The sequence below is a fragment of the Microtus oregoni genome, unplaced genomic scaffold (genome assembly GCF_018167655.1).
Source record: "Microtus oregoni isolate MIOR12 unplaced genomic scaffold, Mior012 000036F_ref0000092, whole genome shotgun sequence".
NCBI classification, from domain to species: domain Eukaryota; kingdom Metazoa; phylum Chordata; class Mammalia; order Rodentia; family Cricetidae; genus Microtus; species Microtus oregoni.
The window spans coordinates 19,616,011-19,732,875 of NW_024543095.1; the positions used below are offsets into that span (position 1 = coordinate 19,616,011).

The window sequence follows — 116,865 nt, forward strand, 5'->3', positions numbered from 1 at the left end:
AATCTCTTCTGATTGATTTTAGTTTCAAGTCAGTTTTGTTAGAATTTAATATGGCCATACCTGCTTTCTCCTTAGGACCATTTGCTTGAAAGACCTTTTCCCAACCCTTTACTCTGAGTAGATGTCTGTCTTTGTGGTTGAGATGTGTTTCTTGCAAACAGCAGAATGTTGGATCCTGTTTTTGTATCCAATCTCTTAGCCTGTGCCTTTTTATAGGTGAATTGATACCATTAATATTAAGTGATATTAATGACCAGTTGTTGTTTACTCTGGTTATTCTTATTGTTTTTGGTAGTAGAGTTTGTGTGTCTCCCTTCTTTGAGTTGTGCTGGTGAAGGGTCGCTAGATGCTTCAGTTATTGTAGGCACTGTTGGCAATGTTGGATTCCTTGGGTTGTGATTTTCCTTCTATTACTTTCTATAGGGCTGGATTTGTGGCTACGTATTGTTTAAATTGTTCTTATCCTGGAATGTCTTGTTTTCTCCATTGATAGTGAACAATAGCTTGGCTGGGTATAATAGTTTGGGTTTGCATCCATGGTCTCTTAGCTTCTGCAGTACTTCTATCCAGGACCTTCTGGCTTTCATGGTTTCCATAGAGAAGTCAGGTGTGAGTCTGATCGGTTTACCTTTATAAGTTACTTGGCCTTTTTCCTTTGCAGCTCTTAATATTCTTTCATTAACCTGTATATTTTGTTTTGATTATTATATGGTGAGGGGATGTTTTTCTTTGATCCAGTCTGTTTTGTGTTCTGTGTGCTTCTTGAATATTCAAAGGAATATCTTTCTTTATGTTGGGACAGTTTTTTTCCATAATTTTGTTAAAAATATTTTCTGGGCCTTTGAACTGTGACTCTTCTTTTTTTTCTATTCTTATTATTCTTAGGTTTGGTCTTTCTATTGTGTCCCATATTTCCTGAATGTTTTGTGATGAGAATTTTTTGGCTTTGCTGTTTTCTTTGATCAGTGTGTTTATTTTCTCTATGGTGTCCTCAGAATCTGAGATTCTTTCTTCTATTTCTTGTATTCTATTGATTATGCTTGTTTCTTAGGCTCTGCTCGTTGACCTAGATTTTCCATAACCAGCTGGTCCTCAGTTTGTGTTTTCTTCCTTGCTTCCATTTCAGTTTTCAATTCTTGAACTGTTTCCATTACCTGTTTGATCGTTTTTTTCTTGGTTTCCCAGGGTATCATGTATGTATTTACATTTCTTCAAACTTTTGGTTATACTTCGCATCCATTTCTATAAGGGCATTTTTCACATGTTGTTTAAGGGACTTTATTGCTTTCATAAAGTCAATTTTTTTCCCACTTCTTATGTGTTAGGGTGTTGAAGTCCTTCTGTTGTAAGATCATTTGGTTCTGGTGTTTTCATGTTGTTTTTCAGATTATTGGGTGAATTCTTTCCTTGGCGCCTGCCCATCTCCTCCTATCGATGCTATCTAATGGGTCTTTTAAAACCGGATCAGGTTTCCTGGCTGGCTAGGGGCTCCTCTTACAAAATGCCCTCGCTCTGTTTCCTGGCTCCTGCCGGGGTCCAAGATCCCTCTCACCCCTCAGAAGGGTCTTCAGGAATAGGACCCAGCTCCTCCTTTGCCAGGGACCTCGCCAACCAAAGGCCTACCTCTTTGATTTAATTGTAGTGGGGCGATCTGCTCTCGGTGTTGCGCGCCAGTCCCTGCCGCCTGCATATGCTGCCACGCCGGTCCCCGCCGCCTGCGGCCTGCTTGTCTGCAGCTGTGCCTGTCCCTGCTGGTCCCTGCCGGCTGTGGAGGCCATCCGCCGTCTGCCTGCGCCGTCCCCAGGTCATCATTTCTTCTGGCCATTCGTGGAGTCCCAAGAATCCATGATCCAATAAGTGCTAAACACCTCCTCTTTACTCAGCGCCAAGTTATAATTACAAAAGGTACACAAACATCAATCTATTCATTATCTTTGAAGATAAGAGAATAAAGATCACACTGGAAGCTCAAAGATAATTTAGTCTTTTGGGTATGCTTATGAGTGGGTTTTGGATCACTTAGTATACAAACTCAAAGGGCTGATGCTACCTGTCTTAGTTAGGCTTTCTATTGCTGTGAAGAGACACCATGGTAACTCTTATAAAGGAAAACATTTAATTGAAGTGGTGGCTTACAGGTTCAGAAGTTTAGTCCATTATCATCCTGGTATGCATGTGGCAGTGAGCAGGCAGACAGGGAAAGGTAGCTGAGAGTCCTACATCTTTCAGGCAACAGGAAGTGGTCTGAGACACTGGGTGTGGCTTGAGCATATATAAGATGTCAAAGCCTGCCTTTAGGGTTACACTTCTTCCAACAAGGTCACACCCACTCCAACAATGCCACACCTTCTAAAAGTGACATTCCCTTCGGGGACATTTTCTTTCAGATCACCCCGCTACCATTTGGAATGTCTGTTGGTGTTTAGAGACAAGTGTCATGGGTTTTAGAAAATCATCAAAAAGGGCTATATCTTCTTTCTTCTACCACACAAGATTAACAAATGACCAGGAAAGATGATCTGGTAACTATACAGGTAATATCAATTTCTCTATACTGACATTTCTCATGGGCAATGGTTGTCCATCACACCAGGTAAAAAGAAGTTAGGTCCAAGATAGAACACATTCGATAGCTTGAGTCATGCCGCTTACAGGTGATGTGGAGACGCTATTAGCAGAAACATTCAAAGCTCACTGTGACAGTTATGGGGGATTGGAGATTATGCCTAGAAGAAAATTGGGAATAGCTGTGTTCTAGCAAGATGACTTTTTTTTTTTTTTTTGTGGCTAAGCATGGTATCAGAATAAACCAGTATATTTCCCTGGCCTTGGGGATCATGTTCTTGTTTTGGCAATGCTCAGGTGAGGTTTGAAAGTGTTTTCATGTTCTGTAACTCAATGACCCAGCCCGTTAGCAAGCCAAGGATTAGCCAGTAATTACATTATTCCCTCCACAAACACACACCTTGGATGTTAAAGGTGCAACTGGATGTCAACCCTTCTTTTTCTGATTTGGTACATCCTGCTTTCTTTAGTAGGAGGGGACCTGTGGGTGGGTTTCTCAGCAGATGAATTTAGAATTTAGTCCAAGTCTGCAGCCATGTGCTGCTGACAAACACGGTTTCTATTTGTAGGGCTTCCCTGGAGTAAGCTCCTGTGCTAGTTTTGGACTTTCTTCAGACTCAGTCCATGATACTGTCTTGACTGCAAAGTTCTCTGGCTTCCTTGCATGGACATTTCAAGGGTAAAATCACACGTGGCTCATTTATGGTGAATTATCACTTCTTTCTACTGGGCATGTGTATACATGTAGTATGTGTATATGTATATATTTGCACATGTATAGGCACATTTGCTCATGGCACATATGTATGTACATGCATGTCAAGGTCCAAAGGTGACATTGAGTATCTTCTGTTATGTTCCTCTTTATTTACTTAGCAGGGCTTCTCACTTTATCTAGAACTCACCAATCCCAGCTACTCTATTTAGTTTGCATGCCCTGGGGATCAGGTCTCTGCCTCTGGAGTGCTGGAATCACAGGTCGCGACCTGCCAGGCTTTTATGTGGGTTTGGGGGATCAGAACTGGGGTCCTCACGCTTTTTTAGTACGGGTTTTAGCCTCTGAATTGTCTCCCAGCTCTGGTCCTCATTATTTTGAGTTACTTTAGGGATTTAACTCTTATTTTTTCTGGATTAGCATTGTCTAATAGAATATAACATGAGCTGCAGAGTAATTGTTTAGTCAGTTTAAAAAGTAAAAACAAGGAAAAACAGTCCTCTCACTTTTGAAATCTAGTCTATCCAAACTATTATAATTACAGAATGTAATCAACATGAATTATTGAGGGTTTTTTTGGTTTTAAACAAAGTGTTTGAAACTAACTGTGTACTTTACAACTACTTCACCTCTTCATTAGCAGTAGCCGCATCTTAGTACCCAATGGCTGGCAGCTACTGGATTGCAGATGCAGGTCTAGAAAAATTCTTCCCATGGGGGGAAAAAAACAGAGAAGCAACAGCTCCCCTCCCCACTCCTGGTCATAAAGAACAAGTCACTCGTTTCAGCATCCATCACTGTCAGCATCACCACACATCAATAGGGATGCGTGTGCATCGTAAGGGTCCTCTTTTAGCAAAAGTACCGTTCTGTGCTCCAGCAGCTTCCAGAACTTGCTAAGTGTTGAACAACACTACATGCACACACTGACATAGATAATGATCTGGACGGCTAAAGGCTTGCATGCTCAGAAAACATGTTTACACTGCCTTCCATAAGCTCAACACACCTTTTATTAAAAGGTTTAAGAAACTTTTTTGCCACATCTACAGGGATGTGCAGACAGAAGAGTCAGTCCTTTTGAGTCCAGAAAACTACAGTATATGCACATAAATGAGGCATGGTCCCTCACTGTAAAGTGTGTCTGGGGAGGGAAGACCATGGATAAAGCAGGTAGGAAGGGTGTGTCTACCATGTAGTGGATATGAAAATGAGACCTGTTCCTTTCAACAAAGTATTCTTTTGGAAACCCATATCACAACTCCATTGAGTCCCAGGAAGATGCTCATGAAGTTAACCCTCTCTGCCATTACCAGTTAGATCATCATGGACCAGTTTGTTGGGATTGCTTGGAAGGTAGAGTCAAAGGTCCTTGGAAAATGGAACCAACTGTTTCTATGGGGGAAAGGAGAAACAACAGATATGAAAAGGCGTGGATTCTTCTGCTGTGGCAAGTTGGGGGTCTTCCTGAGAAGAGAGAAAACCAGCTTGAAACATACTAGATTTCCAAGACCAGCCAGTTGTGTGCCTTTTAGTAAGTAATGCAACCTGCATGTCTTTAGCTTCCCATGGGCTAAAAACAAAGCTTCCTTAATAGGAATTGATGAAATGATACACTTGAAGAGCTTAAAAAAAAACAATGTCTGGGACACAACATGCATCCACGAGATGTCTGTAATTATTAGCTATTTTGTTCTCCTTTGTTCCTAAAGTTTCACAAGGGTTCAGGCAAGACTTGAACCAAGCAATAGGGAAAGACAGCAGGCAAGTACTAACAAACATCTAATCCCTCTCTAGATAGCAAAACTGTGGCAAAGAAGTGACAGCGATTCATTTATTTAGGAGCAGTTCAGGGGCTGCTCCTAAAAAATGTGGGGAGGGTTTTTTTGTTTTTGTTTTTGTTTTTTTTTTAGGAAATGGTAATGGAGGTCCCTAAAAGCAAGTGCTTAGTATAGGTACAGGCTTGGGCTGCAATGGAGACTGAAGTTAACCTGGTTTCTCCTGGTCCGGAGCCATGCACCTGCCATGCAGATAGAACAAACCCAGAGTTGGTAAAACTCAATAACATGACCCGTAGGAAATGCATGCAGGCTGAGCTCAGTAGAAGCATTTGTTAACATTACAAGGATTACTGTTAGTAGCAGGTCTTTAGCGGGAGCAGCTAGACCCTGCTTAGGATGTTATATTTTGGCGCGCTCTCCTACCCTGGCACAGTTCCTGGCCTGGCACCAGATGACACTTGGGTAACGTTTGTGGAATGAATACGTTGTAGACAAAGACAAACTCGCTTCGTTAATCCTTGACCGCAAACACTGTTTTTGTGCCTCGGATTTCTGAAATTCTTGGCTCCAGGACACAGGGCGCGCGGAAGCTTGTAAAAACTTCCCAAAAGAGTAATCCGAGCTCTTCCCCTCTCTCCGGCCCCTAGTGACACCTGGATTTTAGGAAAGGGAAGATATGACAGGCAAAGAGAATGGTTCACAGGGCTAGGAGATACCTCTGGGGTGACTGTGGGTCGCGTTTTCCAAACCTGGCAAGTCGGCTGTTCAGACTCAGTTTCGCCAGCCGGGCGGTCCCGCTGGACGCCCCTCCCCCGTCTCCGCGCGCGCGTCTATTTAGAACCCAGCCCCAGAGTTTAGGGGCTTCTGGGACTTGTAGTCCTTTTCCACAGCCCCAGGCGCCGGCACGACCTGGGACTCGGACTACATTGCCCAGGGAGCTTCCCGGCCTATATAAGCAGCCGGGCGCCGCTTCAAAGTGCAGTAACCATGTGGATGTTCTGCTGAAGCTTTTCCTCAAGCCTGCTGGGGTGGGAGGAGAGGAGGAGGTGGTGGTGGTGGTGGAGGAGGAGGAGGCAGGGGGTGGAGAGAAAGAAAGCGCACGCCGAGAGGAGGTGTGGGTGTTTCTCTCCCATCCTAACAGAACGAGCTCCCTCTTCGCGGATATGGGATTGCCCAGCGGCTGCTAACCCCTCTGCTGGTCCTGCTCCCCCAAACCGGCGTGGCTCCCCGGTCACCAAGGTAGCTGCTGGGGCCGGGCAGAGGGCGAGGGGAGTTGGCACTGGCTCCCGTGCGCAGAAGTTTTTGCCCTGATCTCTGGGAGCTTTTTTTTTTTTGGTGGCTTTGCATGCACTTGGCGTGTATTTTTGGGCTTCTTTCCCTGCGAGCAATTTCGGGAGGAGGTCTGATTTATTTACTTAATTTTTTTAGGTTTAAACAACCCCAAATGTCCTCGACTCTAGTGACCAGCTTCAACCCCCTTCCCTGTACTGAAATGGCATTCCCCCAAGTTGGAAACTCTTGGAGTGGTTGCAGGAAATAGTTTTTTTTTTCTCCTGTTGGGAAGGGGGCAGTTGAGGGGTGTCATATGAGTTTGCTCAAGGAAATAATCTTTCTAAAAATGTAGCTAGTCCTGTTGCGCCGCATGGCTGGTAGAATAATGCATGCGTGGGGGCCCCTGTGTGTGTGTGTCTGGGGGGGGGTGTTAAAAAACGGAAGAAAACCCGGGGACGGGGGGGGGGGGGAGTGGTGAGGGTAGACCCAACTCGTGTCCAATGAGGATGCAGGTTTTGTATACTTGGCCTCCTCCACGCGGGGAAACAAGTGCTTTGGGATCTCCTCAACACTTACCTTAGTTCCACCTCCGGCATATTCGAAGTTTCTGCGTGCCTGATCTTTCTGGTCAGCTACGTACTGGAAATAACCAAGCTGGGTTTGCTGTTATCTGAGGGCAAGAGATCCCGCCAATTTGGCTGCTAAATTGGGAGATGAGGAGTGGGGATCTGCAGGAAACGGAGGCAAAAAGGTCGAAACTCGGATTTGGGAACATTTCTTATAGACCCTTGCGGGGTTTCCTACTCAGTCTTCTTTCTTTGTAAATATTTAGGAGCTGACTGCAAGGGAGCAGGATTCGCATCCTTGGCTGGGCGAGCTTTGACTACAGAGTGCCTGACCTGGGTCAGGTGAGTGTGGAAGTCGAGTCAATAAGTCAATAGGGGGATTTGTCCTAAGCCTTTCCGCAAGTCCTCTTGTAGCAGCCATAGAGAAGCGGAGAGAAAGAAACTGTGGTCAAAATTGGTCATGATCTTTGCCGAGTAAAGATCCAGTGCCAACCACTTTTGAAGGTGGCTCAGAATTGAAGCTGCCTGATGTTTGGGGAAGGGGGGGGGGCACCAAACGACAACAAAATGCAGTAACATGGGTCTATGGGAGAGGCATGCTGATTATTTAAATTCCAAACGATGCAGAACTTTTCCTCTGCCGAGGTCTTTAAGCAAAAGTGAAATACTCCTCCCCTTCGCACATTGCCACTTTGTTCTTTTTTGTTGTGGACGCGCACGTAATCAGGGGGCTGGGCTGTAAGAAATGAAAGTGGCGAATTGAAAGACTGAGAACTTCATAAACGGGAAGTTAGAGTTTGAAAGAATAACACAATAGCTTCCAGGATTTGACTGGAGCCACCTGAACGTCAAGGAACCCAGACCGCTTCTCTTGTTTTGATATGTGTTCTTGGAAGCGGAGCTGAGGGCAGCATTTCTCTGTCAATACAATGGCTCCTATTTTTATTTATTTATTTATTTTTGCCCTAAAATGGTCCCACTCCATTTCTAGAAAGTATAGCCTCTGTAGGGGCACACACACCCTCATAGTTGCAGGGTTTTTTTTTTCTTGTGAAATTTTTGTGAACCTAGTAAACAACAGGTTAATAGGGGCTGGGAGCTGTGGGCAGCTGGTTCTTGGTAACTTTTTTAACGTCCTAAATATTTAGCTGTTCCCTGGGCTACAATCTTTGGGCTTTTCTAATTAGGGAATAAAAGCCAGATACTTCATTATGGTAGTATAATGCTTTTGTTTCCTGCTGATAAGATCCTCAGGAGTACTGGTGGAGCGGGCAGCTTTCGGATGGGAAGGTTGGTTCTTCTATGGTCTAATGTTGACCAAAGATTGGGGCAGTCCACTCTTCAGAGTATATTGCAGACAAGGGACAACTGGTCCTCAGAGTCTTCTCTACCTGATGCCTAAAAATTATGAGACTGCCTTGTTAGATGTACTAAGCCAGGTTTAGAGCTGTGGCTCACAGAAGGCCTTAGATACGGGTAAAGAAACCGAGATGCAGCCCAGACAGTCATGTATACTGCTTGTGCTGAAGTTTGTGCAGTGCTGGGGGAGATCGAGACCCTAGGGAAAATAGTGAACACATTGCTCTTAATGTAAGAGTTCTTAGTTAGGTCCCACCAATGATAGACTGACCATACCCTGATGTATGAAGGAACTGATATCATAAAAGAATGTAGATATTTGTAGAAGGATTTAATGTTGGGCCGAATTAATTTTGGAAAGCGTTATGCTGAAAGCTTGAGTCAGGATAGTGGAGAAGGAAAACGAAACAAACCCCAGTGTCCATGTGCAGCATGAGGCCTTTCTCTTGCTTGAAGTATATCTTGACCGTTCACATCAAGGCATCTGAGCAGGCTGAAAGAGTCAGGTGTGTCTCTGCCTGAATAATTGGAGACCTTAAACTGCTTCAGTTCAATCTGTGGAATGCTGGTAACTTGGCCGGTAGCCTCCGATTTGCCTGATAGCAATGTTTTTCTTCTTCATTATTTCATTTCTTTCTTTTTTTTAAAAAAAAATTATTTCTTCATTTCTATCAGTTGTGTTGATGTGTTCTTGTGAGCGTGTACATTGAAAATACAATCTGCTCTGACTAAATCAAATCGGAACAGAAAATCCCATCAAGATTTCCTTCTAAAGCAAGCAGGGAAAGTTCTTGATGTTCCAAATGAATCACTCTGGTCTCTCCACGAAAGTCATTTGGGTGTTATCATCCATTCAGACAATGTGGTTCCTGTTGCCAGCCTTCTTTGAAGAATATGAGATGCAGTGGTTACTTAGAAGAGCAGTAGATAAACGTCACAGAAAAGATCTGTTGACTTTGCCCTCAAAGTGTTTTTAGCTGCAAGAATATGACTACAGAGGTGGGGGTGGTAGTGGGATACTCTGGGACTAATTCAATGTTGTGCAAGGAACTGACTTGAAAAATCCACGTGGCTTTTTAGCTAATAATGATCTCATGGAATTTCTGTCTGACTTTTTTTTTGTTAAATATAAGCAGCTCTTTAAAAACAAACCAAACGAAAAAACAGATACCAAATATGAACAACAGAAAAAAATCCACCAAAGTAAAAGCAGGCCTGGAGTTAGGTTTCTAGGTCAAGCTGTCCTTGGATACTTCTAATTAAGGAAACTACACAAGGACAGTGCCCTGTCTTGTCTGCTATTGGTTTGGTTTTTTAAAATAAAATGCATTGGATCTGCAGATTGCTGGTAACTAGAACTGCATGCCGTTGTGTTAGGTCATTTTCAGCTGTTGAAGTTTGATGAATGAAGGCCTGAAGTCAACGGTATGAATGACTTTACTTTTCTGACTCTTTCTAGTTGTCACGGTGTCTGTGGTTCTGAGGTGATTGCTAATGAGGAATGAGCTGAATGAACTCCTGAAGCCATCACCTGTTAAACCCTGTGATTTCCTAGACTGGACATAGTTAGAGGCAGCTGGTGGGACACATGTACCTAACAGACTGTCACCCTGTGAAAAAGTGTTATGATTCAAGTGTGCTATGTTGCTTATTCAGCAGATTTCTTGAGTACCTGCTAGGTGCCAACTGTGTTCTAGGTGCTTAGGGTACAGCATAAGCAATCAAGTCTGTTCCTCAGAGGTTGTTGCTTGGTCTCTCTCTCTCTCTCTCTCTCTCTCTCTCTCTCTCTGTGTGTGTGTGTGTGTGTGTGTGTGTATATACATGTGAAGGCCAGAGGTAGATGTTGGTTGTCTTTCTCAATTGCTGGTGGGAGGCAGTCACTGTAAATAAAAAGTAGGTGTTACAGTATGGCAGGTGCTAAGTGCTCTGGGGAAAAATCAAGCAAGGAGAGGATGAACAGAGAACAAGTGTGGGCCAGATTCGGAGACATTGAAACCCTTGTGTATCGTTGGTGGGAATGCAAGAGGTAGTGCTTAGCAGAACAGAATGGTTGCTCCTGAAAATATGAAACAGAGTTATCATAAGATTTGAAATTTCCATTTTTAGGTATCTAAATAATTCAAAGCAATGACTTATGCAGTTTGTTTTATGCTGAAAGTTGCCTCACTCATGTTAGCCAATAGGCTGAAACAAAACCCTCGAAGTATCTATTAATACATGAATAAAAAACAAAGTGCTGCTTATGTGTTCAGTGAGCTATTATTCAGCCCAGAAGAGGAAGAAACTCTTTTCACGGTATAGTCAAACCACAAAACACTATGCTAACTGAAAGAAGCCAGCCATCAGTAGACATACAGTGTATGATTCTCATAGTAGGAAGTCCGGTATGTGTAGTCAGATATTAGGGTCCGAATGTAGATTGGTAATATCTAGGGGCTAAAGAAAGGGGAAGTTGGATTAATGAACACAGACTTTCTCTTTGTAAAAATTAAAAAGTTCTGGCAATGGATAATACTGGTAAATTTTATTTCTGTATTATCCAAATAAGAAATAAAAAGCAAAAGTTCAAGGGGTGTGAAGGGTGTGTTGTGGTTGGCAGTTAAGGCAGGGGTCTTCACTGTGTGGCATTTGAGCAGAGCTCCTCAAGTCCAGAATAGAAAATGTGAAGGCCCTGAGGTGGAAGGAGGTGGGGCATGCTGGAGGCAGGACAAGGAGGCTGGAGAGGCTGCAGGTAGGAGCAGAGGAGGTACTCGGGTGGGAGGGCAGTCAGGGTCCAGTGGTGGAGAGGCTGCAGGTAGGAGTAGGGGAGGACTTCGGATGAGAGGGCGGTCAGGGTCCAGTGGTGGAGAGGCTGGAGGTAGGAGCAGGTAGGACCTCGGGTGGGAGGGCAGTCAGGGTCCAGTGGTGGAGAGGCTGCAGGTAGGAGTAGGGGAGGACCTCAGGTGGGAGGGCGGTCAGGGTCCAGTGGTGGAGAGGCTGCAGGTAGGAGCAGGTAGGACCTCGGGTGGGAGGGCGGTCAGGGTCCAGTGGTGGAGTGGCTGCAGGTAGGAGCAGGTAGGACCTCAGGTGGAAGGGCGGTCAGGGTCCAATGGTGGAGCCAGATTTTGCACACCAGCAGTTCTGAGGATTTCTGAACCCTGACAGGGTCCCCAGTGGGGTTTTCAGCCTTGCTGAGCTCAACTGTGCTTTCTAATGAGACTGGCCGGGCTGGCAAGACCACATACCAGATGGAAACTTGATCCAGGAGGCATGAGGGAAACCTAGATTTCCAGACTGGTTTGTCATGTGACATTTCCTGGCATTGAGGTTCACTTAAGGAACAAAGGCATCTCCTTCGCTGAAGAGTAGAGCCATCTTTGTTCTGTTCAGCAAATTCTAAGAAGCATCGGTTGGTCCTGGGCTTTCACCAGCCTTCTGCCCCGTCACCACCTTGCTAGACATCAGATTTTACTGAGGGGGAATGACCTGGCCCTAGGCACTATGTTTTCATCATCTTGGGCGTGAGACGCTCCATATTAGTGATTCTTCTTGAAAACTTGGGGGAGAGGCCTTCATGGGGGCATTGCTAAAGTCCCTGATTGTAGTACTGCAAAGGTTCCATGTTCATCATCAAATGCTAGGAAGCAGTAGGCAAGTCACACAGCAAAAGGATAAATCTGTCTCAGCCACCCCAGAGTCAGACCCCAAGCTTTTCGCCACATGTAAAAATTAGCTGTGTATTTAAGACTCACAGTTGCACCCCTTCCATTTGCTGGCTTTTCTTTGGTACGCAGACAGTTGAGTCTCTTGTTAACATGAAGATACCTGCATTTTCCCTTTTCCAAAGGTCTGTCCTGCTGATGGGATTTTATTTCACTAAAAAAAAAAAAAAAAAAGTTTTAATTTTACGTGTGTGAGTGTTTCCCCTGCATTTGCGGAAGTGCACTGCCTGCCTGCCTGGTGACCTTGGAGGCCAGAACAGGCACTGGATACCCTGAACTGGGGTTGCAGATGGACTGTGTGCCAGCGTGCAGGTGCTGGGAACCAAACCACAGTCCTCTGAAAAGGAGCAACCGCTGAGCCATCTCTCCAGCCCCTCATTGGGGTTTTATTTAAGTAATATATATGGAATGAGTACAGTACAAAAATACTACATCCTTCAGAGTTCCTCATTTGTTGCACAATCCAATGTTCTCAATTGGTGTATTTTGACCTTTGAAGAAAATGAAATGATAGTTGAAGCCTTGTTCACTTGAAAGCTATCTTATTACAGAAGAAAAGCCTAGTACTTGCTGTATATAACTATAGCATTTCTCATTTGGTAAACTAACCTTACCCTGTAAAACAGGTACTCTCTCCTGCTTTTTTTTTCTTTTAAATATGGTCCATTCTAGAGATTGACCTAAGTCCTCAAACTTGGAAACTTAAGTGGTTTTTTTTTTGAGCCATCTCTTCAGCCCTGTTTGCTTGTAAGGGGAATTTTTACTATAGATTTCGAGCATAAGCCAACATTATATATTGTGGTACCTGCAAATGCTAGGAAAGTTGCACTAGGTTTGATGGACCTGGAGTTACAAGCCACATTGTGAGCTGCACAGTGTGGGTGCTGAGAACTGAACTGTGAGAGCCGCAAGTGCTCTTAGCCACTGAGTCATCTCTCCAGCCCCAGCAGTAGCTTCTTAATACACGGAACCCACTTGGTTCACCCTACTCTGCATACAGCATCGTTAGCTCATCCCTGATCTTATCCCATTTGCATCCTCACACACTCCCCACCCCTTTAGTCTTTGATTATTTGGAAGCCCATCTTAGACATTCCACTGCATCTGTATTTATCATGAATCCTTAGGGTTTGAATTCTTTATGTAGGTACATAACGAAATACTTAAAAGTCTGCAGCACTGGGTGCTCTTATATGCCCATGTTGCGGGAGGGAGTGCTATTGGCATTCATTGCATAGAAACTGTGGCTGCTAACTCAGCAACCTACAGTCTGTCGTATTTTGGTAGTTAGATACAGAGGCATCGTCCAAGCCAGATTCTTTTTTATTTTTATTTGTTTTTGCTTCAGGGGCACAATGTTTTCATTTTAAAATATGGCTAGTGCCACTGTTGGGCATCCCTGCATTTGGCATCCTTTAAAAGTACCGCCGTGAACTCGCAGACTGGAGCATACTTTGTACGCTTTTCTTCATGGCGTTACTTTTCTTTGTCTTCCTTTCAACCCACTTAGGTTCTTGAAATTTTTAGACTAGGTTACTGTGTAGCCCTGGTTGGCCTCAACTCGGTGATCCTCCTGCCTCAGCCTCCTGAGTGCAGGTATTAGATGTAGTTGTATACCACTCTCCTCAGCCTTGTAGTTATTGATCTCAGCCAGAGAGTTGGCTCCTGAGGCTTTTGACAAAACCATGGAAGTTCTCATAGTTTTCTTCCTTTGTGTGTGACAAGATGTTCCAGGCTTATCTTTTTTATTTCTTGTCCCACACCATGAATCAGCCTTTTCATCAGGAAGCTCTTGTTCTTTTGAGAGGGAAATGAAATGGACACCTTTGCTTAGGACCGCATGAGCATTCTTGTCCTCATCTTGTAGGTGATAAAACCAAATTTAAATGATGAAAACTTAACGCCTGACTCTCTTCCCCTCCCCTCTTCTTTGAAGACAGGATCTTACTATGTAGCTGTGGCTGTTCTAGAACTCAATATATAGATCAGCCTGGCCTCTAACTCACAGAGATTCTCCTGACTCTGCCTCCCAAGAAAGAGCTGGGATTAAATACTTGTGCCACTGCACCTGATTTACCTGAGTGTTTTGTAATAACATTTTGATCAACAGTCCATTTTGATATGTCTGTGCTTATCTCAAAGGAGCCTGGAAATAATCTGAACTTTTTTTTTTAAGTTTATTTATTATGTATACAGTGTTTTGCCTGCAGACCAGAAGAGGGCATCAGATTTCATTACAGATGGTTGTGAGCCACCATGTGGTTGCTGGGAATTGTACTCAGAACCTCTGGAAGAGCAGTCAGTGCTCTTAACCTCTGAGCCATTTCTCCAGCCCCAATAATCTGAACTAAAAAAAAAAAAAAAATTGGTCTGACTTTCAGTGTATTCCTGGATAAGCAAAAAATGCTATTGACACTCCTTAGTGGCACTCCATCTAGAGATAGGGAAGTCAAAATTGTGGATCTTGCTCAACTTTGCAATGCAGTAGGATGAATAGAAGCCATCCACGTGTACTGCAGTGGTGTAGACGGGAGGCATCTTGGGAATAGCTCCTACATGTAAATCCTGAAGCTCACGTGCATTTTCTTCATGTTATACACATCGTCTGATGATACTCTCAGGCAAAACTTCTGTGGTTTGTGCATGGAAATAGTTTTTGGTGTGGATTTTTTTTTTTGTGGTATCATGTCAGCATTCAAGAAGTTATAGAATTTTGAGCAGTTTGAATTTTGTATTGTCCTGGCATAACCTGCACTGAAACTGGGCTGTGGGGATAGCGCAGAGGCATACTATTCTTATTGTGTGTGAAGCAGCTCAGTGCCAAAACAACAACAAAATTAACCCATGTGTTCCTTGCAGCACCTACCCCCCTCCCATATACAGGCAGAGAGAGGGACCATGCAAGAGGACACTGCTGCTAAGTTCAGTATTTCTCTTGCTGTTGGATTCAGTCAGAAGTTTGAGAAATACTGTTTACACTTTTCTGTCCATGTTGTCCAAGGCTCAGCATTGGGTATCACCTGGGAACGTGTTAATTGTCCTCTTGGGTCCTGCCTAGACCTGTATCAGCTGACATTTAGGAAGACCCTCAGGTGATGTGTACCCTTCTATGCTTGAGAAAGTCTGTCCTAAAGGATGCCTGCCCAGTCCTGTTAGCAATGGCTTTTTTATAGTCCCTGTGTTTCATGGCCAGTTCCCACCTGTTGAAGCTCACCTTCGTACATGCCCCTGGCAGCCTTCTCCGTTTCAGGTAAATGGAAAGACAGGCCTGTTCACCAGGCAGAATTCTGACTGAGAGGGAGAGGGAGGAAGAGAGAGAGAGAGAAAGAGAAAGTTTGAGAACACTTTTATGGCCTTGGACCTAGAGGCAGAAAGAGACCACAAGCTACCTGTGCGCCCAGGGGTCGTGTAGTCACATGAAGAAACAAGTGCAGCTGCATTTTAACCTGCTGTCCATAGACACCGGAGGAATTGATGTTTGAGGACCTCTCAACACAGAACATCTGCACTGCTGGGTGTAAAGTTTCTCATCAGAAAAACCTGAGCGAAGGAAAACAACACCAGCCTCCAAGTAATCTAGAGGGTAAGACCATATAATGATAATCATATAAACACATACATATTATTTCTTAACCTGTGATAAAGGCAATGGAGGCAAAACGAAGTACCTGGGATCCAACTAAGAATCATAGTTTAAGATTTCATTGATGTAAACTATCATGAAGAGACCAGGAAGGATGCAATCTCTTACTAGGCGTGGTAGATCAGTAAAAGTTATTCAAGTGAAAGGCTGGTGGAACAGTTTGTGGAGCAAAGGAGCTGGTGTATATGAAACCTCTGAGTCAGACAAGAGCTATTCTCCAGGGAGCTAAGAGAAGACCAGTGGAAACCACAGAAGCAACATGAAGCTAGCAAACAGGAAGAGATCAAAAAGACATAATGATTTATACTAATGATCTTTGGTTTTGTACTAATTATAAGGAAAGGATTAATTGTTTAGTGATGTCTTTCAGCTCACTTCCAACTTGTCTCTGGAAACACTTGGGTCTTATTTTCTCTGGTCTGTGTTAGCTCTCACTGGTCCATCTGCTTAGCTGTACATCTGTTTCCTGGAGCCACCATGACAAAGGAGTTCAAACTGAGCATGTAATGCAACAGAAATCCATGCTCTTATGATATAGAAGCCAGAAGTCTGAGGCACACATTTAGAAACTTGGGGGTTAGATGCTCCATATTTCTCCTAGCTGTTGCTGCTTGCTGGCCATCCCTGGTACTCCCAGCAGATGAACTCCGGTCTCTGATTTCATTATACGCCCTCTCACTATTTGTCTCCGTCTCTTAATCCAAATGCTTCTTTTATAAAACCACCAGTTGTGGGATTATGACCCACCATAGTCCAGCTTAATCTCATTTTACCTTGACTACATTTATTTCCAAATAGATTCTATTTCCAAAAAGTTCACAGTCATGGATACCCAGCATGAGGACTTGAACATGTGTAATTTTAAACATTCAAATCAGGTCATAACAGGGGTGAACTGATACATTCATCTTTGTTTTTTAATATCATATTGAGTATTGGGTGGGAAATGGGTTGGAAAGGCATAAAATCAATTGTGTATTTCATTTTTTGTAATATTGTGTTTTACAATATTGTATGATATTAATGATCGGAAAAGTTCCCAATATATAAAGTAGATATAAATATTGAATAACTACTTGCTAATAATTTAATATGCAGCTGAGATAAAGACAATATAATTGATTATAGTGAGGGAAAAATGTCCACTGTGCAAAAAAGAAAAAAGGAGAGTTAAGCCCAGATTGATAAGTGGTCACTGTAGCTATGTGCTACAATATGACTAGGTGCTAGCTAGCTCTCCATGTCTTTGCTTTCGCTTTTTGACCTATAAGCCCCCAGGACTTCGTTCAAAATTCTATCGCTCTCTATATTTTTTACAGTTGCCTTTACAATTTAAACAGTTAAGGCTTTATTCTTTTTTTAAAAAAAAATCTATTTGTTCCTTCTGAAAAGTTTCTGGAATAAATTCAAGGTGTTTAGTAAATAACCCAGCCATGCAGAGACACACCAACCTGCTCATTGGCTGGGGAAAGCATGTGCATTATCTCCAGGACAACTGAGTAGGAAATTGTCATGCTTCTACACAGACGAACCCACCTGCAAAGCAGAAAAGGCATTCTTTCTGTCACCCGGCCCCTGAAAAGCCTTATTATCCCTAAACCACTGGGACAGCTATTTTCTTGAAAGTCCCAAACATGACTGGAGCAAAGTAGAGAGAGAGAAAAAAATAAAGGAGCCAGGTGCAGTGTGAGTCTAAATACACAGTGGGGGAAATCTCTGTCTGTGCAGCAACTCTGCTGCAATGGCAGAGCATTTGCATAGTGAACAAGGCTTCAGTGTTTTTGGTAAAATTTTAAATTAATATAATTATAATCCTTTTAATATGTACAGATTGATCACACATTCATTTTGTTTTTGCCTGACTCTCTCGCTGCTGAGCTGCCCATTGATGTGGGATTTCCCTCTGCACGCTGTGATTACCATTAAAGAATGAAGAACTGCTTTGGACCTAGAGCAGAGCAGGGCAGAGCAGAAATAGGTGGGGAGGACTGGACTGAACCCTGGGAGCAAGAAAGGGCGGAGTCAGAGAGAAGCCATGTAGCCCCCATCAGAGCCAGATAGAACTTTACCTAGTAAGCCACAGCCACCTGGCAATGATACCTTTAAAAAGAAATGGGAAAGTCGTGCTTGTTATAGAACATTTGGGAAACATTTAAAAGTGTAACTGAAAAGTGGCGATTAGACCACATTTTAGAGTGTCTTAGTCAAGACTTGTCTGTATACATAGCCAATCTTCGTTTTCTTGTATGGAGTGTTTCCTGTGTCATGAACTGCTCCTCAGCAGGGGGATGGGATGATATTTCCACTAGTCAGAGAAGAAGGACTGGTAGTGATCTGAACTGGAGATAAAAAACAGAAATAAATGAAGAAATATGAGAATTATTAAAGATAAAGTTGTCAGGACAAAGTGATGGATTTGATGCGCATTTTGAAATAACTTCCAAGCTGCATGCTTTATTTCCACAAATGTAAAGGTCTCACATAATTTTATCATAAATCTCACACAAAGAACACAAAGTGCAATATCTCCATCGGAGGTGCACGAGCGATTCTTGCAAAGTCAGCTTAGAAGTGCCCGTTCTGCGGCCAGTAGAGCCACCTAAAATATCAAAAGGGTAAGAGCTTGTCTATCACATTTTCTAATATCTTTAACATGAGAGTATGGACTGAGTCCATTCCATTCTGAATATCAGATAAAAACAATGGAATCTAAAATAATACAAAAGAGAAGATGCTGGCTCCTAACCAGAGACTTCTGTGGTACATTTCTGTCTTCACTGTGTAACACTGTAACTGTGTAACACTGAAGTCTATAAAAAAAAAAAATCCAAACTGCAGGAAAGTCATCTCCTTCTCCTCATAATGCTTCCATAATGTGCTACAGATTTGAAATGTGTTCTATTTTCAAAACTAACTGGCTGATTTATGAAGAAACACACATGTGTTTTTTTGCTTCACAAAAAGCACATTTGGATATTATTAAACTGAAAAGATAAAATATTGCGTAGTGCTGAAGAATTAATTTCAAAATGTTTCTTTAAGATAAACAGCGTATCAACTATATCTTAAATGTCATCACTTTGGATGACCAACTAAACAGATTTATAGGAACTCCTTTGCTAAAAAGGAGTTATTTTGGTCTATCTGTCATAAACTATTATGTCCAAAATCATGTGTGTTGCCTCCAACTACCCTGGTGTGAGAAATCTGCCCCAAGAAAGCCTGAGACCTCTGGAAATCTGTCCTTATCAGTGGAGCTGATAACAAGAGAAAGACTATACTCCACATCAAACATAATTCCTTAAAGAATTTCCTCATCTTAACATTGGCTCAAAAATGTTATATTAAAGGGGAGAAACAAAGCCCTAGCAATCATAACTAAGAAAGAAGGAGCTGTCGGCATCTTCCCCTTCAGTCTGTAATTCAGTGCTGGTGCACAAGCCACATGCTGGTATTATCGCCAATCTGCTTTCTTAGCTTTTCTTCACACATTCCAGCCCATCTTCACATACTCAGAGGGGGTTTTGATGAAATAAGAATTCTCCAACATCATGCCTCCTTGCTCCTTTATCCTCTGCTGACCAAGTCTGCAGCATTTGAAAATTAAATCATGAAAGTAAGAAGTGTTTGAGTCTCAGAAAGGTTTCCACACCTGGTGAGGACCCACCCAGCCCAACAAGCCATATGGCCCTAAAAATACTCCTGTTGATAGGCATTTCTTTGTAGGGTGGATGCTGCAACCCCAGAACCTTGAATGCAAACATTCTCAACTGTAATCCCTTAGAAGAAGGTGGCATTTGGCAACCTGGGGCACAGAGTTCTGTTCCCTCAGTTACTTAGTCTAGAAGAAAGTGAGACAAGATCTCCCCAGGACAGGAATAGAAGGGCAGTAAAGCCACACACCAGTAGTATTTCTCTCTATGTAAATATCAATAGAGGTCAAGCACCCATAATCCTGCTTAACTTCATTTCAGTAGTTACTGGATGCTACTTTGTACCAAGCACAAGGTTACTGTCAGAACAGAGCAACAAATAACAAAGAGAAAATCTCTCATCCAGTTTACATCCCACGCTTTAGAGGCCTTCTTCCACCAAAGAAACCTGGAACTAAGCAGGTATTTCTTTACCCACAGCATCAAGAGAGGCAGTGGTGCACCCTACACAGATAGATGCCTGAGAGAGAACTGAAGCTCCTGGTTCTAACCAATAACACAGGCAGCAGCTGTGCAAGTGTTGGGTTCTTTCTCCAACCCTATTATCTCCAGTCTTGGAAAGCAAAAGACTCTCTTTTTAAGAAAGTGTCTTACTATGTAGCAAGCTATCCTCAAACATCCTATGTAGACCAGGATGGCTTCAAACATTCTGTCCTTTTGCCTCTGCCTTTTCAGTGCTAAGACTGTAGGCAGGCCTCACCACACCATGCTCCTAGTCTTAATAAATGTAACAATGAGAAAGTCAGAAGATGAATAATTTAATCCCTTAAACTAAATGTAAATAATCACATTTCTTAGAACTAAGTGTAAGCATATGTACCTCATATCTATAAAGATAAACATATTTGCCTTATGCTTCACTAATCTGTTTCTTGAATCAGATTTGAAGAATTCCTTCTCACGAGTGTGGTGGTCTGAAAGAGAATGGCCCCCATAGGCTTCCATGTTCGAATGTTTGGTTCCCAGTGAGCAGAACTATTTGGAGATGATTAGGAGGTGTGGACTTGTAGGACAAGGTGTGTCACTGGAGTGGGCTTTGAGGTTTCAAACACCAAGTCATGCCCAGTGTGTCTTCCTTGGCCTGCAGCTTGAGGATCTGATGTGAGCTCTCAGCTCCTTTGCCAGCACTGTGTACCGGCTGCCGTGCTCCCTGCCGTGATGATCAATGATTAACCCCCTAAAACTTAAGCAAGACCCAATAAAATGTTTCCCTCTATAAGTTGCCTTGGTCACGGTGCCTGTTCGCGTCAATAAAACAGTAACTAAGACACTTAGCATCCTCCAGCTTTGTGTTTATGTCACGAGTGCTGACATTAGTTCGGCGGTGAGGAGAGGCCAGTGCAGCAGAGGCCAGTCACCCACCGTCTGTGAGGTGAGAGACCTTGATGACACTTTCAAGGCACTGGCCACCAGCACAGCCTTGCAGAAATCCATGCAGGATGTACATAGGAGTGACCTAAAGAAGACAATCTAATCAGAGGCGTGTGTGTGCATGTGTGTGTGCATGTGTGTGTGCACGTGTGTGTGTGTGCATGTGTGTGTGTGCATGTGTGTGGGCACGTGTGGAGGCCAGAGGTTAACCTCGGGTGTTTTCCCTCAGGAGCCATCCTCCTTGTACTTTGGAATAGGCTTGAATCTCAGCAGGTAGGCTGGCCGGCCAATGAGAAGCGGGGCTCCATCTGTCTCTGCCTCCTCGGCCCTGCAATCATTAGTGCCACCACACCCAGCTCTCCAGGAGGTGCTAGGGAGTGAAACTGCATCCTCATTCTTTACACAGAAAGCACTTTACCTGCTCCCCAGCTCCTCGTCTGAATTTGGGCCTCTGACGTTATGAAAGGTTTATGGTATAATTTATGGCTTTTCAACCACGTTTTAGCTTGTATGACTAAGTAAAGCTTGCTGGTTTATTATATAAAAAAAAACAAACTTAGCTCTGCAAAAACATATGCTCGCCATATATAATTGAACTTAATGGCTATCTAAAGCCTTCCTTCTGCCTTGGTCTGAAAACATAATCCCAATTTGGGAGCAGAACTGACAATTTAGTTGATTTTTTTTTTCACTTCTCAGAGTTGCTGTAGAGGGAGAAAGGCTCAAGTCCTATTAAGGAAGAGCTGTTCAGAGCGCCTGTAATTTCATGCATTTCAGATGCAAGTAGGAAAGGCTGGGGCATATACTTCAGTGGAAGAGCACTGGCCTATCTTGTGCAAACCTCTAGATTGAATCCTCAGCTAAACAGACAAAGAAGGAAACAATTACATATAAGCTGAACTCTCTTCTAACCGGCAGCAGGCTTTGGGATCCACTCTGTCTCCCTGGACCCTTCACTGTGGTCAACTCAGATGTCTGTCTTGAAGGCCCTATGGGATTGTTACATATAATCTACTGATCAGAACTGCTGACCCGAGAGATAATGGGGTGGCTCTGAGGGTAAAGATGCCCCTGCCAAGCCTGACAACCTCAGTTCCACGTGGTGGAATGAGAAAACTGACTCCTGCAAGTGGTCCTCTCCCTTCAGACACTGTGGTAATTCATGTCCTCCTCCCCATAATACAATAAACAAATTAAAATGTAATTTTTAAAAAAAAATGTATTATTCCCATGGTGGTATATGTATGTCTTTTTCTGTCCTGTCAGCCAGCTCCCAAATAATGACATGGAGCTTACTATCAGTTATGTAAGCCTAGCCTTAGCTTAGGCTTGTCCCACTAGCTCTTATAACTTAAATTAACCCATTTATGTTCATCTACATTTTGCCTCATGTCTTTTTACATTATCTCTGTACTGCCCATCCTGCTTTCTCAGTGCATCTAGCTTCCCCTGAACGCTTGGATTCCTCCTCCTCTTTCTCTCTTCACCCGCCTATACCACCTGTCTAGCTAATGGCCGTTTAGCTCGTTATTAAACCAATTGCAGCAATATACCTTCACATAGTGTACAGATATCCCACAACAGATGCATGTAGCCACAGCTTACTTGGCAAACTACAGCAGAAGGAATAGTAAGGTTGAGGCTAGCCTGGGCAGAAACTGAGCAAGTTCTTACTTCAAAATAAAAAAGTTTTAAAGGGTTTGGGGTGATCTCAGTAGAATGATGCTTACCTAACATAATCAAGATCCTGGCTTGATCCCAGTATTTCAACCAACCAATCAAAATCATTCCCTACAAGACACATCACAAACTCACCATGGTGGAGTCCCCCCAAATCTGCCAGAGAAGGACTACAGTGTTCAGCTACTCCAGAGAGACCTCAAGACCAAACTGAGGACATTTTGACAAGAAGGCTCTGTTTTGGCCTTGTGTGTCTCTTTCTTCACAAGACTCTTCATGTGTTGTGGCCTTGTTTCTTGCCTTCTCCTGACTCCTGTGAGAGTGTGAAGACCCGGTTGCTTTCTCCTTCCCCTCATGGCCCACCTCACCACCTGTTCTATCACCTGGCGTCCTTGGACCACACAGGCAAAGTGAGATGACTGGAGGATACCCACCAGAGGGAACTTCTGGGAGTCTTCATTAGCCAGCTGGCAACTCTCCTGGGCTGGGATCCTAATGTAGCCCTGAGCCTTTCTCAGGGTGAACTTTTAAGCACAAAAAAACCCACATCCTGGGTTGACATCCTTCAGTTAACAAGAACAGTTAGCCAGAGCAGAACTACAGAAGCCAAAAAACAAGGTCAGTACATTCAGGGACTTTCCTAGAATTCTGATTTTGATGGATTAGGTCTTTGTTTTCACGTTGGCAGGTGGTACTGTCCCTGTGTGGTATTGTACGGCCCGAATGGTACTTCTCTCATTGAGTCAGCTGTGCTAAGGTCTGAGGGCCTGCTACAACAATGACCCTCTAATCTCAGATTCCTCAAATCAGTTCTTTAAATTGTAATGCAAGAGGTCCTAACATTCCTCTGTTCATTCTTGGAACTCTGGGAGCAGAGGGTGTAGAGGCCAGACCCTGTCTTCGCCCCGGACTCCTGTTCTCAGTGGACAGATCTTTTCTTTCTCTTCTCTTCTCATCCTTTCTCTTGCCTTTTCTATTTTCTGAGACAGGATCTCACGTATTCCAGGCTGTCCTTGCACTAGATATATAGCCAACAATGACTCTGGCCCTTCTGCCTCCACCACCCGAGTCCTGGAATTATATTCACATGCCACCACCCCCAGGTTATGTGGTGCCAGGACCCTGTGCGTGTCCGACAAGCATCCTATCAAATATACTGCAACCCCAGACTGGAGATTTTAGTCTAGAGCAGTGACAGGCAGAGAGGCCCTGGGGCCTTCAGAACATTCTCTGGACATTTGCAATGGCCTTCCTGATGGCACAGAGAAAAGGCTGACTGGGGGAGTGAAGAAGCTTAGCTGCTAAGTCTGTCCCATGGACACGATCGCTATCCCCGTAAAAGTCCATCTCTGTCTCATCAGCGTCTGTTACGGGGTCAATGGCTTTGGAGGTTCTTGAGGTTAGTCCCCTATTGCTCACAGTTGGCTTTGTAAGAAATAAAACCTGATGCTCATTCTCAAAATAAAGTGTCTTGAGTCAGCTTTGGTCTAATTACAGATACACAAAAATCAACCCCCATTAAACTCTGCTAGTCTAGTAGCCCCCCCCCCCCCCCCGCCAAAAGTAGGCGTTTAGGGTAAGACGTTATCACAGCCAACTACCCCGAAGATACAACACGATCATGAGCCTGATAATCTTTGAAACAGATGTGAGACAGAGATGAACCCATTGTGCTGGCTGCTGTCCTGTCAATGTGACCCAAGCTCCAGTCGTTTGGGAAGAGAAACCTCAACGGAGAAGATGCCCCAGCAGACTGGCCGGCGGACAAGCCTGGGACGCATTTTCTTGATTAGTGACTGACGTGGGAGGACCTAGCCCGTCGTGGGCAGTGCCGCCCCTGAACTGGTGACCCTGGTATAAGAAAGCCAGATGAGTGGACTATGAGGAGCAAGGCAGGAGGGACATTCTTCCACAGGTTCTGCTGAAGTTCCTGCCTTGAGTTCCCTTCTGGACTTCCCTCAGTGACGGAGTGTGAGCCGTGAGTTAATGGTTGAAATAAATCCCCTCAAGCTGCTTCTGGTCAGGGTGTTTTATCACAGCAATAGAAATCCTAACCATGATACCCAGGCACAGTATTTGTCAAGAAGGAGACGTGTGAGACTCCGCAATGGTTACTCAGTCAATGAGGAAATCAAGGAAGGGACCTGTGTTAGGGTTTGAAAACTGTCCTCTGCCCTCAATGAGCAGGCCTGTCATTCTGAGATGGCACCTGGCTTTGTAAAGTCACAGAAGCACCTGCCTTGCTCTCACTACTCTCAGTCCCTAGTGATCTTATTAGGAAGTGAGAGTTCTCTTATTAGAAGGTGTTAGTCTGTGTTTCCCATTATGCGTTCTCAGGTTGGCTTCTATTGTGTGATGCTATTTCTGGGGCTCTACGAACAAATGTTCACTTACCCCAGGGAATCAATTACAGATGAAAAGGTGGATACCACTAAAGTCCTGTTCTGATGAACCACGAAGTGTTACTGGGTCTTCTTACAGGAATATGGGTGAAGGGTTACTTACAGGACTGAAGACAACCATATCACCAAAATCCCACCCCAGCGTGGGTGACAGCCCACTACAGCTGGAAACTCGGAGCACAGTACCCAGTCACAGGTAGCTCAACAGATTAAAGGGTGTCCTTTCCCGGTAGCAGTTCAGTTGGTTTGGGCCTTTTCCAGGCAGCTCAGCTCTGGGCTTTCTCAGCAGTCCTTACTGCTTATATCCGCTTGGAGAGGGAGGAGCCTAGTCTATCTGGCCGGTTTCAGGGACTTCCTGAAACTACTGAGTTGTTTACTTCCTGAGCTTAATGAAATACCCTGCAGCATGGACCATTCTACCTCCCAGTAAACATCCTGTTGTGTTTTCTGAGCTTCCCTCCAACATGGAAATGATGCATGGTAGCTTTACGTTATTTTTCTAAAGTCTTTGGAACAGACAGTAGTGTGTCTGTTCATACACATACACAGCCCAGTGATTCTCTTGTTTCTGCTCGCCCAGTAGTGGGATTGATTATAGATGTCCAACATGCCTGTCTTTTTAAAATTTTTATTTATGTGTATGTGTATTTTGCCTGTGTGTATGTCTGTGCACCGTGTGCATACCTGGTACCTGAGATGGGCAGAAGAGATTATCAGATCCAGTAAAATGTTAATCATTATGTGGGCTCTGGGAGCCGAATGTGGGTCCTCTGTAAGAGCAACAGGTACTCCGTCACTGAGCCTTCTCTCTAGGCCCTGGGCTTCAAATGTTTGTCCTAATTACATTTATTTGTGCATCTATTTATTTAGGGATTATGTTGTGTGCTTTTATGTCACTGCATTAGTATGAAAGTCAGATGATGGCTCTCAGGAGTCACTTCTCTCCTTATGCTGTGTGGGTCTTAGGAACCAGACTCAGATGGGCAGGTTTGTGCTAAGCACCTTGCCTGGGAGCCATCTTGCTGGTTGGCATCTTTCTTTCTTTCTTTCTTTCTTTCTTTCTTTCTTTCTTTCTTTTCTTCCTTCCTCCCTCCCTTCCTCCCTCCCCCTCCCTCCCTCCCTCCCCTTCTTTCCTCCTTCCTTTCTTTCTTCCTTCCTTCCTTCCATCCTTCCTTCCTCCCCATCCCTCCTCCCCCTTCTTTCCTCCTTCCTTCCTTCCTTCCTTCCTTTCTTCCTTCCTGTAATAAGGAACCATAACTCAGGTCCTCCTGCTTGCTCAGAAGTATTTTCACTAACTGGCCTCTCTCCCCAACCCCAGACAGCATTCTTTGCTCTGTATCCCTGGCTGGCTTAGACCTCTCTGTAGCCCAAGATGGCCTTTAACCAGCAATTCTCCTGGTTCTGCCTCCCAAGTGCAGGGATTACGGGCATACCCCAATCCATTCCAATTAATTCTTAAGGAATCTGGCAATTTGTACACCTTTGTTCCCTACCAGGAAGCCTCCAGCTAGATAGTGATTTTGTGCTTTTTTGGCCAGCTTAGAGTGTCATGTCTCCACACAGGACCAGAGAGAGAGACTCAGATCCATTCTTTTGACCACTAATTGAAGTCCTGCAGGTTCAAAACTGGTTTTACAAGTTGCTGAAGGAGGGATAGCCCCAGTGACCTGCCTAATGCTGTTGGCTGGCAACAGGCCCAGACTGGGCCACTCACAAGCTTTACCCTGTGATGCCTTGGATCTTGAAACAGGGGAAAGTGAGTCTTTGCTAGTGCCAGAACTGAAAAGCACAGGGTGTCTTTCAGTGGACGCTTTCCCTCCCTGAACCAGCAAAGACTGAGGAAACGAAGACAAACCGAGAAAGCCTGAAGACGAAGAAGGAGGGGGCAGCATTTGCATGTGTTTCCAGTAACTGCTGGGGCGCTGCTGTTTCTCATTGAGTTCCTGGTTAGGAGAAGATCATATCGGTGACTCCCCGCTTCGGGAAAGGCGTAATTGAGTTGGGTTTTTGTCTCTTGAAGTCAAAGAGGTAGAGGGAAATGTAATTCCTGGCTTCACTGTAGAAAGGAAGAACAGTTTTGAAACTGTCTGAAGAGGCTGCCGGGGCACTGGAGAGATGGTTAGGAGCACTGGCTGATCTCCCAGAGGACCCAAATGTGATGCTCAGTACCCGCGTGATGGCTTGCAACCCTCTGTGACTCCAGTTCCAAGAGACCCAATTCCCTCTTCTGGTTTTTTGATAAATGGAGCACAAACCACACATACAGGCAAAACACCCATACACAGAAAGTAATAGAACAAAAGAGAAGAAGTTGCTGAAAGCCAGACAGGAATACCTTTGCTTTGTGATAACAGCTTGACATTTTGAAATATTTTTTTTCTTCCACTTTCCTACAGATAAGCATAAATGAAATCATGATTTTTGTTTGGTGTGATTTTTAAAGCCCATGCCCTTATCACTTACAGATTATACTGTAGGCATTTCTATGTCAACATCCTTCAAAATGTAAGTATTGCCCATGGTAATTAATGTCTTTGATCGGGATCCAACTACGTGGGTATGAGTGCAAGAAACAACTCCACTTGGCTCTTTCCATTTCTAAGAATAAGATCTGTGATGTAATTAATAGGAAAGAAGAAAGTTGGTCAACACAGAGAGGCAACATTTATCTCTGTCAAGTGGGAGAGAGGAAAAGACCCTGTATAATGCAGCTTCCTTGGGAAATATGTCACTGGTAAAAAGCCAGTGTTTTCTTTTCTTCTTCACCATTTACACAAACAGAGGGAAGTGGCTCTAGAGAGAAAATGTCAACATTTTCTAAGCACCCCCTTAGCTGCTTAACAAACTTGGCTGCTTAGCTGTGACAGGTACTGGGCTGTGCACATTACACAAGAGTCCTTTAAATATATTCAAATATTTGTCAGGCAGTGGTGGCGCACGCCTTTAACCCCGGCACTCGGGAGGCAGAGGCAGGTGGATCTCTGTGAGGTCAAGGCCAGCCTGGTCTACAAGAGCTAGTTCCAGGACAGGCTCCAAAGCTACAGAGAAACTCTGTCTTGAAAAAAAAAAAAGGTATTCAAATATTTATCTGTAATATTGAGTTAGCAAATGGGTATTTCTAAGTCCCTTATCGGTACTGTAAGAGAAAAGACACCAGTATAAGCCTGGGCGGAGTGTCATGGTGGATCAGTATTTATGAAATTAGTATTATGTTAATATAAAAGTTATGGTGAAGTACCCAGGAGGGTCCCAGGCTTCCTGACTTGCCTTCCCTGGAGGCTGCACTCTATAAACCTCATGGCTGGCAGCTGAGTAGCACATAGATAGTTTCTGACCTGGGAACCTTTCTCAAGACTCTGGGCATTGCTTTCATTACGTGAAGGCAGACAGGGCTAGTAATGATGGCCCCAAAAGGGAGCTCACAACTTTAATGTTGTAGGATGCTGCTTGTTTGTTTCCCAGCCACTCAGACCCAAAATAATCACACAGAAACTATATTAATTAAATCACTGCTTGGCCTATTAGCTCTAGCTTCTTATTGGCTACCTCTTACATCTTAATTTAACCCATTTCTAGTAATCTGTGTATCACCATGTGGCTGTGGCTTACGGGCAAGTTTCTATCCACTATCTGTCTCCGGCAGGGCTCCATGGCTTCTTCTGACTCTGTCTTTTTTCTCTTAGCATTCAGCCTAGTCTGCCCTGCCCAGCTCTATTCTGCCCTGCCATAGGCCTAAAGTAGATTCTTTATTAATCAATAGTAATCACAGCATAGAGAGAGGAATCCCACATCACTCTAAGGGCAATCAGAAGGCGCTAAATTCTCTCTGCTCTGGTTGCCTCCATGGAAAAATGTCTTTTTTCATAATCCCTAACAATAATCTATAACCATTTGTCCTTATGCCCACAGATAAGTGTAGTATTCACCCCATCAAGGAAACCTCTCTTTGCAACAGGTGGAGATCATTACAAAAAACCACAACCAATCAAAATATAGAGTGGTGGAGCCCAGTGGATACATCCAGAAAACACTCTTGCACCTAAGGTTCAGTGTTGCGGGATATTTGTTCATGCTATGTGAAGCTGTGTCTGTCTTTTGCCTCACCTGTCTAAGGCACTTGAGTAGTTTAATAAAGAGCTGACTGGCCAATAGCCAGGCAGGCAGGAGAGAATAAGTGGGTCTTCCAGGCAGAGAAAGGAACTCAGGGGTTAGAATCTGGGTGTGACAAGAGACGCCAGTGATTGACACACAGAGGGAGTTGGACATATGGAGTGGAGGAAAGGTAAAAAGCCATGTGGTAAAATGTACATTATTAGAAACAGGCTAATTTAAGTTATAAGAGCTAAAACCAGGTGGTGGTGGCACACACTTTTAATCCCTGCACTCAGGAGACAGAGACAGGTGGATCTCTGTAAGTTTGAGGCCTGACTGGTCTACAGAGCAAGTTCCAGGAAAGGCTCCAAAGCTACAGAGAAACCCTGTCTTGAAAAACAGACAAGCAAACAAACAACAACAAACAGAGTTTTAAGAGTTAGTTGGGGATAAGCCTAAGCTAAAGGCCAAGCTTTCATAATTTGTAATTAGTCTCTGTAATTATTTGGGGAGTTCAATGAGGAAGATTGGTACATGTGGAGGTCCGGCCTGTATATGCAAAACTAGGGTCTGAGAAAGCTGAGAAAAGTCCAGGACACAGAGGCCACTGTTTGTGGACATATAGAGGTGTGGCTCCTTTAAGAGGCCCTGCTATGCAGCTAAGCACTTGAATGGCACTCTACTAGAAAGAATGGGAAACTTAGATAGAAACACCTTTCATAGCATGAAACCAGCAACTCTGTAGAGCTGGGGTGGTTAAATGTGGCTCCCAGCAGGGGCCCAGGGGCATGAAGCTCAGCTCTCACTGACCCATGGCAGAGCAGAGCCAGCTGCCAGGATCATGTGCTAAGCAGGGCCACTAAAGGTTTGGCTCACGTGGTCAGAGACTGCTGCAGACACATAGGAAAGCCAGGTCCAGATGAAGAATCCTCTAAATCGGTACAGGGAAAGAATCTTAGGTACTCAGAGATGCCAGTGAGACATGGAGGGGGTCAGATGTATGGAGGAGAGGTAACAAGCCATGTGGCAGAACATAGATTAATATAAATGGGTTAATTTAAGTTATAAGAGCTAATTTGGGATGAGCCTAAGCTAAAGCTGAGATTTCATTATTAATAAGAAGTTCCGTGTCATTATTTGGGAGCTGGTGGTCATGATAACACCTGATAAGCCTGGCAACAGCTCAGGGAACATTGAGGAAGAGAGGGTGGAAAGATGTTAAGAGCTGGAGGATCAGAGAGTTCGCTGTGAGACTGTGTCTCCTAGTAATGCCAGAAGCTACACCCATAAGGACTCACCAACATGTCTGCCAAGCATGAGATGAACAAGGACCGCACCAATGGGCATGCCAAAATGGATGAGGAAAAGTCCAAGAGGCTTCAGCCCTACAAAGAGCTGTAGGTAACTGAGGAGATCTGGGAGGAGTGGTTGTCTCCAGGGAAGAGCACGCCAGTACAGGGCCAGTCAGCCCTGAAAATATACATGCAAGTATCATTATCCATACTGAGCGGGCTATATTTAGGAACGTATATGTATGTACATGTACATATATGCATGTGATATCAATTAGTGAGAAAGAAGGCCCTGAATTTGAAGGTGGGCAGGAGGGGTAGATAGGAGGGTTTGGAGGGAAGAAAGGGGAGGGAGAAATGTTGTGAGTCTACTACAGTCTAAAATACAACTCAAACCAGAAAGGAACACCACAGTGATAACTGGAAGTACAGCTGCAACTGTTCAAGGTTTTCATTAAATTTAAACTCATATGTAAATTATGTACAGAAATAAAAGAAAATGTGTCTTCTAATAAGTGAACCTTGCTTGGAATTCCATCCCATTTAAATAAATTCTCTTGCCCAGTATCTCTGTGTCTCTGTCCAATTCTTTCTTCTTGAAATGAAAGAACCTGGGTACCACTGGGCGCCCCTCAAAATCCACTGTTATCAGCTAGTGAGCCAGAAAGGAGGGTAAAACCAATGAACCCAGCCCCAGGGACCCAGTCCGGGAACCCAGAAGGGACTCTCTAGAGCTGTGAATTTGTAATCAGTCTCAAACCTCTTTTCAGAATGAAAGCAATACAGCAGTGTTGTGCTTAATCTGACTTGTCAGCCTAACATGGTTTAGAATCACACAGAAATGAGTCTCTAGGCACATCTGCGAAGTTCTGGAATAGGCTAGTTAAGGCAGGAAGATTCGTCCTCAGTGTGGCTGGAGTCCTGAACTGAATGAAAAGGAGCTGAGCAGCAGCATTCCCTGCTCTCTGTGTCTGGACTGTGGATGCTGCAGACGGACTGCCTCCAGCTCCTGCAGTCACGCCTTCCCTCTAAGTCCCCTCCTTGATGGACTGTATCCTCAAACAGCCAAAATAAACCCTGTCCTCCTTAAGTAGATTTTGCCAGGTATTTTGCTGCATGGATCAGAAAACAAATGATAGCAGTTCCATCTTAAATTGCTTGTGCTACAGGGATTCCAGCCAGGTTCTACTACAGGGGATCCAGATTGCTTCTCTTAAACTCTTACCCTATAAGATAAATTTAGGACAACAGCCCTAAATAACACGGAAGTCATTACAGAAGACAGACTGGTCCTTCAGCACACACCCACACACGCGTGCACACACCCATAAACACATGCACAAACACTCACACATTCACATGTATATGCACACAGACAAACACATACACACACACGTACACACACACACACACTCACATATGCACACGTACATACACACAGACAAACAAACATACTCACCAACACCAACACCCCAAAAACTTCTGTAACCACAGTTCTCAGGAAAGAGTGGGGGCAGAATAGTGGGGGCAGTAAGGTCCAGAAAGCTTTAGTCAAAGACTGCAGAACTAACATGTGACAAAAAACAAGTTGGCAAAGGGGAAGACTGGAAACCTTTGACTGAGACTGGCTCATAACACAGGCATAGGCACAGGGGCGTGCTAGAATGTTTAGGAGTCAACCACATAGCCCTGGGTGGAGTTATGAGATGTTAATGAGTGATGTTCTGCGTTCACAAAGTCATATACGGAACCAAAAAACACCCAAGCTATGAAATGAGCCAGAGAGCTGTGCTCTGCAAGAAGTCAAAAAGCCCTGCCCTAGGAAAGCAGCAGAGGCCCAACACTTCCTGCAGAGGGGCTGCAGGCTGCAGAATGCACTCTTCCTCTCTTCTCCAACTTGCTTTCCTGCTTGCAAGTATAGCTTCTAATAAACGACCCTGGCTTAGAAGTATAGCCTTCCTGAATAAATTTTCTCATTTTTCTTGCTAAAAACAAAACGTGGTAAGTGGCATTTTAGAAAGACCCCGCCTACAGAAAGGTGACCAGATTGGAGAGAAACAGATGAAAACGAGGCATGGAGAAGGTTTGCAGAGCAGTCCAGGTACACGCAGGGCCCAGCCTGGAGATACCCGAGAGGATGAGAAGGGGGAGGACACAGAAGACAGGAGGAAGACTCGGTAGATCCTGAGGGTCAATTATGGCTGGGAAGTAGGGAGGTGGGAAGGGGGTGATTGGGCAGGAAGGAAGAGAAAAGGGAAGGGAGGAAGGAAAGGGAAAGGAAGGGAAGGGAAGGGGAGGGAAAGATTTGGAGGCCATTTGTGTATAGGCAAGAAATAAGGTTTTTGGGGTTCACTTCTATGTACAAGGTTTGAAAGCTGGGCTGGCGAAATGACTCAGTGTGCAAGGCATTTGCCACCAAGCCCGATGATGTGAGGTCAATCCTTGGGACCCACGTGGTAGAAGGAGAGGGCCGACTCCTGCAAGTTGCTCTCTGACCTCCACTCCTGGCATGACATGTGCCCACATGCACACACGAGGTGCACACAAGATAGAGAAAGCTATGGAAAAGAAAGAGGACGGAGGCTGAGAGGAGAGCCTGGGATCGCAGGTGTAGCTCAATAGTAGAAAGCTTGTGTAGCGTGCACGATGCTTTGGGTTTGACTCCTGCCCACTCCCAAAAAGAAAGCTTGGCTAGACAGTGGAGGGCAGGAGTTGGGGTGAGGCCCTCGCTTCAGGAAGAGGGGACGACCGTGGCATAGGTGCTGGACCAGGTTGGGTTGCTGCTCACAGACAGGATGAGGAAATTAAAGATCTGGAAAACAAAGGAGAGAGCTGAAGTTTCCTGAACAGGCAAGGAATGGCAGCCAGGGCCCAGCAGCAAGGACTAAGTGTGAATAGGAGGCAATGGGCACAGAGCGAATGGGGTAGACACATTAGGAACCCAGAGGTGATCCAGAGAGTGCGGCAGGAGCCCTGGCCCCATGAATGTCCCGGTGGGGTATGCAAGAAGAGTAAAGGCTCTCTTTCCTCTCTCCTCTGTAATAGAATTGCTCTTCTAATCCCTAGGAAGGTCTCCATTTCCAAACAGCAGAGGCCTCTTATCCTAACATAATGTACCCGAGACACACATCTCCACATGCGTGGCTGCTGCTTTTTATTTTTCTATCATAAAACCTGCTTTAATGAATTGTAAAATTCTGTGACAGATTTTTGGCCAAATTGTTTCCATTAAAAAGAACTGATTTTAAGGCTGGGTGGTGGTGGTGCAAGCCTTTAAATTAAACCCAGCACTCGGGAGGCAGAGGCAGGGGGATCTCTGAGTTCGAGGTCAGCCTGGCCTGTGAGAGCTAGTTCCAGGACTGACTCCAAAGCTACAGTGAAATCATGTCTTGAACCACCCCCAAAAAGTACTGATTTTAAAAACTAATAACTTAAAACTGATCCCCCCCACACACAAGGTCCAAAAAACATTCTCCTTCCCAATGGCGGTAGCAGCACACACCTTTAATCCCAGCACTTGGGAGGCAGCGTCAGGAGGATCTCTATGAGTTCGAGGCCAGCCTGGTCTACAAAGCTAGTTCCAGGACAGCAAGGAGTGTTATACAGAGAAACCCTGTCTCGAAGAAAAAACTAACAAACAAACAAATCACAGCAACAACAAAAACATTCTCCTTCCCTTCTGACAGTTTCACAATTCACTGTTATCAGTAACCTGTCTCTGACTACTAAACATAAACGTGTAGTTGAGACAAACATGTCTGGGACTGTTCCTCGACCAATGACTAAGACATCAGTGGCAGGTGTTAGGGATAATATTTATTTAGCCTCCCAAGCTTTCTGGGAAGCTTGGTGACCTTGCCTTCTAGTCCATAGCTTTGATGACACTCACAAACAGCAAAATCCAGGGAGGGAGAGTCAGAGAAACTCTCAGCATACACAGGCTGGCCTGCGTCATTTCAACAATGGCTCCATCTCCAGATTTCAAGCATTTAGGACCACCCTCCAGCATCTTACAAGAATAGCAGCCATGCCTTGCGGTGGTGGCGCACGCCTTTAATCCCAGCACTCGGGAGGCAGAGGCTGGCGGATCTCTGTCAGTTCGAGGCCAACCTGGTCTACAGAGTGAGTTCCAGGACTGGCTCCATAGCTACTGAGAAACCCTGTCTCGAAAAACCAAAAAACAAAAAGAAAACAAAACAAAGAATAGTAGTCAGTCTTTTGTTTAAACTCAGCAAATTTGCATGCAATCTGAGCCACGGGACAGCCGAGGGCAGGGCCACAACCTGCATTAATTTGCCCTGGCTGGATCAGTGGCTCCCACTAGTGGGTCCTCTTGCTGTCACCAGTAACACCGGCACATCTACCATCTTTGACATACACACCATGGACATCGAAGCCCAGACTGTCCCCCCAAAAGAGCTTTACCCACAGCCTCGTGGTGCATTCCATCAGACTTGACCTCAGTTGCCAAAGCTGCCTGGAACAAAGGTGAGCCCCATGGCTGGATTTGAGAATACCAGTCTGCACTCTGCCCCAAACCACCAATTTTACAGATACCTTGTAGGGCAGTCATGTATAGGTTTGTGGGTTGGACGAGTTGGTGGCAAGATAAAATCCAAAGCTCCCAGCAATGTGGTTCCATTAGCACCCCACGTCTTTAGAGGTGGCTTTTCATGCCTTGAACCCAGGCATATCATCATTTGGCTCCCGCACGTTGTCACCATTCCAACCAGAACACGGCACAAGTGTTACTATGTCAGGGCTATAACCAGCTTTCTTAATGTAGGTCCTGACGTTCTGAACAGCATCCTTTCATCTCTTCTGGCTGTAGTGTGGCTCGGTGGAGGCTGGCATGGACCACACGTCGACCACTGCTGCTTGACAAAGCTCCAGCATTTCAACATCACAAATTATAGCTCTCCAGCACCTTAGAACTTTCATTTTTAATGATTCTATGTCTTTTGGGATTTTCCTTATTCCTCTTCCTTTGGAAAATTTTGTGTGAGCCTTGGTGAGGGATGAAACATATACAATGGCAGCCTCTAAACAAATTGATTCTTTGGGGAAAAAAAAATCCCCGTCACGATGGAACTGTATATCACGACGACTCTGCCTACTCCCCACACAGGACTCCTCATTGTGCCTCCCTCTCCCCACATCACACCAAGAATAGAGAAGTTAAAGATTTACTAACTGGGCATACCTGGTCCCAGGGATGAAAAACACATGGTAAAGAGAAACAATGGGTCCAGACCCAGAGCCTGAGGCCATTAAGGGCAAATGTTTAGTTAATAAGTATAGAACAGTGCCCATGATTCTTGGGTTACTGGATGAGTGGCAAGACCTGGAATGCTCCATGGGGAACAGATTCCTTTAAGAAGTCAGACTGACTTGATCCCCTCTGCCCTATACGGGAGCATACCATGAAGGGTTCAGCATAGTACAGCATTATGAAAAAAGAGTAAGATGTCAGGACCTTCCCTTTGGGAGGTTCTGAAGGGAGGAAGCCCGTATCATAAGACTAAGGTGCAAAGGAATACAATCAGGAAACAGTTCAGTGGTTGTTGTGCTTCATGGCACAAACTATGTCATGTCCCTTGAAGAATGAAAATTGCTCAGGACTCAAGGTATGACACCTCCTGACCACAAGGCCTGAGAGCGTGCAGGAGGAAGTAGAAGAGGGCACCTGGCAGGGCTGCTGAGCCCCAGAGGACAATGGGCACTTAGATTCTTGCTAAACTTGTTATTATTATTATTCAAAAAAATGATGTCATGCCTTCAATGGCCATTTTCATCCTGGGATCATTAAGTCTGTTTTCAATATTGCCTACGGCTAAGCTATAATGCAATTACAGAGTAGGTAAGGTGAAGCCTATTTTCAACCAACAGGCAGCCATCCTGATACACCCTCAGATCACGTCAGTCTCCTTCCCTCGCTGACTCCACACCTCCTCTTTGGGACCTGAACCTGCTGGAGTTGGACTCTGGCAGGAGTCCATTTTGCTTGCACCAACTATTAGCTCTTTCATGCCCAGTGTGTGAGCCAAAAGCGCAGGCTCACGGGCCTGCTCATTCTTGCACATGCCAGCTTCAAACTCACTGACACCAGCAGCAGCGATCAGGACAGCACCATCAACCTGAGATGTATCTGCAATGATGTTTTGATATCATATTTTATATCATTATACATCCTGGAGTATCAATGATAGTGGCATAGTGTTTGCTGGTCTCAGATTTCCATAGGGCGATGCCAACAACGATACCACGCCCACACTCAGCTTTCAGATTGTCCAAGGCTCAGGCATACTTGAAGAAGCCTTTCTCATCACAGAAACCTCCTTTCCAATTGTACAATGGTCCATTTGTCAGCCCACAGCGCTGTAGACTAGATGGCCAACCATGGTAGATTTGCCCGAGTAGCAACAATGTTGATGTGTGTCTTTTCCTTCCCTGTTTTGGCTTTGAGTTAGCAATCGTGGTGATTTTTACAACACTTACCCTCTGATTTTACAACAGCAAATCCACTGCAAAACCAAAATAAAGCAGGTATTGCTTCTTCCGTGTGCATTTACTAAGCTGAATCAGAAAGCCTGGTTGTAGAACTAGCCCATTGCTCCCGTATCCTATGGGAGGCCTCATGTTCGTGTGAAGCTCAGTAGGAGCCAGAACGGAAAGAAGGACCCAGAAAAGAAAACCTGGTCCAAGTGGAGAGAGTCTAACGAAAATGTGGGGCACTGTGATCCAAACTTAAGGAATTGTCATAGACTGGGTGGCCACTGAGTGGACACCCATTGGAACTCCTGGGTCCCATCACTCTTCAGCATGGGTGCCCATTGGAATTCCTGGGTCCCAGTCATTCCTTGTCTTAACAACTAGGCTGCTTTCCACCTGAGTCAGACCTGGATAAGTTCTCCTTGTGCCTGGAGCACACTGAGCCCTTATTCCCTGGCGTCTGCTATGCCATTACGAAGAAAACCGACGATTCTTGAATCTGCTCGCACAGGAGATGTAGGTATGTATCAAACTGGCTCTGCACAAGGCAGGAAACGGCTTGTGTTGTGTTATGTTTTCCTTACCACCTACTGTAAACAGATGCTATTGGATTTCTTGGCTTTTTACTAATCTTGCAAAAGTCACAAAACATCTCTTTCTTGGAGTCGTGCAACTCTGCCAGTGCTCCACGGTTTGGAGGGTTTGGGGGTGGGGCGGGGCTGCTTACCGCGCTCCAAAGGTTGTTAGAGGTTCTTCAAACCACATGGCAGCCATGGAAGTACTGTGTATAGTAAAGGCACTATATAAAACTGATTTATTTAATAAAAGCTCAACTGTAGGTTAAGGACTAAATCCCTTAATTATCCAGCTAATGCAGCGTGTTTATAAAGCAAGGGACAGTGTGGGTCAAGTCTTCAATTCTGGAAAATCAGCCCTGTAACCAGAATCCCGAGGCTGGGTACAAGCACCTCTCTGGTAGAAACAGGAGACATTGCCAAACACCCACTGGGCTTTGAGGACGCAGAACACTGCTTCTTTATGAAGGAGGGGCTGCCCCACATTCCAGACCCAGCAGAAACCAAGTAACTTAGTTTGAAGCAGGAGGAAGTTTGGCAGCGTCTGTGGTGCCTGGGCGTGGGAGGAGGCGGCCAGAGTGACCCGGTTGAGAACACTGGCTCTTTACTCCTGACTCAGGGCAGCAAGAAAAGCAAGAGGAAGAGACGTGGACCTCAGCAACGCCTGACCACTCCCATGTTCTTACAGGAACAACCTGAACTTATTGTTTCTGTAGTCTCCAGATGCTGGTGATCTCCCACTGTATCTTCTAATGTTTATGTAGATTTGTGTGTAATTATCGAGGTATAGTGAGAATTCCGAAAGAATATTGCGGTGGCTTGAATAAGTATGGCTACCACAGGCTCCTAGATTTGAATGCTTGGCCGGTCTCCATTTGGCGCAACTATTTGGAAACAATTAGGAGGTGTGGCTTTGTTGGAGGAGGTGTGGCTTTGTTGGAGGAGGTGTGGCTTTGCTGGAGGAGGTGTGGCTTTGCTGGAGGAGGTGTGTTACTGAGGGCAGGCTTTGAGATTTCAAAAGCCCGAGGCATTCCCAGTTAGCTCTTTGTCCCGTGCCTATGGATCAGACGGAAGGACTCAGTTACTGATCCAGCATCACACCTATCTGCCAGCTTCCATGCTCCCTGCCATGATGGTCATGGACTCAGTCTCTGAAACTGTAAGCCCCCACTAAACACTTTCTTCTACAGGTTTCCTTGGTCACGGTATCTCTTCACGGCAATAGGAAAAGTAACTAGAGCAGAGAAAAGGGAGAATAAAAGACAGGAAAACAACTTTAGAGGGAGCTCACAAGAGAGACAATGCCAGCAGATGCCATGTGAGCTTGCCTGTGAAGGAGGCATGGCTGTGCATTTGAATGTCTAACTTCGGTTATAACATTAAGTCTCGGCCGGGCGGTGGTGGCACACGCCTTTAATCCCAGCACTCGGGAGGCAGAGGCGGGCGGATCTCTGTGAGTTTAAGGCCAGCCTGGTCTACAAGAGCTAGTTCTAGGACCGGCTCCAAAGCTACAGAGAAACCCTGTCTCAAAAGAAAAAAAAAAGCTTGGTAAGGGAGCTGGGGAGAGGGCTCAGTTGGTAAAGTGCTATCCCACAATTAAGATCAGGCCTAGAGATCCAGCATCCTCCACTATCCCTGGACAAGCATGAACAAGAGAATCCCTGGGGCTCTCTCACCAGGCAGCTTAACTGAATTGTGGAGCCCCAGGTCCCAGGAGAAACCCTGTCTCAAAATGTCAGCTAGGTGGCATCTGTGGAAAAACCACTGTTGTTGACCCTGGTCTCCACGTGTACACACTTGCTCACATACCTGCACACACACAACAACACACCAAGAGGTTTGATGAGAAACCTCAGAAAGAAGAGGCTGTTGACACCCTGCTTTGAAAAGACAAAGTCCTGAGCCAGTCATTATGCCTCCTGAACAAATAGCTATGGTAAATGGTAGTATTTACACACATTATGAAATCCAGAGTATGTCTGCACCTATTCTGAATTATGTTATCATATATTAGTTGTCCTACCATGTCTTACTATGAAGGGGAGAGTACTTTGCTGTAATTCTGAAGCATCTGGATGTCTCAAAGGCCATGTCAAGTGTAACAGTGATGGAGGAGGGTCATCTTTCTATCTGTTGTCTCATTGGTTAAGTAATAAAGAAACTGCTTGGTCTCTAATAGGACAGAAAACTAGGTAGGCAGAGTAGACACAACAGAATGCTGGGAGAAAGAAGCAGTCAAGGAGTCGCCATGATTCTCCCACTCCAGGCAGAGGCAGGTTAAGATCTTCCCTGGTAAGCCACCTTATGGGCTACACAGATTATTAGAAATGGGTTAGATCAATATGTAAGAGCTAGCCAATAAGAGGCTGGAACTAATGGGCCAGGCAGTGTTTAAAAGAATACAGTTTCCTTGTAATTATTTCGGGTATAAAGCTAGCCGGGTGGCGGGAAGCAGCCCGGCTGCTCCTATTACAACATAACAGAGAAGTTAAAGATTTGGGCACGAATTCAGACCAGTTTTTCAACCTTGAGCTGTTATCATGCAAGGCCAGACACTTCTTCATTGGGGGTGGGGCTTGTCCTGTGCACTGTTGAGTGTTTGGCACCACCATAAGCCACTAGAAGCTAACAGCATTCATCTTACCCCCAAGTGGTGACACCTGCAGGTGGGAGGGGGACAAATTGGGTAGCAATAAACTTGTTGAACCTCATTTTTCACATTAAGACAAGGCATGGTGAAGCATGCCTATACTGTTAAAAAATGTGAGTTAGAAGGGCAATTATATCCTGCTTGGACAAATAACAATGCTTCTAGAATCAGTATGTGAGTTACCTTCTTACAAACCATTGGTCAGGGAGGCCCCAAAGTCCCTAAAGCAACAGACTCTATTCATCCCTCCTGGTTGCCCACCAGAACTAGATGATAAGACCCTATTGCTGAAGATGCCACACACTTTGATTGAAAGATAAAGAGAAATGTAGGCGGAGCCTGCTTGTTCGTTTCTCAACCGCTCAGACACAAGGTAATCACACAGAAATTGTGTCAATTACAACAGTGCTTGGCCTGTTAGCTCAGGCTTCTTAATGGCTAGCTCTTTTATCTTGGATTAACCAATTTCTATTAATCTGTGCATCACCACAAGGTTGTGGCCTACTGGCAAGATTCCACCAAACTCTGGCAAGCATCTTTCTCCTTCAATAGCTACCTGGCATCTCTCTGACTCTGCCTACTTTCTCCCAGCATTCAGTTTAGTTTTCCCACCTAGCTCTATTCTGCCCTGTCATAGGCAGAATAACTGCTTTATGATTGGATTCGGTCAGTGTGCAGGAGGGACTTGAAGTTTGTTACTGCAAACCCAAGCAAAACCTCATGGTCAGTTGGGCAGTGGTGTTGCACACCTATAATCCAAGCACTTGGGAGGCAGAGGCAGGCAGATTTCTGTAAATTCAAAGCTAGCCTGGTCTACGAAGAGAGTTCCAAGACAGCCAGGGTTATTACACAGAGAATCTCGGTCTTGAAAAAACAAACCAACCAACAAACAAACAAACACAACAACAAAAATCCTCATAGTTGAAGAGGCTGAAGACCCTGGGGGGGGGGAATCTCACTACTCTTTAGCTTATTGACATGGTGTCAAACTATTTTTTAAACTTCTATGTTTATAACCATGGACAAATGCTTCCCTTAGCCATTCTCTTTACAATGAAGGGAGTGACTGCAGAAACTCTTGACTATATCGAGGTGCTAAGGGACAGTTGAGTGCTCATTTTTTTTTCCCCTGGTTTTTTGAGACAGGGTTTCTCTGTGTCACTCTGGAGCCAGTCCTGGAACTAGCCTCGAACTCACAGAGATCCACCTGCCTCTGCCTCCCGAGTGCTGGGATTAAAGGTGTGTGCCACCATCGTCCAGCTGAGTGCTCATTTCTAAACAGGGCATTTATACCACCTTCTCAAAGGTTAAGGGAACATTGTGGCAGAAGAGGTGGAGATAATGTTAGGTCCAGAAGACAGGGAAAGGACAAAGGACAACAACATGCTGTCTTCTGGGTATGACACAGCAACTGAAGTCATGAACACAGAGTAGTTGTGGTTCCCCACGCCAGGTATCGCTGGAGTGGGGAGTTCACGGAATAGCTCTCCCTGCTGAACTACTGAAGAATTCAGGGGCGCGGGAGGATGGGCAGCTTTATATATGGGTCCACTGTCAAATCTATTAGGGACAACTGTATAGTGTCATACCCAGGTCACATAGACAGTCTTGGTTAAAATCACTGGGTCACAGGACAAAATAAAAATACACGAACACAAAGGGGAACTTGCGGGGAAGAGGGAGTATGGATAGGTTTGGAAGAAAGCCAAAAGAGGGCATGGATGAGTGCAAGCAGAATGTACTACATACACGTATGAAATTATAAATGAATAAATATACTTCTTAACTTTTTAATGTAGAAAGGCTCTCCTCTGTGCAGGGCAGGAGAACTGCCTTGCCAAGGCTGTTCTGAGCAAGAACAAGGAAACAGCAGGTAGGTTAACAGCGGCTTGTTTTTCTTGTGAGGTTTTAAGGCGCAGGGACCTTCCCTACACTGACTCACGTTGTTGCCTGGGCCCCTGCAGCTTAGGTGCTGTCTTTTGGCTTAGGAATAATGGCTAGTCTGTTGGGGATTTTCTTCCTTCCTGAAGGTTGCTGTTTAATTACGTGGCATGAATGACTTCATTTTGGTTTTCTGGGGCCTGGTACAGAAACGCAGTCTAGAACAGTGGCCTCCCCTAAATTCCACTAGACCCCGATAAATCTGACACCAACCAAGGCATTTACGAAACAGAATGCACATGCTGGTTTTGCAACATTGAGAGAAGTAGATGAGACACCCAATCCAGAGGCCTCCTTGAGACTAGGAAGAGCAACTAGATATTTGGGGATTGCTTCATGTCGCAGAGGCCTGGACGCCTGGATTGGGGGTTACTAGTGTGTTAATCTAGGCTAGACTACGATAGTTAGGAGCCACGCTTGAAGGCTTTGCAAACCTGCTGTCCCTAGCTGACCATGGAGGGAATCCTCTAAGGGCCCTTCCGACTGCAGCAAAGGTACCCTGCCCATAGCTCAGTGATATTTATACACGCCAGCAGATTTCCAAGAACAAGCAGCCCTCAGAGAGGAAAAGGGTTGATGTGTCTTCCACATGCACACACACACCTATTTTGAAACAAGGTCTCACGCAGCCCAGGTGGGCCTCAAATCTGAAGATGACCTTAAACTTTGATCCTCCTGCCTCTGCCTTCCAAGTGCTGGCAATAAGGGCATACACCACTGCTCCTGGCTTTCATTCATACACTTAAATATTTTATTTTTATTTTATGCATGTGTTTGCCTGCATATGGTGCTCACAGAGGCCAGAAGACACCAGATCCCCTGGAACTGGAGTTACAGACTGATATGAGCCACCACATGGTGGCTGGGATCTAAACCCAGGTCTTCTGCAAAAGTAGCAAGCGCTCTTAATTGCTGAACCACCTTTCCAGCCCATGTGTGTACTCTTTATTGTCTGTTTTCTCTTTCCTAGATCAGTTCTGTGCTCCTTCAGTGTTGCTCAGGACTACTACAGAAGTACTGCTTGCACCCAATTGCTGTCTCAGAATCAACTCCTAAAAGGATTAAACCAAGACATCCGGATATTAAACAAAGCCCTTTGGCAACAGCCATGGCAGCAGAAGGCCGTAGACTAGGACTCCCATGCAGTTCTGTCTTAGGTATACTTCCTATTGCTGTGATGAAACACCATGACCAAAAGCAACTTGGGGAGGAAAGGGTTTATGGTTGCAGTTCCTGATGGTTTATTATGCAACTTTTCCATATCCCAGTCCATCATCCAAGGCAGTCAGGGCAGGATCTCAAACAGGGCAGGATCTGGAGGCAGAAGACCTCCAGATACAGAGACCATGGCAGGGTGCTGCTTACTGGCTTGCTCCTTGTGGCTTACTCAGCCTGTTCTCTTCTAGAACCCAGGACCACCAGCCCATGGATGTTCCTAACCACAATAGGCTGGTCCTTTCCCATCAATCACTAATGAAGAAAATGTTCTACAGACTTGCCTGCCTACAGCCCAATCTTATGGAGGCATTTTTCTCAGCTGAGGTTCCCCCAAATCAGGTAACTCGAATTTGTGTCAAGATGACATAAAACCAGCCAGGACAGACTGTAAGGAACAAGAGGAGGCCTGCAGCTACAACTATGACAAAATGTCTAGTGACTGGAATCATGAGTGCATTCCTTGTAAATTTTTTAGCTTGTCACAAATTGACCTAAGGCAAGGTGATGGTTAACCTTGATTATCAACTAAACTGGACTGAAAAGTGCCTGTGAGTAACGCACTCTTCTGGATGTGTCTGGGAGGTGTTTTCAGACATAATTTACTAAGAGAAGAAAGTTTGTTTGTTTGTTTGTTTTTCAAGACAGGGTTTCTCTGTGTAGCTTTGGAGCCTGGCTAGTCTTAAACTCAGAGATTCACCTGCCTCTGCCTCCCAAGTGTGGGGACTAAAGGTGTGTGCCACCACCGCCCAGCGAGAAGGGAATCTTAAAAATTAGTGTCATCTTCTAGATAAGGGCGCAGGTGGTATTCAAGGGGAAAAAGAGAAAGCCCATGAGTGCAGACATTCATTCATACCCTCCTTCCTGCTCCCTCTCTCTCCCCGCTACCCTTTCTGACCATGAATGAGGTGTACCCACTTTGAGAAGCAGTCTCCTCTGAGCTGAAACATTCCATCCTAGAAGGAAACTCCTTAGACGCAGGAAGTTCTAAAGGAAAGTTTTTCAAGTGTCAAGAAAAAAAAAACCAGGAAGTCCCTGAAATTGACTAAATAAATTACACATGACCCCTTTACTCCCAAGGTTAGATAAGCAGTAAGTTTGGGGAGGTACCTGGAAGGCTTCATCTCTTGAGCTACCTATAGGTAATGCAGTCCTATATGAGTGAGCCAAGGTCCTCACTCATGCTGACGTGGGCTTTTATTTATGCAGCTGCTTATGAGTCATCTCTGCTTCTGTAAGTAATGCCTGGCCCATATTCTATACTCTCTATATATATACATCCATATATGTCCATAACATATATGATTTGTATGATGTATATGTGTGTGTGTGTGTGTGTGTTGTGTTGTGTGTCTGCAACAGTCAAAATGTTGTTTTATATTATGAAGCCTAATTGGAAGCCTTATTTCTAACATAGTCAAGAACAAGGAATATTAAGTTCTGCTGCTGTATTTCTGCTTGCTTCTGTCCTTGGGAAAACAATTACAGAACCATCTTAAGAGACAACCACTCTGCAGAAACTCCCTTAGCAAATCAATCCCACTTCTACAGACCTGCTGAACAGCGGAGGACTTTCACCTCGTCGGCCTTGAGATACTAGGAAAACCACAGTTAAATCTAGCAACGTTGTAACAATGTTCAAGTAACCGTGTTCAAACCTATACATGTTACTTGGATTTGTAACTGGGGGGCCCTTTTCTCCAGAGCATTAGGTCAGCTGGATGGCCAGCCTAATTCACTGGTTTCTCCTTTGCAATCTCCAAATACACAGAATGAATTCTTGCTGGAATTACTCCAGGAGTTCCTCTGCCATTACTCTCCCCAGGGAAGGTGTCCCATAGCAACCACGCATCCCTGCTGCCACCATGCACTGCTTCTCACGATGGAGGTAAGTGATCACGACCTGGAACCAGGAGACCTACCCATTTTTCCTCCTTCCGGCTGTTCCTGTGAGGTACTGCACCATGGTGACAAAGTCCAGCTGACACAGTGTGTCTAGTTATTCAGCAATTATGGCACTCTTCTGGCAAATATCAGCAGCTTGTAGAGGGCATGGCAGCCCTTAGAAGCTGGCGCTCTGCGGTCCAGACCAAGGATTCCAAGTATATAAATGCTTATTAACAACACAAAGCAAGCATGTTCCCCGCTTGAGGGAAGGCCCACTCTGTCCTCAGGCCTCTGTACACCTTCTGGGAAAGCTTCCCTCCTGAGGCCAGCAGGCGCTATGGACTGTGACAGGTAGGGTATAGACCTTGCTCTGCTCCTTAGGCTGCTGGTCCTATATAGGCTTGTGACTTGAAGGAATAAGGATGGGGCCTCTGCAGTTTTTCCAGTTAGCCACATCCCACCTCTAACATAGTTTTAACATACCATGTTAAACCGGCTGGGGTAAATTTTTATTATTTTTAGTTATGTATGTCTGCAGGTGGGTGTGGGCACAGGAATGTAGGTGTCCTCAGAGGTCAGAGGCATGGAATCCCCTGGAGCTGACGTTACAGAAGGTTGTGAGCTATCATACTGAGGCTGGGAATTGAACCCTGGTTCTCTGGAAGAGCAGCAAGTACTCTTAACCACTGAAGACATGGAGATAGACCCAAGGTAAGGGAAGCTTCAGAAGGCACAAAGCAACGGGGTGGACTTGGGCGTTAGGCTTCAGGGAGCCCCTCCTTATCAACTAAACTGTGTGGCCTCTCATGAGGCCAGTGCCACAGTCAACATGGAGAAATACAAACTGCTACAAAATGTGAGGACGGGGTGGGGGTGACTTGGTGACAGTAAAGAGCAAGCTCTCAAAGTCTGTTTATGAATTCAAAGAGATGAAGATGCCTTCACTGGGAACAGCATCCTCCATAGGCGCTGGGCCCCAAATGAGAGCCAACCCAGACTCTTCACCAGGAATCTGACTGCAATGTTGAAAATAACCTCTGTTGTGGACTGGGGAGGAAGACTGGTCTGCCTTTCAAGAGAGAGCGAGAACACCTAAGGAAAGGCCTCTGCCCATGAGCACTGAGACCAAGCAGTGTCTCTAGTGTCAACCTGACACACTCACAGAATGCTTTCTACAGCATCTCTAATGTCAACCCTGACACACTCACAGAATGCTTTCTACAGCATCTCTAATGTCAACCCTGACACACTCACAGAATGCTTTCTACAGCATTTCTAGTGTCAACCTTGGCACACCCACGGAATGTTTTCTACCTTAAATAACAGCAATTCCGAGGTTTTTTTAAAATACCTTTTAAAATGGATTTATTTATTTATTTAATGAGTGCTCTCTCTGCATGTATGACTATGCCAGAAGAGGGCATCATATTTCACTATAGATAGTTATGAGTCACCATTGCTGGGAATTGAACTCAGGTCCTCTGGAACAGCAGTCAGTGCTCTTAACTACTGAGCCATCTCTCCAGTTCACAATTCAAGCCAAGCTGCATATGGGGGCATGACTAAAGAGAAGGGACCAGAGTAGAAAGTATTGAGGACAGGGATCTAGACAGCAGATGGTGCTGCAGACAAACCAGGAGAAAGGGCTGGGGAGGGCACAGATGTTCCAGCTTTCTTCAGTTTCCAGAATGACTACAGGAACCACTTTCCTCTTCTCCAGAACCCATCGTATCTTTCTAGGGCCAGGTAGCTTGATAAGGCTGGGGCAACTCTCCTCCCTTAAATGACCAATACACTCCTATGCATATTACCCCTCCTGTGTCTCCAATTATTTCTTGGAGCATTTATTTAAACATCGTCCTGAATTAGTATAAAAACTGTAGCCAGGCATGGTGGTACTTGTTTTTAATCCAAGCCCTTGGGAGGCCGAGGTTGGCAGATCTCTGAGTCCAGCCTATGTAGTGAGTTCCAGGACCTGGAGGGCTATGGAGTGAGACCCTGTCTCAAAGGAAACAAACAGAATGCCTATCAGCACAGGGATATAAAGAAAGCTTGGTAAATACACATATTGTCTAATTACTCATTCCACTGTTGCTATTTGTCTTCTACAGATCTATTACCCCAACTTAACGTTAGTACCACCACACAGTAACTACAGACATCACACTCACGATCATCCAGCCGTCCAGAGTTACTTATCAATCTGTCCCCTTTAATTTTTTTTTTTAATTTTCACTTCCTGGAAGCTGAATCTGAGCCTTATGCATGCTGGGTGGGGTACTTTATAAGTACTTTATAGGTTTGCTGTATAAGACTATAAAGTTGTTTTTTTTTTTTTAAATAAGTGGCCAAAAAGCCACTTTAACAATCTTCATGCCCTTTGATTACAAAAGACAGTATAAAAGACAAAAGACTAGGCCTAAGCCACAAAGTAGGCTACCAAAGCCTGTTGTTAAAGACATAAAACCATCAACTGAACAAGATACTTTCCTCTTGACTATATAAATGGCATTGGCTGCATTGCCCATGCTGGTCAGGCCGTCAGTCTCACATGTAAGCACTACGACAGTTTCCTGACAAGCTAGAATCACCCCCTCCTTTGCCTATCCTAATACTTTTCAGGGTGGTGCATGGGTTATGCACAGTGGGAGATTTTTGATACATCTATCAATTGGCTTCTTTGTTGCTGTTACAAATTAAGAGAAAGGGGGGGGAGGGAGGGAGGGAGAGAGTATGAGGCTGCATTTTTCACGGCAGCAAGAGTCAGGTGGTGGGTCACTTGTGTCTGCAGTCTGTGAAAGCAGGGAGACGGCTGGCGCTTAGTTGGCTTTCTCTTTTTGTGTGGCCTCAATTCCAGCAGCCCATGGATCAGTGTTGCCCACATCCAGGGTGGGCCCTCCTATCTCAGTTGAACCTCAGACGAGACCTCAAGTTTGGCTCCTAGGTGAATCAAGTTGACAGTCAAGATTACAGAGAACAGAAGCGTAAAGTCGTGTGAGATCACACAGCACTGCAGAGCCTACAGCAGGGTGCGTGTGCGCGTGTGTGTGTGTGCACAAGCAAGCATTCTCCAGATGCTTAGCTCCAATTCATCCCACCCCAAGCATGGCGTTGTAAATGTGAGCTGCAGTGGGTACATGACCACAGCCCTGGAGAGCCACTACAGCCAGAGCTCAGAAATGGGCTTTAGTTGGGTTATTTCTATAGTCTGTCCCATGAAAGGACAGTGAAGCACTGGGCTCGTTCTTAAAAGGAACTTGTTTCTTACTGGACAGAAGGAAATGCTCCATTTTATTCCTTCATTAAGTGCCCCCACCATACCCTTGGCTAAAAACAAGAAGCAAAATTGAGTGTGGTGATATTTTGTTTGTGAGCTAACAAATATAGCTTGCCTGAAGATCAGAGTGCAGGGCTAGCCACACTAGTTAGCCACAGAGGCTAAGCAGTGGTGGCACACACCTTTAATTCCAGCGCTCGGGAGACAGAGGCAGATGGGTCTCTGTGAGTTCGGGGTCACCCTGGCGGGAGGAGACAGGAGCTCAGAGCATTCAGCCTGAGGATTAAGGGAAAGAGGATCTCGCTCTTTTCAGTCAGAGGATCTCATAGAGGTAAGAGCTCTCTAGTGGTTGGATGCTTTGCTTCTCTGATCATTCAGCTTGCACTCCAGTATCTGTCTCCGGGTTTTATTATTTGTACAAAAATTGAGTGAGAAACCTCAGATTGCCTAAGACCAAGAGATGGGGAAATAAAGGAAGCTGTGACTCTCCAGGGTCTTAAAAAGTTAGGAATACAATACAGGGGGTGGAGAGATGGCTCAGCGGTTAAGAGCATTGACTGCTCTCTCAGAGGACCTGGATTCAATTCCCAGCACCCACAAGGCAGCTCACAACTGTCTATAATTCCTGTTCCAGAGATTCAAAACTCTCACACAGACATAGATGCAGGCAAAACACCAATGTACATAAAATACAAATAATTTTTTTAAAAAGGAATATAATAAAAATATCTAAGCAAGAAGTCGGGGAAGGGGCTGGGAGAGAAATGCTGGGGAGATGCGCAGTGGTTAAGGACACTTGCTGCTCTTGCAGAGGACCCAGCTTAGTTTCACATCCGTGACTCCAGTTTCGGGGATCAATGACCTCTTTTGACCTCTTCAGGTAACAGGTACACAAGTGGTACACACACAACATACGTACAGGCAAACACTCATGCACATGATATAAAAATAAATAAATCAGTCATCACAAAATTAAGTCTGAGAGTAATGTGGCAGCAACAAGAGCCTATTGGATTCGTGGGGCGCCTCAAGGCTGGGTTTTGGTTACAGGAGAGGAGACCAGCCAGACTGGGAAGGGTGTTTCAGGGTGTGGACAAGTAAAGGCATGGGGAGCCAGAGAGACAGAACTTCTCAGAACAAAACAAGCAACATAATTCCAACCTGAATGATATAAGCCCCTATCCTCGCCCAGTGGTGGTGGCTTTACGCTTTTTATCCCAGCACTCGGGAGGTAGAAACAAGCAGATCTCTGTGAGTTCGAGGCCAGTCTGGTCTATAAGAGCTAGTTACAGGACAGGCACCAAAGCTGCAGGAAACCCTGTCTGGGGGGGGGGGAGTAACAACACAGATCCCCACAGAGCAAAGGTGCAACGGCAGCTCATTTCAAGGACACAAAAGAGTCCTGTCTTTTACTCACCCTGGAGGGCTTCTAACCCTATTTACTTTTTCTTCATAGCACCAGAAATTACCCTTATTTATTTTGTGTGGGAAGCACAGAGAAGCAGGTGCCTATGGGGGTCAGTTTTTTTTTCTTTTACCTTTTGGGTCCCAGGGATTAACCCAGGGTCATAAGGATTACCTGCTGGCCAGCTCACCACCCATCTTCCAGCATATGATCATCATCAGGAATTGTAAGTATTTGTTTGGATACTGGTATCCATCACCTGCCAACCACACCTGGGTGTACGCATACACAGGGGCGGTCCACAAGAACAGCTTTGAGCTTCCCAGAGCTGTGTGTTGAAGCACCTGCCAGAACCCAGGGCAGGCTTATCATGCCCTGAATGAACGAGAAGGACAAAGCGGGAGTCAGAGCATGCACATCAATCCAGTGCTGCTTCTAAGCTGTGTTTAATCTCTGCAGTCAGCTACAGGGCTGTGAGACATGAGTATAAACTTTCATTAACACCAGAAAATAAACTGCGCGTTTATACTGACTCAGCCTAATAGCTCATCCCCTTAACATTTTCGAATTTAATTAAAGCTAGCTTATCTTCAGTGTAAAAACTTGGAGGTATAAACAAACGCCAGGTATTATATACAGTAAGTTATTAATATACACTTCCAAACTTGCACAGTGCATTTTAAACAAATGGTCTTATTTTACCTTTTAATGTTAAGCACAATCCACATCTCAGTCTTGGATAAAAATTAACAATATATAAACCCATGGAAAGTTCTATACACAAATACAAGTTATAGAAATCTGGTTTCAAATATAAATACATAAACTGTCATGACCACATAGGTTACAACAGCTTGCTTACATTTACTATTGGGGTTTTTAAAAAAATAGAAAAATATTTCAATGCACATTCAACTGCTATAAGAAGGGTCATGACCTTGTGCCTTAAACCACACCTTGTGAGGCATGAAACATCACATGAGGCATTTTGGAAAGGAAATCACTAAGACTGTAGAGGCTACCATAGAAATATTCACGTTATAATATGGTAACAAAAAATAGTTTTCTCTGCTGAGTATTTGGGAAGTAGTGACAGAGAGGAAGCGGCGGTTACCGATAGCTTAGTAAACTCGAAGATGCGAGCTAAGGGAGCTAAGGACTTGCATGTTTTAGAATTCCTTATCACAGGCCAAGCACGGACCTGGCCTGAGAGACTCTTAAGGCAACCAAGACTGAGTGCATTTGGTCCTAGAAACATAAATCCTGACCTCCCCTCATCATGCCGACTCCACACACCAACCTGGCCTGTGCAGTAGTGTGGAGGGGAGAAGAGGAAAAATGATCACTATGTACAGAAGATGATTCAGTGCAAATCAGAAGGAACTCTTTGTGAAGTTTCAAAATGCCTTATTGCCTGTGAGCAATGGAAAGATTTCCTCAACAGGATCGCTCCAGAACAGCAAATGTAGAAAGGCAAACTCTTGAGACATTCTCGGATGAGGTCCCTTGCCCCCCCCCCCCCCCACTCTCCACACTCCGTGCCTTCTGTGGGATTGGACCTAGCTCCGTGAGAGCGACAGGACTGATCCTTACAAAGTAGACTTTCAAACCCTAAAAAAAATAGAAATCTTTAAAACAGCAGATCCAAGGTGGCCAGGCAGAGCTGAGTTTCTTCTATGGCTTTTTAAGTCACTGAGGCATCCCGTGATAATTGCGTCTGACACTTAAGATTGCTTTCCTGTGAAAGCCACATTCAAAAGTGACCTGCCTACCCCAGCATCTATGACAGCAATGGGGACGGCAAGGGGAGCAGCTGAGGGGCTGCAGGGAGGCACAGTCCAGGTGCCATGAGCCTCCATACATAAGTAGAAGGCAAAATGCATGCTCACAATGGAGGGGTTCCAAGGAATGGGTACTCCCCTGGGAAGACAAAGGGATTCCCCAGTTTAATCAACAGGTCAGCAGCAAGACACTTGGGATGATTTGCACCACGGTGGCCAGTGCAGATGACATGGAGCAGGAAGAAGGAAGGTGGCTGCCACCACCCCGCCTTGTTACAGTCCGGGAAGGAGGGACTGAATGTTAGAATGACACCAGTGGAAGTTTCCAGCTTTTCTACTGTGTGTGTGTGCATGTGTGTGTGTGTGCGCGCCCACGGGTGTGCTGGAATATGCTGTGGTTTAAGTCAAAGCATGTATCTTAATACCTCGGTCTCTCCATTTACAGACACCACATAAAGCTGACCTTGCTCTTGTTGCCAATGGCTACGTAATTATCTTGGCACAGAAAAGACAGAAGGAGGAAGCTCTCACTGCAATCTGGCCGTGAGGCGTTTTGTGTACATATTATACAGGCGTCAGGAAGCGACCCCAATCCTATGACAGGTCAAAGAGGAACTCCTTCCTATGAATACTAGAGGCACGGCTTTAATTGCATCATCTTTCAGACCTGGGAAAGAAAAGGAGAAGCAGTTCTCTTCCTGAAAGCCTCCGCTTTCTCCTACACAGCAGTGGGCTAACACGACACCAGTCCAGGGAACAACTGTCCCTCTGGCGTGCCTCTTTCACAGTCCCTGAGGAGACAGGTCACACATCCCCTAGGTCCACAAACTCGTCTTCTCGTTTGGCCAGGTCATCTTCACCCCCCAGAGCTTTCCACCCACTGGTGGGTAAGACAGGCTTGGATGAGTGTCGCTGGAGCAGTGCAAACGGGAACAAGGAGGACAAGCGGGCAGAGTTCCTGAGCAGGCACGGTGCCTGTGTGTGCACAGCCTCCTGTCTGTGGGGCTTCGAGTCGATTTTCTCCTGCAAGCTCTGCACTTCCTCCATCATTTCCAAGAGTTTGCTCATAGCAGCCATTCTGCCACCACCCAGGATTTGGGCTTCTGGAATCCAACGTAAGTAGCGCTGGGCCCACACCTTGATTTCTGGCCCCTCGATGTGAGGCAGTAACAACCCATGGTAGTCTGTGGGCTTACTATGCCAGTAGTCATAAAACTCTCGAGAGTTGTCCTGGAACTCATCGGAGGAGTTAATAAGCTTACTAATTCTCTTGCCTAGAAGGTTTTTGATTAAATGATCTGTTTCTTCCCTGAAAAATCCTCTTTTGGGAGATGACTTAGACTGGGTAAGTGGCAAAGAAAGTTGTCGTTGATGCTTTGAAAGAAAACACAAAAGAGAATATCTGGTTAAGAGGCAAGGTGACAACTGTTTTTATAATAATAATAATAATAACAATAACAATAATAACAACAATAAAGAGCAGCAGCATCCTGCTGTGAGCAGTGTCAAGGGACGTCAGAGCTGCCATCTCATGTGTGTCCATTAAAATGGTATAGCACACAGAGAGGGACTTCCTGTTCTTGATGACACTGAGTGATCTATACGCATGATGTGCCATCAACAAATGAAAGAAACCAGGAAACCAGTATGCATAGAAAGGCATACTGGGACAAACTAGTCCTTTTAGCAAGAGGGGTACCAATGGACACAGAGTACTTTAGAGAAACACAGTTAATGATTTCCATCAGTCTTGGGGGCTTTTTGAGACAGAGTCTCTCGCTACATAGCACTGGACAGCCTGGAACCCACTGTGTAAACCAGGCTGGCCTGAAACACTGGGGTCCTCCTGCTTCTCCCTTCCAATCACTGGCATTACAGGTGTGTGCCACCACTCTTAGTGTATCATTTAAAGGGGAAGAAATGTTTCTTTTTGGAGAACTTAAGAACTCTTTACTGCAGTAATATTCTGAACATCTTCAGGTATTAGTACTGACCACCTGGAGATCTTATCCCACAGACAAAACAACCTTTCAGCTTATCAGGCACTCAGTGAGAACTCCAGCTGAAGTCACAGGTCTCTTTCAGACAACAGGCATTGGGAGCAGAGGCAATGGCCAAGAGGAATGGGTTAACTTGGCCAGATATTCTTGACAGGCTGCACACAACAAGAAACATGAGAGCTTCACATTTCGTTCCTGCTTGCTAGCTTTCTCAGTAGCAAAGCAAGGCATTATATTTTGGGGTACACCATGAGAGGGTTATGAAGATAGGTCAGAGGTTGTGGGTTTCATCGATGCCCACAGGAAAAGGTACAAATAAATGTGAGGAGACGCTGTTTTTTGCCAACTGCTCTGCTCCTAAGGTGTTCATTCATACACAGTAGGAGCAGAGAGCCATAAGCAGTAGGTGATGCTTGCAATCCAGTGCTCGGAAGGCTGAGACAGGAGACTGACAGGAGTTTAGGGCTAGCTTGGATTACATAATTTCATGTCAGCCTGAGCCAACAATGTGAGATCTTAACATAAACAAAGGGAAACTAGAGTAAAAGTATTATCTTAAGGCTGACACTCCAGTTTTCAAACATGCTTTTTACTAGTGTGTATCCTTGTAAAAAAAATTTACAAAGAAAGTATTTCCAGATTATGGAAATAAGTAGTAATTTATAATAAGTAAAATATACACACATGCAAAGTTACCCTTAACAGCACAACCCAGAGATGACTAGAATCTGACTCTCCATCCAGAGACAGCAAGGACACCAGACATCAGTGGACTCTCTTCTCCATACTTACCAAGCTGAGTTGGACAGGAATGTGGGACAAAAAAACCCACAAGGGAACCTATGTCACCAAGTGTTGCTTGGTGTTGGAAGCTTCTACCCACACCCCCTCCCATGTGTCCTCTCAGCATGGTATCCCAGCTGGCACCTGGTGTTCACAGGAAGGCTTTCAAATTCCTTGTAGCTCACCTCCAATCCTGTTTCATTTACACAACCTGCAATCCTCCCACCCCTGGCTCACATCAACTGCCACTGGCTCTAGTAGGAGACAGGGAGGACATCAGACAAGGGGTGCTTAGCTGTCTCAGTGGCTCCTTACCCCATAGGCACCCGGTAGTTTTGTGACTCTAGTGCAGGCTGCCACCAGGGGGCATGGCACACCAAAGAAAAGCTCATCTCTGGCTGACGTGCAGCCATCTTGCTCCAGCTGCAGGAAAGGGCCTGAGGACAACTAAGAGGGCAACATGGCAGGCGGGCTAAGTGCTCCGCAGCTGTCACCATCCCCAAGTGCTGGTCTTGGTTCACCTGATCCCAGCTTCCTTAGACTAAGAACCTGTTCCGTGCCTGAATTGACAAGGCTTCCAGGGACTGCGGATCAGGCAGGATAGGAAGGACAGTGGCGAGAAAGACAACGACATGCCTGGACGTGGGTTTGCCATCACCGAGGGCTCTGTCAGACACTGCAGGCCAGGTGACAGAGCTAGGTAATGTTGTTCAAACTGTGTGTCAGTTAGTGAACTTCAGGGTAGAATAGTAAAATCAGGAAGAAGTATCTAAAAGGAAAATAAAGACTTGCTGTTTGTGGTTTAGGGTACAGGCTGGAAAACTCTAGTCCAGGGGCCAATGCTGGGGTGACACTTGTGTAAAACACTGGGCCCACTCTTATCATTTAGGACCACTGTTTTCTGTCACAACAGTAGAGCAGGTAGAGCTGGGAGACAGGGTAGATCTCGATACAAAGCTTGCCACTCTCAGCTTATAGGTTTATTAGGAAAAGTCTTGGGGTTGGAGAGATGGCTCAGTGTTTAAGAGCACTGACTTCCAGTGGATCCAGGTTTGATTCCTAGCACCTACATGGAGGTTCATAACTGACTATAAACCCAATTTCAGGGGCTCTGTGGGCACCAGGCACACATGTAGTTCACAGACATATATGAAATAAAACACACAGACTCATAAAATAAAACAGTAAAAATTTTCTTAAAAAGAAAGAAAAAGTCTTGCTATGAAATATATAAACTGGCATATGTGGAGGAAAGCCTTAGTAATCAATGATTCCTTACTCTACCAGCAATACAGAGACGGGGTAAGAGGCACAATTCCATGAAGCATAACTGTGGCGGCGGCAGCCTCAGTGACATGTCTCATCAGCGCAAAGGCAGATTTGCTGAAGGCACCGCTAATGAGCCCCAAAAACTTGAGCATCACAAACCCCAACTGCACACCGTATTAAGAGGGAACACACCAACAGAGAGATCCATGAAGTAGTGCTTGTCCTTGCATGCATAGGATGGAGGAGCCACTGTTGGTGGGGTGTTAAAACAAGCACATCTTACTTTGAAACGTGATCCTTTCCGCTGGCCCCTGTCCAATTTTGGCTTTTCCACATAGAGAGGGTTTCTGAGCAATGTCTGTGCTTTGGGTTCAAACTGTACTGACCAATCCCACACGGTGAGCAGAGTCAAAGGCTTGCTTTGTGGATTCACACTTTTCCTACCCTGCCAAAACAAGCACAGGTCACCATGGCTCCCAGGAATGGCTGGAAAGCAAACACACATTCTCAGAAACAGGCTCCAGGAAGAGTGCTCGGCTGGGGCTGAGAATGAATGCACACAGGCTGTGTTTCTCAAGGCAGAAGCTCTTGGTGGCGGGGTGAGAAGGGCCCTTATTTCAGTGGTCTAGTGGTCTATGGCAGCTACAAGACTGGGCACTTTCGCAACAACTGCGTGAGTTAACCCCTACTTTCCCAGCTTGACCCTGAGGAAACCGAGGCTCAGAAAACAGAAGTGAACTGTCTGAGTGTATGAAGCTGGCAAGCTACAGGGCTGAACCCCAGGGCTGTGTCACTAAGACGCCAGGTTCCATTGTTTCTGCTTCCCTGTTGAACTTGGCAATTTACCAACTAAAAGTCCGTCCCAAGGCAGGAGAGGGCTAGATGAAGGCATGGAGATTAACAGAGACACTTTACACCTGGAGCACAGGCTGAGCTGAGTGGGGACAAAAGGGCTTTCAGATGTAAAACCAAAACCCTGGAGTCCATTCTTTTCCCAGAATAACTCTAGGCTTGAAGGTAATAAAGAGAGGGCATCTGGTCTACCTTCAAAAAAAATAACTTTTAATTTGTCTCCATTCCCAAACTCCAATCTTAAATATTTACTATATGATCTTGGGCTAGATGATTACTGCGTTTCAGCTTCCTCAGGGATAACAATATATAACTACAGTGTGCTGCAAGGACTAAATCCGTCCCCAGGTAGGAATAGCTGGGAATCACTTGAAGCAATGTTTGGCGCATAACCAGTATTGAATACTGTTATGAATCAGAGCCACTGTTATGAATCGAGTTTGTAAGATGCAGTTTCTTTGGCCCAGGGGTCTCTAAAAGGGACTCTTACCATGTTAGTATCTTTTTGATGAGGCGAATTGAAGAAGAAGGTGCTGAAAATAGGTATATATAAGCTATCTGACAAAACAGTCAGAAAAGTCTCTGTGAACTCAAATGCTGGGGGGTACTGGTGCACCAGCTGCCAGACACAATCTAAGAAAAGCAGGAACACGGGGACCTATGTGGAAACAAAATACATCATTTAGGAAGCCTAGGCCCAGCATGAACTGTCCTGAGCTCACTGAACAGTCATCAGGAGCTTCTGAGCCCTGCCCCTCTGGGAAACAAACAATAGACAATCCTTTCCAAGCGATGAGCATTCTCAGGGGAGACCACCTCCCTGTGGGTTAGCAGTTCCTACTGTGTCAAAGACAAGTATCTAAAACCACAGAAGGATGTGAACTAACACATGAGTGCCTGCAATCAGCTTTGGTGATAGGGAACACTAAACACAAATCAAATGAATTCCATTCTTCTACACAGTATTCTGCTGCAAAAACAGGATTTAGTGATGACTGCCATTTTACACTTTGTCAATAAAATGGGAGTATTTATCTCTGCCCCGTGACAACAGGCAAGGTTGGTTCTGGAGACTACTCAGGGGCAAGTCTTTGCTGGCAGTTTCTCTGTTGTGCTACCACTTCATGGAACTTTCTTCTCGATCCACCAGTGGTCCTCTAACAGGGTAAGGCAACAATGTGATAGTGTCCACCTTCTACAAGAGTAGAGACGCAGGCCTCACATGGAGCTGGTAGGACAGCAGTAAGAACTATTGGACAAAAGGCCAGCTCAACATCAGTAACATCGTTAAGTCCCACCAGCTAGCTCTCCAGAACCGCATGTTGGTTCTGAGAGGCTTCACAGCACATATTATGGGCAACATCGCTAAACAAAATGTAAAACCTCACTGTACAGTAACCTGGGATTATGTGTGCTGAGTGAACACCTTCTACTGACTTCTTTCCTAACTAGATACGGAGTCTGTCAGTCTTTCTTTCTCAAGACATGCAAAAGTACATCTTTCCAAAGACCTCTCTGTTTATCAAAGTATGGAAATCACATTAGCCTTTCAACCTACTTCCTCCAAGTCCCTTTCAAGACTGAGAGACGGTGGTTTCTCTTAAGTTTGATAACATACAGAAGAGCACAGGTTTGGCCTGAAAGAACTAGCAGGCATAGTGACAGAGGCCTGAGGCTCTCCAGGAACCTGTCAAGCCCCGAGGAGCAGAAGCCACAGGCTTTCTATTCACACAGCATGCTGGGCCAAGCTATGCTGCATCACAGACATGCTGATTAGAGATCCAGAATAAGAAAAGTCACAATTCACATTATTGGCATGTGTTCATTCTATAGATGATTTAATTAAATAAAGTTGGTTCCATTTTTCTTTCACGAGTTATCAGAGAGAACCAAGGAGTTTATATTGGTGTTGCCTAAAAAAGCACACCACACTCTAGAGATGAGCTAAATGTTAACTAAGACTGGGGGTGTGGCTCTGTACTTGCCTAGTACCATTGAAACCCTGGGGTCCACATCCAGCATTGCACAAAACTGGTTGTGGTGTTATAGGCCTATAATGTCAGTGCCTGGGAGGTGGAAGCAGAAGGATTAAACTTCAAGTTCATCCTTGGCTGCAGAATGAGTTGAGACCAGCCTGGGATACACAAGCCCTTGCCTAAAATTAAATCAAATCAAAACATAAAACAACTCCCAGATCTGAGACACTGAGCCATTCATCTAAAGAGAAGCAAGCTGGGTGTGGTAGTGCATGCATGTAATCCCAGCTACTTGGGATGATGAGATGGAAGGTTGAGTTCCAGGACAACCAATATAATATTTGGCAATATAACCAAACACCCTTGCCCAAACAACACAGCAATGATACCCAAAAAGAAACAGAAGAGGCTGTGACTCAGGGCACACTTCTCTTGGCACTACAAAGGCTCTAACAATGGATGGCACCAGCACAAGGAAAATTTAGTGTTAAGCGTACTTCCTGTGGCAAATTTAGACACCAAACATCACCAACTACAAAGTTTAATTTAGCCAAGATTTGAAGGATTTTTTTCTTCCTGAGTTATTTTGTAAATAAGTGTTACAAAACCATATTTCTCTTAGTATGAAACGTATATACAGCCTTACTCTACACAATTAGAAGACTCTGAACACACTTATTGATATCCTTTCTGTCCTGGGGAGGATTTCCATATTGTTTACAGCATTCAAAGCATCTGCGATGAGCTGACCAGTTTGCTGATGTCTGTCAAGTATGCACTTGAGAAGCTTCTATGAGAGGACAGTGACCAGATGAGAGGGAACCCTTCTCCCTAGGACTGCAACAGTCTGCAGTGAGGGCACTCACCTCCTCTTTGTCATTCTGGTGGAGATGGTTACAGCGATCCAAGAAAGAGTGGCAACCCATAACCCATTCCTTTTGGATGAGGCTCTGGAACCCAGTCCTGGTTCGACAGTGGGGGTCCATCATCACTTGCACCAGAGAGGAGAGGAGGCAGCAGAGGTCAGACGCGTTCTCTTCTAGAAGGGCCCAGCAAGAGCACCAAGGAGAAAGACATGGTGTTACCAAGAGGCAGTGCTCTCACCTACACAGCTAAGAGCAGGGTTCCCCACACCAAGGTCTATCTTACTTCCTATAGACAAGGGCCAACCAGGGAGATATAAACTGCTTCTGGCTTGTTAGGACAGTTCCAGCACATGGTAGTGTGCTAAGCAGAGATCTGCTTACTGAACAAATGGAGCACTGAAAACTCCACTTTTAGCACACGGCATCCACAGGTACCATAAAGGAGTAGCTAGCAACATTGATGGTCCGCCTGACTGCAGATGAAGTCCATTGCATTTCTTTCCTGGGGAGAAAGCCTGAGTCACTGCTCACTGCTCCGGACTCAGAACCCTTTCTTCTACTTCCTGTCCTTCATGGGCTGCTTTGCATCAAATGACTGGTTCAGTCACAAGACTCTTTTCTGTTCTGTCTGAGGAGCACAGAGGTGCCTGCTTCTCCTTGCCAAGCCTACAGGAGGAATTCTTCTTGATAATCCTCCATGTGACCACCTGGAGTGCACTTCATAAAACCCACAAAGCCCAAGTCCTTTCACAGACTTACCTAACACTTCTGATTTAGAGCAATGGCAAACAAACAGCCACAGTCATGTATTCTTCTTAGAGTATGAAGATGCTAAAGTCAGGTCTACATTTCCCATGGCTTTCTCTTTATCCCCCACACCATTCAAAAAGGTGCAATTCATATTGCCTTTTTTTTTGTTTGTTTGTTTGTTTTTGAGACAGGGTTTCTCTGTAGCTTTGGAGCCTATCCTGGAACTAGCTCTTGTAGACCAGGCTGGTCTCAAACTCAGAGATCTGCCTGCCTCTGTCACCCCACCCCAAGTGCTGGGATTAAAGGCATGCGCCACCATGCCTGGCTCAAAATGCTTTTTTAAAAAATGTTCTCCAGCAATGGAGGCCGTACCCTGAGGGTTAGAGAACTAGAACTATACTCATGCTGCAAGCACCCTCTCTTCCTGTGCCCTAGAATATTACAATGTACTAGAGCTATACTCATGCTGCAAGCACCTTCTCTTCCTGTGCCCTAGAATATCACAATGCACTAGAGCTCAGGCTTGCACTCCTCCACAACAAACAGAACGACCTATACAAGGGTTTGTGGATGGATGGATGTGTGTGAGTGCGCGTGTGCATGTGGAGGTCAGCCTGGAGGACATACTGGCCTGCAGCTCAGGAGTGGGCTTGCCTTCTTGTCCACTGAGTGCCAGTGGTCCTGTCTCCTCTCCCACGGGGCTGGGCTTACAAGTCCATGCTACCATGCCCCTTCTGTCTTTAATGAAGGTTCTGGAGACCTAACTCATCTCTGCACCTGCCCTCTAATGCTGACAGGACAGCCCATCTGGAAGGCAATCTTCCTCTTCATCCGAAGGTGCTGGTGCTACACCCTAGGGGACAGCAGTGAGGCTAGAACACGAGACTGCAGAAGACAGGTCAAGACGCCAAAGGGGTGGGACATTTCACTTCCACCAGAACCAGACTTCACAGTGCACAGCTCCGTGGTTGGTGGATCTGTTCTGGGCTCTCACACCTCTCAGATCTCATCCCTCTTTACGAGCTATTCAGAATTCCAGTAATATTTTTCTTGTGTCTTTATGAATAGTTTTAAGGTAATGCTCCCATTGTTTGTAAGCGTCTAGAAGGAAAAGCATAGAGCTCTGTTCACACAAGGTGCTCAGTAAGAGCACTCAGTACTAAGCTGGTGAGCTAGCACCAGGTGATCCAGAAGTCATGAGAAGGAACATTTTTTTCCAATTTGCTCTTAGGAGCTACAATAAGAGAAGCATCACGGATGTGATGAACACCAGGGGCAGAATCCAGGAGACGATCCACTCAATATGGAGCATCAGGCTAGAAACCTCAGGTCCTCTACAAAGCAGGCCAGGATGGCGACACATCTGTAGTTCCAGATTCTTGTGAGGCTCACTTAAGCCCAGGAATTTGAAGCCAGCCTGGGCAACACAGTGAGGACGCACCCCCCCACCCCAAAAACAAACTGAACTAAGATCTAAAGAACAGGTAACGCTTCAGCTCCTATCTAAGCACTCACAACAGCTCTGCTGCAGGGGGCTGATGGGGTTTTTACAGACTGTGTGATGCCAGAGCACAGCAAATACCCCAATGAGGAGAGGAAAGCCACGGTCCAACACTGCACTTCCCATGGCAACTGCACAAAGCTGTCCACACACGGGCAAGAACTCTATGCATCTGCAGGTCTCCTGTGCAAAGGGCATCCCAGAGACTGCTGGGTAAAGACACCAAACAATTCTGTCTTGGGCTGTGAGTGGGTCTGCAAGGTCCAAGTGAAAAGATTTTGTTTGAAACTGTAACAGTGAAATCTGAGGCAAAGAATTAGGAGCTAAAAAAATGAAGAGAGAGAAGAAACAAATCGATGCCATAAGTTATAGCTACAAAACAAAAGTTGACTCTCAGCCCAGCACTTGGAAGGCAGATGCAGGTGGATCTCTGTGAGTTTGAGGCCAGCCTGGTCTACAAAGCTCATTCCAGGACAGCCACAGTTGTTACTCAGAGAACCTTATCTCAAAAAACCAAGGGAAAAAAAAGTTGACTCCCAGTGAACGAAGTCACCCATGTGCTTTCTTACCCAAGAGCAGAACATTCATATTCTGTGCTTCCAGGCATTCTGTAATCTCTATTGCTTTCTTCAGGCAGCGTCTAAACATGGAAGAGAGATGAGAACAGGAGCCTTAGTTCTGGAGCTTGTCCTATAGACAAGTTTAGAGGCAGTGTGAATTGTTTTCAGTTTTCTTGTATTTCTTCATGCTAAAAGGCTAGAAAAGGAAATAATAACTACTTACTGATACTCACCTACCTATAAAAAATTATGGATATATAAGAGCACACACACACACTAAAGGAAAAGAAGGATCCTAGATACCCACACCTCCACACACACTACACCAACACTCACACTAGTCAAAACACAGAAGCAACCTAAGAGTTCACTGACAGAGTATAAATTTATGAGTACATGAGAGCTCATTGACAAACTGAGTACAAATTTATGTGTGCATTCGTGTGCATGTTGGAATATTATTCAGCAGTACAAATGATGGCCACTGTGATTGCAGCAATATGAAAATCCCAGTACTTGGGAGCTGAGACTAGCCTGGCTATGAAGAGACCCTATCTTTAAAAAAAAAAAAAGGTTGATGAATATAAGAGAGAACACGCAGGTTGGATGGGAAGAGTTGCCTTTCCTCAGGTGCAGCACAGGCTGAGTAGTCCCTGGCCCACATCTGTTCTGTAGCTGCCTCTGCTGTGTCCTTTAGTTAATGGCAGCTGAGAGGAGCTGTGAGTTAGAAAATGCAATATAACTCTTCTGAGACTCAGTTCTAAACCAAAATGATGCATTGACATTAAGAATAAGAAATAAAAAAACATAAAGTTCAGGATAACATCCAGTGAGAAGTCAGTGTCCTTCCCACTGGGAGGCCAGCACTGCCATCTCCGTTAGTTTTGAACGGTCACAGTTTTTCCTGTAGTCTCAGACTGTCTTCCTTATAGACTGTACTTCTTTGTAAGCAGGGAGAGTGCTGGACATTCTTATCAAATGTACAAAGAAATTATAAACAGAAATCATAAAATGCAGTCCAACCCAGTGGGAGGAAGGGACAGGCAGATCTTGAGTTCCAGGACAGCCAGGGCAACACAGAGAAACCCTGGGGGTAGGGACAAGGGTGCAACCCAACCCTGAACTAAACATAAGATCTCAGAATAATTAACCGTGACAGACTAGGGATCTGTCAATTCCTCCACAATTCAGAATTAGAAAACTGTACAAAACAACGGGTTAAAATACCTGATTATATCAAGCCAGCTGCTGCTTTCTAAGAGAGAAAACCACTTTATATCTGTGTCCCAGAATTCTGTACTGTTATCTGTAAACAGAAAAAAAGGGGGAGAGACTTCAGGTTATTGTCCACAGCCACACCTGCCAGAGCATGATGCTACAGCACAGCCACGATACCCCAGGCTGTACAACTCAGGGGTTCCAATTGCATGAAATAAAACACAACTGTAGAATCACAGTCCTGGGTCAAACAGTAAAATCATCTACTTCAAATGTACCTTACAATGTCTATCACATTGTGGTTAGAGGTGTACATGGTGTTTCTGTTTCCCAAGGGAAAACAGCTTTCTCTATCAGCTATCTTTATCACAGTACCAGCAGTCAGTATACGCAATGAAAAGTCAATGTCAGCTGAACAAACCCTAAAATAGTAAAGAATGTGCTAGGCTAAGGAGTCAAAGTTAGGAAAAGCCATCTCTAACATGTCAAACCCAGAGGACAGGCTGGTTTAAGAATGGGAAGAATTCGGGCTGGAGAGATGGCTCAGTGGTTAAGAGCATTGCCTGCTCTTCCAAAGGTCCTGAGTTCAATTCCCGGCAACCACATGGTGGCTCACAACCATCTGTAAAGAGGTCTGGTACCCTCTTCTGGCTTGCAGACATACACACAGACAGAATATTGTATACTAAATAAATATTTAAAAAAAAAAAAAGAATGGGAAGAATTCAACTGGGCCTGGTGGTCCTTTAATCTCAGCACTTAGGAGGCAGAGGCAGACAGATCTCTGAGTTTTAGGCCAGTCTGGTCTACAGAGCGAGTTCCAAGGCAGCCAGGGCTATACATATAGAAATGCTGTCTTGAAAAACCAAAACTGGAAAAAAAAAAATCAACAGGCTACTAAGAATGACTAAGTCAGTCAGGATTTCAGTTGTTACTAATAGGCTGGGAGGGAAGACAAATGTGGCTGGGGTGAGGTGGGGTCTGGAGTGGCTGGAATGTTTTTACATTTATTAACAAAATTGTTTTGCACTATAAGAAACTGTACATGACCAACGAGGACTAAATCAAAGTATTCCCAGTTTGGGAGAAAAGTCAACCAGAGAAAACCAACAAATATTCTACATTATAAATGAAGGTCACTGGCTTCAGGTACTCCACAGTTCAAAACCTTAGAGAGAAGCTAAGATGTTCACCATGAAAGGTGGCATGCAGGGGAAGGTGAGAGGAAGGAAATGGTTATGTGACCATTGCCACAGAGGCCCCGGTGAGAGCCTGGGGACCTGGGCAGGATCAGTACCAGAGAGATAGTTGGTGCCTTGGGCTTCTCCCTATAGCCTGACACTGCTTGTCAATAACCCTGGGCTGAGGGTCCCTGCCCACCGCCATTAGCCTTCCCATTGGACAGAAAGATTTCGCGATTCTCACCTATCAGAAACAGCTGCTTAAATTTACAGTATGCATTCTGGATTTCCTGCAGGGACAGGAAGTTGCTTGATAAATCTTCGGTTTTAACAATTTCATAGGGTGGCCTGTGAATGGTCTTGTAAATTCTAGGTGTCAAAAAGTAACATGAAAAAAAAAAAGTAACATGAGGTTAGAAGAGCAAACATCAATTCGAATAGCATGTTAGTCCTGAGCATGTGCCACAAGCCACAAGCTGCAGTGTTAAGGGCCCTGCAGCTATCACCTCATTTAATCCTCATTTAGAGAGCCAGCAGATGGGGAAATGGAGGACGTGTCAAGTCAAAGCAATTTAATTACATAACCTATTCCTTTTGTTGTTTTAAGCTATCTACTTTGAATTTATCAAATTTATTTTTGAGGAGCTGGAGAGAAGGCTCAGTAGTTAAGAGAACTGGCTGCTCCTCTGGAACAGCTGGGTTCAGCCCACAGAGGCTCACAATTATCTATAATTCCAGTCCCAGGGAATGGGGCAGACATACACACAGGCAAAACACCCATACACATAAAAGTAGTAGATAGAGAGATGATAGATAGTTAGATAGATAGACAGACAGATAGATAGATAGATAGACTATTTTGAGAAACTTCTACTCCATATAATAGCAGAACAGTATAGTAACACCCCATGACCTCTGTTTGACAGCTGCTAATGTTACAGCCATCATGCCCTCCCCCACCCTCTGCCCGATACTTCTGTGAATCTCTGCAGAGCAGCTGGCCTTCCTAATGATTATACTGGTTTCCTGTAAGGTGACTACAGTGAGTGCTGTTCTCAGATTCCTCCAACAGAAAGCTACCAGCAGGGAAGCAGAATGGACACGTAGTAAGAACTGTACTTATTCCCTGCTTTTCAGAGAACAGGAGCTAAGGACCCAGAACAAAGTGTGGAATGAGTACTGACCCGTCCAAGAAGTTCTTCTGGATCTGCAGAGCACCATCGTCCTGCTCTTTGGGCAGTGCTGACATTTTCAAAAGGGCGCTTCCATTGTGGCAGGACCAACACCAGATCTACAGAGAGGAAAGGGAAAATGTCAGATAGACTGTTCAAAATCCAACAGGGAGCAGATGAGCTTAGCATTTACGTTCAGACAGAAATGTTTATAGCTTTAAAACGAAGTGGCTGGACACAGTCAACAACAAAGATTTAGTCTTAAAAAAGAAAAAACAAAAACGAAAACAGGACTCGGCGTCAGATTCAGCATTGCCCACAGTCTCACATGTACCTTCACTTGGCTTAGAGCTGGTCACTTAGCTGGTGACAGCAGCCCTGTTACTGTGACTACCACTGGGGCATCAACTACCACAGCAGTGCAGCTTTATATGCCAGCCGTTTTGCAGGAATTAAACTCACTAAATTCTCATGGTCACTTCAAGCAAAGGGGGTGATGGGGAAGGGGGAACGACTGACTGTCCTGTGGCAGATGTGTCAGCTCTATCCTGTATGATATCTTACTGCTGTCTGTGCATACACCACGGAAGATGCTGGAACATATAACTGTGGCAGGTTAGGGAACATGGCTTCCTAAAACTCCTAACAAGTGTCGCTAGCTCTTCTTTTCACCTCACTTTTTTCCCCCCTCAAGACAGGGTTACTCTGAGTAGCTTTTGGAGCCTGTCCTTGGAACTTGCTCAGTAAACCAGGCTGGCCTTGAACTCACAGAGATCTGCCTGCCACTGCCTCCTGAGTGCTAGGATTAAAGACCACCACCAGGAGGCTCTTTACTTTTCAGGAGACTGTTTCCTATGTCTCAGTTCCAAAGTCTGGTGAAAATATGCTATATCTTAATTTCCCATGTGGTAGGGATGGAGGAGGAGCCTATCCCCACATGTGTAGATAATCCTTTTTTTTCTTCCCACAGACCACACCACAACCTCTTAAAGCTGAAGGTAGAAACCCTCATTTTCATTCGTCACAAGTGTGCTTTTCCAAGTGTACTATGCACTGTCCTGAGACCCGAGACCCTTATGGGTGGCCTGCAATACCACAACCATTTTCCACTGTGGGACATGCACTGGCAGCACAGTAGCTGTGGCTGGTGAACCTGCCAGTGGTTCAGCACCAGTCCAGGCACGCTACCCAACTACACAGTTTGCTAATTAGTTTCCACTAGTAAGAACAGTCCAATTCACTCAAGAATGTTCTTGAACAGAAGGTTAAAAATGACAGATTTTAGGGCCCAAGCGATAGCTTGGTAGGTAAAATACTTGTTGGGCAAGCCTGATGACCAGAGTTCAATCCCCAGATGACGAGCAAAGGTGGAAGGAGAAAATCAACTCCACAAAGCTGTTCCCTGCCTTCACACATGTACTGCAGCATCCATGTCCTTGGCCCCCACTAATAATAAATTTTTAAATGATCAATTTTATAACCTTGACTATGATATATCACAAAGGGTCTGTCCTATGAGATAAGAGTGCCTTTACAAAAACTGTGCATGTTTAGACTTTAGAGGACTAGCTCTTATGGTATTGGAGGGAGCTAGGCAAGCTGCCACATAGAAAAGCAGCCGCCAGCCCATCTAACTGTGATGCCTACAGACCAGAAAAGGACCAGCCAGAGGACAGTATCAATGATGCAACTTGGCACTTTTAACTTGGGGGTAAACAACAGCTACTTCATTGGACTTGTATTCTAAATACTTATCCGTATGTCCATAGGTAAGTATAACTCTCACCCCTCATCAAAGAAGCCTCTTTTTACAGCAAATGTTGACCATGACAGAGATCACAGCTGGTCAAATGTAGAAAACAAGTGAAAGAAATCTGGGGTGTCCAACTCTAACTGATACATGCACAAAGGTGGAAAGGTTTTAAGAACCAGAGGATCAGGACACCTGCTGGGAAACAGCTGTGCCCAGGAAACCTCAATAGTATGAGTAAGACACCTGCATAACAAGAATACCAGCTGACATGCCAATGTGGGCGGGTAAAACCCACATCTAGGCCCTGCCCTAGGGAACAGCTCTGTGCAATCAACTGAGAAAGTGAGAAAGGGGGAAAGGGTTTCCAAGGATGATCCCCTGATGAGTTATCTAATTTCAAGTGGTCAGCCACCAACACATGTTACATACAAGAAACACTAAATGGACTTAGTAGGTTATGTGTGTATGTATATACATATATGCACACACACATGTAAAAACAATAAAGAAAGGTCATAACTTTAGGAGTAGGGAGGGACATGGCAAGAGTTGAGAGGAGAGAAGGAAATGATGCAAATACAGTGCTTCTGGAATAAACCTCAAAAAATTAGATTTCTAACAAAACTTAAAATTTGAATAAAGTGAGTTTATCAATTCACAAAAAGCAATTTACAAAATGTTGCCAATGACAAAACAAAATGAGGTTTAAAACAAAAACTGTGGAAAACTAGTACCTGACATTACTTGAACAGCTTCTCATCATCACTCTTCTTGTAAGAGAACGGTATTAATGTGTCAATTTAGATGTGTAACCATGGACCAGCATTTTCCAAATGTGTAATAGAACAAAATGCATTCTCTAATTTTTTTCAAAGTATGAGAGACTGGGGGACTTTAATGACAGGTTCTTGGGACCTTTGTAAAACTGTCATTTGCACTGTCAAATAATATTCTCAGTCCAGCTACTAACTATGCCTTCCGTTCCAAATGCACAAGCCTGAAGCTGAAGCTTCACTGTGTTCTTTAACTGATCCTCAGCATACCACAAAAGACTGAATAAAGCCAGGCGGTCGTGGCGCACGCCTTTAATGCCAGCAGAGGCAGGCGGATCTCTGGGAGTTCGAGGCCAGCCTGGTCTACAAGAGCTAGTTCCAGGACAGGCTCCAAAACCACAGAGAAACCCTGTCTCGAAAAACCAAAAAAAAAAAAAAAAAAAAAAAAAAGACTGAATAAAAGAATCCAGCTGGCATCTATTTCCAAAATGCTAAATAGTGCTGTTCCATTTTACTATTTTGGATGGCTATTTTCCATAAAAGGATGTTACTTATGCTAACACATGTTACTTAAAATTTTCATTAAGATTTAGTTTGAAAAAAATTAATAGGGTCTCATTCTATAGCCTATGTTGTCCTTAAACTCACAGCAAGCCTCCTGCCTCAGCCTCCTGAAAGTGGAGATTATAGGCATGAGATATTACAGTTAGTTTCAACTAGAGTTTCTTTCTTTTGGGGATGGGAGGGCCGGTTTCGAGACAAGGTTTCTCTGTGTAGTCCTGGCTGTCCAGGAACTCATTCTGTAGACCAGGCTGGCCTTGAATTCATAGAGATCCACCTGCCTCTGCTTCCTGAGTGCTAGGATTAAAGGTATGCATCACCACCACCCAGCCTCAACTGAAATTTCTAATACTACACAACTACATAAACAAAAACTCTTTCACAGGCTCACTCATTTTAGGAGTGTAAAGGTAAGTACATGAACTGCAGCTGTCAACCGAAGGCTGGAAACTGGTGGGATCTGATCCAGCCATCCCCCAAAGACACATTTTTTGAAACTCTCGACTTAGCTACGGCTAGCTGGAGATCAGGAAAATCACACAGAAATCTGTACTTCTGGCTTCCTCTGAAAACGTTCAGTCACCTGGCACTATTTAGCCAACAGTGTTAGAGGCTGGGGCTGCAGAGCTGCCCTCCTAGGCCAGGCGTTCAGACTCTGTCCCACCTCAAGGGCCACACTCTTTACCTACCCAGCTCCATGGGCTCTGGGTATGTGACGGAGCTTCATCATGTTGGCTCACATTCAAGATTCTTCTGGCAAGCCAGCCTGTGTACTGCACAGCACGGCCTTGTAATTTTCATTTCTTTCTAAAGTCCCATAGGTTAGGTAACTCCCAGTCAACAGCTAGAAACAGGGGTGTCATCTAGTTTTGTTTTATTTGATCAATGACATACTATATAGCCTGTTCTGTGAAAATTAAGGTGTGTTTCATGATGTCTCTAGCAGAAAATTCAACATGCCCATATCAAGATAACAGAGCTAGCTAGCCAAAATAAATTAAATTCCACTATATGTAGTGTCAGTTTGGTTCAAACGAGTTAGGTGTCAAAGCAGATGGGTCTATTATCCTCATGAAGCTTTTCAATGTCTTCTATCTAATATTACAAGAGCATTTGTGATGACTTGTCCTAGACTTGTCCTAGGGAGCCTCGAGTTCAGGAGGTGTTTCTGGATTGCTCATAGACCATGGACAACCTCTGGAGCACCACTGCTAGGATGGCCGAGAGCTGCTGATGTCCCCTTTCCCAGGGTCCCGGATGCACTTACTGGTATGCCATGGCCCTGGAAACGCCGCACATCCTCTTCGAGTAGGGGACCAGGGACAACAAAGTATGCGGGCAACCTAGAAGAAAGAGGTGGCATCAACTGTAACCAAGTCTTTTTCTGTCCCACCAGCCAGTTCCCAAATAATGACACAGAGACTTATTATTATGAAAGCTCTGCCTATAGCTTAGGCTTGTCTCAACTAGCTCTTATAACTTAAATTAACCCATTTATATTAATCTACATTCTATCATGTGGTACTACCTCTCTTTCACTTTATACCTACCTCCTGTTTCCTCTCCCTGCCTCCTGGTTTCTCCTGCATGCTTAGATTCCTCCTCCTCTTTCTCTTTTTCCCCCAGAAATCCTGCCTATCCCTCCTACCTAGCTACTGGCCATTAGCTTTTTATTAAATCAGTCACAGCAATACATCTTCACATAAGAGATGTAAAGTTTATAAGACTGAGAAACATAAAAGCTTAAGTTGTTTATCTAAAAAGATGTTTTTAGTATGGTTATACAAGTTATGATAAAAAGTGGTTTGGGTATAAAACTTTGGACTCACTAAAATAGATTAGATAAAGCCGGGCAGTGGTGGCGCACGCCTTTAATCCCAGCACCTAGAAGGCAGAGGCAGGCTGATCTCTGTGAGTTCGAGGTCAGCCTGGTCTACAGAGTGAGTTCCAAGACAGCCCCCCCCCCCAAAAAAAAACCAAAGATGAAATGCCACCCCTCTTCAGCAACATGAGGAAGATGAGGGGTGTGGGTACAGCCCTGCAACAAAGCCCCTGCCTAGCATGCACAAGGCTGAAGGTTTGATCTTCAGCACCGAAAAAAGGCAGAGATTGGAAATTGTGATATCTAAAAGTATATGAAGTCCAAAAAAACAATGAACAGTAACAGCATAAACACCTGTGTTGTTTATAATTAAAAAATATGAAAATCAGTAAAATGAGGATTGCAGTCCATTTTATCACATACACACTCTGAGATGGATATGGTGGCACGTGACTTTAATTCCAGCACTTGGGAGACCAGATCTCATCTCAGTGAGTTTAAGGCCAGCCTGGTCTACATAGTGAGGTCCAAGACAGAATTACATAGAAATACTCTGTCTCAGCTGGGCGGTGGTGGCGCACGCCTTTAATCCCAGCACTCGGGAGGCAGAGGCAGGAGGATCTCTGTGAGTTCGAGACCAGCCTGGTCTACAGAGCTAGTTCCAGGACAGGCTCCAAAGCCACAGAGAAACCCTGTCTCGAAAAAAAAAGAAAAAAGAAAAAGAAAAAGAAATACTCTGTCTCAAACAAACAAACAAAAAGTTCTGCCAACAACAAACATTTGAAGAGGTCTCCTCTGTGGCGGACACTGCACTAATCCAACACATAGACGATTCATTTAATTCAACACCACTAGCAGATACATAGTATGAGTATTACCATTTTATAGATAAAGAAGCTGAGAAACTGAGACACCACACTCAGTGAAGCTCTTCCTGAGTTACAAAGACCTGGAGCCATTGTGATTATTCTCCAGGAGAAAATCTTTATAACAACAAGCCTGAACTGTAGGACATAGATAAACTAGATTTTCAGAGGGATCCAAAATACATGGGTGCACTGGCTTCTAGTCAACAGACCCCTCCCTATAGAGTGGTAAACACCTCTCTCTCAAAGAGTCTGAAATACAGCCTCCCAAAACAGAAGGCGCCTGTGCAGCTAAGTTGTAATCAGACGGTATTTGCAGACACACTGCATGCCTGACCTCAATCTGACAAGCATCAAATCATGAGAAAGACAAATTTCAGAAAAAAAGGAATTTTTTTATGTGTATGTCTATGTGCCATGTCCATGAAAGTGACCTCAAAAGCCAGAAGAAGTGGGCATTGGATTCTCTGGAGCTGGAGTTACAAGTTGTAAGCCACCATGTGGGTGCTAAGAGCCAAACTCCAGTCCTCTGAAAGAGCAAAAAGTAGTCTTATCCACGAGCCATCCCCCAGCCCCATGGACAGATGGATCGCTAAAGCAAAGAGATCAAAACACAAATGATTGATCCATTAATCAATCCACACAAGTTGCACAATATACTAAATATCACAATATACTAAATATTTGGTGATTTGGTACAATCACCACATCCCATACTGTGGGAAACAACTAGCAATCTGCTTGATTTCTTCAAGTAAAATATGACAGTTTCAGAACCCATACAAGAGTAACTTAAGAAACCCATCAGGAAATGGCAAAATGTTACTCTGACTCTTTATTAACAGTAAGATTAAAAAGATAAAAGACAGCTAGGTGGTGATGGCACATGTCTTTGGTCCCAGCACTCAGGAGAAAGAAGCAGAGGCAGTTGGATCTCTGGTGAGTTCCAAGTCAGTCTGGTCTCCAGAGTGAATTCCAGGACAGCCAGGGCTACACAGTGAAGCACTGTCTCAAAACAAAACAAAACAAAACAACTTCCCTCCACCCCCAAGCCAAACCAAATCATGGGAAAATTTAAATACTAATTAGATATCAAAGAAACAGTGTGAGGCTGGGGCTGACACATTCCTTTCAAGGCAGCACTTGGGAGACAACGGGAGTCTGAGGTTCTTATAGCAAGTCCCAAGGCAAGTGCTTCAAAAGGGAGGCCCTGTCTCACAAAACAAACAAAAAAGTAGTGTGAATTTGAAAAGTATGATAATGGTTTCATGCTGTGTATATTAAAAACAACCCCAGTCCTTTGTTCTTTGCAATATATACTAAACATAAATGAAATGAGCTTTGAAATTCATTTCCAAGCAATTCCAAAGAGAGACAACTAGGTGGGGGTGTAGAGAAAACAGGATTAGCTATGGATTAGTCATTGTTACACCTGAGTAAAAGAAAGTATGGCATACACTGTTTTTCTATACTGCTTCAAAATTTGTATAGTCAACCTTATACAAAATTTGTATAATCAATCATTTTAAATATTCATGCATTTGTGTGTGTGTGTGTGTGTGTGTGTGTGTGTGTGTTTACATGTGCATGGTGTGTGTCTGGATGCTAATGGTCAGAAGAAGAGGGGGTTGGATCGCCTGGGGCTGGAGTGTTAGCAATTGTTAGTAGACAGACACAGGCACAGGACACTAAACTGGGGTCCTCTAGAAGTGCTCTTAACCCCTGAGTCATCTGAGTCATCTTACAGCCCCTATGAGACTATGATGTGAACCACTGGTCATGACTATGGCCTCCAAGTCAGTACAAGTTTTAAGACCTTGACTTCTAAAGTTCTGAAGTACTTTTATATTCTCTTATGTACCTGCCTGAGTGGGTGGACAGTAAGCTAATCTTTCTTTAGGGATAATCACCAAAGTAAAAACATTTTCCCAGATCAATAGCTTTTAAACTCAAGAAGTCCATGAGATGCACTGGGAAGGATTAGAAAAATACCAAAATCCAGGCCTGACCCTATGATTACAGAGCAGAAGCTTAATCCCCACTCTGGGAAAGCAGTGGGGATTAACGCTGCTATTCTGGAATGTCATGCTATCAGGGTATTAAGGCAGCATCACCTGAGCTCAGGGAGGATGCGGACTCAGCCCCGCCCCACCTGCTCAGTCAGCACCAGGGTCCCAACAAGCTCCTGGGTGACTGAGATTTCTAACTGTGCGAAGCACTGACTGGGCAGTAATTTCCCCATAGGCCACCACTCTGACATCAGCTGAGGAGTTCCCACACTATAAGGCAGCCGTGGAACCTCCTCTAGACTTGCATGTCTTCCCTAATATCCTATAATGTTAGCTCTGGGGTTAATTTTAGCCTCTGTCCCAGCAATGAGGGAGAGTAGCACACCAGGCACAGGGTGGGCAGTGTTCTCACCTGCCCCACATAACTCAGGCGCCTGTTGAGACTCTGAGTAATTTAGTCCTCCCTCTTCAAAAACAGTCACTTCAGGCAGTGGGATGAGTTCAGAGGAAAGAGCCTTTTTCGGGCAGCTTCAGTACAGCTGTCATCTGGGAAGAGTAAGCCCAGGGCAGAGCTACAACTTGCTGTGTCAGCATTAGCTCATGGGTCTCTCTGTGAGGCGCACACCCCACGGAGTTCGGAGTTACACACCTTGTATCTCCACAAGGAAGTGGAATGAAGTAAGGATTTTAGGAGCGAATTGAAAAAGAGAAACAATAGGTCTGTGGCTTCGGAGCCGGTTCTGACAATGCAGTTTCTCATTCTTACACAGGGAGGGGGTTGTCTGAGCCACCCAGAGAAAAGTGCTATAAACCCACAGTAGTTTATGTGGCTGTCAGCAGTGTGCTAGGAAGCTATGTTCCCAAATGATAAGACTCGAGTTTCTAAAAACAGATCCACAGAGTCATACTTTAAAAATGTAGGCCAGATCACTCCCTGCCTCTGTCAAACTCCCCCTCGCTGTTCTTAGATTCAAAAAGGATAAATTCTTCTGGAAGCATCCAATTGTTCCCTTCTCTTCACCCTCTACTCCCCTTTCCCCGGCTTGCTCCTCCCCAGTTCCTGCCCCCACCCCAGCTTCTCTGCCTCCCCTTCTCTCAGCTTTGACCAAGGCCACTTTACTCCTGGGACCTTCCTGACCACCCTCTTCTCCAGCTCTTCCAATCTTGTGCCTGATCTGTGTTTCTCCATAGTTTTGTTTCTGATGCTGGTTATTGAGCCCAGGGCCTCACACATGACAGGCAAATGCCCTATCTCATCCAGCGTCTTTCTCAATAGCTCTCTACCTTGAGTTCTTTTCTATGTATAACTGTGTGGTGTGTGAGTGCAAGTGCTCACACGCCGTGGTCCATGTGTGGTCAGGAGCAATGTTCAGGACTCAGGTTCTGAGAATCAAGCTCAGGATAATTTGGCAACTAGTTTTACCTGCTAAGCCATCTTTTTCAGACAGGGTCTGTCACTGCACCTGGAGCTCACCAACTGGCTAGAATGGCTGGCCAGCAAGCCTTAGGGATCATCCTGTCTTCACCTCCCCAACACTGGGATTACGGGCAGGTAAATTTCTTTACATAGGTCCTAGGGATCAAACTGAGGTCCTTATCCTTGTGTGGGCAGCACTTTACCAAATAAGCCATCTACCCAACCTCACTTTTGAGTGTCTAATAGATTAGAGATTTTGTGAAAAGCTGCTGGTAAGAGTGGAGGTGTAGTTCAGTGGCACACGTCTTGCCAGGCATGCACAAGACTGAGGTGGCTGTCTCCAACATTACAGACAAACAATAAAAGTAAAAGTTGGGTTGAAAAAAAAGGAATCTCTACACAGTTGACAGGAGTGACAAATGGTACAATATCTGAGGTAGTTAGTGTGGTAATTCTTAAGCAGCTAAACGCAGGGTTAATACATGCTTGGCACTGTATTAGATTATATACTGAAAAGAAGTAAAAAACATATCCTCATAAAACTTATACATAAATGTTTATGACGAATGGATAAATAAAATATAGTATATACATGCCATGGAATATCATCTGGCATAAAAAGGAAAAGTCAGAGGTGTTGGTACATATCTGAAATGGATACTCAGGAGACTGAAGCAGGAAAATCTTGGGTTTGAGGCTAATATGGGCTAACTAGTGAGTTCTAGAGCTGCCTAGACGCCACAGAAAGACCCTGTCTCAAAACAAACAAAATGCAAAAAAAAAAAACTACATACAGTAGTTATAAAAGACCACCTATCCTGTTTTATTTATAAAAATGTCCAGAAGAGGCAAATGTATGATTTTCTTAGGGACTGGCACAGGGAGGAGAACTGAAGAGAAATGTAAGGTAACTGTTAATTTGGTGTTTCTTTGTTAGATGATGAAAATGTTCTAAAACTTACTGTGATGATAATTACAGAACAATGTTAATACATTCAAACACAGTGTGGGGGGGATAGAGAGATGGCTCATAAGTGAGTTTCTTTTGTTTTGAGACAGTCTCTTTACATAGCCCTGGCTGTTGTGGAATTTGCCATGTAGACCAGGCTTGCTGCAAATTCACAGAAATCCACCTGTTCCTGCCTCCCCAGTGCTGGATTTAAAGGTGCGCACCTCTATGTGTGTGCTGTTCTCCCAAAGGACCAGGCGTGCGCCTCTATGTGTGTGCCATTCTCCCAAAGGACCAGGTGTGCACCTCTATGTGTGTGCTGTTCTTCCAAAGGACCAGGTGCGCACCTCTATGTGTGTGCTGTTCTCCCAAAGGACCAGGTGCGCACCTCTATGTGTGTGCTGTTCTCCCAAAGGACCAGGTGCGCACCTCTATGTGTGTGCCATTCTCCCAAAGGACCAGATGCGCACCTCTATGTGTGTGCTGTTCTTCCAAAGGACCAGATGCGCACCTCTATGTGTGTGCTGTTCTTCCAAAGGACCAGGTGCGCACCTCTATGTGTGTGCTGTTCTTCCAAAGGACCAGGTGCGCACCTCTATGTGTGTGCTGTTCTCCCAAAGGACCAGGCGTGCACCTCTATGTGTGTGCCATTCTCCCAAAGGACCAGGTGCGCACCTCTATGTGTGTGCTGTTCTTCCAAAGGACCAGGTGCGCACCTCTATGTGTGTGCTGTTCTTCCAAAGGACCAAGCGCACCTCTATGTGTGTGCTGTTCTTCCAAAGGACCAGGTGTGCACCTCTATGTGTGTGCTGTTCTCCCAAAGGACCAGGTGCGCACCTCTATGTGTGTGCTGTTCTTCCAAAGGACCAGGTGCGCACCTCTATGTGTGTGCTAGTCTCCAAAGGACCAAGTGCGCACCTCTATGTGTGTGCTGTTCTCCCAAAGGACCAGGCGCGCACCTCAATGTGTGTGCTAGTCTCCAAAGGACAGAGTTCAGTTCACAGCACCCGCTTACCAACAGCTCACAGACTCTCTAACTCCAGCTCTGTGGGATCTGGGATGGCTCATCTTGGTTGTCAACTTGACTATATCTGAAACTTCTGGGTACTCCTGTGAGGAATTTTCTTGATCACATTTGAAATAAGAAAGTACATTAATGTGGGCAGCACCTTCTAGTGGAAGCCTGGACAAAAAGATAAGGAAGAAGAAAACTGCCTTTTTTTTTTTTGCTTGCCTGCTTACCCTCACTTTTTCTGACAAGATCATTTATTTATTGTTGTGGTTTCCTTTTGCTGGTATCAGAACCAACTTCAAGAGTTCAACAAAGATGGAAGATCTGCAGGTCTCCAGGAATCCTCCAGTCCTTTAGTGCTAGACTGGAATAACTGAGACAGCCAGCCTTGTCGACTAAGTAACTGCTGGATTCTTGACTTCTCTAGTGTGAGGCAGCCATTGCTGGACTACCTAGACCACATCTTGTAAGTCAATCTAATAAATAGTGTGTGTGTGTGTGTGTGTGTGTGTGTGTGTGTGCGCGCGTGTATGTGTGTGTATGTGTTCACACACACGCATATCCCAATGATATCAAACTTGCTTTTTCCGGGAACCCTACTTTATGACCTGAGGCCATCTTCTGGCCTCCAAGGGCATCCGTATCCACATATGCACATGCCCACCCACATACCCACTACTAATGGGGAGAGCCCGTGGAGAGCTTACCTCTCACAGATCCTGTAGTCTTCATTCACACTCACTGTCTTGTACTTCACACTACCCTTGGTCCGCTCCAGCTCCCAACACCAGTCTTTAGGTGTGTCAAACATTACAGTGTGATTGCTGGGATCAGTGGCTAAGAAAACAAAATCAGCACATGGTGAACTCTTTCCATGACACTGGTATTTTGTTCATGTGAACATACAAGCTCTGAAACCAATTTATTATACTGAGTCTATTTTTATCTAAAAATAAATTCATAGCTTAATTGTTCCATTTTTCTCCATTTTTCTGTCATTAATCCAAAAATTACAATGGAAACTTTATTGAAATTTTCATTACATTTATTTATTTTGTGTAGGAGAAGAGAGCATGGCATGCCTGTCACAGTGCACATATGTTGGTCTAACAACAAAACTCGGTTGTCAGGTCTGAAGGCAAGCGTGTTTACCTACTGATCCTCACACTGGTCAATGTTGTCTCTTTATATAGATATAGATATATAGATATAGACAGTAGGAAAGGAGTTTTGTTTCTAAAGTTTGATTTTTATTATTTTATGTGTATCTGTTTCTGTATGCCAAGAGTGTATAGGAGACTATGGAGTCCAGAAAATGGTGCTGGATCTCCTGTAGCTGGAGTTTACAGGCAGTTGTGAGTCAGTCACCCAATATGGGTGCTAAGAACTGAACTTGGGTCCTCGGGAAAAGCAGCATGTATTCTTAGCTGCTAAGCCATCCCTCCAGCCCCCAAAAGTTATTCTTGTTCCATTCCTTGCAAAAGTAATTTCTAGTTCTATTTTCAGTTCATGAGATAATTTATATAAAACAAAAATCCTGTGAAGCATTGAAAAATGGGCTTGGCACAAAAGCTAAGAATTGAAATATTTTTAGCCCTCCACATGTGTATAACATGGCACACTGATGAGAATAGCATGTCTGATTCTGGAACATAAATCCTTCTTCAGCTTGTGATGTGCTGCCTGCAAGAAGCCTGTCCAGGACGGCACTTGGTCACTGAAAGCCATAAACAGACCAGAGAGTCACAGTGGAGGAAGTAGCCAATAGCCAAGGCCTGCATCATGGTGACAGGAACTTTGGCTACATCAGCACTGTTAGAAGAAAATGTCCACGAGTCCTGCCCAAAGCTCAGCAGAAATGGCTGTGGCCTTTCTCCAGGCCATCACTGATTTCTGGAAGTGACAGGCACATCGAAAAACCCAAACTTCCTGGAAAATAACAAGTGTTGCTAAAACTAACCCACCTGCTTCTGTTAAATAAAATAAAATTACAGTAAAAGTAGTTTGAACAATGACAATAATCAATGTTTACATAAGTCAAATATTTCTAATCTAAAAATACAAAAGTAAACCTTAAATTTCTGGACTGCCAATGTGATTTCCCAAGTGGAAAATTCCACACCTCGTGTAATTGTCAAAACACAAGCACATTAAAAATATTGTATAACAGACAGTGGTGGCTCATGCCTTTAATCCCAGCACTTGGGAGACAGACACAAGTGGATCTCTGAGTTTGAGGTTAGCCTGGTTTAAGAACAGGTCCCAAGACAGCCAGGGCTACACAGAGAAACTCTGTCTTGGGGGAGTAGGTGTCTAAGTGAGATAAAAAGACTCCTCTGTGGTCAAGAGCACTGGTGATTCCTCTAGACTTGCAGGTTTCAATTTCTAGCACCCACATGGCAGCTCCTAACTGCCTCTAGCTACAGTCTCAAAAGATCCAATGTCCCCTTCTGGTCACAACAAGTAATAAGCACACATGTAGTGCATGCATTCATGCAAGCAATCATACACATAAAAATAAACAAATCAAAGAGATATATAAGACAGGAACAGTGCTTACACTTATAACATCAACATTTTAGAAGGCTAAAGGATCTTGAGTTTGAGGGCAGCCTGAGCTACCTAATGGAACCCTGCCTCAAATAACACCATAGACAAATAAACAGGTACCCTATCTATCTTGCCAGTCTAAAAATACTAGACTGAGGGAGAAAGCTCAGTTGATAATATACTTGCCTTTCAAGCATGAAGATGTTGGTTTGATCCAGGCAGGTACTTATTCCTAGCACTGAGGAAGTAGATGGAAGGGTCCCAACTGTAAAGTGCTCACATTAACAAAACCCATACACAAAAACTAATAGCTACCATGGTGAGGCACGTGCCTTTAATCCCAGCACGCGGGAGGCAGAGGTAGGCAGCTCTCTGCATTCAAGGCCATCCTGGTCTACAGAGTAAGTTCCAGGATAGCCAGGGCTACACAGAGAAACCCTGTCTCAAAACACAAAAATAAAACAAAGCAAAAACTAATGGCCAAATAGTGTCTGTTAGTTACAACCTTTCCTATCCCATGCCCCAGTGAAAGAGGATCAGAGAAGGGTGAATTACAACAGAATAAAGGTTCTATATACCCTGGGTACAAAACAAAACAAAAATCAAAGACAAAAAAAACAAAGGATCAAGAAATTGCCAAGGTAGGAAAGGTAAGTGCTAAGCAGACTGGTCATGTGTTAGCAAGGCCAGAAACTATCGTAGCAAGAACCAGACCTCAGGAACACTTGGTGTACACCTTAAATCTCAGCACTCAGGAGACAGAGATCATAGGGTGCAGCTCTGGAGTTGGAGGCCAGCCTGTTCTACAGAGTGAGTTACATAGTGAAAGCCTGTCTTTAATGTGTTTTGTATTTTTTTTCCAAAATCAGGATCTATGGAAAAAGTATAACTCATAAAACAGAAGTGTGATTTTTCAAATATGAATCCAAAAGATGCTTATATATAATTAGTCAACACTGTCAAAGTTGTACAATAGCACCCAGGCCAGAATCGGAATTGTTGCGGGATATTTGATTGCACTCTGAAACACCAAGACCGTGTTAATAAAATTAATTGGATCAAGGAGCAGAGCAAGTGACTAGTTAGTAGGAATTAGCCATAGAAAGGATGGAGAAACCAAGAATATGTACAGTTAGGAGTACGGAGGGACTTTATCTTTTTGTTTTGGGACAGGTGGAGAGATGTTCTCTTACTGGATCTCCAGTCAAAAAGGAAGGTCAGCTAGTTGCTTCTCAGCTTCCCTTACCTAGCAGGATTTTACCCACAACATCTGACTCCCGAATCTTTATTGGTAAATAGAATAGAGACTTAGTTAAAACCTACATTTGTGTGCTACAGCCTAGCTGGTGCTGATGGGACCAGAAGTGTGAGTACCCTGATTTGAGCAATGTGAAGCTGTGGGGCCACAGGGCACAGGGGGTAGTTAAAACATCATAGACTCAGGTGTGGTTACTAAGCCAACAGAAAAACACTACAGCATAAAAGGAAAGGCGGAATTTCTAAAAATACAGATGATTTTTATAAAGATTTATTTATTTATTATGCATACAGCGTTCTGTCTGTATGCATGGGTGCATGCCAGAAGAGGGCACCAGATCTCAGTACAGACGGTTGTGAGCTACCATGTGGTTGCTGGGAATTGAACTCAGGACCTCTGGAAGAACAGGCTGTGCTCTTAACCTTTCCAGTCCCATGATTATTTTTCAAGTATGAAACCAACATATGTGTATATAAACTGTAGTAATCAACCAAAAAAGCCATGTGTATGCCTACTATACTGTCACTTTATAGCTACAATATAAAAGATCTGTCTGTAACAAAGATGAACTATAGGAACAAATTTCCTGCCCAGCTCAGTAATATTAATGTGAACTAATTCTCATGCATAGCCCACCATGAGTGATGGGTACCTTTTCTTTTCTTCTTTGAAACTCTATACAGCCCTTTCTGGCCTCCAACCTGACCTAAATCAGGCTGGCACTGAACTCACAGAGATCCAGAGATCCACCAGCTTTTGCCTCCAACTATGGTGTACCACTATGCCCAGATAATAGGCAATTTCATTCTCAATTACCTCTTATGTAAAGACTTCATCCTATGTCATGAATTTAATGCTTAATAATCTTCACAGGGAAGGCATGAACACTGCTATTTTAAAATGAGGAGATGCAAACACACAGGCATTTAGAACCATAGATAGACAACACCAAGGAACATCTTCTCTACAACATATTATAGCCAAGATGTCCAAAAGACAAAGCAGAGATAGGGAGATGGCTTCATGGGTAAAGTGGTTTGTATACAAGCATGAGGGCATGAGTTTGGCTCTTTTATGAAACTGGCTCATATAGAAAGCTCCCACAATCTATCTGTTTCTGTCACCAGCACTGGGGTTCCAGCCATGTATCCCTGAACCTGTCTTTTACATGGATGCCAGAGATTCAAACTCAAGTCCTCAGGCCTGCACAGCAAACACTTAGACACCAAGCCACCTCTCGATTTCACTTTCCATAAGTAACCATAAAAACAATTCATTACAACATGAAAGCAAACAGACCTAAAAGGTCAGCTAAGCAAAGAACACAGGAAAAGAAAACTCGCCAGGTGGTGGTGATCCATGCCTTTAACCCCAGTACTCAGGAGGCAGAGGCAGGCAGATCTCTGAGTCTGAGGCCAGCCTGGCCTATAAGAGATAGTTCCAGGACAGGCTCCAAAAACTACAGCAAAATCCTGTCTCAAAAAAAGAAAAAAACAAAAAAAAAAAAAAAAAGAAAAAAGAAAGAAAAAAAAAAACTCCTAAATGAATCATGTGTTGGATGCTTGTACCCAAACGCATGTTGTCATTTGGGTAGTGTCCTGGCTGGTTTTAGGTCAAGTTGGCGCATGCTACATTCATCTGAATGGAGGAAACCTCAATTGATAAAATGACTCCATAAGATGAGGCTGGAAGGACCAGCCCATTGTGGGTGGTGCCATCCCTGGGCTGGTAGTCCTAGGTTCTATAAGAGAGCAGGCTGAACAAGGCATGGGAAGCAAGCAAGTAAGCAAAGCACCTCCATGGCCTTTGCATCAGTTAGAGTTCCTGTCCTGGCTTCCTTCAATGATGGACTACGATGTGGGAGTGTAAGACAAATAAACCCTTTCCTCCCCAGCTTCCTTTTGGTCATGGTGTTTCATCACAGCAATGGTAACCTAAGACAGGGAGGATGCAGACACTGAGAAACTGAGCATTCCTGGAGGAAGCAGGTCACTGGGGTGTACCTTTGAAAGTTATGTCTGGTTTCTGTTTCCTTCTTTTTCTATTTCCTGTTTGTCACCATGAGGTGAACAACCTCCCCTTCCACAAAAACATGGACCAAGCAACCATAAAGTGAACCCTCTCAGACAGTGAACCAAAGTAAATCCTTCTTCCCTTTTCTGACAGACATTTGGTCACAGTGATACAAACTCACTAAACAGGGTTCCCCTCCTGATCACAGGGGAGAATAGAAAGGAACCTTCTGGGGGTGGAGACACTGCTAGTCCCAGCATTCAGTGAGACTCAGCTTGGGCTATAGGAAGAGACAAAACCAAAGATGAGTGGAAGAATCTTGGCTACTCAGCAACAATAGCTCAAAAGAGACTTACCTGTGCTGTGCACAGCAGCTGCATAGGAAAACAGAAACAGTCTTTTCAGCAGTTTAGGAGTCTGAGTATGATGGATTATGCCACTGACAATCTAGAGAAGAAAGGACCAATGGATATTGTTATGCTTCTGATAGGTCAACGCTAAGAAAGGTAGGGGCCAACTTTGTTCTCTATCACACTAATGTGATGTGGGAAGCTATTCTGTATATGTATTGCTTTTATTGCAGGGCAGACTAGAGCTAGATGGGAAAAATTAACTGAATGCTGGGAGACAGAAGGCAGAGTCAGGGAGGTGCCATGGGAGACAGACACTGCATGGAACCTTGCCAGTAAGTCACAGCCATCTGGCAATATACAGAATAATAGAAATGGGTTAAATTAAGATGTAAGAGCTAGCCAATAAGAAGCTAATAGGCCAAGCAGTGATTTAATTAATACAGTTTCTGTGTGGTTATTTCGAGTCTGGACAGCCGGGAACAAACGAGCAGCCTCCTACAACACTAATGGGCTCTGGGGACAGCATAACCCTTGCTGAACTTCAATCTATGATTTAGCTCTTAGAACAGTGCCAGAGCAACAGAATACTATTTTGTCATGCTTTCTAAGAGCTTCGAACGTCTAGGGAAAATTTAAAACACAGTCTAATTTCCCAAAAAGCAAGAGTTAAAAATCTCAACTGCCTTATAAGGTCTGGTCCAAATATCCAACATGTCCAAGACTCACAAGTGAAACAGACAAAAAGCAAGACACTTAGCTGACTCACTTGTGGATGCTGTAGACAATAAAGGAAAGGGCTAGGCATGTAGCCCAGTTAGGAATATGCTTGCCTAGCATGCACAAAGTCCTAGTAGAACATGCTTATAGTCCCAGCACTCAGGAGAAAAGAGGAGAATCAAAGCTTCAAGGTCATTCCCGGCAACAGAGAGCATTTAAGGCCAGCCTGGGCTACACAAGACCTTGTCTCAAAAGGAAAAAAAGAAAAGAAATCTGTCGCTGTTCTCTCTGTCTGTCTATTGTGTTAATCAAAAGTATGTTTGGATAAGTAACAAAAATAATTGTTTAAAGGAAATGCTTTGTTTCTTGGGGAATTTTCTCTAGCTATAGCATTTTTTGCCTGCTCACAATAGGTATTATATTATAATCACATTCATTATTCTAACTGAACTACCATACTATTTCAAAGAAAATTAGAGCATTACCTAAAGTGTGCATAATTCATTGCAGATAAGACAGTATAAACAAACTGGCATCTTGCTGGGCTTTCCCTAATGTGCGTACCATGAGAGGAGCAAGTCTGACACTGTCCCTATCTCAGCAAGAAAAACCTTGGAAATTATAAGGAATCGTAGCAAACTGGTACAGCCATTTCCTGATTGCAACTTGTGCATCTACCAGGAAATGATGCTTAGTCTTTACAGGTGCATCTGATGAACCGACTTTGCTCATGAAACAACTGCTGTTTCGCAGAGGCAAACACACAGATTCTCGGGAGTCAGCATTCCTGTGGTAGACAGACTCTAGGGGAAGATCAGCCTTAGCTGTCTTTTCCTCCCCATCCCCAAGCAAACCCTGACCTCACTCATCACCTCCCACTCACCCCTTAGTAGTTCTAGGTAACCAGCACTATAAACTGAAGGACTCAAGGTTATACATGCCAAATAAAACCAGTCATGCTTGTCCCAACTATCTCTCACACATTAATCCGAGAATGAGATTGCAGCTGACATCAGCTTCAGAGTGAAAAGCTTCCTTCCACCTTCAGGCAATATAAGCAAAACCTAGTCAGTGGGGGAAATCCTGATGGGAAATAAACCTAAAAACAGATGTAACTAGTTACCCTTTTGACTTCCTCTTCCTTTGTGTACCTCAGACAAAAGTGTAGCACCCGCAGATCTTTGCAGTGGATAATAAGCTTCTCTGGGTATTTCTTCAGTTGGTCAAACAGAGGCTTCTTTTTCTCATCAAACACTACGGATCAAAGACAAAATTATGAGTAGAAATGACTGTTACATGGCGACAAATTAACACTAAAGGAACAGGTAGACTGTTAGCGTCTAAGGATGGAAGTCACTCCCAAAAGTATTCTTTTCTTTTTGTCTTCAGTGCAGTTCTGGCTGTTCTGGATCTAAGTTTGTAGATCAGACTGGCCTCAAACTATGAGATCCACTTGCCTCTACATCCAAAGTGCTGGGATTAAAGGTGTGTGCCACCACATCAGGCTTCCAACAGGATTCTTTATTCCTCTGGAATAAGACTAAGACTCAAATGAACAGACCAGACTCCACCAGTCTAAAGAAAGCCCAGCTCTGATGGGCCTGAGAGACAGCTCAGCAGCTATGAGCACTTCCTGCTCTTCCAGAGGACCAGGGTTCAGTTCCCAGGATCCATGTTTTTTGTTTGTTTTTTTTTGTTTTGTTTTGAGACAAGACTTCTGTCCTGGAACTCACTCTATAAATTAGGGTAGCTTCAAACTCAGAAGTCCACCTTCCTCTCTGCCTTCTGGGATTGAAGGTGTGCACCATCACACCCGGCTCAAGTTTTTCTTTTCTTCTTTTTTAAAAGTTTTTTTTAAGTTTTCATTGTGTATACTGACTGATCATGGTGCTGTTTTCTAAGGACACTGTCATATAAGCATTTAATGTGTGTCAAGATATGCCCATTATAGTGAGCCTTAACCGATTTGTGTGCGTGTTAGAAAAAGCAGGTTTTAGGCTAGGTGTGGTGGCTTGCACCTGAAAACTCAGCACTTGGGAGCAAGAGCCGGAGGCAAGAAAATCAGAAGTCTGAGGCTAGTGGGCTACATTAAATCAAACAACCAAGCAAACAGAATACTCTCTTACCACATTCCCAAAAAAACTAGGTGAGTAGGTAAGTAAGTAAGCCTCCCCACTAAGCCTGATGACCTGAGTCTGATCCCCAGGACGCACGGAGAAGCTCCTGCATGCTGTCTTCTGATCTCCACATGCACACCCACACAAGTACGTACACTAACACACAAATCTTAACAAAAAAAGAATGAGATAGAGAGAAGAGGATGCAAGCCCAGCTTGGTTCATCTCAAACCAAGTAACCCTGGGTGAGCTATCCATGCTGCACTTACAATTCCCAAAGCTGTTTTCCATAAGGTAACTTATGCAGCACAGTTGAACAGACTATAAGATATCATTATTGCTCTATGTTCTGAGGCAGGCAATGCAACAAAGGAAGGAGACACTCACCTCCATAAATCTGATCCACACAGTGAAGGGGAACATCATTTTCTCCTACTATCTTATTCTTAAACTGAGTTTCCTAAAAAGAAAAAAAAACAAAAGGAAATAACTACGACTCCTTTCAATGAACTCGGACATTCATAGCAAAGCAAATCATTATTCTTCACTTTACAGAGATAAATGAAGAAAGGCATCTCCCCCAGGCCCCCAAGTAAAGGGATGCTGCAGTACAACAGAGAAAATCCCATGAGCACCAGCTGTTTCAACCCAGGGAGAACACGCCACTTCTGTGCCACTGAAAACCAAGTGTACAAGTGACAGGTTAGCACTTCTGCACACAGTGCAGGCAGACGGAGACAAAGCTATCTGGGCTTTGGGGAAGCAGCTGGAAAGTCAAGTATTTGGCAAAAGCTGTGTTTGCTCAGAACTAGGAGTCAAGCCCTGCAACAGACAGTGGTACAGGAGGCCAGCCTGGGAAGTAGCAACAGTGCTGCTTTATACGAAACACAGGGGTCCAGGGCACTGGCACATGGGGAACAGGCAGGGTCCAGTGGGGTTCCCACTGGGGTGCAGTGCTGTCCTTCCTCTATCGCTCACCCCTAAGGAGACACAAGTCTCAAACAACACTGCAACTAGATTCAGATCAAACAGAAACAACCCAAGCTCAAGGGTCGCACTCCAGACCTAAGCGCCCAAATCTGTGAAAGAGGGAACATAAGAAACTGTACATGGGAGAGGAGAGGTTGTACCAGCGGGTGACTCATGCTGTGCTGAATTCAGAAGAAATTGGGGAAAGTTGGTGAAGTCAGCTTAGAGGGGCAAAAGCGAGCAAGCAGGAAGCACAGGTGGTGATTTCTAGGTCTTCCTGCTGGAGGGAGCCCCTGAAGGGCGAGAGCAGACCACCAGCATGGGCTGGGAGGAGAAAGCTGCAGGGACAGCACCGGAGTCACGGCTGCACCTTCCCTACCACTCTGCAGACGCAGCTCATACGTACACCGCCGTTATCCAAGGCTGAGTCGTAATCCCCCAGGAAGGAAATCTTGAAGTCAGTGCAGACGAGTCTCCCATAGACACCGCGCTGACAGGAATCTTCCTGCACATACTTCAGGACTGTGCTGGCTTCACAAAGCAGTTGTTCACCTGATGGAAACCAAAGCGAGCTCTCCTCAGAGGCCTCAGGGAAGGCCCAGAGCTGCGAGCACCGGGACAAGCACCCAGTACAGCGCAGCACTCGGCAGCAGCGCACTCCAGAGCAGGCAGAGCCACACGGCTCAGAGACCGTCATGCTGGGATTTCTCCAACCACTCAGGAGCTCAAGCTTCTTCCCTCTCCTTTGTTTGGAAACAGGGTCTCACCATATTACACAGACTAGCTTTGATTCATTGAGTAGCCTGGGCTGGCCTAAACTCACAATTATCCTCCTGCCTCAGCCTCCCAAATGCTGGGATTAGAGCCCCTTTGCCCTGACTTTCAGCCACCTTCTGTAGTGCAGATCTTGGTGTTTTTACTACTTTGACCCAGCAGGTGTCCCACAACAGGGATCCTGGAAGTGGAGCAAAGGTAGGCAGGGTGGTCAGCAGGGCCTGGATTCAGAACTCAGCGCCATTTCCTGTGTAAGCCAGGGCTTTTCTGTGCAGCTTCCTCAGATGTCAGAGGTGCGGGCTCATGTTGGAGGATGAGAGGGAAAAAGAGATCATAAGGTGGGGAGGGGGCATAGTCTCTCTTTCTTAGTTCAAAGCATTTCCTCTCGATGCACCACCTCCCCTGCTCCATCTGCAGGGACATATTCCACAGCCAAAAATCACTAGGGCTAGACCTAGGTGAGCATCCTCTGCTCCCTAGAAGAGAAAACTCTGCTGGTGTTTGGGTGAGGACAGGAAGAGAAGGACATTAAGGAAATAAGAGTGGAGGCTGCTCGTTTGTTCCCGGCCACCCAGACCCCAAATAATCACTCAGAAACTATTTTAACTGCAATACTGTTTGGCCAATAGCTTAAGCGTATTTCTAGCTAGCTCATACATCTTAAATTAACTCATTTCCATTATTTTATATTTTACCATAAGGCTCATGGTTTACAGTAAAGTTCCCAGGCATCTGACTCCTTCGGTGGCGCTACATGGCGTCTCTGACTCTGCCTACTCTCTCTCTATATGTTTTCTAACCTGGCTATATTCTGTTAAGCCACTGGACAAAAGCAGCTTCTTTATTCACTAACCAATAAAAGCAGCACATATACAGAAGGACTTCCCACACCATAAGAGAGCCAATTTAGCAATAACAACAAAGGAATTTTCTTGTCATCTAATAGATAACCATCTTCCCCCCCCACCTCAGGGCTTCCCTCTGGCTTTCTTCACCTTTGAATTCACTTGTTGGCTAAAAATTCATTTAATCTAGCTTTAAAGAATAACAGCAGGCTGGTGGTGGCACACACCTTTAATCCCAGCAGAGGCAGGCAGATCCTCAAGGCCAGCCTGGTCTACAAAGTAAGTTCTAGGACAACAGGGGCTATACAGAAACTCTGCCTTGGGAGGGGGACAAAAAGTTAATAAAAAGTTAGGCATCCTTGTTACAGGAAAACACACATTATAAGAAAAACAAAAACTTTTTGGAACTGGATGCAACATGCACATCTGTGAGCCCAGTATTCAGGAGAGGGAGGCAGAAGGGTCACAAGTCCCAGGCCAGCCTGAGCTCTTTGAAACCTAGTTTCAAAATAAACAAAACATTTACAAAAAGAAATGATTTTTATACAGCTGGCAACATTTTCCATGTAAGAGGGAACTATACCACCAAGAGGTTTCTGTTTTGAACTCAGAAGTGATTAAAACTTAACTGAGAGTTAGCCACTCTCCTGTCTCAAAAACAGTCAACCCAATCCAGGCTCCTTCATAATGAATGACTTCCAAGCAGAGCTCCAGTAACCCCGCCAGCCCTAGTATCTCTGGTACCTGTGCTGAAATACACAAGCAGACAGTCAGGTGAGGCCTCCACGGCCAGTGCTGGGAGGCCCAGGCAGCTGTGAGAGTTGAGAGCAACTATGGTTAGAGGCAGCAAGAAGGACATGCAGACTATCGGATTCTTCCAGGGTCTAGGATTTTCTTGATTGGAGACCAGAAATACTAGACAAAACCAGGTAGGACATCCTCAAAAAGGCTTCACTGGCTTGTGAAAGAAGTGAGAATTTCCCATCACATAGGAGGAAAGGGAAACAAGGAAATTTTTTCCAAATGTTGTAACCTCTGGGTCAGGTGTGTAGTAACTGAAGACCTTGACATCTTTGTTAGGATACATCATCATCATTGTTATGTGCCAGAGCATGAAAACAAAAGAGTTTATAATAGCAACACTAGGGATGACATCATCTATCTTTGGCCTTGAGCTATAGGTGAGATATGATGTTAACATGACCATTACCTGGCAACAAGTGAAGAGTGACTTCCTTCTCTGTTACTTCCTTTTCATTTGTATGAATTTCCTAAAAATAAATAAACAAATAAATACAAGAGCAAAAAGTCACAATTTTCTTTGCTTACAGGCTAAAATTAACAATAAATTAACATTCCAAATACATATTAAACTATCACCTAAACTCAAGAAATTTGACTTAATAAGCTATTGTTATTACATTTATTTATTTATTGAGTGTGTATAGAGATGCCCGCACAGGCATGTGTCACAGTGTGTGTGTGTGTGTGTGTGTATGTGTGTGTGTGTGTGTTTGCACATGTAGATCGGAGAACAACCTACGGTAGGAGTAGGAGTAGGATTTCTCCTTCTACATGTAAGTCCCAGATCTTTAGGCTTGGTAGCAAGTACGTTTATCCACCAAACTATATCACTGACCTTTAACAAACCACTTTTAAATACATGTTTAGGGGCTGGAGCTGTCACCTAACATGTATAAATCCTCAGCATAAAAAAACAAAAGCAAACGAACAAAAAACAGGATGTGGAGCGATGACTCCTTTAGTAAAGTACTTGCTGCACAAGCATGGGGACCTAAACTCAGTCACCAACACTCACATAAAAGCTAGGCACAGCAACATGCACCCTCAAAGCAGAGACAAGACAGCCCTGGGGCTTACTGGCTAGCTAGTCTGACCAAACAGGTAAGCCCCAAGCTCAGTGAGAGGCTGCCTCAAAAATCTCCAAAAAGAACATGGAAGGCAACTAAAGAAGACACCCAATGCTAACTTGTGACCTCCACAAGTACACACATGTACATGTACCTGCATACATTTATACGTATACAAATATGATATAGCAGAAAATGCATGAAAAAACAGTCACAAGTCCCAGGCCAGCCTGAGCTCTTTGAAACCTAGTTTCAAAATAAACAAAACATTTACAAAAAGAAATGATTTTTATACAGCTGGCAACATTTTCCATGTAAGAGGGAACTATACCACCAAGAGGTTTCTGTTTTGAACTCAGAAGTGATTAAAACTTAACTGAGAGTTAGCCACTCTCCTGTCTCAAAAACAGGAGGGGGGCAGGAAGATCAAGAAGTTCAAGGTCATTCTTGGCTATATAGCAAATATGAGGCCAGCCTGGGCTAAATGAGATTCTGTCTTAAAAAACAAAAATAGAGCCATGTTGCGGCAGTGCACACCTTTAATCCCAGCACTTGGGAGGCAAGGGCAGGCAAATCCCCAAGGCCAGCCTGGTCTACAGAGCTAGTTCTAGGAGAGCCAGGGCTACACAGAGAAACCTTGTAAAACAAGGACAGCAACAATAATAGTACAGAATGGTTCAGTGTAAAAGCACTTGCTACCCATCCTGTTGACCTGATCATGTGCGTGCTATGGAATAATCCTCTTATACACTGTAAAGATTTGTCACTCAAAATGGTTTAATAAAAATGCTGATGAGCCAGCAGCCAGGCAAACATAGGTGGGGCAAACAAACTAAGGATGATGGGAAGGAGAAGGGACCAGTGAGCAGTCACCAGCCAGACGTAGAGGGAGCAGAAGAGGAACATGCCATGCTAGTAATAAAAATACCGCCACATGACAGAGTGTAAATAAGGAATAAGAGTTAACTTAGAGTGTGAGAGTATTAAGCGCGAGCTATTGGCTGAGCATTTATAAGTAAGACTAAGCCTCCAAGTCAATTATTTGGGAAGCGGCTGCCAGTTATTTGGGAACAGGCAGGCAGAGGAGAAATGTCCAATGCTACATGTGTAGCAAAAATGACTAACCCCACCAAGTTGTACTCTAACTTTCTTATTAATGCCATCACATGAAAACAAACACACACACATAAATAAATAAACTATTTTTTGATACAAAAACAATATATGGTTTAAAGACGAGGTGTGGTGACCCTAACTGTATGCATAGCATTTGGAAAGTTGAGGCAAAGAGCAGGAGTTTAAGGTCATCACTGACTACCATGTGAGTCCCAGGTTAACCTGGGCTACAAAAAAACCCTGTATCAAAAAACAATAAAACATAAAGATATATATATATATATAATAAAAGTGGACAGAAAATTTCAGTAAGTTTTAGTGATAGTCAACATATTAAATTAAGTTTTAAGATTTATATCTACTAGTTGTCCAAGCAGAAAGGCAGAGGTAAACATCCCTTATAGGAAGAAATAAGTTAAAATGACACCTAGGCAAAGAATCATACATAACTCAGATACAGAGTTGGGAAAAAATAAGAGACATGTCAGAGAATGAGATCCTCTCCCTCCAAAGAAAATCAAGGGTTGAAAACAAGAGAGATCGAGTCTTCTCAGGGAAGAAACACCTATCTATAAAAGACAAACAGAGGAACATAGGACAGTATATAGTCAGTACACATAAAATGTCTATCTATAAAAGACAGGCAGAGGAACACAGGACAGTATGTAGTCAGTACACATAAAATGTCTATCTATAAAAGACAGGCAGAGGAACACAGGACAGTATATAGTCAGTACACATAAAATGTCTATCTGTAAAAGACAGGCAGAGGAACACAGGCCAGTATGTAGTCAGTACACATAAAATGTCTATCTATAAAAGACAGGCAGAGGAACACAGGCCAGTATGTAGTCAGTACACATAAAATGTCTATCTATAAAAGACAGGCAGAGGAACACAGGCCAGTATGTAGTCAGTACACATAAAATGTCTATCTATAAAAGACAGGCAGAGGAACACAGGACAGTATATAGTCAGTACACATAAAATGTCTATCTGTAAAAGACAGGCAGAGGAACACAGGCCAGTATGTAGTCAGTACACATAAAATGTCTATCTATAAAAGACAGGAGAGGAACACAGGCCAGTATGTAGTCAGTACACATAAAATGTCTATCTATAAAAGACAGGCAGAGGAACACAGGACAGAATGTAGTCAGTACAGATCCAACTACTCTATGTAGCCCACTAGGTTAGGACTCAATGAAGATAGTTGTTAATATCCACTCCACTGTCCACGCCAAGTTACTTTAAACCACAAGATGTTATCAAGAGTTGCAATCACTTCTAATGGAGAACCAAGTCCTGGCTCAATGTCAGTAACTAAACTCAGGTCCGTCTATTTTGTGCTCAGCATTTACTGGCTACTCAAAGATAACTTGCAAACTTTAATGAGTGATGTTTGCAAAGTGACTTGGCGCAAATACTTGCTAACATAACAAGAGTCTAAGTCTCCTAGTGAAGTCTATAAGCCATCTAAGAAGTATTCATTCCTATCAAAATACCTAACTTCAAACACACCTGGAATCCAAGGCTTGAGAGGCAGAAGGATTTGTACATATGAAACAGCATGAGTTACACAATGAAGTCTAGGTCAGCCTGGGCTACAGAGTGAGACCCAGCCAAGGACAGATGAATAGAAGAGGGAAGGGAGGGAAGAAAGGAGGGAAGGAAAAATTCAGGCTGGTGGTGGAAGCCTGTGATCCTGGTCACTCATTAGGACAGAGAAACACAATAAATGACACCATGGGGATGATGTAATCAGTCAGTTCCCGAGGAAAATACTAAACGACACAGCAATTTGGTAAGCAAATAAACTGGGCTTATTTAATGTTATGTAGGTAAAAGGCTCTGGGTAGAATAAGAGTCTGCCTGTGATAACCCAGACTGAACCACAGCATCAGAATAAATGTGGGTGTGGCCGAGGCAGTGGGAGGACAGTCGGCCGCCTAAAGAGACAGTGCTCAGTGCTGCTGCTTCCCTCGAGAACCCTTTCAAGACAGCCTATTTCAGAGGTGAATATGATTTCCATCCAGCAGATGCCACAACCTAGGGACAAGCTTCTCAAACTTGGGGTGTGTTAGGAGTCTGGGGAGCCTGTTAGGGGAGGCTGAGTTGGATGCAAGGTTCTGGAGGTTGAGCAAGCTATTCATGTACATACATGTACAAGTGAGTATTTGGTAATTTAGCAATTTTCACTCAGAGTTTCCATTCTCCGTCACAGAGGAAGAAATCCATTAAGACACAATTACTTGTCAGGTCCTATCATCCATCTCTGAAGAGAAAGCAAAGGAAATCTCTAAATTCTATCAGCTGATGAAAACTGTAGCATTGGTCTTGACTAGTGCTTAGAATCCAGTCCAAACACAGGCCAGCTGGGCCAGGGCTACCCTGCCCTTACATCAGTGGAAGTATCCTGCCTTTTTAAGAATATACTATGGAGCCCAGGTTGGCCTTGAACTCAGGATCTCTTGCTTCAGCCTTCTGAGTACAGGGATTACTGGTGTACACCACTATGCCAGGTGTGAAATTCCTTCTTTAAATTCCAGAATCAGTATCATTCAGAAAAGCATGTAGTATATTGTCTAATCCCAAACTCCCTAGATGAGGCAGGCTGAATAAATAAATGATAACAAATAAAAAATAAAGTAAATAAATTAAATGTGTAAATAAATAAAATAACCCAGCCTCCTGGAAGGACCCACTTCCCCGTTAACTGCAATGGGAACTCACAAGAAGCCTAGTTTTTACAAACACAGGCTAATCACTTTATCTTTCCTATTAAGGTCTCTGAAGGAGTCAAAGATGGTGATCAAGCTGGCAGCTTCAATTGCAGACTTTAAGACTAGGCCACAAGCATGGTGAAGTAGAGGAAGCTATTCTGCAGATAGTGAGACACATAAAAAGGTTGCAGGAGATGGGGGAGATACAAATACGGCTCTCAGAAGCTGACAGTTCTTTGAGTCATACCTGTGTCACTACAACCAATTCCCTTGCTAGCATGCATTTATCACAGTGGAATTGTATTTATTGTCAAAGATGCTGACTCTGGTGAATCTCCTAACAATGAGAAATCAGAGGTGACTAGACTCATATCACCAACACATCAGTGTTACAGTGTTCTTCAGAGCCACAGGATAAGGGTGTGATGTCACAGCCACCACCTCAGGAGACTGGCAAAGAGACAAAAGTAGCACCTATAGCCTCAAATACGTAAGGCTCAGGAGGGGTGAGGATAAGTGGGCCCCAGCCAGGGAAGCCCTCACAGGCCCTGATGTTATTCTGCTGGTACTGATGCTGCTTGGACAGCTTTCCTTGGTGCCACCACATCCCATCACGACTGAATGTAGACAGGTACATCCTCTCCTACCCCAACACACACCAGGCAGAAAACCACTTTAAAAACTTAAAATCCCATAAGTGTGGTGGTGTTTCATGTTTAATTTCAGTACTCAGTGGCCGAGGCAGGAGGATCATCAGTTTGATGCCAGTCTGGGCAAACAAAAAGCAAGATTATAAAAATCTTAAAACTTAACAAAGACTGAAAAAACAGGCAGTGGTGGAACATGCCTTTAATTCCAGCTCTTGGGAGGCAGAGACATCCGGAGCTGAGAGTTTGAGGCCAGCCTGGTCTACAGAGTGAGTTCCAAGACAGCCAGGGCTGTTACACTGAGAAACCCTCTCTCAAAAAACAAACAAACAGAAGAGATTAGGTGTGGTAGTACAAGCTTGCAATCTCAATGGTGGGGAGGTTAAGCCAACAGGACCCCCTCATTCGTCAGAGAGATTAGCTTCAGACCAGTAAGAGACGCTATCCAAAAACACAAGTGGATGAAATGATACTGATTGACTTCTAACCTCTACTGACAGAACACTGAATAAAAATTCTACATTGTTCTTAATTCTACATAATTCTTAACCCAGTTGTTTCCAAACTAAATCCTGTATGCATTCATATATACACAGACACATGCATATATGTTTAATTTTCTTAAAGGAAAATATAGTATACTCTTTTTTTTTTAACTTGGCACCATAAAACGGTATTTTTTGTTTTTTTGTTTTTTTTTTTTTTACTTGGCACCATAAAACGGTATTTTTTTTTTTACTTGTAGTATAGTATACTCTTAAGGCAGATGAAATGTGTAAGTACACAGGACAGTCATTTCTAGAAGATGGGTCATTTAATGAATCCTTGATAAGCGCTGGAACCAGGCACCGAAGGAAACACAGGCACATGTAGTCCAGCATGGAAAACAGTACCAAACCCCTTTATAATACACTGCGAAGGATGCTCACACCAGGCCCTGCTACATGACTCTGGGAGCATGCAAGGCATCCAATTGCAGGGAGACCAACAGACAAGGAGAAAGAAAACAGACTGGCAAGCATCCTTCTGAGAAATGACAAATGAGAGCATCAGCAGACAGACAATGCAGAGAAGATACAAACAGTGGCAGGTGACACCCTGAGAGGTGAGAAACAGGCTGGGGCTGGGCAGCTTAAAGGAATTTTTGTACCATCTTAAGGGATTTGGGCTTTATCCCATGGGCAACAAGAGACAAGGGAGGTAAAGGAGTAAACGGAGCATGTAGCATTCACTATCTCCAATAAATGTCATTCAAGAGAAAGCACAGGGCTGATAAGGACAAGTGTCCTGCTCTCAGAGAAGGATCCAAAGGGAAGGGATGAAGAGCTGAACTGCCTGTCCTGTGACACCAGTATCCAAAGAGCCTGTGCAGGTGTCAAGTCATGTCATGGAGGTCAGTCTCAGTATCCGCATCCAGAAAGGAGGTGCAGTGCTTTGGCTAGGTTATAACTCAGTGGTAGGCCTCACTTAACATGAGACCTGGGATTCAAGCCCTAGCAATTAAAGCAAAGAAACAAAGGAGGGGAAGAGGAGGAGAAAAGAAACTGAAAAGGAAGACCCCCTAGAGGAAGACCCACTGTCTCCATTCAGAAACACAGGTCACAGCTAACATGATGTTCAAAGAATGCTGTCGACCATGGAGAACTCTTCCTGGAGTGAAGGAAGAGGCTCTGTATAGTACAACCTTTCACTTTAAAAGCACTCACTTCTTCCTTGGGATAATTTAAATACATTTTAAGCTGCTAACTGAAAATCCATCTTGTTTCAACGTTGGGAAAACCCAAAAGCAACAAAGTCACCCAGGAGCCAAATATTTTATGAAGCATTTGGCAATTTCAACACCAGAAGAGCATAGCCGAAAAGCCAACAGATTCCTAACCTGCTCAACTTCCTACCGAAACTGCCACTTATTCATCAACACTTCCTCTGCGTTGGAGTCAGGAAAGGAAAGGTCAGAGCACAGAAAGACACTGTTGCTGCTGCTGCTGCTGAAGACAATCTCATCACCAAGTATAATGTAGGATTCTGTATGCTGTGAATACCATTGGTGAATAAAGAATGCCTTGGCCTGTTGATAGGGCAGAACTTAGTTAGGTGGGGAAAATTAAGCAATGCTGGGAGAAAGGAGGCAGAGTAGGGAGAAGCCATGGAGATGCTGATGGAGACAGATGTGCTGACACTTTGCTGGTAGGCTATGACCTCGTGGTGATGCACAGATTAATAGAAATGGGTTAAATTAAGATGTAAGAGTTAGCCAATACGAAGCTAGAGCTAATGGGCCAAACAGTGATTTAAATAATATGATTTCTGTGTGATTATTTCGGGGCTGAGCAGCTGGGAACCAACAAGTGGCCTTCCCCTTGCAACACAAGTATATGCAAGTCTTTGTGTCCAATGACACTAAACTGACTACACCAACACCCTGTTCATCCACATCTCGATCACACAGCTACCTAACCTATTTGGAATGCTGCCAAAAGTCATAAGCCCTGAGCAGCAATAATGAATGAGCAGTACTTTGCACTTAGTGAAGTGCTCCCTCATCAGCCTGACAAACTGACCTGCATGCTTTAACTAACAATAACATCCAACATCTAATAATTTTTTTTCTTAGCATAGCCATAATTTCCATTCCCCTCACAACCCACAACTGTCTCCATTTCACAGATGAGAAACTGCAGCTTAAAGAGGATCAGCAACTCAAGCTTCAGAGGAAAATGGGGCATCAACCTGGGCTAGATGAGACCCTAGCTCAAAGAAAATCTCACATGTGCATCTTCTTCCCAACCATGCCGTGTTCTGCAGAGGCATAAGCTTTTGTCTCCATTAGTACACCCCTTGGACAAAGGACTACAGGCTGTGCAATACATTTTTTTTTACCAATTTTTTACCATATTTACGAATACATGAATTATAAGTTACTACGTCACAACCCAGTAGATATTATGGACTCAGAGTTGTTCAATCTTTGAATGACAGTCTCCAGTTCTCTTTCAAAGAGAGCACAAGGCCAGCCTCACTGAGAAAGGTGTTTCTTGAGTCACAAGCACATGGCTTGTTTAAAGGGCTGTGTATTTATTAGCTCACTTACTCCCCACAGCAACACTCTGAAATAATCATCATACTCTAGAATATCTCCTTTGCAGATGGAGGCACCAACTGGTATATGAACAGTAGAATTCGTACCCAGTATCTATCCTCACCTATTCTGTGCTCTTGAAAAATGCCACAATATCTCTTGCATCAAAAGGAGAAATGGGATGTAGCATGAACAATAAAATCAGAAACAGATATTAGGATTCAAGCTGAAGATCAGAAAAGCAAAGCAGTCAACCACTACAGAGAGACCTTTTACCTCTACCAAATCTTCAGACCAAAGGGCAAGATCCTATCTCCACAAAAATCTCAGACTCCAAACTCCAGTGAACTCCTGTCTCTTTCCCTTTATATTCCTCTCTCTGCCCAGCCATATCATACTCCTGTCTCTACCTTCCTAGGGCTGGGATTAAAGGTGTGAGCCACCACTACCTGGATCTGTTTCTGGATCAAGTTTGTGTAGCCCAGGGTAGCCTTGAACTCACAGAAATCCACCTGCCTCTGTCTCCCAAATCCTGGGATTAAAGGTGTGTTCCACTACTCCATGGCTTCTAGTGGCTTAGCTTTGCATTCTGATCTTCATGCAAGCTTTATTCATTAAAATACAAATCAGGTATCACTGCAATGGAAGGAAAAAGAAGACAGGATGATCAAATCACTTTAGTCCCACTTGAAGTCAGATCAAAGCAAGTACCACAGAGAATGCCCACAGAAGCTGAATGTGTGGCACATGCCTGTAATCTCGGCACTTGGAAGGTAGACAGGTTCAGGAGTTCAAGGCCTCGACTATCCACAGTTAGTTCAAGGCCAGCTGGGGCTGCGTGAGACCACCCTGTCTTCAAAAAAATGGGTGGTGGGCAAAGAGAAAGCCTCAAAGAGTACTGATGGAAAAGAATGACCTGCTGTGTTAGTCAAATACTGAAGAAAATCAAGGGAGAATTTATTTACATTACCCACAGTTTAGTGTCAATCCATCACAGCAGAAAGGCAGAGCAGAGCAGAGGAGTTCACACCATGATGGACAAGAAGCAGAGAGAACAGTATACTACAAGAAACCAGGGCAAGATCTAGCCCTCAAGAACACACCCCCAGCGACCTATTTGCTCCAACTAGTTCCAACCTTCTGTCTTCCACCACCTCCCAGAATGCCATCATATAATAAATCTATCTAGGGGTCATCCACTGTTTGGGTCAGAGCCCCCAGGATTAACTGACTCTAGAAATTTTTTACTAACACAACCAAAGTGAGCTTTACTAAACTCCTCAGCATTTCTTAATCCACTTAAACTGAACCAAAATTAATCATCACACCTACTCGACACAAGTAATGAACCAAAATGACACTGGCCAGTAATACAGGGAAAAAATCTTGGGCTTCATTCACACCAGCTGACGGAGTTATTCCTTAGGATTTACTCTGTTGGGTAAAGCATCAATCTCTTGGTTGCCATCCCAACTCTGGAGAGTTCATGGGTATCATGGTTCACTGTGCTACAACCCTAACACTGCTGTGTACTATTTGGGCAAGACGATGCTTTCCTTCCAGAGCACACAGCCTAAACGTCACCCTAAGAGTACCCTTTACGCCTTCTCCAAACACCCTCACCATCCAATCTAACAGCAATGATATCAATATCACCGATTGAGGACACCCACAGTCCATGTTCCTCTCCTCTGTCTACCAGCTCCATCCTAATAGAGGTATTCTCATCTCTTACCCACAACACTGCAACAACTTTTCAATTAGGCTGATTGCACCTGCTTTCTTTCTAATCCATTCTTCACCTTCAAGTAGGAATGATCTCTTCAAAACACAGCCTGCTGTGGCTTAGGTACTAGATAAAGGCAATATTGTCTTGAGACTATGAAACCCTGTTTAACCTGGCCCATAGCTACTTGGCCTCCTACCATTTCCTCATCACTATATTAGGTACTCAGTCTTCGCTCGGCCTCCTCCATCTCCCTCACACCCTCTCATCACTATACTAGGTACTCAGTCTTCGCCCGGCCTCCTCCATCTCCCTCACACCCTCTCATCCGGAGTTGTCCCCACAGGCATTTCCTCTATTTCCTCTTGCTCTGAATGCCTTCCTATCCCTCTTTGGTACTGAGAATTTTTTTTGTGTGTGTGTAGCTCAGTGCAAGATCATTTCCTCAGGGAAACCTTTTCTGTTGCCAAGTCCTTCCAGCCCCCTGTCCCTCCTCTCCTATAATTATCTATCTCCATGGAGTCAATAAGCCCTTTGGGGCAAGTCTTTGTCCTCAGAATCTAATACAGCTCTGATACACAGTAAATACTCAAAGATTCAGCTAAACTAACTAATAATTAAAAGTAGACTTCACACTTCTTACTTATATTTTATTTTTAAATTCCAGTGAAAGTGGAATTAATTCCAACACTTAGGAGGGAGAGGCAGGTGAATCCCTGTGAGTTTGAGGTCAGCCTGGTCTACAGACCAAGTTAGAGGCCAGCCAGGGCTACACAAAGAAACCCTGTAGTTTAAAAAAGAAACAACAGCTAGATGTGACCGTTAGTATGGCTGGCATCACCAAATGCTCTAACCATGGCACAGTATACCAAGGAAAGAATATTTGCTTAAATACTGCCACACCATGTGTCGCACTAATCCAGACTGTCACTCACGACGCCCATCCAGAACTTCAGTAGGGTGGCCTCCATGGGCATATCTGGCATCATTTCAGGATCTCACAACCAGTTTATCCAGTAGACAACAAACCAACGCCTTTCTAGTAGCCTTGTTCTTTGGATGATGGAAGCTTTTTTTTTTTTCTTTTTTTTTTTCGAGACAGGGTTTCTCTGTAGCTTTGGAGCCTGTCCTGGAACTCCCTTGGTAGACCAGGCTGGCCTCGAACTCACAGAGATCCATCTTGGTTTCTAAGATGGGCCCAGGATTCTTCTTATGCCTCTGCACACTCTGTCACACTATCCATCAATTCTGACAGCCCGTCAGCTATGTAATCAGCAAATGGTGACCATCTTATTCCTATAGCTATGAACTGTGACATAAAATTCCTCACAGAAAATAAATAATTTCTCACTGACCTTGTTATTATGGTTGTTTAATAATCAAGCAGAAATGGCTCTACTGGTTAAAATGACAGACTTTTCAAAGAAAAATTTTCAACTCATATGAAAGTTACAAATGGTCCATGTGCTCTGCCCTGCATCTGTCATTTTTTCATTGAAATAGAGACAAAGTTTGCTATTGTTGTATGAAAAAAAAAAGCAAAACACTGTTGTCACTGGGGCCATAGTATGTCTAGGCTTTTAAAGCTCTCAGTGGCATGGACTCAGTTAGAATGTGGGCAAGACACAAACAAAGAGTAGTTCTGCCACAGTGGCAGGATCTGAGCTGGGCTTTCTTCACTTCCAATTTCAATGCCCATCTCAGTGCTTTGGGGTATTCTTTCTGTTTTAATTTAAAAAACAGTATAAGGGCCTGAAAAATAAGTCTGCCAGTTTCCGAAACTTTTCTTCCTCAGATCAAAAAGAGTGAGCTGCATCTGTTCCAGGTCCCACTGCGAGAATCAACAGTTCCCAAGGGCTTGGAGCAGCCAGTACCCCATCATCCAAGATGCCCACCCATGCTCAATCAGAAGCATACCCTTTCTAGCAACATCTATGCCAGACAAGACCTTCAGACCTGTCACCCAAAGGAGACACATCTACAGAAACTCCCAGAACCGCCATAGTTGTCAATTTGATATCTCCTTGGATCTGTTTCTGAGGAGTGGTCCCAAAAATCAGAGCTCCAGTAAGAATGAGTCAGTACTTCACGCCCTATGTCTGATAACAGAGTTCCAAAATGAACATCTCTAATATGTAGCAACTCATTTCAACAAAAACTGAGTGTCCTTTGCTGGGGACAAAGACGAATAAACTGGAGCTGGGGAAATTGCTCAGTGATGAAAGCACTTGCCACGCAAGGATGAGAGTCGGCGTCTGGATCCCCAGAACCCACCTAAAGTACTGGGGGGTGTGGTGGACCACCTTTCATCCTAGCCTTGGAAGGTGGGAATGGGATCTCTTGAGCAAGCTGGCGAGCAAGGCTGGCTGAACTGGTGAGCCCTTCTGTCTTGATGAATAAGATGGAAGAGAAATTGGAGATAATTCTCATTGACCTCAGTCCTACTACATACACACCCACATGCATATTCACACACATGTGCCTACTAACATGCAAATATGCATAAAACCATGTCCTAGCTAGCGTTACTATTGCTATGATGAAACACAACAACCAAAAATAACTTGGGGAAGAAGGGGTTTATTTGGCTTACACTTCCACATCACTGCTCATCATTGAAGGAAGTCAGGGAAGGAACCTGATGCAGAGGCCATGGAGGAGTGCTGCTTACTGGCTTGTTCTCCATGGCTGGCTTTCTTATAGACCCAGGGCCTCCAGCCCGGGGGTGGCACCACTCACAGTGGGCTGGGCCCTCCCACATCAATCACTAATTAAGAAAATGCCCTACAGGCTTGTCTACAGCCAGGTCTTATGGAGGCATTGTCTCAAGTGAGGTTCCCATCTCTCAAATGGCTTTAGCTTGTCTGAAGCTGATATAAAACTAGTCAGCACAACACACTAAAAAAAAGCAAAAAGAATTTTTAAAAAGGAGAAAAAGATGAATCCACTTTTATAGTGAAATTCAGACAAAAAATCATTGGCTCCTTGGATAACTGAGGCAACAGTTACTAAAAGCCACAAAAAAAAATCTATCTGCACATTTTATTTAATTTTCATGATTCTTAATTACCCTGACTGTTCTCATTGTTCAGATTAAAAAAAAAAAAGACTGAGCCAGGAAAAATATAGTGGACCTTTAGCCTTAGGTAAACAACTAAAGCTGTGTGTGCTCTTACCTTTAATCAAACCTGCCTCTGTCTGCAGACCTCTTCTCCAGGATGCTGCCTCTGCCCCTCAACACTCATACTCTTAACTGAACAGCCATCCCTCCTGATCCCTCTAGTCCAGGCACAGAAGACACAGGGTCAATACAGTGCACAGTCTCTACCTCTTTAGAGAACACCATGTCCAACACCACAGGGAAGTGATGGAAACCTGAAGCAACGTGGTGCAGTGGAAGTCTAGGGCTTCCCTCAATGCAGATGATGGGACCCTGGTCCCTTCTGCCATGAGGTCAGTTTTGTCCCACCACACACTCCTACCACGATGTGCTACCTCATCTCAGGAAAAAACATGGTTAACAAAACAGGGACTAGACCCTTCAAACACATAAGCCAAAGAGACCTCAGCTCCTTACTGTCCAGAGAATTGAAAATTACCGCAGGGATCTAGTACAACAGCAGAAAGCTAACACACTATGCAGGTGGCTAGTGCCAGATATTGTCAAGCTGCTCTCTGAGCTGACTTCTTGGAACATAGCCTAGTTTTTCTATTCTAGAGAACAGGGGCACATTCAAGTTCAGATTTTAAACACAAGTTTTCTCACTGATGATACAGATCAAAGCCTGGATGAATCGACAACTGTCAATTCTAGGGAGCTAGATTCTTCCTGGAGGTGCTTGTAGAAGGACTGGCTCCCTCAGAGCCAGCCTTACTGGGCAACTCATTCCCTGAGCCTCCCGATTCAAAGAGCAGGACAGGGTAATGGCTTTGCTGCTGATCACAGCTCTCCTCTACTAGCTATATACACTGCTTCTGGCCATTGCAGGCACCAAGTACTTTGTTTGATAAGAAATCAACAGAAGAGCATCTAAAGACAGATCGGTAGGCAGACAGACACGCAATAAGAGACTAACTGACAATCTGTCTGGTTCAAGGTAACAATACCACACAGATAACTACATACCTGGTCTTTAAGGACTCTCCTGTTCAGTTTCAGCCAGAGATATCTTCATCTAAGAGGCTAGCTGGAGACTAGCATTCCAGACTAAGCATCTATTGCCTAAAACATTTGAATGCAATTTTTGATATTTATAGTGTCCACTCATAGATGCCTTGCCTATGTCATTTACTTTTGCATATGTGTCCAACTTTCTGACATTGACATCGCCATCTACAAATGTGGTGAACAGCATTTACAATTGTCCTGGAACACAGCGAGTGTAAGGAATTTTCACTCCCACTTTACAGAGAAGGCCAATAAAACTTTAAAAGGGTAAGTAATGCCCTTCAAGGTTCCCACAGCTAAAGTGATGAAGTTAGGGTTCCTCACACACACACACACACACACACACACACACACACACACACACGTTCCAGGCACCTAACAAGTCACTAGCTTAACAACTAATACGCTCCTCTAAATGATGCTTCCCCACAGGTGTCTTCTGAGGTACTATCCTAGAGCTGGCCTCATCCACCACCATCTTTCTGAAGCCACCAGAATTCAACAAGACCAGTGAGAAGGTGGCTCAAGCGCTCGACCTCAAGGGGCTTCTGGCTCTGCTGGAAAACAGACACAGAGCAATTAATATGCAAGACAGAAGAGCACTCAACGGCACCAAAAAAGAGCCAGAGCTGCCTGCATTCTACACCACAGGTGAAAAGAAAGGGAGATGCTGCCTAGAAGAAAGACTGCAGAACACAGTGGGAAGGGGCTAAGCACCGCCCCTCCAGGAGCTTTACAAACTGCACCTCACCTTTTTCTCTTCTCTCTCTGGGTTTCTCATTTGGTTGCATTTGAAACTGCAGTAAGAAAGCCCCTCAAATTCTAAAGTTAAAAAAAAAAAAGTCTCCCTTCCCAATCCATGACCTTCCCCATCCCTGGGGCACATCTGAATCTCTTGATTTTGTTGTTGTTGTTCTTTTATTTTGTTTTATTCTGATCCCCTGGTGGCGCATTCCTTTAAACCCACACTCAGGAGGCAGAAACAGGCAGATCTCTGAGTTCAGTGCCAACCTTGTCTACAGAGGAGTTCTAGGGCAGCCAGGGCTACACAGAGAAACTCTGTCATAAAAACAAAACACCCTCTAAATCAGGAAATTTAATTCTCTCAAATCAGGAAATGAGACCTTGGGTCTCAGAGAACAGAAGCAGCCACAGCCTGGGCCTCTGAAGCTAAGACAGGCTTTCTTATCAAAACCACAAGCAGGTAGGGTTCTGAGAGAGCCTTACTTAGCCTTAGATGTAGGTGAGTGTAAAGGCTGGACAGACAGGACTCTGAGGTGGGAAATGGAAGCTGCACTAGACAGGGCCCCTGCTGATGGGTAGTGCAGATCTCAAGGCAGTACAGACAGGAAGCAGAAGAAGCTCTAGACAGGGAGGGTGCTAATACAAATGAAGACACTGTCACCGAGGTGCCACAGAGGACACTGCGGCTGTGACTGCCTATTACAGGCTAGTGAGGGAAAGGAGTGTACTGGCAGAAACTTGAGAGGCTGACTTCAGAGAAGGAAACCAAGCTAAACTGGATCAATGCAACACTTCTCATGCTGCTCCAATCCCAGGCCTCCCTCAAAGCCTTGGACACAATACTGATGCAGAAGGACATCAGAGAAACTCTGAACTCCTGTGAAAAGGCAGAGGTACAGGCAGGGAGGCCTGGGCGGCCACAGGGGATGGCATACTCCCAGTAGAGACAAGGTACCCATCAGGTCCTGATCTGGGTCTATATGGTTTATTTCTTCTCCTTTTCAAAACAAGTCTTCAAGAAAGACAGCTGTACAAATTTTATAGTGAGAAGTCTCAAATAAGGAACAGTCCCAGGTCTAAGGTCACTATCAAGTGGCTGAATCCGAACAGGAAACCTACAGAATCGTGGGCTTATCCACAGTGTGAGGACACCTCCTTCCCATCCACTTCCTCCTGGTATTCAGTTCAGGAAACGAAAATATGTACGCAAGTACACATGCAGTCACACGCACTCACACACACACAACTGCAGTTTCTGGGGTAGTGAGGAATAACTATAATTAACAATATAGGCCTGGGGGTATAGCTCAGTGTTAGCACACTTGTGTACCATTAGTGAGACCCAGGTTCAATATCAGCACCAAAAACATAAAAACTAAACAAAAACAATTAACAATTAGCATCCATCAAATATTGTTACCAACTTTCAATGAATCATTTCATGTAAGACTAATAGCACCCTATTGAACTACACAATATTATTATTATTCCCACTCATAGTCCAGAAAATTGAGGCTTGAGGATGCTAATATGTGGAAAGTAACGATGGCCTTGTCTGGATGTGCACAAGTGCTGGAAGAAAGGTGACAGGTGGCAGTCAGTACTGGGCTGACACTGCTTTATAGCCTAAGCTAAGGGATGTGATTAACAGCAGCTGCAGAGACATATGGCACTGCCTTCTGTGGCTCACGCCCCATCATCTTCCCTGGAACTGCTCCACATTGCTTAAAGAACCAGGAGAAATTAAAAGCCTTGGAGCGAGGGGCAAATAGAGTTTGCCTGTTGGCTTGTTAAGAGTCAGGCTGACCTGGTGGTAAGGAATCCTTCCAGAACTGAAAACGTTCCTGAAGATTTACCCCTTTTTCACTGCCATGCAGAGATGCGTGTGCTTGTGGAAGATGCAGACAGATGCCCAACCACACATTCCCAACACACCTGTAAGCTTTCAAGATGTCCCTCTTGTCTGCCTGTCTTCTTGTCTGCCCCCTCCTTCCCACACCAAATCCCACTGTATGCCTGACCTTTCCAAGTCCCAGCAGCCTTCACAGAAGCCCAGTGCTTTGCAAAGAGCCTCCTCTACACTGGGCATGCCTCCCTCTTAGGCAGCCAGCTCCTACCTCCGTGCTTTAGAGCCATTTGGAGACCTGCTGTCCCTCCAACACAATGGGAAGCTCCTGCATACAGTTTCTTTGGATTCCTAATTTTAGCCAGTGTTAAGCAATGGTAGGTACACAAAGATGCTGAACAAATAAAGAATCTTCCAGTTCTAGCTATTAATAATAAGAACATCTATAAGCTTATAAGCTGTCAGGCATCTTGCACAAGGCCAGTATGGAGCAGAATATTTTACATGTACTTCTCACCCCTAAAATAAGACTGCGGGGAAGATACCTATCCATGTCACAGGAGAAAGGAGACAGAAAGGTGAAGTCCACATCTAAGGTCACCATGAAGTGATTGATCCAGAACCAGAAACATCTAGAATCACAGGTTGAAGCTCTTCTATGATATGGCCATCTTTCCCATCCCCAAGCTCCCACCATGAACAGTCTACTCCTTAGCTGTCTCTCTGCTCCAGTCTCTCACAGTGGCAACCTTACCCACAACAGCTGATGGGCTTCCAGTGCCTCACTGTATCCCTGCCTTCTGTGTGCCACATACTGAGTGTTTGACCTACTGAGTTCTTGGGCACAACACCCAGGGAACACTGGAGTTTCTCTTGCCACTCCGGGCCTTGCTACTTACTGACCAGGTAGAAAACAATAATCATTAAGGACAAAAAGGGAGCTGGGTGGTGGTGGTGCACGCCTCTAATCCCAGCACTCAGGAGGCAGAAGCAGGTGAATCGCTGTGAGTTCAAGGTGATTCTTAGACCCTGACATTTTGGCTCTCTTCCCCAAAAGCAAGCAATAAAGGAGGTAAATGCTACCTGTGAAAGGCTACCTCCCAAACCTGATAATACAAGATGGACACAAGAAATGGACTACTGAACTAGTAAGCCAAAACAGCACAGTCCTGGAAATGCCTTTGAAATAAACAGAAGGCATTTGATTTTGCTTAAGCTAATTGTGATTTCATTTGATCCACTCATACCTTAACTGAGTCCCTGGACACATGTGATAAATTGACAAAACTTGGCCTCTGACAGAAAAGCCAGATAGAAATAAGCAAAGAGGAAAAGTCAGTCTAGGGCACACAATGAAACCAGTAAAATGCCAAAGGCCAATGTTAATAAAGAAAAACGCTGACGCCTGTGTTCTTACTAGGTCGAATTTTAAATATAATCAAATCATTCTCAACGTATAAAGGAACAAAAAAGGAAAAGAAACTTTCAGAGACAGTGAAAACTACTATTACCGCAGTGAACTTTCCTCTCACGGCAACCATGGCAAACACCACAACAAAACACTCCACTTATTAACACCTTAGCCAGAAAGAGTTCTTGCCTCTAAGATGACTAAGCAAGCACTGTATGGAACACCCTAGTGGCAGCATCACCATCACCATAATAATAATCACCTATACTTATAGAAGGCTATGTGCCAAGAATTCCACCAAGACCTTCCTAAAGGCAGTCAGAGTTAATGGTCATGAGTGGTCACACACCTATGATATAAGAAGGGTGTTACTACCATTCCAATTCTCCAGTTGGAAAACAAGAGGTTTAAAGGAGCTGCCCTCCCCTGCTAGTATGTGGAGCCATTGGCAAGCTTTTGCTTTCTGTAGTTATGTCCCACAAGGTGTGCAGGGGTGGAGGTGGGCTCCAGTGTCCTTCCACCTCATTTCTCTCCGTCTTGTTCCCGAAGTAACAGATTATTCTAGTTCAAAGTCAGATATAGCCTTCCAGCACCTAGGAGGTTAATGCAGGAGGATCACGAAAGGTTTGAGGCCAGTCTGGGATACCCAGTTTGTTCCAGGTCAAGTCTTGGCCAAAATGTGACATGCGCAAACAACTAAAAATAAAATATATCAGGGCTGGGAAAAATAGCTCAGTGGTTAAGAGGACATACTGCTCTTCCTAGGGACCTAAGTTCAATTCCCAGAACACACCTCAGGTGGCTCACAACTGCCTATAACCCCAGCTCTAAGGGGATCTAACACCTCTGACCTCTGTGGACACTTGCATTCATGTGCAAATACCCACACATACAGATAATTAAAATAAATCTTTAAAAATAAAATTAATTTTGCAGGGCATGGTGGTGTGCAACTTTGATCTCAGCACTTGGGAAGCAGAGACAGACAGATCTCTGTGAATTCAAGGTCATCCTGGTCTATATAGTGACACTCTACTTCAAATAAAAATAAAATCTTTTTTTTTTCTTTTTGAGACAGGGTTTCACTATGTAGCTGTGGCTGGTCTAGAACTATGTATACAGACCAGATTAGCCTCCAAGTCACAGAGATCTGCCTGCCTCTGCCTTTGAACCCAGCTGACTAAAATAAATATTAAAACAACAACAAAGTAACCACTCTACCTGCTGTGAACACCTACCTCTGTTAGTCCCTAAACTGCACAGAAGTCCCCAGGTGCCACCGTGAGCATAAGCCTAGCAAAGTGAAGAATGCAGCTTCAAAGGCTGCAAACCTATTGATGAGACACAAGGACAATTCCCTGCTGTTAAGACAGCTTGTACATATCCTATGAATATGGGGCAGTCCATCTTCAAATCTGATAATCACATGCAGCCTGGAAAGTTTTACACATCTGCATTGCAACCACACAACACATACATGCAAACACATATGCACAGACAAGACCTGAACAAACTCCAAACAGATTCTTTCTGAAACCCACTTGTCACATGGGATGATTCCATGCAGAACAGTCCAAAAGCATCCAACATCCTGCTGAGGACATGCAGAAAAGAATGACAGCTTTAACTTAGTAACCATTTAGGATTGAGGATATTTAGGATGTACCTTTCTGCATCCTAAGGTTCTTCCTGCATCCTAAGGTTCTGACTTTGTCCTTCTGGTGCCCTCATACATCTGCCGCTGACTGAGTTCCACTGCCATCCTGGGAGTAATGCTGGAGATGGCAGGAGGGTGTAAAGGATGAACTGGCCCTAAGAGGATGGCAGCGTGTGGCAGCTGTTTGGTCAGAATGCAGGAAGTGCTACTTGGCAGAGCCTTCGGATGCACCATCTGCAAATTGTATAGTGTTGGATCTGACCCAGGGAGATGCCACAGGAAACACATGTAGGAGAAAAAAAAAAAAGCGGAAGCTTGGACAGATCATCAAACTAAAGCCACAGCTAAGAAAGTGATTGTTTTAGGAAGAACTTTTTTTTCTTTTTTCTTTTTTTTTTTCTGAGACAGGGTTTCTCTGTAGCTTTGGAGCCTGTCCTGGAACTAATTCTTATAGACCAGGCTGGCCTCGAACTCACAGAGATCTGCCTGCCTCTGCCTCCCGAGTGCTGGGATTAAAGGTGTACACCACCACTGCCCAGCAAGAAAAACTTTTGATGTCCTTCTGTGGCCTATTAAATCATTATCAGCAACCACCAACGTTGAGGTAATTTGGCGGGGACAATGAGGATACGACTCAGTGCTAGAGTGCTTGCCTAACACCTCAGGCCTTGGGTTCAATCCCCAGCCCAACTAATTAATTATAAATAAATAATAAATAAATACTTGGGACTGGAGAGATGGCTCAGAGGTTAAGAGCACTGACTACTCTTCCAGAGGTCCTGAGTTCGATTCCCCACAACCACATGGTGGCTCACAACCATGTGTAATGAGATCTGGTGCCCTCTTCTGGCCTGAGGGCATACATGGAGGCTGAACACTGTGTACATAATAAATAAAATAAAAAAATCTTTAAAAATAAATAAATAAATACTTGCTAAGGGAAGAGGACCAGGCTGTACATTTTAATATTGCATTAACAGAAGAAAAGCAGTGTGTCTCATACACACAGATGGCAAGCACTGGATGCATTAAAAACCAGTGGGGAAAGTGTCTAAGCTTTTTTAAAAAAATGTTCAAAATGGAGAAAAGGCTATGGCGTTATAGATTAAAAAAAAAAAAAGCAGAGCCATGGAGATGGCTGAGTGAGTAAATGCTCTTGTCTCCAAGCCTGACAACGTGAGTTCAATTCCTGGGGTCTACACCGTGGAAGGAGAAAAGAACCAACTCCTCAGAGTTGTCCTCTATAAACACGCTGGGCGTGCACATGGGCTTGTGTGTGTGTGTGTGTGTGTGTGTGTGTGTACGTACTAAATTTTAAATGTAAAAACAACAAAAAAGTAATGCATCTAAGCCAGAAAGTGATAGTGTCTGCCTTTAACCCTAGCACTTGGGAGGCAAAGTCAGGTGGATCTCTGAGTTTGAGGCCACCCTGAACTACAGAGCAAGTTTCAGGATAGCCAGGCTAGAGAGAAACCCTGCCCCCCCCCAACAAAGAAAACAAAGAAACAAAAACCCATCAAAACAAAAGCCATGCAAAAAAACAAAAGCAACACATCTAAACTTTGCCTTTAAAAGTATTTTTACTGCCAGGACTGAGGCAGAATATCTGTTTGAGGATAAGCTAATTTCTTCTTCATACTATTTATCCATCAAAGTCATCAAAGTAAGTGATCCTTACATCAAGTTGGCCATGATGGTGTACATATGTAATCCTAGCACTCAGGAGGCTAAGGAAGCAAGCTTGATTTCCAGACTAACTTGGTCTACATGGAGTTCAACGCTAGCTGGGGCTACATAGGTAGACACGGTATCAAAATATACACAAAACAAAATGTTTTAAATTTTTTGGTGTCTATTCTGTAGACCACGATAGCTTGACTGGATGCCTGGAATGCTGGGTACACGGGGTAGAGGCTGATATAAGCATCTGCTGAGCTGGAAAACAGCCAAGAGTCCCTGTACCTTCAGTAAGTCTCAGAGCAGCACCTAACAACAACCAAGGGGAACTATCATGGAAAGGTACAAGTGAGAAAGCACTTCAGTGTGCCACAGCCATGGAAACAAGCATGTTATGCTAACGAAAATCTCCTGACTCCACAAATCAATGGAGAAGGAAACACAGAATCAGACCATTCCCGTTTAATACTGTACGGTAGGATCAAATTGCCACAAATACAGGATTACAGGTTCAGTCCTCACCAAAGAAATGGTCCTACACAAGGACTAGGAAATAATGCATTTGTTTCCTTGGGAGATAAAGAGAAAATGTATAGTTCTTACAGTTAAAAAAAATTCCTTTTCCATCTCCATCTCTCATCTTGCCTTTTCTCCCTGTCTTAGTGTTTCTGTTGCTGTGATAAAACACTTTGACCAAAAGCAACTAGAGGAAGAAAGGCTTTACTTGGCTCACCCACCTTCCAGGTCACACTCCATCACTAAGGGAACTCTAGGAGGAGTGCTGTTTCTTGGCCTGCTCTCTCACACCACTCAAGACCATACAAAACCTTTCCTGAGTTCCTACATGCTGGGGCTTGACTAGGCTGTGGCTGCTGGCTCTTTAGGAGACAGTTCTTTGTTCAGCCACCCTGCTGTGCCCATGTGCAAGGGTATTTATCTTTATGGAGCCTCAGTTTGCACATCTGTAATATGGGGGACAGGTTATATTTTCTCCTCAATCTAAAAACATCCACAAGTTACTGGTACTATGACTAGTGTATCCAAATCAAACAATGAGGACACTCCACGAGCAAGTAAGTACATTTTAACCATATTTAGAATGCCATGTAAAAAACGGGTGTATGTGGCTGCACCTTGAGAGCTAACATTCTCCAGGTTGATGTTAAAGAACACACAAGCACCAGTGAAGCTTTCTATTTAGCACTGAATCCTGACAGAAGGCACTTCTGTCAAAACGCACCTACCTCCTAGTACTGCCGGTCGTCCTCTCCTACAAGATTCTGGGCCCAGTCACTGGCCATATCTAATCATTAAAAATGGCCAAAAGGGCTGGAGAAATGACTCAGCAGTTAAGAATACTTGTTGCTCTTGGAGAAGTCCCGGATTCGATTCCCAACACCCAACCGTGACTTATAACTAACTATCTGTAACTCCAGTTCCAGGTGCTCAGATGACCTCTTTTGTCATATTGGGACACCAGGGGAAACATGTGGTACATATTCAGGGAAAACACTCACACACATAAAATAAAATAAATAAATCCTTTTAAAAATGTTAAGGTAGCTTAGGAAAGAAGTGGTAAATTTGAAGAATCAGAACTGTCATTCAGTCTCAGTTTTCTAAGTACAGAATCATCCCATCTGAACATCAATTACTTCAGCTACTTGCACTACCGGCCTCTCCTATTACTATTCTCCACTGACGAACAAAGGCCTAACTGTAGCTTAACAACTGATATGGAGCGATGTTTACAGAATCCATTTTTGGTGAAAATGGCAGCTGAGAGAATATAACTGGTAGTATTAATCCCACTGGTAAGCTCCACCCACACCCATACATTGTACACATTTATCTAATAGGATGCATTCTAAGTTAGCAAGTTTGTAATTTCCTATTCAGAGAGTGTGTGTACGTGTGGGGCGCTCACATGCCACGGTGTGAAAGTCACTTCTCTCCTACCATTTGAGGCCCGTAGATTGAACTCAGGTTCTTCGGGTTCTCGGATGCATGTGGCAGCTGGTTCCCTTACCCACTGCACCATCTCCCCAGCACAAGTTCACTACATGGGCGGTTAGCACCAAATCCAGCACCCCCTTTTTTTGTAAGATTTTTATTTTTGTGTTTGTGCGTGTGTATGTGAATGTTTGCCACAAGTGTGTGTCTGAGGAGGCCAGAAGAAGGACTCTGGAGTTATAGGGGTTGCAACGTGCTGTTGTTGGTGCCGAGAACCAAACTCAGGTCCTCTGCAAGACCTAATAAGCAGCGCAAGTGTCTAACTGTCACTTAACCTTTGCTATGACTTCATCTGCCTTTTCTACAGTGAACACTTTTGGCTCCTGACATCATAATTCAAACAGGTGTTCCATTTTCACACTGAACGTGGTTTTGTACTCAAAGTATCACCAGATGTGTCCCTGGAACACAGCTCAACATGTCTGCTACACACTGCCAGGAACAGTCCAACCTGTGTCCAAGGCCAGGCTAGGATAGGGGTGCAGTGATGTTTCTAGGCGCCAGCTATCTATCTAGCAGCAAGGTGGCCCCAGATTCCTGCCTCCTGGACACCTCCACCAGCTTCCCACTTACTAGTTACCCTCTGAACAGATCATGCCATGACTAAAGGTCCTAAGCCACAGTTCAGGAATTCACCTACCAGGCTCGGGAGAATCGATGACAAAACAACTCGGGTTACTTAGGCAGAGGTCCAAAAGCTGGAGTCAGCTACTACCCCACATTTCAGGCTATCAAATGCTGGAGTCAGCTACTACCCTACGCTATAGGCTATCAAATGCTGGAGTCAGCTACTACCCTACGCTATAGGCTATCAAATGCTGGAGTCAGATACTACCCTATGCTATAGGCTATCAAATGCAGTTCCTTTGGATCACAGGGGGAAAAAAAGAGAGAGAGAGATCATATTCAACAACTTCATCTTCAACTACTTAGTGAATGCTTTTGAACAGGAAGTACTGACCCTTGATAGATTCCATTTTGGCTCTCTGAAGCTGCCTTTGCAAGTTCTAAGAAGTGATCCACAGGCTTATCACCAGGAGCAGGCATCATTACACTACAAGGTGTAAAGGTTCTGGCAACTCAGTCAACCACCAAGAAGAAAGCATCTTAGCTGACAAAATTACCAACAAGGAAAGGCTAGTACAAAGTCGGAGTGAAGGGCTGGGGATGTGGCTCAGTGGTAGAGCATTTGTCACGATGGAGACACTAGAGTTTCTCTCCAGCACTGCACAAAGGGAAAAAGTAATACCAGATGGGGTGGGGCCTCTTCAAGGTGGTGTGGTTCGGGGTGGTGTAGCTGAAGAGCAAAATAAATAAAATTCACCTATAGTCCTCAGAACACACAAGACAGACAGACAGGAGAGCAGAAGGAGGGTAGAAAGAGTGGATGCCAGTCTTCACAGAAGTGTCCTGAGGCTACCACTGGGTGAACCAAGAGGGCATCAGACTCTGAGCCACATCAGCAACACTCTCAGGGCTGCTCATCCATTTCTAGCAGCATGGTGGCTAGCAAAACTATCTACTTCAAAATAAACTGCCTTCTCACCTCCTCCCACCATTATCCTTTAATAAACCACGCACAGCTGAGAACTTCATCCAGTACAAACTCCAACCAAGATGCCCAGCATCCTCACGGCAGTTTTCGATGCAGAAACACAAAAGTGCCTTCTAAAAGGACTCAAAAACTGTGACCACAGAGAGCTGAACCACTTGCTGCCTTTCCGACCACCGCTCAGAGGAAATATCGAGCGGGGGTGCCTGTGGGCAAAGAGTGCACATTCAGATGAAGGAGCTGAGCCTGCTTGAACTCTGACCACACTTCAGAAAACATCCCACTTGTAGTTGACTCCCGCAAACTAGGAAAGCTTACAAAGTTACCTTTCAACTAGGGTGCTATCACAGAAAGATAATGAGAAACTGACCACCTTACCTCTTGGATAAGGATACAGGGAGAGACTGACCCTGCCTCTCTATCAAGTTCCGACAGAGGAAGTGGTTTTTATTTGAAAATTAAGACTAAAAATAGGACCCATTTTACTACTCTCCACTAGATGTCTGGATTTTAAGACACATATGCAAAGGTCACAAGGCCCTAGGTCTCTGATTTTACATCCCTGGCCCACCTGTTTCCTCACTTAACAGAGGTAAAAAGTGAGAAGACATTGGGAGGCAGTGAATTTGGCAAAGCACCTACCTACATACTACTGATCAAATTGCAGAAGTTGGGCCCAATACGTAGTACCGTCTTTAGTCCTAGCACTCCGGAAACAGAGGCAGGTGGATCTCTGTGAGTTGGAGGCCAGCCTGGTCTACAGAACGAGTTCCAGGACAACCAGGCTACATAATAGAGAGACCCTGTCTCCAACAAACAAACAAACAAACAAGTAAAATCGCAGAAGCAGAATACAACCTTCACAAATCCAAAATGAGAAGGCGTCTATTAAAAGATAAAGAAGCCCCAGAGGTCTTCAACATGGCTAGGTTGTAGCTCTCCCTCCCTGTGTCTTCTCATCCAGGAACACTGTCAACAGGCAGCCTGCCCTGTCCAGGACCCCTTACCTAGACCACTCTTCCCAGGTTCCTAACATCTTCCCAGTCTTGACTGAAATACCACCTTGCAAGAATGAAAGGATGCCTTTCCTCCATTATCTTCTAAAAACCGTACAATTAACTTATGTATATCGTTTACTGTTTCTCTTTTTACGTAAGCTCCTGGGGAACGCGATCTTTGTTCTGTTCACTGATACTTATCACAAGCGTTCAGGATCGTGCCCGGCACATAGTAGGAACTCAGAAATCCATTTCCCCAGTGACTGTGCTTCTTGACTAAAAACTGCACAGATTGGAAGGAGTGAGATGAAAAGGGAGCGGGAGGAGGATTCTCTAGGGAGAGACGGAAAGAGGCCAGGGCCGACCCACATTCCCTACAGCAGCGCTGACGGGGAAGCAGTGCACCACGTCCCACCAGTGGCATCAAATGGCACTAAAGGCAGCAGGATTTGCGACAGACGAGCTCTCAAAATTCCCGGAGAAAGTCCAGGGTATGGCATACCCACCAGGCTGCGGGCTGCTGGAGGAACCCCGCAGGAGTCCCGACCACGCAGCCCTTCTGCTCCCTTCCCCTCCGGATACCTGGGGCGCCCCAGCTCCGGACTCCGGCTCCCGCCCATAGGCGCGGGTGACGAGCGACAGGGCCCTGCCCCAGCACCTGCACAGCCAGCCTCAGGGGTCCGGGCCGAGGCTCGCCCGGAGGCCCCAAGGCGTCCAGCCGCTTCGCCCCACCCGGCACCCGGCAGGAAGCGCCCCTGCCCCGGCCGCTCCACCCGCCGCCGCGCTCGCCCGGCGCTCTCTCACCTCAGGACGCACGTACGATACGAAAGAAGGCTTGGGCGCCTTGGTGCCGCCGCCACCGCCGACTCCCCCTTTCCCCAGCATTCCCCCGCCTGGCGAAGCAGCGACGCGCGGCAGCAGAGGCGGCGGCTCAGGCTCGGGCTCCGGCAGCGGCCGCGGCAACCAGCACCAGCGGCCGGGGCTCCGCCCATCCCTAGGGCCGCGGCGGCCGCGGTACCGCCCGCATCCGGCTCCGCCGCTGACACGGTTCGCCCCTCCCAGGTCGCGCGCCCCGCCCACCGGCTGTGGGACACACCCACTGCCGCTCTCGCTTCGCACGCTGGGAGGTCCCGCCCACAGCCCTGGAGAGGGCCACGCCCACTCTCTTGTTGGCCCGAGCGTCTAAGCGCCTTTTCTGGCTTCTTGCTCGGTTGGTCTGTCTCAGGCAGAGCCCGCCCCCCCGGGCGTCCTCTGATTGGTGCGGGGCGCTACCTGAAGAGATATTTGCTCTAGCCAATCCTGAGAGCGTTCTCTCCGGACTGCCCCACGATTGGATAGAGGGAATGTCGCCTTTGTCCAATGATCCTGCGGTCACT

At 44.6% G+C, this 116,865-nt stretch overlaps 1 protein-coding gene and 1 long non-coding RNA gene across 4 annotated transcripts; one reads left to right on the forward strand and one right to left on the reverse strand.

Moving 5' to 3' along the window:
- Window positions 1–6,113: 6,113 nt before the first annotated feature.
- On the forward strand, window positions 6,114–21,859 carry LOC121432900. 2 transcript variants are annotated; one of them, XR_005972247.1, is made up of 4 exons: window positions 6,114–6,300; window positions 7,166–7,241; window positions 15,195–15,542; window positions 21,386–21,859. It is a non-coding gene; the product is annotated as an uncharacterized LOC121432900 (long non-coding RNA). The 2 variants fall into 2 exon arrangements; XR_005972248.1 differs by having other exon boundaries at window positions 15,210–15,542.
- Window positions 21,860–51,998: 30,139 nt separating this feature from the next.
- Mtmr12 (myotubularin related protein 12) lies at window positions 51,999–116,522 on the reverse strand. 2 transcript variants are annotated; one of them, XM_041631076.1, is made up of 16 exons: window positions 116,294–116,522; window positions 89,472–89,532; window positions 87,049–87,194; window positions 86,061–86,133; window positions 84,680–84,810; window positions 82,843–82,933; window positions 77,373–77,502; window positions 69,858–69,933; window positions 65,516–65,622; window positions 64,576–64,700; window positions 63,160–63,238; window positions 61,942–62,012; window positions 59,122–59,294; window positions 56,770–56,937; window positions 55,711–55,872; window positions 51,999–52,749 (listed from the first exon to the last, which is right to left on the reverse strand). In XM_041631076.1, the coding sequence occupies exons 1-16, from the start codon at window positions 116,372–116,374 to the stop codon at window positions 52,180–52,182; spliced, it is 2,244 nt and encodes a 747-aa protein (XP_041487010.1). In that variant the 5' UTR covers window positions 116,375–116,522; the 3' UTR covers window positions 51,999–52,179. The 2 variants fall into 2 exon arrangements, with proteins under 2 accessions (XP_041487010.1, XP_041487011.1); XM_041631077.1 differs by lacking the exon at window positions 116,294–116,522 and adding an exon at window positions 116,072–116,136.
- Window positions 116,523–116,865: the final 343 nt, after the last annotated feature.

Bases quoted from the DNA above. Each gene is read 5' to 3' on its own strand.
- Mtmr12 (XM_041631076.1), bottom strand. From the start codon at position 116,374: ATGCTGGGGAAAGGGGGAGTCGGCGGTGGCGGCGGCACCAAGGCGCCC. The intron at 87,195-89,471 runs GTAATGGTCATG...GGTTTCCATCAG, and splicing joins CACTCTTCACTTGTTGCCAG to GTGAACAACTGCTTTGTGAA. The intron at 84,811-86,060 runs GTGAGTGTCTCC...TTTGATCCGTAG, and splicing joins TGTGGATCAGATTTATGGAG to TGTTTGATGAGAAAAAGAAG.